This window comes from Coturnix japonica, chromosome 2, assembly GCF_054131305.1.
Source record: "Coturnix japonica strain WE chromosome 2, WE-NBRP24, whole genome shotgun sequence".
NCBI classification, from domain to species: domain Eukaryota; kingdom Metazoa; phylum Chordata; class Aves; order Galliformes; family Phasianidae; genus Coturnix; species Coturnix japonica.
Genome location: NC_140664.1, coordinates 128,671,395 through 128,815,573, shown reverse-complemented (window position 1 = coordinate 128,815,573; position 144,179 = coordinate 128,671,395). Strand labels below are relative to the sequence as shown.

General features: G+C 35.5%; 2 long non-coding RNA genes across 5 annotated transcripts; one reads left to right on the top strand and one right to left on the bottom strand.

Moving 5' to 3' along the window:
* Positions 1-27,263: 27,263 nt before the first annotated feature.
* LOC107308873 (uncharacterized) lies at positions 27,264-40,407 on the bottom strand. The gene is made up of 3 exons (XR_001552959.3): positions 40,248-40,407; positions 30,503-30,647; positions 27,264-29,700 (listed from the first exon to the last, which is right to left on the bottom strand). It is a non-coding gene; the product is annotated as an uncharacterized LOC107308873 (long non-coding RNA).
* An 11,602-nt stretch (positions 40,408-52,009) lies between these two features.
* On the top strand, positions 52,010-135,565 carry LOC107308989 (uncharacterized). 4 transcript variants are annotated; one of them, XR_014943158.1, is made up of 6 exons: positions 52,010-52,080; positions 53,969-54,104; positions 59,837-59,964; positions 123,134-123,277; positions 124,762-124,875; positions 133,555-135,565. It is a non-coding gene; the product is annotated as an uncharacterized LOC107308989 (long non-coding RNA). The 4 variants fall into 4 exon arrangements; XR_014943157.1 differs by lacking the exon at positions 52,010-52,080 and having other exon boundaries at positions 53,620-54,104; XR_014943159.1 differs by lacking the exons at positions 52,010-52,080; positions 59,837-59,964 and adding an exon at positions 54,544-54,638 and having other exon boundaries at positions 53,620-54,104.
* The last annotated feature ends 8,614 nt before the right edge of the window (positions 135,566-144,179 follow it).

Genomic DNA, 144,179 nt, shown 5'->3' with positions numbered 1-144,179 from the left:
CGCTGATTTTTAGTGAAACAACATCACATCATATGCTTTTTATAAATAACTGATGCATGCAGTATGCCGTTATATCAAGGCACATATTTGCTTCGGCTGTAATGTCTGTGTGAAGTAGTTTTGCTTTGGCTGTAATGATGACATCAGTCATAAATAATTGTCATGGAAAGTTACCCGTCTGAGCACAAATCTCCTCACTCATCTTCACTCTCGTGGTAATAATGTAACTGGCAATACTCACCCATGTGGGAGAATTCCTGCCTGAGGGGGAGGAATTTTGTACAAACAGCACATTAAGAGGGTTAACAGGACAAGAAGTTTCCAGATGCTTTAAATTAAACCAAGTAGTTATTCCTAACCATAAATGTTTAACTCCACTCCCTCAGCGAATCACTGTCAAAATAGATATTTATTTTCAAACAAAACCAGTTGCCTTGTGAAACTGTTGGTTGGTTAGGGGAAAAAAAAATGACCTAATGCTTCTGAATAAAATATCTGATCTCTTGTTGCCAAGGCTGAGTCACTTCCTGTTACAATAACAAGACTGTCATCAGCAAACTTCTCTTGCCACGGTTTGCCAGCGTATGCATGGCTTTATTTGTCCATGTTGTTAGAAAGTTAGTGTTGAAAAACACACCGTACTAAATTTGGAGACACAGCGTTGTAGTAGCATGTTAGTGCTGGATCTCAGTTTCTCTTATTCCTGATAGTATGATCTATTGGTGCAACATGATCATATCCACCCAGCTGTGTACAGTTATGCTGTAATTCTATCAAGGGATTCTGGACGCAGCATAATGCATTAGTATCAGCGTGGCTTTCTCAACTGGAATTTGCAGGATCACAGTCAGCTGTTTCTTATTTACAGGAATAAGATTTGAAAAACATCCGGAAGTTCATTCCTTTTGTCACCTAGTAGATATCCTCCAGTGTTTTCTCAACTGTGGTAGCTCTTAAAGCTGTGTTGCAGTCATCTCCCAAACTGTTCAGCCCGCTGTGGTTTCAGTCATCCTTCTGTGTTCAGGCAGGGCTGGCATGGGGGTAGAGGTTGGCTTTTACACAACAGGTGTTAAATTCCCGGGCAAAGTAAACTGACAAAATCCCTTTCTTCCATTAGAGCAACTAGAAAATAAAAGCACAATCCAGTGTTCACTTTCAGTACTAGTCTTGTTCCCCACCCCCCTCTGCCCCCAAGTCTGAAGGGTTGCTATCTGGGAGTGGTGTCTGGTACGCCAGTGCTCAGGATGACGGTCAGACCTGTATGTGAATCCTAACCCTGACTCATACTCTGTGACTCACCCTGTGCCTATGGATAAGAATGGGGGGTTGGGATGGGGAGGGCTGGGGGAGTGGGGGGGGGAAAGGGGAGGGGGGGCTTAAACCTCTTTTCATGTTTCAGTCCCTGTTTTGTGTTTTTGTTTTTGTTTTTGTTTTTTTCCTATATATATATATATATATATATAGTGCCTCCATTTCACTCCCAAAAAGGAGAAATGATAAAACTTGTAAATTCACTGGGTATGCACAGATGTGCAGCTCTTTTTACACAGAGATCTCTCATCCTTTTGGATAAACAAAAGTCTGGTCTGCCTGGGTTCTGGTTTTAACTCTGTTTACTGTGATTAATATCCTTCCTGCAGGATCATTTATGCTAGTTCTTCCCAAGAGCCATGTGGCGGGTAGTCCTGGGCACCTGGCATCTCTTATGCCTCAGTTCTTCAACCACATCCAGAGGAGTCCAGATGAATGGAAGTATCTGAGAGCAGCTGTTCAGAAGAGGAAGGGCATCATGCTGCTCCCAAGTGTGTCAATTTGGGCATCCTTTTCTGCCACTCCAACTTTCAAAATCAAATTGTTATAATCGAGATGCAGAACAAGGATCCTACTAGGGGCCAGCCAAGCTTAATCTACAGTTCTCTTCCTTCCGTATTTGGCAAATAAATAAATAAATAAATAAAAAGGAAGAAAAAGAAATGAAAATATATATACACTTTTTTTTTTTTTTTTAAATTCCTTTTTCTCTTTCTTGCTAGCTTAAACAGCAAAACAGAAAACACAAGTTGACATGTTTAAGTTGATCATGATGAATCTGAGGATAAGTTGCTATGCTCTGTTCTCTGATAAACAGTGGCATTATTGTGCTGTCCTGGATAAAGTCACTGATTATACTGTTTGGGCCATGAAAGCAAAATGTGTTGCAAGCATTTGGGTGTCTGTAACGAAGCAGTTGTAAATGCTGTGGTTGGTGTCTAAGCAGCTGTTGAGGTCACTGTCAGAATTTCACCATTGCAAAGGATCTATCATGAGTTATTCCATTGTTTCAGGATGGAAAAGAACAGTTGTTTGTATACATTTCTTTTTTTCCTAAAACAGAACAAATGTTGGCTGTTAGCTGCGTTTGCAGTGTTCCAAGCTATATCAGTGGAAAAGATTTTATTTGTCTGAGATCTCCCTTGTCTTCAGTGTAACGTGTCCGACGCTGAGAGTATCACTGTTGCATAAAGCTTCATTTTTCAGGTTTTGCTGCTGCGTACCCTGAACATTAATTCTACTGTGGGCAACTTTCCCCATACATGCACTGATTCACTCCCAGAATATATCTGTAAATAAAATCAAGCCCTAAATTTGGATATTAAGAATCTCATGCATTTCTTAAGAACACATATCATTTTAATATTGGATTCAAGCCTCTTAGGTCTGTCTTACAGCCTGACATGGATAAATTTTGATTACTGAAGTGAGAACAGCACAGTTTTGCCACTAGCAAATTACATTGAAGGCAACAGGTCAGCTACTGATTGCCTGAAAATCCTAATCCTTGTGGGTGAAACTATGGTGTAAGACCTTTGGCACTCAAACCTCCTGCCTTGATCTATTTCAGGGAACGGTGAGTTCTCAGTTACAGGGAGTGGGAAGATGATGTCATTGAAAAGCTATTGCCCTGCTTTGATACTAGTAAATGTGCTCAAAGTTCTCTGGGGACCTCTAAGGACTGGAAAATAAAAAACAAAAAACAAAACAAAACAAAACAAAAAAAACAACAAAAAACAAAAAACAACCCTTGCTATCACAGTTGCTGTGGGATAGAGGTAATTTTTCTGTCTTTTTCTCAAAATTTCTTTACCAGTGTTTTTAGCTAGAATGAAAGTGAAGGGCATGTTGAAAAATGTCTGTATTTGCACTCTTGATGAAAATGTCTTGAAACTGAAGCTGGATGCATTTTTATATCACAAATGGAAACAAATACAGGAACAAAAAATGACAGATGTGTGTGTGTGCGCGTGTGAGTGTACACGTAGAGGGGTGAGACAGGATGAAACCCTTTGCAAAACAAAGAAGTAGGTGCCAATGTTGATGTTCTCAGGCATGCTTTTCACTAGTGACTGTGATAACTTATTAACAATCGAAACCTGGAGGCCCAATTCCTCATTCTTCTTTTCAACACGTACAGCTAGAAGGAAACAGAGTGAAAGGTTCTGGCAAGATGCCCATCCTACTTCTCGGATAAGGGAGGGTTGAGTGATGCAACATCATGACTCTTCTCACATCTTGCCTATAACATGGGGAAGTGAGCGATCACTTAGCTTTTTCAAGCCTGCCAGCTCTGCTGGGCTTTGTCTTGCTTGTTCTGGTGACAGGCAGCCTCACACTATCGCTAGCCATGGTCTCCCAGGGCCAAGCTGTGCCTTGGGGACACATGAAGTCTGATATATGTTTGTGTCTGAGATCTGTTTCTGGCCTGTGTTACTGTAGCAAGATCATAAAAATATTAAGTCTGGGAAAGGCTTCTAAGATCATCTAGTTCAACTATCCACCTTCCATCAATAGTACCCACTAAACCATATCCATAAGTACCACTTTTACAGGTTTCTTGAACACCTCCAGGGACAGTGACCACCACCTCTTAGGCTAGCCTGATCCAGTGCTTGACCACTCTTTTGGATAAGAAGTTTTTCCTACTATCCAACATGAAATCTTGATCCACAGAGCCAGAGTGTGTGCCAGTGGCACTCATAAACCTTTAAGTTGCCTCCCACTTCTCCATCTCAAAATTATGAATGCAGCTTTTTGAGTTTTAGGACCTACTTGTTGTGAGTTTTCTTCCCATCCTGAAGCACAAGTTTGGTTTGTTTAGTCTGGCTTGGGGTTCTCTGCAATTTTCCATGAGGTTTTGAGCAGGACACAAGTATCACAAGACTCCTGATAACATCATAGAAGCGTACAACACCAGTGCTTGACAGAGCTCTGAAGATTCAGCCTTTTTCTAGAAATAATATTCTAAAAACATGGAAATAAACCATTTCAGAACAATCTTGTAAAATATTTTACTTTAATTTTTTGCTCTTTTTTTTTTTTTTTTTTTTTTTTTTTTTTTGTTCTTTACAGAAGATCTTCATCAGGCAATCTAAATGTGATTAGTACAGCCAAATGATCACTCCCATGTCACTTGATCTGTGACATGACTCAGTGAGAGAAGGGAGAAGGGAAGAACGGAACATTTAGTTTCATGTGCAAAAGTTTAAAAATGTGATAAGGATGTTTGGAACCTATTTTAAAACTCTCCCTAGTACTCACAGTCAGCTTAGTGCAACAGGGTAGCTGAAAACAAGTAATGTTTAGTAATAGCCATTGGTGCACAGCAGCCACCGGTGATGTCACCAGTGACATCTCACACCTATCACTTGCTCAGCCGCAGCCTGAGACAGCTGGAGCTGTGCAACCAGCAGCACCGCGGGGCACTGAGTCAGAGGTGAAATGCCAGCACAAGGGAAGGGTTGCTGGTTTCGCTGGCTGAAATACCAGTCTTGTTACGCATTTATTGTAGTTACACAGCAAGGCAACAAAGACAGAGCCAGGGAATAAACTGCAGAACTACATTGACGGGAAGAGACAGTATTCAAACATGATAAGGAGTACAGTGGTGATAAAAAGGCAGTAAAGCTGTCTGATATATGTAGTGGCTGATATGATATTGGGCATTAAGAAGGGCATTTTATTTCCTTAAATGCAGTGTTTTGCTTTTTTCTTTCTTTTTTTTTTTTTTCTTTTTTTTTCCCCCTATGCTACATTTCATATGTACCTCTGGAAATCTGCAGCTGCTCTGTGTCATAGTAGCAGGATGAAAGCAATGCATATGGGCAGTACTTACTGAAACATACATCTTGGGCATGCAGCTAAGCTCATGGACATGCGGCGCATGCATGAACACAGTCCTTAAAGTCAGGGATATGCATCAGTGCCTACAATAGCAGCACTTTGTTTTGATTGACTCCCACCACTTCCCAGGAATGAAATATATTATTACTGTTGGCCTAATATGGAGATTAAATATATCACCCCTTGCTCTTGGAAGCTGAGGAAACTGTCATTTTGTACTTTTTTTCTTATTAAAAGACGGAATTAGTTCTGAAAATAGAAAAATATAATATATTACATATATTATTTGTTGTGCATATTTTTTTAAATTCTGTTTCTTTTACTTTGTATGATTCTTTTATTTTTCTTAGAACTAATTCTGAGTAACCTTCCCTGGCACCATTTAATGAGTAAAAAAAGCAGCAGAATTTTTTATTTTTCTATTTTTTTTCTAATTATTTATTTTATTTTTTTTTTCAAAACGAGATCTGTCTTGGAAAAGCCCTACAAAATGACCACATTTTGATGAAGTCTGGGAATACTGGTTTTCTTATTTCTAATTTTGAGGGGAGAAAGCTTCAATTAATTTAAAAATAAAGCCAACTGTGGATCTACTTAGCAATACCAGAAAGCCAATAATGCTATCTAATATTTCTGATGAATGCATTTTATAATTTTTGGTCACCAACCATCATGTCAGATGAATTTATTAGCTTTAAATTAACTAAATATAAATGTTATGTAAGCCTCTCATTTAATAGAATAGAATCAGAGAACCATAGAATCATTAAATCACAGAAGTCCTCGAGTTGGAAGGGACCTTAAAGATCACCTAGTTCCAGCCCCCTGCTGTAGACAGGGTTGTCTCCCAGCAGCTCAGGCTGGCCTAGGCCCCATCCAGGCAGGTACTGAACATCTCTAGAGATGGGATACCCACAGCTTCTCTGGGCAGCTGTGCCACTGCCTCACTGCTTTCTGAGGAAAGAAATCATTCTATTATCTGAATCTTCCCTTTTTTAGTATAAAACCCTTCCCCATGTCCTATCAGTATGAGGCTATGAAAAGTCAATCTTCATTATGTTCATAAGTTCCCTTTAAATATAGAAAATGCCTTGTTAAGAAGTAAAGGAGAAGAAGAGCAAGTTTCAGAAGGTATGGAAGGAAGCTTCAAGGAATTGTGGAGTTGCTTCTGGTGGATTTCCTAGATTCAGTTGTCAGCATCATTGTTACAAATATACTAGCAAACGCAGGACAGAATAACACCCTCACAGTAGCAGGCTCAACATCGTATTTGCAAGCTGAGTGTCAGAGGTTGATGACTGCTGAAATCAAGCACTGGTTCTACAGAACACAGATCAATAGGTAGGATGGTTTCTACCTTTTAGTAGATTCATTGCTTTTTCAATTTCTGCTAACCTAATTGAAGTTGAAAATGCTCTGAAGTACAGTGCGTCTTGTAGAATTAAACTTCAAACCCTTCCTGAGGATACTGAAGTAACCTGCTATCATAACTGTGCATTATTCACCATGATCTGTATGAAGTAAAAATATTCCTGCTTTGAAAGTTGGTCTGTATGGAGATTTTCTGAAAGTGGAGATTGGATAATGAGACAGTTGGGCTAGCCAGTGACTTGAAATGTTTCATTTATGGCTTGATTAGACCATGATTTAATGAGATACTGTACTACATGGAAACACATCATCTTAGTCATTTAGCACCAACAGAAATCTGAATGTTTCATTTCAGCAGTGTCTTTCCACTTTTGAAACGTAAGAAAATTTTAAAAAATTTAAAAAAAAGAAAAAAGAGAAAAGAAAAAAGAGAGACTGTGGCATAATTTAAGAAGAAAGTTTCATTCCAACTATAGTAGGCAATCACAAAGAAAACCATTCTGAGACTGCCCACTTCTTTGCTTCTCTTTTCATTCCTATAGACTATTCGTTAGTCCTTCTGAGGTTTTATTATACTGTACAGAATGTGCTTAGAATTTAAGATGTGTAAGGGAAAAGCAGACAAAAGAATAATCTCATGTTTCCATTCAATATTGTCTAGGAGATTTTGTGGCCACTGAATTTCATCGTTACAGGATATCTTAAGGTGACATTACTTTTTTTTTTTTTTTTTTTTTTTTTTTTTTTAATATTCTCTTTCACAGGGCTTCCAGAGGAGAGGAAGCTCTAGAGCACTGACAAGTGCCAGTGGATTTTCTTTGTTGAATGGTCTCTAAACATCCAAAAGCTTTACTAAATGGTCCCAGAGTTGTAGACCATCTGAGGTACTGTTACAGTGTTTTAGGTTTACCTCCATTTACAATCATTTACAATGGCTTTGCGCCAAATAGATTCCAGTTGAACCCAGTGGCCCAAAGAACTGAAGTAACCTTACTGGTAGGCTTTTTAGTATACAGTTCCCATATGCATTTTCACTTGTGAACAAAGTGTGATGCCATATGGAAAGGCTCGCATTCATTTCTTGGCTTTCATTTAATTGTGTAAACTGAAACAGGAGTCAGAATAAAAAAGGATATATTAAGAATACATTATGTCATGCTGAGATTAGGTTAATTATTTAACATCTGGCAAAAGCATATGGATTCTTAGTGAACAGTAGAATCCATTCAGTCAGCACCTTGATAAGCTCCATGTGTCCTTCACTGGCTCAGATGCCTTCCTGGAGTCCCTGTGTATCTGCTTCCCACTTCCTCTGAAGACTGGCTAGGCAGCACGTCAAGACAGTTTAAAGTGATTGTCTTCCACTGCCTGCAAGGCTTTGGTAATTTGCAAGTGTGAATGATGTATGCTGGCAGATAGCTTCTTACTGTGTGGCCCACTTATCCGGCAATTTAACTTCTTACTGAGTAGCTTGGGTAGGTTTGATGTTGTGTATGCATCCTTGGATGGCAGTTCTCAAAGGCATTTTTACTGAGATATGGCCACTCCGCGCTAACAGTGCCTGTTAAAGCATTGTGCTAGTTTCTGGGTTGGTGTGGCGGCCACACAGAATGTTCTTCATGGCTGCACACATGGCTTGCGATTTGCTGGCATAAATTGTAATCTTCCTGAACCAGTCTACAGTAAGTTGTCCCTATGTTACTGCGATGTTAAAATTTATTTCATACTATGGGAGACATTTTTCACTTAACACGGGTGCAACACAGCCATCTTGAACTTGTTTCAAGAGGAATTCCCTGAGGTCACATTTGAAGCTCTTATAATTATTCTAAAAGAAATACTTTTAAATGTGAATGACTAATTATTTGTATTTCTGTGATCCCCCATGTCTGTGCTGGATTTTCCATGGACTTTAGTTTTTTAGCAGCTTTTTTAAAGTGCCAGTAGAGTGGGTAGAAAACATGTAAGATTATGTTGTATTAGTGGAAAAGGCCTCAGTCCTGCTTTATTTTGCATTCATATGAGAGAAAAAATACAGAACTCACAGAGTTTAAGGTATCAAAAATCTGAGTGAGCTAGGTACAAATATGAAATATCATTGAATGGGAAATAATTCTTTAGGTTAAACATCCCTTCAGAGCCAGCATGCCCTGCCCTGCTGGAGGGGCAAAGCAGTACCATCAGTGCTGTCAAGTGTAGGAGAAAAACCTCATATTTGTTATCCACTGGATTAAAAATCCCTATTATTGCTGTTTTTGAGTGCTGACATTTCGTAGCACCTGCAGGTCAGTGATACAAGGCTGCAGTGTTGCAGAGAAGCGTGAGTGTTAGGTGTTATACTCAGAAAACGCTGCTCTGCTCTTGTTTTAAAAGACTGTAAATCAGAGGTCATTGCACTGTAACCAGCAGATTTTCTGCAGTCGGTGTGAAATCGTCTGATTCAACAACTTCACGTCCCTGAGTCTGAAGATACTCAGGCTTGATGCTTCAGATGCTTGCCAAGGCACGTCCCACGTGTTTCCTACTTAACTAGCACTTGCACAACTGATGGCCAAACATTCCTTCTTGAGCATTTACTATTTCCAAATATGTTTATCTTTCAAGTAAATAAATTTTGTGTTAATTAGTGACAGCTCACTGCTAAAATATTCACTTCATTCTTTTATCACCCTGTGGCAGGGTTCTGCATGTCGTGCCAGCTGTCCTTCACAGCAGGTCTTAAAAGTTTGAAGCCTTTTTTGGTGTCTGCAATGACCTTTTAAATTCCAGAGTAAAGCTGGGGCTGCACAACTTGCCAATGTAGCACTTGTTAATAAAATGTCAGCTTTGTAACAGTCAGACTTGCGTTGATCTCTCATATTGCGTTTTCAGCTCAGGACGTTCTTACCTGTGGTGGTACCACTGCAGGAGAGGTAAAACATTCCAAAAATGCACTCTCCTGTCTCTATGACCAGCTCACAACTCTGCCACCTGGGGAAAAAAACAATTTCCCCTGTTTACATTCCAACAAACAGTTGGTTTATTCATTGCTTAGGTGACCTCAAGTAAACCCAGAAAAGCTAGTTTTAAAGTCTAAGAGATTATCTAAACCTTCAATTCCATAATCAATAGCAATGCAAATAAACAATAGTAACAAGAGAAAAAAAAAAAAAAAGAGAGGGAAGAAACAGCAAAACAGCTTGCAGATGTTTCCTAAGGAAGATATTAACAGGGAAAACAAGCAGAAAGTTTTTCTTTTCACTTTACAGCACAGTTAACCAGTTCATTATGCAGAATTTCTGAACAGGTCAGCTCTTGATAAGTGGTTGTTTAAGTTGAAAAATTCTTGATTTCCTGCTCAACTGACTCAGTTGATAATATGCTCCGTAATGACATCATCAGCCATTTAATAGCTAAAACATTTGGATTGTATGAACCCCTGTGGTTTGGATGGTTCTTGACCTTCTGTGTGTAGGTAATGATTACTTACGTATCTGCAGGCTTGCTGAAAGCTCTCTGCAATATGCTAAATAAAAATAACAAAGATACCATTCAAAACTATTACTTTTCTTCAAATACAGATATTGCAGCTGTCTAGATTTTAATGATTTATACGTATAGGTGCTTGAATCCATTGTTTTCCTTCTGTTTAGTGAAAATGCGTGAGCAGCTCATGTGGTGTTTTCGTGATTTGTTCTAGTGTATGCATTGCCTATGTCCACCTTGGAAAGCTGAATCTGGCATTACTGTGATGTTCAGCTCTTGTCATACTGTATAAAACAATTTGGTTCTCCTATGTGGCACTAATTTTCCTCTTGTTCTCTAAAAGATCTTTAGCTGCAGAAAACCAAATGTTATCAAGGCAAACTTTGCAACAGACATCAGCAGATTTCTAATTGACTCAGTAATGCATTTTCATTACTGGTCAAATACCAGACAGCTGGAAGTTGATTCTCATATAATCTAAAATATGGAATAATCAAAATACTTTGAAAGAATATGCGTTCAATCGGTAAATGGCCCATTCTGCATGGAAAAAAAAAAAAAAAAAAAAAAAGTCAAACCTTTGAAAATATCTGGAAATGCTGAATTCTGGATTCTGAAAACGCTAATAGAGCTGTAGCTTCTTCACAAAATAAGAATTTTGTCTTCACTATCTAATATAACATATATTCCTATATTTGTCCCAATACCAAAATTGAACAGTAAAAATCAGCTTAAAATATTGTAAAATCACATTAAATATGAGACCATTGTTGAATGGTACATGAAGAAATTACCTATATCACAACATAGTAATAAATATTTTTTATTAAAAGTTCAAAAGTACTGTAAACTACTATTCCATAGCTGATTAGAGATTAGGAAAATTTTGAAGAAATTCTTAAGGAGCGATTGAATAAATATTTAACAGGATTGGATATATATGTTTGTATCCCTGTATTTTTATGGAGTTGCTGTGCTTACTTCATAACAATTGACCTGGAAACATTGAACATCCAATGGCAACATTTGTTTGAAAAGTATTTGAAGTTTACAGGGAAAAATATATATTTTTTGAGAATTTAATTTTTCTGTGCCTATTACTACCTATTGCAGCAAGGATATTTTTTAGCTTCAATGAGTACAATCTAAATGTGCTACCCAGAAAAGCATCTTCCTTCACAAAGCAAATCTGGTCTGGTTCAGCTAAGGTCTGCTTTGTTTTGTTTTGTTTTGTTTTTTTTTCAGTTCCTTCCTTCTTTTCTCCATTTAAGATAGTAATTTCTGGGTAGCTGAATAACTTGAAATAAAGCTTTTTCTTGTTCCCTTATTCTTTGTGAGTTGTTCTGTCACACCAGAATTCTGTCACAGCCAGCATCATTTCAGTGACTGATTTACTTGACAAAATTATTTTGAGTGGTTTCAACCTCAGCTGCAGGCCTAAATATAGTGAGATAAGTATCGCATGCCCTGATCTTTCAGAAAAATGAACATGATGTATCCGTGTTAGGTGACATCTTCCATAGAATTAAGTGTTGTGTGATGTCAACCGTGAATATGACAAAGAATAAGACTACGTAATGTGGACTATTAGAGATCACTCTTAGGCATTCAGAGCTCTCTGCAGATTTCCTTGTAACCGTAAGATAAATTAATGCTCACTGTCACTTCTTTCAATCAGCCAAAGCTGAGTAAATAAAATAAGCTGTCATATTCTTTGGTTCTTTTCTGTGTGAAACTGAAAACATTTCTTGAGCTAATAAACTCAATTCTAGGACTACTGGTATGTGCTTGACTTTTTCTAACTGTATACATCGAAGCATAGAAGCTAGCTAAGCTAACAGCTCATTCAGTGTAGTTATTGTGTTGGAGGAAGCAGGCTTGCTTCACAAATTTGAATAGATGTTGTTGTTCTCAGTAATTTCACCCACTCTATGGCTGCAGGCATTGTTTGAACAGAGGGAATGTGAAGCATTTATTATTTTATTCAGGGGTGTTCAGCCACTCTTTTCCTGGATCTTCTTTACCAAAAATGATGATGCAAGCAATACTGGGGAGGCTGAGCAGACAGATGGCCAGTGCTGAAGATCGACACAATGCTTCATCTGCGTGGTCTTCAGAGTAGATGAATACAAATGCAAGAAAATAAAGAAACCTTGACAATTAAACGTTGTTTGTGACTTTCAGAGAGACAGATCAAAAGCCAGTATTAACATTGCTGTGTGCTAAAGAATACAGATGTGTTGTATTTGTAATTGCCAATTGCAAGTGCAGATCACAGTGGCTGACTTCTGCCTCTCCTTGGTATTCTAGGTCAGTGTGTTACAGACATCTGCCCATTGCTGCAATCCAATTGTAAGATGAACGCCATCAGCACAAACACATTCCTTGTCTCAGTTACACCAATACAATCTGTCCCCTTGTGTTTATTTCAGCACTGAGTGAATTCTTTTGGTTATTTATAGATCCTTCTGAGATTGTGTCAGTGGGGCGAGAGTGAAGCTGCGTTAGCAGATGGAGTGCTCCAGAGAGGTTTGTTGCCTGGAACTTGTCCACTGGCTGGGAAAAAGGCACAGCAAAGAAGTGATTTTGCCTCTTTACAACTGTAGAGCAAATGCTCTATGGACTTCGCTTTGGGCCAACAGTGAGAAACCTCAGAACCAACTGGAGAAAGAACTGTGACTCATGATTGTGTTTGTTCTGCCCTCGTTCTCCAGGAGAGAAGTAATCTCTGATAAATATGATTCAGGGTTAGCATTGTTTGCCTGGAGTTCTTGAGAACTGGGAGGGAAATAAATTACATGTAATGAGCAGGACTTTGCTTTATCCAAAGTAAGTCAATGTGCAGGAGAGTACTTATACAGCTGCAAGGTCTGTTCTTTCTCTCTTATCTGACTTGTCTAAAGAGCCCTATAGCTCTGTGCCTCTTCATGAACTTGCACTGACAAATTCTTTTGCTATACTGAGCAAGGTTTCTGTCAGTGCTGTCAATCCTCCATGGTTTCATCACAGTTGCTCAGGGACTCTCAAAAATGGCTATGGAAATTAGATGGACAGGAGCTGAGTGGAAGCTTTCTAGGGAATGAAAGGATAAAAAAGTAATTTTGTAGGTTGGCTGAGCTCTTTATGAGATGTTTATCGCTGCTGTGATTTAATTGTATTGCTAATAGTACATTAGGGTATTTGAGCATTTTGGTAGGAGTCTTCTGGTTACTATTTAAATCAAAGGGAATGGAATTTGATAGGTGTCATTAAAAATCTCTGTTTATTTTGGAGATTGGTAGCATTGTACACACATATATAGTAAGAGATTTTGATTCTGCTCCTTATTTTCATGAACGCTCTTTTATACACTTTGGCCAAAGAAAATACTCCTGATGTTGTCATACATTATTTAGATTCTCTCTTTCTGTTTTTGAGAACTCTAGTCAGGCACAGAGCCATACTATGCTGCTTTTGAGCCTGCCACAGTTGTATTTTCAGTTCAGCAAATACGAGTTTGTGTGCCTTAGCCTACTGAATAATAGAAATCAGACTGAATCATGATAGTACTTCAGTCTATATCTTTAGATCACCTTGTCTTTGTTAGAGACACCACTGTGTTTTCTAGTCTAGCCATTATTAATTAAATAAAGGCCAAATAGCAAAGATGAGCTCTCAAAAAGGTGGAGCAGATCGCAGTGTTACAATCTGGTAAAGATGTGATACTGCTGCATGGGAATACACAGCCACACAGTCACTGACTGGATATGATTAATCCTTTAATTGCCATAATGTGAAAGAGCTTCCAGAATTTTCTTCTATTAGCTGCTGTGATGTCTATGAATTTCTGTAAGAAAAGTATTACATACAAAGAACCTTAATATGAGGTCAAAAGTTAACAAGAATAATTTATTTTGGGTGAGTACTGCATTTTATCAAGATTTTTCTCAGTGATTTCAGTAATTGCTTCTCTTCTGTTACACTTTGTTTTCATTTCACTTTCTATGTCTCCTTAACAGCTTATTGTGTTTCTGAGATAGCTCTTTGCTTACTTCACCGCCATCAGCATTTCAGAAGAGGCTGTAGTAACATCTAAAAAGTGTTCTTCTGATCTCTTAACCTGCACATTTTTATCATCTCCAATGAGAATCATTTCTAGAGGGCAGCTCATTCCTTGCTTATTTTGGCACATCAGTGACCCTTAACATCCATTGCCATTTGACTGTTAAATTTCAAGCAAAAACATTATATTTTTCTTGCCACAGAACCAGACAGTAGTTTTAAGGATTTTTTTTTTTTTTAATAGTGCTAGAGTAGTGCATCAAATCAATTGCAGAAATAATATTGCATGATTTTGAGACCATAAGCTAAAAAAACTCAATTACAATTTGTTAATTTCTTGTAGTTAGATGCATGTTAAATTGCAGCATAGTGCCGTCTTTCATTGAAGCAGTAGCTAAATGACTGTGAAGAATAAGTACTACTGGAATATTACTGGATTACTGGTGTGGTTACTATTTCAGTACTGCTATAAATAAGAACATATTTCTCCTGTGTATTGCTTAACTATTTTCACTGAACTGAAATGACCACCACAATTAGTAGTCTTAGGGGCATGGGAATAAACTCTTCCAAGAAAATATATAAAGTAAAATGAGTAGTCATGTTGTTTCACTTTGGGGAGGGAAAACTTTTTGTTTTGTTTTGTTTTGCTTTTCTAGAAGTATGAGTTTTAAAACACCCTCTGCATTGTTTTCTTCGTTTATCATTGAGACTGATTTAAAACCTTTTTTTCTTTTAAGGTCCAAAGTAGGAAACTGTTTTTAAGAAACTGAAGGGTTTTCAGCCAGAGAAATTACTGCACATTTATCAAAACCAACCATTTTTCATTCAAGATGCTCATAAGACAGAAAACTCATCCTAATAGTGTTCATGCTTAACTGCCTGGAGGGAAAAGAAATATAAAATACTTTGTGTCTTCCAATTAAAAATAACTGTTGCCAATCTAACAAAAGCTTTCAGAAAAAAAATGTTAAGTCAGCATTCAGTATTGTAGTTTCATTTTCCGTATATTTTTTTCCTTACACCACTTCAGTTGCATTACGCAATAATATCAGCAGAACTACCCTATGGTTATATGAAGATATGGAATAGAAACATGGAAATTACTTCTTTTTGGAAGATTTGTGGGTTTCAACTACTTTGGTAATTTTTGTTTAGATAGTATCAAGGATCTGCTTTATGTGAAGCCTTTTCAATGGCAAATGTTTTTAATCTTGGAAATATATCTTTTCCCTGGCTAGCATCTAATGTTGCTAATAGTTTTTCATTACTTCTCTGAGAAGATTATTTCACAGTCAGTATTTTGATTAGAGATCTTTATAACTTACTGTTTAAACAGTGATATTTACTCTTTTCATTGTTGACCTCTGAGGGAAACGAGGATGTGGTTATTAAGGGGGGAACACAAATCACATAATTTAGTATTCAGCATAATAAAAGTCTGAAGCTGAGTGGGTGGGTGAATTACTTTTAAAGTCAATGGGGAGGCAGAAACATTTTCAGAGTGTATTATCTCTAACATATTTTAGATGTTTGTTTCAGGAGAGGAGGTGTGGCATCCTATGATCTGCTGACTATGTTTACTAGATATCTACTGACTCCATTAACCCTGGGAAACTGGACTCTGCATCCTGTACTGTGGAAATCTAATGAGTCTTATCAAGAAAAGTACAGGCAAATCACAGAGATGATGAGAACAATCTGCAAGGATATGATGTGGTACTAATTTGCAAATTATATAGGCCCATGAATAGGCCATTTGGCTGTTCCAGACTGCTGGCCAGAGTGGAAGAAAGGACAATATATATTTTGCACAGCTGGAGCAAAATGCTTATGTGGATGCTGGAATGGTCAAGAGAGACAGGCACTGATGAAAATGATGTAAGCCATGATGCAGGTAAATTGCCAGCACAGGAAAGTCTTTTGAGACATCTTTGTTATGTGAGATGGTGAGTATCTGCTAAAAGAGGATTGAGGACTCATAAGGAAAAAGGAAAAGAAAATGGAAAACAGAAAGGATGGATTGAAATGATGAAAGAAAATATTAAATAAATGTTAAATTAACTCATACACTGAAAATAAGACAATGTGAGGTTATATAAGATGTTATTGCCATTGAAAAGTTCAGATGAAATTGAATTGTACTGGACTAGACACAGGATAGTCCTTAAGAGAGAGATTTCAGATAGTTTGAAAATGAGATATTTTGTACATTTTTCAAAATGCTTTTTTTTCCATGATAAACTGACAGGTATATGGACTGAATCTAGGACCAAAACAATATTCTATGGAGCTTATGCAGTATATTGTGTTCAGGCTTGATAATTATTTCTTTTTGCTGCTCTTGTTTAATAGTTCCCTTGTGATTATTTCCTGTGGTTATTGCCTTCAGCTACGTGTCCATAAAGACAGCAAAGATCATTCAGAAATGTGTTTGTTGGAAGTCAGTAAAGGAGCATCAGCACAGCTCAACAGTGATAGCTTGGTCCATAAATCAATGACAACCAAAAACATCATCTCAGCCAGTCATTCACGAGTGGGTGACTTTCCACCGAGTTGCTTTTTGTTACAGAAATGCTGGGTTCTGCTTTAACAAGAGCAGAGCTTCTATCACAATCCATTATATCAAGAGAATTAAAGAACTGCAGGTGGCCTGGAGAACCCATTTTGAAGATTGTGTTGGATCAGTTACTCTGTAGCTCAGACATGTTTCTCCATTATGAAGAAACAAACGCAATTACAGCTGGTCTTGATTAATGATAAGAAAAACAGAGTGAAAAGGAGAACATTTTTCTCCTCAGTGTGTAGAACTGTAGTTCACTGAAAATTAGCTAAAAATCAATAACACGTAATGCCAGAAAACAGTTTTTGTATCTATCTGACAAACTATTTATTAGACAAAGAGACTAAGATGGGGAATCATTATAAAGTGTTTAATCCTACAGATCACAAAATTCCAACTTTTAAAGATACAAAATCCACTAACAGATATATTTCTATATAATGTATTCCAAATAATAAGGTTTCAATCAGAAAAGGTTTTTTCAAAGAAATTCAAATTTAATCAAATTCAGATTTATTCAAATATCTAATTTTCCTGCAGCTTTCTAATGGTTCAATATACAACCACTGAAATCAATAGTAATCCCAAATGAAAGTATCCGTCAGTAACTGAATTATTAATTTTTTCATAGTGAGGTTTATGTCTTCAGGATTTATAAACAGTTCTCATTACGTAAATACAAAGGTACATGTAAATATTTACTAAAAAGATTTAAGATTAGATTAAAGTTTATCTATATGCATATTTTATGGTAGAAGGACAAACCCCACTATATACTTACATAATGTGATAGATTATTTTCTTGTAGTCTGATAGTGCTTTAAGATGCCACTTATGCCAGGCAATAGGCAAGGGAATGCCTGTTGTCTATAATGCAAAAATGAAATCAATTAATTAGTAGATGTGGCTAACAGTAACAGTAACCAAAAGATCTAAATCCAGTTTCTTATAATCTTGATTGGTTCAGATGGTCCAGGTGAGAAGTGCAATTATTTGCTTTTGTAATGAATATTTCCTTTTGATCCCCAGCCTGCCTTTATCAATCTTTCTTGATCCAAGGAAGCCTCACTTATTGTAGTCACAGCTTAAATAAAGAAGGCTGGGAGCGAATAGAAGCAACGATACTGGGAACCACTAGGAATCTGGAAACAATTACAGCTGCAAATGAATGTAGCTACAGCATATGTGTATACAGAAATTTCAAACAAAGAAGTACTGCTAGCACTGTTTATGGATGTGTGAATTACACAGATGTTTGCACGATCTTTGCTTTGGAATATTATGAGAAAGTTCTTTTGCTACTGGATAAATGAAAGACATTATGAGGTGCCAGTGCAGAATCCCAAAATCATGAGCAACACTTCCAATCACTGCCTTGGACAATAGATGTAAAACTCCTCAGAATCTTTACCACCTCTTTTGTCTGCAGCTGTTGTGAATTTCTTCCTGCTATTTTTCTTTTCACTTTTATTTCTAGACTTCTCCCTTCCTTAGATTGAATTTCATCTACTGAAACAGAGTTCTCAACTTCAGTATGAAACATATCAGGGAATAAACTGTAAATGACTCTGCAGTTTACAACAAGGTGTTCATAAACTGCCCTCACATAAAAGCATAGAGCTAGAAAATAAGTGCAGTGAAATATTAAAAGATGCAATTCACTGGTCACTCACTCATGACATCATATAAAACCAGTGCCTGGTTCTAACAGACATGCTGTATTCTTGCAGATGAGTGAAAGAACAAGAGTTAGTAATCATTATTAGTTTCTATAATGGTCAGAATGAAGATCTCAGGGGAAGATTAACATGAAGCTTGATAAATAAATGTTTTTGTATTTATTAATGTCAGTTTCCTTTGAAGCTTACAGGTGAGTTTTTAGTTCCACATGAAGCTGGTAATGATAGGCATTTTGTCTTCCTCTGTTCCCTTAGTCTTCCTCAAATGTCTTCGGATTCAGTTAATGCCTGAAGGACTTGTTATACTGAATCCCTGTAAATCTCCTTTGATTGGGTGTTTAATGAGATATATACTAAAGTTTACAGGATAAGATGCAAGACAGCCATTACTGAGATTTGTCTTCACTAACACCACTGATAGACCAGCCTCTTATGCTGCATAAATGATTATGAGATAATTCACCACAATTTCTTCCATATTCTTTTTTTCTTGGAACCATGTGATGGTTTTAAGTGATGTTTGTTCCTAATTTTTCATCCATTTATTTGAATTTGGCAAGTCTCTTGAGTGATCTTTTAAAGTTAGAACATAGAATGGATTTATTCTCTGGATCACTGGGAAGGTCAAGAGCACTGCTATTTGTAGCCATTATCAGTGGCCTATGCAAACTCATGAATGAATAATCTCAGGACAGTTTAAATATTCCCCTCAAGTTCCTTTCAGTTTGTCTCCCACATCCATGAGGACTTGTAGTTTTAACCTCCACATCATCAATTCTTTGCCATCTCTCTATCTCAACTGCCTTTCCTTTAAAAATACTACAATCTTGAATTAGGCCATTCTTTCATCCTTGAAAATCAGTTTCATTTTACACAGTTCACCACTTTTTGAAACCACAGTAACTCATGATTGCTGGGGCCAGAGGGGAATTGCATGAGAGATGTGCAATGCACTGAACTAACATGTAAGGCTAAAGTATAAAATTTAAGTTGTAAATGAAAGTGACAAGCAAAATAGCAAAATTTTTCTCCACTTAACGTTATTAATGATGCAATATTTTTTTGTTTAAAAGGATTTACTGTTTTGTTTTTGTTGTTGTTGTTGTTTTTTTTTAATATCTTTTTTTTTTTTTTTCCATGCAGATTATTGTCATAGCATATGTCTGCAGTAAGTGTGTGGTCTTCCTATAACAAACATATGCAGATATTTATCTAAAGAAGCAAAGGCTTAATAGTGGGTGTATCTTTAAGCATGTGAGCATGTGGCTGAAGTTGAGGCTGTACAGATTGTCTTCCAGTGGTGACTAATAAAAATGGCTTTTTTTTTTTTTTTTTTTTTTGTTATAGGCCCAATTGTATATCTGGTGACATCCTAAACATTGTCTTCAAACATTTATTTAATTACACAGAAAGTCCCAAGAAGACCATAGTTAATATTTGCATTCTTTAAATTTGATATCTTTTGGACTTTTCTTCTGCATATCTAACCAAGCACGACACTGACAGTACTTCTACGTATCTGTCTAATGTCCTTTAGAAAGCATGAATTAGACATTTAATATATAGTAGCTTTCAACTACCAATTATTTGCTCAATAAACTGTTTGAGAAATTTCTTCACTTTTTGTTAAATGATAAGGCAAAACAAACAAACAAACAAAAAGAAACAGCAAAAAAAAGGCATCTAATTCATTAATTAATCAGCCATTCATACTAATCATTGAATTTTCAAGGAAATAAAAATGAGAGTTTGAGGTTCATTATTAAATATTAAGAACGTGATAAGCTTTTCTTCTATTAATTTTGGTGAACTCTATCAATGGAGTTCATTTTCATTTCAATACAGAGCATAAAGAGATTATAAAACCTTTGCATTTTCCACAGAACAGTTTGTTTTTTTCAGACAGCTGTACTGCTAACCAACATTGCACAGGCATCACTTCACATTCCTCCCCTGCTGCCTCCCTCCTGTTAGTCCTTTCCCTTCCACATTCCTATACACACATTTAGAGAACTCAAAATGCTGCTAACTCTCCTGTCATCACAAAGACAGAAGAAATAAACATAAGTCACTAATAAATGTTACATCCCAAAGCTACAGCATGAAGAAAGATGGCCTCTTTCCCAGAAGCTGTGCACTGAATATTCAAATTTGTTTGCAAACCAGCACTGAGTGCTGTGTTGTCAGCCAGTGCACGTAGCTAAGTGCAAATGGTGTAGACTGTAGTTAATTAGTAAGTTTGGTTTGCTAGTCTGTGACTACAACAACTTTCTTCTCATAAAATATCTTTCATGTACATAACAAAATGTTCCTCAAAGAAGATCTGTCCATGTGTTTAACTTTTCTCTATAGGGCTGCCAAGTCACAATCTCCTGGATAAAAACAAATCAATGTTATTGTGATCGTACAAGAGGTTTTGAATTTCTCTATCTCACTTCACTGTTACTGAAAGATATCCTCTTGAATATATGTCTTCCCTGTTTTTTTTAACACATTGCCGTGTAAAATCTCTTTTGCATGTATCTATATAGAAATTAAGCATTTCATGTGGTTAATGTAATGTATATATAGTTACTCTATTGCACATTATGTAAAGAAATCAAGAATTTGAAAAATTGCAAAGAGTTTAAATAATATGAAAATTTTATTAAGTCATGTGGAATTCTAACCCTTATATATATATATGGATCAGTATATTTGTCTTGTTGGGACCACTGATTTTTTAACAAGATTTTTATTTTCAATGTGAAGTGAAGGACAAGACTAGAAGTGTGGAAGACAGGAAAAGTGCCTGATGTAATTTCTTTTCCCCTCATTCATGAAGATTGATTTTGAAATCCAACCTGCTCAGGATTTTGGAAGGTGATTTATTTATTTATTTTTGTCTGTAGTTTAAATCCCTTGGTCCTAATTTGCTTTTCTCACGTATACCAGAATAACAGTATTCGACTCCATTGAAGTCAGTGGAATCATACAGAGGTAAAACCGATAGAAGAAAATTAAACCTTTCAAGGAAAACCTACTGCAGTTCTTTTGAGAAGCTGAAACGAGTAAGTTTAGTTAGTTTATCACTTGTTGAATTCTGACACTGCATAAAGCATTAGCAACTGGAGTATATTGTCCAGACAAGGATAATCAGCAAATCCGAGTTTATAAATGGTTGACTGGAAACAATGGTGCACAGATAACCCTGGAGAGGTTGAGAAAGACTTCACCGGAGTTTATTTGCATTGCAGTTCTACTGGAAGTCACAGAAGCTTGGTTTCCTACCTACTTAATGCCATTTATTTTTGATATGCCCCAAAGCATCCCTGACGCTTATTAAAATAGAATGGAGTCTAGGCAGCCAGTAACGCTACTGTATCTTGTTTAAACAGTTGTTCTATTTTTAGAAGTTCCAAAGAGCTTCAGCATACAACTTCAGCCCAGCTCTATCTGTCGATTCATGCAGCTTGTGAAACCTTTGACCTAGATAAAAAAAAAAAAAATCCAATATTTAAGAAGGGAATTCACACAGCTTTCAGGGTCCACTTAGTGCTGTGGTGCTATGGTTTAACAAGCTGTTCTTCTCATTCATATCATTTTATTATCCTTTTTTTTTTTTTTTTTTTTTTTAAATTCATTTTATTTATTTATTTATTTTGGTACATTGTACAAATTGTTCGTGGCTATAATCTAAACAATTTCACCTTGCTAATCCATATAATGCATTTTATTTATCAGCTATGTGATCAGCTATATGGTATATATATGAGATATATATGTATATATCTCTTTTATATCTTTCTGCTCAAAATGTTGGGGTTGTCTTTTGCTGTTGTTTTTTTTTTTTGTTGTTGTTGTTGTTGTTTTTTGGTTTGTTTTTCTTTTTTTTTGCACAGTGTCACTAACGCTATTTGTGCAAGAATTCCCCTTAAATCTCATTTCTGTGGCAAATTCCTTCTGCAGTTTCTGGATGTGAGCCAGCCGTGTTAGAGTGAAGATTGGAGCTATTCTCTCCTCAAGCCTGCCATAGTTCTCACAGCAGGGAATATTCGTTTATAAATTACCCCAGAGAGCACCACCAGTCATAGAAAGCTCCGCAGATCCACAGGAGCTAAATCACACCTTTCACTTCCATGAGTATTTGCATCCCAAAGTAAACAGTGTTTACATTTAGAGCTGCACTCAGCTTTATATTCTGCCTCTTTTACTGTAGCAAAATAGTTCTGTCTTTGACACTTTTATTTTCATATGGACTGGTTAATGTTGTATTTTACTGGTGAGAAGATATGGTAGGAAACAAGCTGTATTGTCTAATTGTGTCATCTATGTACAGAATAGATTATGACCATCAACAGAGGAACAAAGTGCCAGGTTCTCTTACTCAGTTAGTTCTCACTATTTCTCCCCAAAAAAGCAGAGTATTGAAACTATAAGCATTGTGAAATGATGAGTCCCTGTCTTGGGAGCTGACAGAATGATAATGCCACAACACAGAGGATATCCGTCAGATAGAATAGCCTGTAATGTGGTACATAAAAGGACAACAAAATATCCCCTCTAAAATAAAGGCTGTCAGACTGAAGGATACATTGCTAGAGCATTTCAGTCAGCGTATCACTATATAAATCACTTCAGTTACACAGCTTTGAGTCTTCCCTGCAAGAACTAATTATTTAATGACAATTGTTTTGGCAGCTTCTTACTCTTGTTTAATACTTCATATTTCCTATCTGCAGGGCTGAGGTGGGACATTACATGGTTGTGCTGTTTACAGCCCCATCTTGTTTTCAGTGAACACACTGGAGAAGCAGTTTGTTACTCAGAAGGTTTAGGCACTCCACCTACAGCAAAAGTTCTGGACACTTCACAGAAAAGAAATGGTACATACTATGACCCAAGGAACTGGCTGTAAGATTAGATTTGTAATTAGACATTAAGTTGTAAACTTGTATACTTGCAATGAATTTGCTTATCAGAGGTTTCCTAAGTGTTTAATGTATTCTGTACCTCAGAGTGAATATAAAATTAAATTTAGCTAAACTCTGCTTGTTTATGGCTACATAGTTTGTATTTCTGAAGCTCTGTATATACAGAATGCAATTAAAATCTAATTGCCACTGGAGAGAAGTCACACTGGCAAAACTGCACATACACTTCTAGTGGCTAATGGACCACACAGCAGGGAGTAGTATCATTTAAAAGTCTGTGAGGAATCAACACAGAAATGTATCTGAGAACGGTGATCCATGTCAAGTCTGTGGTCCTCTCTGTGTAATAAAAAGTGCAAAGAGAAGGGAAATGACATTATAAAAAATAAGATTTCACAAATAGAAAGGCAAAGAATTAAGTTGTGAGTTGAGGATAACACCAGAAAGACTTGGCTTGAGAAAGAGTTTGAAAGTGTAAAGAAATATCATCAGACACCTGTGTAAGGGTGATGCTCTTAGGCTTCACAAACACCCACTTACCTTAGTGAGACTGAACAGCTGATTCCCATTAACATGCATGACTCCCTTCCGACAAATAGCTCCAAAACTGCAAATACCTACTGCTGACCTCAGCTTCTCCCTTGCATCCTGCTCATCTAGCAACTTTTGGGATGCACAGGTAGCAGCAGGAAGATTTTCCAATAGCTTTTCACCCCTTCTCAATGTTACCTGTCCCAGCAACAGCAGAAACAGAAGGATGGACTATATTCTGCTGCTGTGCACTACCTGAAACCCCCAGATATGCTTTCCCACCATCTGAAGTTAGCTCCAGAGCTGAACACTGAACAGCCCTCCAGGCTCCAGCTGTTTGCAGGAACTCCAGGTCTGGAGAAAAATGTTTTCCATGTTTGCTATGGCTTTTATTTGTTTGTCTTCACATAAAAATCTCTCCAATTATTTGGGAATTAGATGTCTTTCCTCCTGGAACTGAAAAACATAACCTTTGTGAGACTGACATAGAGAAAAGCATCTGGCACTTCTAAGCTGTGACTTGGCATGAGCAAAGGATACAGAGGTAGCACAGTGTAGAGGAAAAAACAACAAAACTAAACAAAACAAAAAACTGAAAAAGAAAAAAAAATGAAAAAAAAAATAAAAAGGTTTTTACTCTCCCCACTGAAGACCAGACTATACACAGATGTAATTCAGGCATGGGGGAGGTTGGAGGGAGAGGAAGACCCAGAAAGAAATATGATTGCATCATACTGTGGGAATTTATCCACCCGCCTCCTTAACATCTTAAGTCTCCAGTCTAAATATGTCATCAGAAATATTTGATATTTTTGCAGGTTAAAAACAAAGATGGAGAGAAATGGAAGTGTACACAGACTGGTCACATTTTTATGACTTGCAAAATTCAGGAAAACAAGAATCAAATTCTTAATAGGTCTCCATTTTTTGAGCAGTTATTTTAAGAAGATTAGGAAATGAAAGCCAAGAAGTTTGTAAACTGTAGTTTTCCTACTTCTGTATTTGATTTTTATATATTATATATATGGCATTTCAGTGTGATTAAGAATGTTTATACCTCTCTCTATCTTACAATGACTTTTTTAAAAGAAAGTAAGGCTGGAAATTTTATTACAAGCAGAGTCCTTGATCAAGCCCCTGTACTGAGTTTGTTTCTTGTTTGATAGAAGTCAATGGAAAACTCCTATCAATGTCAATGCTTCTGTATGGTTTCCTTTTTGTTGTTGCATTTATCATGCCCAGATAGACAGGTGATAGATAGAAAACTGCACATGCCTGGAATACTTTTTCCATGAAAATGTGACAGATATTTACAGATGCTATTACAGTAACAAAGTGCTTTAGCCTCAATTTCCAAAATTTCTTGATGGCTTCCATTAATCACGAGTGCAAGACTTGTAATTATAGTTTATATTATGAAACTTATTAGATTTTTTTTTCCTGAGATTTTTATTCCCATTTCTTTTAGAGCTGAAATAATTAGGAGAGGCTGCTGCAGTCTGAAATTAAGCCTCTGTACAGGAAAGAAAAGGTTCTGTGTTAAGATAAATAAGCAAAAAATGCTTAAGTGCTAAGCTTAGGGCAACAAATTTAAAATAATGTATTTGAGTAAAAAAAAAAATTTAAAAAGCCCTACATGAATTAGTTCCTGTATTTTTCAATGAGAGATTAAAATGCATTTGGTGTAGGGTACACAAATGATGACATTTTCTAAAAGATGCTTTAAACACTATTCCTTAGACAAGAATACCTTTCTTATGTAATGAGCCATGTCAATCCAAGCAGCAGCACAATTTCCTCATGGCTGAATACAGAAGTCATTCAAAATCTGCAGCTAGTTCATTGTAAGGCAGTTCAGCCTGAAGACCGCATCCCACCCAAGCTTCTGGCTTCTCACTTCTTCTCCCAGCACCTGGGTGCTCATATTGCCTTTTGCTGATACTGTACCTTTTGGGTTCGAGCCTGCATGAGTCCTTCCATGCACCCATAGCAAATGTTGACCTTGGAAGCTGTGGGAGGTTAGTAAAACAATGCAAGGAAGTGTCAGGTAGCAGAAGGTCACATGGGTTTCCTAGAAACCTCAGAAACTTGCCCAAGCCTGGCAGCTTTGAAGTATTGCCCCTGCCTGACCCTGCATGCCAAGTTCAAAACCCAGAAATGGCTGTCTACACAGCCAGCCAGCTGAGCAGAAGGCAGAGCTGTGCTCCATGGCCAAAACACAGATCCTCATCCTGTGTAAACAGGGAAGCGGCTGAAATGCATCTATGCCAATGTCTCTAATGAAGGCTGTGGGCCAAGGACTCAAAGGGCACGTCTACACAGCTCAGACCAGTGGTGTGTTACAGATCTCTGCGCTGACTTAGGAGCTTTTGGTATATGGTGCAGCAGTGTAGTTCCATACTGTGATATTGAGTTGGCTCTCAGAAGCCCCTTGGACTGCCAGCTAACTCAGCTACTAGAAGTCTTGGTTACTGCTGTGTATGTATGGTGTTAAGGAGATTGCTTTTCCCTGCAGCGTTTCATGATATTAAACCCAAATTCAAACAGCACTACCCGGTGACAGCAACAGAAGCTTTTTATACCCCAAAAAGTGAAAATGCTTTGTTTTCTAGTTAAGCTTGAATAAGCAGGCGCTGACCCTGCTTTGGAGAGGAAAATAGATTTTCCCTGTAATAGTGAACAGCTCCTGATGCAAAATGCATCAGATGCTTTTGTCTTCACCGCCTATACCTAGCACTTGCATACTGAGGAGGCTAGAAGATTTGAAATCCTTTTCAGCGAGCCCAGTGATTAGAAATTACTTTTTACTTAACTGAAATTCATGTTTGTTCCTTGAGGAAGGCTATGTCAGACAGACTATGCACAGCCCTGTTGCTGATGGCAGCAGAAAGGCCTCTGATGGAGTCATCAGTGACATCCCAGTCTGTTGTGCAGCAAAACCAGCTGAGGCAAATTCCAGACCACTGCAAGAAAAGTCACGTTAAAAGCATTTTGCAAGCAGTGGCTGTAAATTCTAGAATTTGCAGGATGCCCCTTTTCAGAAGGAACCTGAAATACAATATGATTAGCCCTGTGCACCAAGGTACACAGGGACCTGACACCACTGCACAAAATGTTTATATAAATCAGTGCTGGAGAGAGGCTGTTTAAAATTTGTCTTTTTGTCCCTTGAGAGGGAGCAGTCCAGTGGGTTTATTTGTTTTATCATGCTCACTGCTGTTTAAAAGAAGACAAAATGTGGCAAGCAGCTCATTAAGAGAGATTGGATCTATGTTAATATGCAAATGCTAATCCATTAGGACTCTGCTCATACACCAATCAATCAATTAACTTGTCTGCTTTTGTATTGTTCATTATTTGAAAAATAGTTTTAATCATTTAGGTACGCATTAATTAATAGCATGCCTAGTTAAAAGGAAAAAAAAAGAAATTTAGTAGTCTTTGGGGCTTACATGTAGAAATACTTACAATTCAGCCATGATTCTGTGATTAAGATGTATCATATATCCAGAGATAACACAAGGATTTCCAGAAGTAGTGATGCAGAGCAATTTCAATTTATATCAACAATTTCATATGTGTCTTTTTTAAAGCACATGATGGAATAAACCACTATATATGTATGTGTGAAAACAAAACAAACAAACAAAACTAAGAATTAAAATATGGTGGGGAAGCATTTATGGGCCAAATAATAGCAAATGGATATATCCTCCTTGATTTCAATCAAATAAATAAATAAGGAGATAAAAATTGGCTAAAATTTCAGTGAGATGGCAATAGACAGAAAAGTAATTCCAAATAGAACTGAATTTTCTAAACAGTAATATCTTTCCTTTTTATTTATTTATTTGTTTATTTATTAAAAAAAGAAATAGATAAGGAAGGAATGGGTCACAATAAAGAGGTGAAAATTCTAAACTGTGCAGTACATTAGTAGAGGGACAGGGAAGTTGAAATTGATACAGAGATATGTGGAATTGAGACTAGAAAAAGCGGAGCTTTCTGGATGTTCTGGAAGTAAGGCAGCATAATTGCACAGGTGCTGCATGCTGGAGTTTCGAACATCACAGAAAAATGAACTGCAGAAGTCAAGGTGAGAGAAGAGTGATGTACATGAGAATTTAAACAAAGGTGGCAGATTAATAGAAGAAAAATAGGAGCTGAGGAAAGTTCAGAATCAAGGATGAAATGCAGAGGACAAAGAGGTAAAGCTATACTTGAAGCTTGATTTTGTAAGTCAGGAATGGTTGGATAGGGCTGCTTCTCTGGTACATGCAGTGCTGTTTCCTTCCTTCACTTGGATGTAGGTTTTGCACAGGTGAGTAATCTCTTTAATTTAATTTTCTTTCATACCAACTGCAGAGAAATCTGTACATATGTGTGGCTCAGGGATGCAATGATTTGCAGGCTCAGCCTTCAGTCTGATCTCAGAGCCAATTTCTAGGCTCTCCCAGGACCTAGTCCTGGTCCCTTGTCCTTGTGAAAGATTCTTGTGCCCTGTTTGCACTGTGAGTGAAAAGCTCCTCTTTTCCACAGTAGCCTTCTGTGTGTGATGATTTCGAGTGATCTCAGTCCTCGGACAGAAAGTAACAAGTTGTATCTTGAGTCTTTGCATTTCATGACTGCTTTGTCTTTCTTAAGTTAGTGCAGTAAGTCTAGGGAAGCACATGCATTGTAGATAGCTAATTCTTTGTACACTTCTGCCTTGTTAAACATGACTCACATAGCTCAAATTGCAGAAATGTTTATCCATTTGAAAGCCTGAAGCTCTTACTGTAACAGAATGAAAATGATCCTCCACTTCAGTTTTTTCGTTTGTTTTTTTTTTCCCCACAAAATGTTAGTAGCTAATAATTTCTAGATACATAACAATATATGTTGTTCCAAAAGTAATGCCTCCTTCTGATTTATATGGAAACTACACCAGACACAGAGAGCACAACACCAATACTTGTTAGAGCGAATTATCAGCTACAAAATACTACTTTTTAACACATTCATCACCATCAGCTATACATTTTCACCAGTGATGAGCAAGGACCTGCATGCCACACTCGTCAAAATCTGCCCCAGTGGACGTCACCCACTGTTTCACAGCTGCTATGATAGTACTATTGCTAGGAAAACAACAGATAAAAGTCAGAAGGTGTCAAATCTGGACAACAGAGTGAGTGCAGTACAACAATCCAGCCAAGACTGGCAGTGTGCTCCACTTTCAAACTGGTAAACCTTATTATGTTGCAAGAGAAAGGTAGTCCTCTTCTCCAATCGGGCTCTGGAGATCTGAACCTTCAGCTTAGTCAGCATTTCAATGTAGCAGTCAGAACTGATGGTTTATCCAGTTTCCAGAAAATCCAGAATGATTATCTCTCACTTATCCCAAAAGACAGCACACATCATTTTATCCACTGAAAGCTATGTCTTGAAACTTTAGTTTGATGGGGAATTCATATCTCGCCACTCCATGGACTACTGCTTTGACTTCAGTTCTAAGTGGTTATACCACTTGATGCAGTTCGGGAAACTGTCACCTTCAGCCCCGTCTTGATTCAGTATATCCTGAAAAACTTGCATAGTGTTCTTTCTTCTCTTCTGTGAGTATTCTTGGGATCCATCTGGTGTAAACTTTGTGATATTCCAACATTGCCACCATCCTTTCCAATGCGTTTAAGCCGATATTCAACTCTGTACACAGTTCCCTGGTTGTAATCTGCCAGTTTGTGCAGATGAGCTGACTGAGACACTCTTCATTTTGTTATGTGGCAGCTGTGCATGGCCATCCAGAACGTGTCTTGTCTTTCACGTTGCTGTCATCACTACTGAAATGCACCCACCCAACACAGTAAATGTTCTGTAAGTATCAGTGAGTGTCAATGGGTGCAATTCTTTCTGCATGTGAAAATTCGGTTCCACACCTTTGCTTCATACACACTTCCATATCAGATGCCATTGTGTCAGATTGCTCGTCTTCTGCCATCTGTTACACAGCAACAAAATGTAAAGGAATATTATTGGGAAGGCTCATCTTCTACAGCCATACCACCAACACTCACCTCTAAAGTCATGGGCCATTACTTCCAGAGCAGCTTTTGTATTTCCACAAAAAAATAACTAATCTAGATTTTATTAGTATTTGTATGCTGAATAAAGTACATAGACATTTGAGATACTATCTATAGTTGTGAAGATATCCTTATTTTTATATTGCATCAGTGTATACTCTTCTTTTTTACCCTTAGATTTGTACACTGTGTTCATATAGTCTATTTTGGGAAGTCAGTTGAGAATCTATTCAAAAGCAGACTGAAGTAGTAAAACAAGCAGAGAGCAGGACCTCACCATTTATAACTCAGGCCATGCCACTTATTTTCTGCTTATTGCTCATATTATTTTTCCCTAATAAAATTAATGTATAATTTTACTACAACAACATAATTTTAGCAGACAGATAAAAATCACCTTATGACTTTCCTGGTTAATGTTTGTTCTGGAGTGTCTGAGGACAGCAGAAACAGTATACAAATATGGATAAATGAAGAGACTTATTCAAGGTCACCTTGCAGGCAAGTAGCAAGCCAGGAATAGATAAATACTAAGATGTCAAGTGAGCTCTGAGAAAATGCCAAGGACAAAAGTATATGTTTTATTTTGGAGGAAATTGCTGGATGTGTAGAGTAGACATACCTGAATAATTAAATCCACACTCTAACTTAGTGTATGTAACATTCACAGTATACCAGGCTTTGGGTGAAAAATGATGATGTGGAATAGATCATTACCTGCTAACTGCTGGGCAGGAGCTGGCTCTGGGGTGGATTCCAAGCAGATGTGCTGACTGCAAGAGTGGCTGCCAGTGGAGGGATAATTGCCTGCAGTGCGCTTCAGGTGCTGCATAACTGCTCACATCACAGACAAAAGAGCTTGCTGAAGGGAAATAGAGACATTGCTAGAGGTATTTTTAGGTGTGTACAATTTGGACTGAAGTTTTGTAACTGATTTCTTTTCAGGAACTGTTCTAGAAGGTATAACATTTTTTTCTTCTGTCTTTTTCGCTAATATAACTAGAGGTGAATGTCTTCTGCGAGAAATAGCACTTATAAGCACATCTTTATTTAAACAAACAAACAAATCTTCATGCAAAATTTTTCGAGCATGTTATTTTGAGTGCTGTATAAACATGGCCTCACTCCCTGCTGTAGGATGTTGGAGCCTGTACAGCAGCTGTGTGGATGATGTGAGTAACTCCTGAGAATCACTGTGCTAATGTGACAGGGAGTGGCTGCAAGATGCAGGAATCATTTCATTTATTAAAAATCATCATTCACTCACTGACAGGAAGGGCAAGAAAGGTTATTTGGGCAATGGTCCAAGACATGCAAGGCCTGGCACTCATTTTGTGCTCTATCTCTATGCTCTGGACTCTAGGATAAAAAATTCCCAGAAGTATTAAAAGCTGACCTGTTTTCATTTTAATTTACCACCTACACCCTTGAGCTGCAACACTTCCCTGCTTCACACAGTTTTTTGGGTGGAAAAGTGCAAGCAATGACAGTGGAGTTGTATGGCCACCAAAGCTGGCAAAAATCCAGAGTTCTGTTGCTAAGGAATTTTAAACAGGAATTCTGGAGGCAGAGAAGTTATTGTATCCCACAGTATCCCAAATTCTGGTGGACACAAAGGAAATGAATAAATGGAGACTTATTCATCTTGATACCATTTAAAAAACTTGGACAATATGTACTTGCTGGGAAAGAACAAAAATCAGTCATAGAAGTTTTACTTTCAAGATCTGAAACAGGAAATTCCAAACAATGGAAAGTTTAAAACATTACATCTAGCACCACGACCAAGAGTGTATTTCCTTTCATATGCATTTGTTTAGATATGGAAAGAGTGAAAAATATTTATTGCCTGCTTTTTATTCTATTTTATTTTATTTTTAGTGGCAAAGGCAACATTTTTTTAAAGTCATAGACTTCTAGTTAGGGGATATGTTTATAAATAGTTGAGGCCAAATAGGCGGTGGATTTTGTATGCTTGTGTATAGAAATACAGAAATCACAGAGATATGTGTGTCTATCTCCCCCACATTCTTAAGAAGAGGAAAATGCAGAACTAAGCACTTCTGACACTTGAGGAATTCACCAAAAGTTGTTCTCCTAACCCTGTGATTACTTCTATCTGTGCCTATAAACATACTGTAAATCATTATGGTATGGGAATTTGTCTCTTTGCATTGATTGCAGATAACAGATGACATTTTAAACAAGAGAAAAATGAAGTACTCCTGCTCCTGACATTTTCACCACTTCTTTTCTTTACTAATTTTCAATGTCAGAGACAGCTTGTGCCAAAGCATTAAAGTATTGCTTCCATAGATTTGCAAAGTGAATTAAGCTATCAATCTAACTCCTCTGAAGAGCGTATTGTATTGATGAGTACGTAAGGGATGAGAGAAACAGCTTTTCAGAGACATGGCATATATTTAAGGATTAATACTTCGACCACTGGTTTTCAAAGTAATTGTATCCCCACTTCCACCTTCTGCCTCTGACAAAGCTGTGACTCACTGTTCAAATCTATGATGTGCGTAAATTAATGCACTCCCTTGTACTCCATCTTCTTCCCTCACATCCAGTTCTATCTCTTGGAGGTGTTTGGTGGGTTTATTACCTGAGTTAGGTGTAGAAATCTGGAAATATGCTAACGAAAGTTCTACAGATAATCAAACTTTAATTGTGTTTTCCCCAGTAAATCTTCCGTAGCATATTTTTACCTACCAGATCTATTGCCCTCCATGATCCTGCATGAGTAACCCATGAGAAAAATGTCTAGAAAAAAACCTGCTCTCACCAATCTATGGCATCACTAGCCTTGAGTCATCAGAAGCGATGAGCAAGTTTTCCTGAAACAGGAGGTCTTAAAGAAACATAAGTAAGTAAAAGTTCATATGTATTCTATTATCTTAATTCATACAGATTATCAGGCCTTCCAAATTTGCATTTTCCAGTTTCTCGTATTAGTATTCTGTGCTGGAATTTGTTGCTGTTGCTGTTGTTTAATAAAGTGGAGACCCAGTGCTTTTCCCATGGCTCCAGGAACTGCTTCTCTAAAAAAGCCATCCCCAGTAAATTGCGGCTGTGACCACCAACTTGAATGCTTTGTTTTTAAATGAAATTTATCCCACTGTTCTTGTGAATGGCTTTGCAGAAGGAAATACTTATAAAAAGACATATGTGACTCTAGAATTTATTAAAATTTGTTGTGTCAAAATTATGTTACTATTTGGGAGAGGGAAATAGAGAGGCATGTGACAACCATGAGACTTTGTAGACTTTTTGGATTCTGCAAGACCACAAATCGTTCTCTATTAGTCTCACATTCGTGTGTTGAAGTTTTCTTAAAAACAAGCAAACAATCAACAACAACAAAAACAGAGATCCATAGCAGACAAGTAGGACAAGTAGAAGCAGTTGAACTGTTCAACTTCCACAACTGATCAGTGCTCTGGGACTGCAAGTTTGTGTCTGAGTCCTTGTTTGACCTCAGGAGAGATTTTGTCCCCTCACTATCTGTTTGTGCCTTACATATCCTATTTGTAATATGGGGTGAATGATCTTGACTTCTTTTGTAAAGTACACTGAGATCTGCCAACTAAAACTGTCACAGGAAAAACGCAGTGACTGTTGTGATGACTATAATAGTCATTCCCATGGCTTTGGAAATAACGATGATGATACTGATCCAGAAATAAATCCTTTCACAAAATGGGCACCCATTGGCTATAAAAGTATCAGTTGCTTCTCTTAGGTGGCAAATCTCTTTCTCCCTTTATTTGCAAATTAGAAACATTTCCTGTGCTTGCTAGAGTATCTCTCTCTTCTGTCTATTCTTGGCCAAGAAAAATATTTAAGTAGCAGTGATATGTTTTGCTGAATCACACACTTTGAATATATTTATTGGAAACTAATATTTTGTCTAATTAATTGATGAAGTGACTGAAGCCCACTGCTGGATTTGCATTTCACTGCTGAGCTCCATTTCTAGACCCAAATAAATAATACTCCTAACTCTTCAGTTTTGAATCCTTTCCATTGCCCTTGTTTCTAATAACCACAGCAATGTGATTTTGGCTAAGCACTTAAATCAGTTTCCACCATAAGTTTTGTGTGGTAGGTCCACACTGCAAAACACTGATGAAGTCAATGTGACTTGAACAAGTGTAGTCTTGAACCCAACCCTCATTAATTGGATTGCAGGTCTGGCTGCCCCCAGCACAAACATCAGTGTGTCTTTGTGGAAAAATGTCCAGGGTTTGTCCCCACTAAGAAATCAGTAATGTTTTGCCAGGGATTTTCAAAGAAAGGCAAGCCAAATTTTATAACAGTGCAAATATGAATCAAGCAGTAGAAAAAGACCATGGGATCTATAAATAACTTCTGTTTAAAAAAAAAAAAAAAAAGTGCCTGAAAAAAGTCTTGGAGGCAATTACATTGGTTAAATTAAAACCCTGTTAAATAACAGCACTGGCGACAGTGAATCAATGAGGAGCCCTAGGTTTTTGTTAGCAGATTGTAGCCCATAGCAACAACAGGCTGATTAATACTGAAACTGCCTCCAGCACAGGTATCCTGTGTCAGGAGATGAGACCTATGCATTACTCATAGGAGCTCCCGGAAAAGCCACGCAAGCTTTCAGCTGCACGGTTCCAATCTGATTCTGTGTCAAAATGTATAGGCTTGGAAATGAAGAGGGGAGTTTCACCTGGCTTGGGAAGTTAAAGAGATGCGCATGGATTATCAGATTTGAATCACTTCTATAGTTCCCATTCTGTTAGATACCAAAATTAATCTAAATGCTCTGCTTTGAGAAAAGGGTTGGGGCTTTTTTTGTCATTCTTTTTAAACATTTCTCTCTACTCTCCTTTCCCTCTCCCCTCTTTTCCCCTTTCGTAAATCTTTCATAATCGAGATAGTTTTCTCATTACAATCTCTGTCTGACATTAAAAAATGTTTTAAAATTCATAGCACATTGCTTGATGTTAAACTTTGCTCAATAACAGACCATTAGTTTACTTGATGCATGACTGTCTGAATACTTTGCACGAGTAAATATAACAAACTCATGATAATTACTATGTGTAACATGTTTGCATTTAAACACGACCTTGAACTTACTTCTCAGACATTTCAGAAATGTCAGCTATTATGGTGATCTTTGTTCATTACCGAAAGGAGTTTCTGGGTCTGAATAGTGTATTGCATATTTGTGCCTGTTAAAAATGACACAGTAGAGCTATTTTTATTGTTTTAAACTTTTAAAACACTTTTAAATCTCAGTAGCCCTCTGAGTCATGTGATCTTGTGACCATCTCGGCACTGTTCCAATCCCAAGTTCTATTAAAAGCTTCAACAAAAGAAGCCCTAGTTTATTTCAGAAGCAGTAACAAGGCCAACCTGTACACTTACTAACACCATGCTAAAAATGACACAGTCATAGGAGTTCGCTTTGCTAATAGGCCTAGGTCGTAATTTATTTATTTAGTTAGTTAGTTATTTTAAGAAAAGATTGCACTGTTATGTGTAGAAACAAATGTGACCAAGTCTTTGCATTGGAAAAGATCCATGGCAAGTGCAGGCAATGCTGTGATATGAAACCTGCCTTTTACGTCACCTGACCATCAGTTTTAGCTGGATCACCTCTCTGCAGTAAATGCAGGTTGCTTAGAGGTGTGTAGTGCGGACTGGCAGCGCTCTGCTCTGGACACATCTCCCTCTGTGGCAGGAGATGTTTAAGGTGTAGGTAGAATTGTCCATCTCTGTTCTACATAGCCTCATGGGCTTGATTCCCACCCCTTGGATTAGGCAATGATGTAAGTAAGGTACAGCTGACCTAATGTTCTGGGCAACTTTTCATTGGGCAGAAAAATATTCACTGTACAATACTATGATGGTGAAAATACACCAACTGCCAAAACCTCCTGCTCTCCAGCAAATGACAGTGACATCAAACAGCCAACGACTCTCACCTAAAACTTGTTCTGCGATCATTTTGCAGCTTTTCTCCCAGTGAAAAAGCTAGCAGTTCTCACAGGGAAGAAATTGGCTTTTGTCTAGGAACTGGTGTGACATAAAATCTAAGCGACTTTCTTAAAAACAGAACATGGCATCATTTCAGCTGGAGCAGCCCAGGTTGGCAAGATGTAAAGACTTCTTTCCAGTTTCCACCAGGGTGCCTTACTCAAATGTTACATTCACTAAGTGTTAAAATGAGAGCAACTTTGCCCAGTTCTACCACTCTGCTGCCTGTTTGCTTACAGAGCATAGGGATTACTTTTAATAACAAAGTGAAAGTGATACTACTGCCAGTCATTTACATTTCCCTACATGCATTTTCATTCAGCTTCTCCCATGTCTTTCCTAAATTTGGTACTGTCTACATTAGAATTCAAGCTATAATGACCACAGCTATGCTTAAATGTGGTCACATTCTTGTACAATTCCAGTGTACTGTTTCTGATCATGGGGGAGAAATGATTTTTAAATTGTTGTTTCTCTTCCTTCCTCAGTCAGTGTAAGCTGCACTACTCTGTTGATGGCAGGTCAACCTTCAGTCAGTGTGAATTGTATGGTTTTGGTAAAGCCATACCTACTATGACCTGTTTAGTCAGTACTACTGTTTTTCCAAGTGGACTGTACAGTCTGTGATTTGGTAAGGCTCTTATTCTAGCAGCCAGAAGACATGCATCTTATTCGTTGTGGGATGATGCTCAGACCTTTTGGGTAGAGACATAGAACTGCATAGAAGTAAAACCCTCTGATACAGAAAGCTTTCCATGAGAATTCTGTTTTACAGTAATAATAGCACAAACACCTCTCACAGCATCTAGATAGCAAGCCTATTTCTTCCTCCTGCTCAATTTAAATGGTACAATTATTGCTAAAAAATATCAAAACATCTTTTTGAGCAAGAATTCTTTACTCAGACACATGCCGTGGATTCTGCTTTCACAACAGACAGAAAATAGAGATTTTAGATAACACTGTGATTTGGCTTGTACCAGTCAGTCAGTGGAATAATGCACAGTGATGATTCAGGGCTGTGGGGAATTCAGTGCTGTAGACTTCTATTTGCAGGCCATTAAGTGCCAGCTTTACATCATGACAGGCAAGTAAGTGCCCTCCAGATCAGAAAGTAGTAATTCAGCAACTGCATTATCCACTCCTCTGGTACAAAATGACACCAAAACTGAGGTACTGGAGCAGAGCTTGGGACTAAAGATCATAAACCAAACCAGAGGCAGTCTAGTAATTTGCCTGCTGATGTTCACTGATTGTTGAAATCACCTTCCCCATGTAGAAGTCAGGCTTAAATCCAGGCATCCTTGCTAATGCCTTAGCTCTTATGGCTGAAAACCATGCTGCAGTTCACATTTCTACTTTACTGAATACCTACATAGTTTGCAAAATGAATTTTGACTCCTTGAAGTGAGAGATAAATTGCAGATTAAAGCAAATACTTACAACACTAGAAGAGTCAGTACAGGATTGCCACAAAAACATTTCTGGCCGGGCAATGTGTGGATGCAATTCTTCACATAGGAAAATAAGTATTTATATCCTTACTGTTTCTTCCAAAGATCTTGGAAACTGTTTATGGAAAGGTATCTTAAGTTATAATTAGGACACTCTTGACAGACCTGGTGCTTGGCTTTTGGACCTTGGCCTAGATGTACATACTCACTGTTTAATAGGACAGAATTTCTGTGAAGAGACTGAGAAAAGAGAATATTGGTGAGAGGAAGAATGGTGGTTGTCCCTTGATTTACAAGCTGACTTTCTAACCAGGAAAGCTGTCCGTGCAAAAGACATTAACTGTCATCCGTAAATCTAAGTCAACCAGAACTTAGGAAAATCTCTAGTATTTCACCTAGAAACTGAAGCAGCAACATCTAGGAACACAACAGCTTTTTGACCTGACTTGTCAGTAACTTCCCCTCCACTTTTGGTCTACCGCTCTCCCAACAGAGAGTTTTTCTTCATGAGCCTGGCATTACTAGCTTGAAGTTTTCTTGCTGGAAGCTGGAGGACACTACAGCAGCCAGACAATCTGAATAAGGGCTAAGGGCTTTTAAGTGAAATCAAGTCTGAATTAAGACTGGAAAATGCATTAGGGTGAAAGACTACTTTTTAGTCATCTGCTAAGAATCTTGTTTTTATATTTTAAGTTTAAAAAAAAAAGGAGTAAATCTATACTAATTTTTAAGTTTCCTGGAAGAGAAGTCTTTAATGGTGTTGTGATTTAACCCTGCATGTGGCTTAGCAGCACACGGTCGTTCACTCACTGCCCTCCTTCCCAGTGGGATGGGGAAGAGAATTAAAAAAAAACAATAGAGCAGAATTCATGGGATGAGATAAAACTAATCACTAAGATAGAGAAAAGTATACTAGATATGACTATATATATATGTGTGTGTATGAATGTATATATATAAGAAGTGGTGTACAAGCAGTTGCTTGCCACCCCATAACCGATGCCTCCTTAGCCCCCAAGCAGTGGAAGAGAGAGATGAACTCCCAGCCCTTCAAAATTCCTCCCACACAACATCATATGGTATGGAATATCCCTTTGGCAAGTTTACGTCACCTCTCCTAATGTTATTCCCTCACATTTCCTTGGGTCCTTTGCTGAGAATGGCCTTGGCTCTGCACAATGCTGCTTAATAGCAGCTGTACACATCAGTGTGTTATCAACATTGCTTTTCTCCTAGAACTAGAAATGTAGCATCATTCACTCTAAAAAAATCCAACAATTCTGCCCCAGCTGAAACTAAGACAAATGGAGAAGTATCTCAAGTCTCTTTCAGGATGCTATCTCAAAAAGGCATCAAAATCACAAATTCAAATAACCTGACCGGACCTACCTCATTCTTTTACTAGCTAGGAATGTGACTCTATCTCCATCTGAGGAAAACCTTAGTCACCTTATAAATTGTTTCAAAGCCTTTTAGTGGCACAGTTATGCAAATAAAAAGTATTTTTGGTGTTGAGTGTATTTCAGAACTGCTAGTTGTCTCCATATAGAAAAAAAAACAACAAAAACCAACAAACACACCGCTTTGTTTTATAGGAATGGCTGAAAGCAGTAGGTAGACTAGTTTGTGTTTGGGGTTTGTGAAAGGTTTTTATGTTTCAAACAGAGACATATTCTTTGGAATAACTGACTTTCAGTCTTCAAAATATCTTTGCTATATCCTTGTTTGGTTGGAAAATGTATGTTCGCTTTCTAATAAGCTGTTATACTACCTCTGCCACAACATTTTACCACAGCGTTACCACAGGAACCATGATTCACACTATCATGTGTTTCAGACCACTTAAAATTACAGTTATTAAGCAGTTCTGAGAAAGGCAAAGCTCTTTAAAAATCAGCACGTCTTGCAGGGCCTCAACTGTTCTACAAACTCCCCGGATATCAGTACTCAACTCTGCTACCTCACCACAGTGAATCCAGATAAGCATTTTTAATAGGATTAAGTGCAGAAATACACTCTGCATTATTCTCCTTTGAACCACTTATCCTGCAAAAATGTGCTTATTTTTATTTCCTTTTATTTTCTACTTTTCCCTTTCAGCTTCCAGATTTTTTGCTACTGTTTACCACTTTGTTTTTTCACTTCTCTGATCCTCAGAGTTCTTCTAGTTGTCCTTTAGCTTCTCTCCAGCCCTTCTTTCACTTCATACTTCCCCCTGCATATAACCATTGTGCATTTGAATGCTGGAGCCAAGTTCTGCTTGGACATAAAGCAGTATTCAACAGAGTCAAATTCCCCTACTGTCAGTCTTGCCAGTAAATTGAATCCATTAATTTGTTTGCCACACTGGGGGTGAAAAGAGCAAGATTCAGAGCATGATAAAAAAAAGTGCTATTGCAGACGGCAGTAATTTTTGAACTGGGTGTGTCTGTCACACTGGGGCCTTCAACTTAAAATAAATAAAATCCTGGAATGATTGTGCTGGCTAATTTGTGTGATAAGCCCTTTATGCTTGTGATTTTGTCTGGACAAAGTGAACAGGACTGGATATGCAAGCAGACCTCTTACCAAGCCTCTTGCATCACATGCACACATAACTAATACGTTAATCATCAACGTTCAAACACGGTTACCAGATATAATGCCAGAAATAACTCCTGTCTGTTATTTTTGTTGACCTAACATTTTTCTCCACTCTGGTCTCTTGTTTCTAGCTCTCATTCACTTTTGGTTTTGAAATCAGTCAACAGATCAACAGTTTCATAAGAGCTTTCCTTCCCTAACTATGCCTTTATACAAAATATCCCTCTGATATGCCAAGAACTGCTGTTGGCTATTAACTTTCACTTAGCAGACTATGAATTAATTTACCACGCTGACATGGGCAGTTTGAGACGCAGCATGAGTCACAACTCATGTTATAGTTTGTTCAATTATACCCCAGTTGTTTGAGCTAATTGAGTCAAATGATACAGTGTCACAGGACTTACTGTAAGTCCAGAGGATTTCTCCTTCTGCAAAAGCTGCTCGTCTTCAGCTGTCAACAGCTCACAGCATTTAGTGTGATTGCTGCCAGATCCCTGGCAGTGAAAATCTCCAGCAGCCTGTACTCCTGTGCATGTCAGCAGCTGCCTGAGAGCTAGTGGCTTCATTCATTGCTTTGCTTCTCTTTGCTTTTGTTTTGTGTGCTCTCATGCCATGCCTTTCCCTCCATCACAGACCAGTCTTTAAGCCAGTACGGCCCTCCAGAATGTGTGCAGGCCTCTTGGTATTCCATTTCCTATTGGGAAGTGGGTGATGAGTCAGCAATACAGTGGTTGTCAAGAGAGGCTCTATGCTCAGCCTGAGTCTTGGCTTTTTATTTGCCTCTTGTGGCTCTGCTTAGAAAAGGAACGGAAAGTCATGGACTAAAACTGGGCTCGAAATAATTTTGCTGAGCTTAACCTTGGTGGCAAGATTGCATTCATTCAAATGTTACAATGGAATATCACATGAAATTGTGAGAGCAAAGTGACTATAAGAGTGCACTCCAGAGACATCTTTCTGGCACTTCCGTTTTGCTTGAGGATAAAGCCTAGGAAGATGGGCTTGTGTAGATTTCAGAAACAGACCAGAAATCTGCTAGGGCTTTCCCGTCAAGTTTCACTGAATCCTTGTCTCATTTGCCCAGACTGTCAGACATGAGAGCTTCTCACCAGCAGTGAGCTAGCAGGATGTGAGGTGGTCATGCCTGGAGGCAAAACCTGTGAGAAGCCTTAGAAGTCCTCTCGAAGTCTCAGAAGATGGGATCTCCTAAAAAAATGCCAGGAGGGAAATGCACCAGTGGTAGTTTTGGTTGAAGATTGACAGGCTGTTGTGGAATAACCTTTTTCTCAATAACTTGGAGCCCAAAGGGAATGACTTTTCACCCCTGCAGATGCTGTGTTTTCTTTGATAGTCAAATGGTGACTCCTAGCAGCTCTTCAAACCCCTGACTTGTAGATTTTTCATGTACTGAGACTAATTTAATTCTGTCAGATTTTTTTTTTTTCTGAATACTTTGAACCATTCTTTTTAAAGTAGAACTAACAGTAAGATGCATCACAGAAAAAAAAAAAAAAGTATCGCTTTCTCCTCTTCTATTTCTGCTTTTAATCCCCGCTACAAAATAACCTTTTGCTCTATGCTTTGCTCAAATAACATGTAAGATCTGTATTTGGTGACTATGCTTGTGAAAAGTAAAGCTCTTACCAGGCAAGATTTTCACATTTATTTCAATTAACTGACTTCTTACTGAATGCATGAGCTGACTTTCTTACAATTCAAAGTCTGTTTTTCCAATGCAAAACACTTGGGCAAAAGGTCACAACAATGCAATGCTGATTTAGATGCTACATGGGGACTATTTGCACATAACTAGTTGCAGAAGTATGTATTAGATCTTCAGACTGAAATTTAAGGGTTGTATGCAAATTATAAAGTGCTACCTGATAAATTAGCTTGCCGTCTTAGCTGTAAATTGCCTTTGTGCCAGCAGGCACCAGTATACAGAAGTACTGCTACAGCCATTGCACAGAATAGATGGAACAAAGGAGGAAAAACAATAAGTCCTACACAGTAGAAAAATTTGCTTGTGATGGAGATCTTTTTTAAAATTATATTTTAAAGAGATACATTTTTAAAACAATTGAAAACTACACATATTTATTACCCTTTTTGGTGTGATAACCCAATTTTACATATTCACTTGTTTAGCACTGCTGTGGTAGTGGAGGAAGAAATTTCCACAGAACCACAGAAATCAGAGTAGAAGCATGGATGGGAGGGAACCTCTGAAGAGCACTGACACCAAAATCTTGCTTGAGGCACTAGATACGTCTATTTGCATTATCACTTTCATTCATAAATTTGAAAAATATTATATTGAAATACAACAGAAAACAGTTATTGGAGTTCAGGCCTCATTCATATGAGCCCTTCTGAATTTCCCAAGTTTGATTAATTCTACTCAACAATCAGTGAAAAGAAAAACTCAGGTGGATAGAATCAAGTCCTTGAGATGCTTGGTTCTCATCTTTGTATAGATTTGTTAAGTCAGAAGCTGGGGACAAATCCCAGAAAGACTGTGGAATTTGGATATTGAGTATATGTCCCATACTATGTATGATATTTTTTCATGTGAAAGCTTATCCTTTCCAAAATGTTGAAGAAACAGAAGCCAGACTGGGTTTCACATGTTACTATTACATCAAGTACAAATCCACAATTTTCCCTTCTTAATTTCTGAGTACTCCATACGCTCCTTAAAACTTATATCAGGTTTTGTTTCCTTCTAAAATGAGAATAAGATCATCAAAAACTAATTATATCCCCTTCTAGTGTAAAGCCACAATGGAAACTTTTCTAAAATGTCAAAGCTGATGCAGTTATTACTTATCCTGGGCCAAAGCAATTTCCAGGATCTATGCCGATTTTGTTGCTGTTGTTGTTTGTTTGTTTTTTTTTGTTTTTGTTTTTTGTTTTTCCCTCACTATTTCTTTGTTGTCTGGTTTTGGTTGTTTGTTTTTATTTTTTGTTTGTTTGTTTCTATTTTTTACATTGACAACAATGTACAGCTAGACTTAAAAAGAATACGGTGTGTCCTAAACCATGCAATGTATAGCACTCTTTTTGTGTTGTTTTTTGATTGTTTGTTTGTTTTTTGAATCCTTAAAATACTGACAGTAGTTGTGGCTGTAAGAGTTCTGAGTTTTCTCAGAGAAAATGAACATATCTGTCTTTTACTTTCATTAAAACATGTCTGAATAAATAGTATGTATCAAAACTAGTACAAATATCCAGATTACTAGATTAATATGGTCTCTCCAGTTTATGACATTCTTTGGTTAAGGGCTTGCTTGTCTTTGGCTGTAAAATGTTGACTTGGATCAAAAGAAACTTCTGGAAATGTGCTTCTTTCAGTAGATACTGTTCCTTTTTTTCTTGTTTCTGAGATAAAATTTTGATCAAAGTGAGATTAGAATGGAGAAAAACATCTTATGTGATAACATTGAAGCAAAAAAAAGTCTGCTTTTACTCTCTGACCACCTGCAAGTAGACTACTATTAGTGACAAGATTAGAAAAGACCTCAGGAATGTATCAAGTTCAGTGTCCTCTCTGTCAATGGGATAATCAATATGAAATCCTTCCTTACAGTTGTTATTCCAATCTGCTTTGAAAATCATCCAGTGTAGATAATCCACATCTCAGAACATTTTTGTTTAAAGCTTTTAGGATATCTATAGTCAGCATCATAGTTTCTAATTATGGGATTTTTATTTCTTTTATTAAGAAGTGAGCACTGTCATCACGTGCTTGAGAAACTGAATTAGAGATTACACTGAGCTGTCACTGATGATGTGGAAAACTCCACCTCCTCATTAACCAGCTAATTCTGCACAATGGATGTACACTTTAATTCCATTGTAACACCGTAAGAACATAGCAACAGTTCAAAAATATTGATGGCATTATCTGTATAATTAACCTCTAATGTAGTAATTTACATTGAAAACAATAGTGCATTGTTTCCTCTATGTGTTCTACAAAGGCGTCTCTCCACACGAGATGTTGTTCAAAGCAAACCAAATGGCTTCTTGCTTCCTATGTTTATTACTAAAATCTTAAAATAGATCTCTCACAAAAAGTAAACAAAAATATACCAACAGAAGAGACTGCATTTTGAAACTGAATTATCTTTCAAGGAAGAAAAAATAATAATCAGTCCAAACTGTAAGCTGAATTAAATTTCACTGTCAGCAGCTTCTGTGATTTTAATGCAGATCTTGCCATATTAAGTATTTGCATTATAGCTCAGATGAAGACATGGGATTCTTGATTTTGTAAAAAAAAATAAAAGAGGAAAACAAAGAGCACAAAAAAAAAAGACACATCTATGTGTCTCATGTCAAATCACACTGAGATATTAAATGACGCACTTTCTCGGACCATGAGTCAAATCTCAGTAGAGATTTGTTTTGTGTTTTGCATTTAAAAAAAAACAAATTCCATGATTGCTATAACAATCTCAAGCTTGTCTGGAGGAAATACATGCTTACACCAGGTAAAGCCTTGTCCTTACATTTATAATATAAGTGTATTTATTATTACCTGCAAAAGCAGCAAAATAAATTTACCAAATAAATGAACCGGGAGGTCACTAACAGGAGCCACTGTATCAGCTTGTGCTGACTATACAACCAAACATTCTGATTTTGTAAAAAAATATGTGACGTTATTATTTGTTTGTTTATCTATTAATGTATTTATTTGTTTTTTACTCAGTAAATAAAAAGTTTCATATAACTTTTTGTCTGTTTGGAGCATTTAACAAAGAAGAAAGATTTTTCTTTGTGTGTGTAACTATATTAGGTTAAATTTAAAAAATAAAATAAATAGAGGATAAATTTGTCTTTTTTTGAGGGGTTATGTTGTTAAACAGAATTATTAAATGTCTATAAGGTGTATGCCATTTCTGACTAAGTTCAGAAGGAGGTAACTGACATGTTTAGTTCCTCAGCCTCACAGTACAACCGAATGGAATGATAAGTCTGTATGCACTTAATGTGTGATAGTATATTGGTTGGTGTATCTGAAAGTCACGAAAAGTATTCTATCTTCCTAACTTTGTCTAGATGAATTTGAACTTCTTCACCAAGTAACATAAAATCAGAATTTTCAGATTTCCCACCCTTATTGTAATCTATTGTTTTTCTTCTTCTATGAAATGATAGAAAGAAAAAAAACAAAAACAAAAACTGTGAGAATCAGATTTCACAATCACTTCCAAGAAAAGCTTAATACAAATATCGAATACTGTAATTTATGATATTTGTTCTTCTATCCCGAAGTCTCTATCCCCTCATTTCAGTTCTCCCCTGGGAACAACCTCTGCTGACAAAAAAAATCTTGAAGATTCAGCATTTTGTGCCTTTCAATACCCATAAAGACAAGTTTTTATTTCTTCATTTTCAACACTGCAGTACTTCAAAACCCACTCTTTCTTCTCCTTTCCTTTGTTCTCCCTCTGCACAACACAGTCAACCTGGAGCTGAAATCCCTCATTAATCGTGATGTCCATATTCTGTTCTTCCCTCTTCTATTTTTGGATTAAAGCACAAGCAAGGAAGTGTTAACATGAAACTTCATAATGCTGATGTTCTCTAGACAGCATATAAAATACTCTGCTATTTTTAATTAGTTATTAATGTTTACAACCCTTTTAAAAAGTCCAAACCTAAAATTAAGTTTATTACTCAAAATTCATTATCCCAAATCATCTTTTAAAAAATAATTTGTAACATATCAAATATTCATTCACAAGGTCTTAAACAAGCATTTTGAGATGCAGACCAGAGGAAGATAACAGTGTCATCAAATGGGAAGTGAAAAATTATTGTATAAAATACCTTTTTCAGAATAAAATGAAACAGGTACTTTTCTCTTTAAAAATTAGCAGTTATATTTACTGTTGTTAGCAGATGAGGAGTACAAGAAAAACAAGTTCAACAAATTTCTTAACTCCTGTAGTTACCTGGAAAAACCAGTCTTCTAGTCTGTCCCCATTTAACTATTAAGAACAAATGAATGAAGACAAGGATAATTTTATTCTCGCCTCAGTATGTAGAATTATTTATAATAGCTGCAAGTGAACAGGCTATAATGGCTGAAAGAATTACTGTTTAGAATTTGAACCATAGCAGTTGGTGATGTAAGTGCTCCTAACCTTTAGCAATGGATGAGTGTTTCAAACAGTGTTTAAAGCTAATGTATTTCACTTCGGAGCTGAAGCGGGACAGCAGCACACATATGCTCACAGAACTACACATAGCTAATTAACAGTTGTTACTCATAAAGCTGTAGTCATTTGATCAGTTACAGTACAAATGCATAGATGAAATTAGGCATAGTCCTGATAAAAATGGACTTCTCCAATCACAGATCTCAGAACATACTATAAGAATGTGCATTTTGAGGTTTGTTATTAAAAATCATAAGAAAAAAATAAGAAAAAATAAGAAAAAATCCTCTTCATCTTTTTTTTTAATACATAAACTTTCATACAAACAAGTGATTATTCACTGAAATGCTTCAGATGCATTGTTTGATTTTTTTTATTTTTATTTTTTTCTAGACTTAAAACACTCTAATTATGATTTTCTTGCCGTATGATCAAAATAAGAATCCAACTTCATTCTACAGTGATACAAATGTCTTCTTCCTCAATAACTACTCACAGATTTTACTCCAAAGACTTCCGAATGAACTGAATACATATCATATTTCATTCACTTTTTTTACTCACAAAACATTTTTGTTCATCTAGTCAGGAACCATAAGCATTTAGAAATGGAAAATCATTTTTTATTGCACAAAATATTTGTTGCTCTGATCATCCCATGCAAGCAGGTAATAAAAAGCATCAAAACTGTTCTCTCACTCCAAAAGCAGTTATCACAATTTAGAGTGTGAGGTGAGTGACCAACTGTGAATAACAAAGACCAAGTTATGAACAACTGGAATGGTTAGTTTGCAAACACCTCATCAGCTGCATATCATTTGTCCAAACTATTCATCAAATATTTCTAGAGTAAAAAAGTATCATTTCTTCATGAACATTTTGATTAGATATGTCATTCGCTACAAGTCAAGGAACTCTAATATAGATGGTGAGCCAGATTTAATGTGATGCCCAGAAACAAAAACAAAATGTACTTTTTCTGGAATCTGTTAATGTCTGATGTAGCAATCAAACCAAATATACATAGAATAAAACCAAAACACAAAAGAAGTAAAATAACACAAACCAAAACAAAAGCATGGAAACTGTGGGGGGGAAAAAACCAAACATTTTGCACCTAACATTTCAATGTCATTTCTGACTTATTTTTACTTTACCAGCCCCAAACGTTTTCTTGTCTTGGTATCATTTGGATGCATAACTCTTTATTCAGAAATTTTATTTGGATTATTTTTCTTTTTTTTCTGTCCTTTTGGAGTCTGGCAATACATCTTAATATATCTTCAGCTTTAACTGATATGTTCATCCATATAGTTAATGAAAATTCTGTGAAAAAAAATGGTATCCAATGCATACTTCCAGTCTGTTAACTAGAAAACTTCTCAAAGATTGCAGGAGTTTGTAATGCTACCCTGATAGCAGTGCTTCCATATAGTAAAAGTACTTTTTAGTGCTAATATAAGCTAATTTTGAATTGTTAGGGAATTGTACTTCAATAAATTCAATGGCATCACAGAGAATGGAAAATTGTGTTATGATTTCACTCTTTTTGCCCACAGTATTGAAGTTAATCAAAAACAAAACTTTTCCTGAAAGTCACCTAGTCTGTGGCATAGGCAAGGAACTTTACAACTACTTTTTAAGACTTTGAAATAATTCCTTTATAATCAAAACTTGCTGAAGGCCTTATGTTCTTCATCCAATAAAAATGTGAGTTTGTTCTCACTACCTGTTGTAGACGAGCGGAATGTGCCCTGAGAGGCAATCTAGTTTGATATGAATGGTCAAGAGTCCACAAACTTTATCGAGTGATATAGTGATATACAAGCACCTCTTTGAAGCTTTCCTGTAAGAAAAAAAGCCAAAGTCTGCACCTCTGGAGGGATTCTGCTTTTAGCCAGAGGTAAATTCAGAGCCATATTTTTTCAACCTGCCATCTTTTATCCTGTATGTTGCCACCAGATTTACAACTGCCAAAATTAAGGCTGGAAAACTGAAAGTTTGTTAGAAAAAAAATGGAGTTAGGCAGGAAATATGAAAACAGAAAATCATATCTTTGATGGACCAAAGTTCATGTAGGCCATTATCCTCCCTTGGATCAAAGCCAGTGTTACAGGAAATGATAAAAAGCTGCAGTAATTTGGCCCCAGAGCTCATACTGATCTCTGACAGATTGTCTGAAGACAAAATGCATTATTTGTTCTAACACATTTATTGTTGTCAGTTGTGGATAAATATATTTCTGACATTTATAAAAGTATATAGTCTATTTTTATACATACAAAAACAAAAATTTGACCTTTATATCTTCTTTCTGTAATCAGTTTTCCAGTGTGGTCTTGTGATCAGGATGCATCAGCGGAAAACTTAACGGAGAAAAAGCCCATGAATTCTTGAACTCCATCAGTGCCCAGAAAAGTATTTTTATAAGGGAATGTTCTAGGTATGTTATATTTATTTTTCTTTGGTTGTTTTTTAATAATCTAAAATAAATTTCAATTTGTGTTCAGATTGCGTGCTGGTTTTGAATGGTTTGAAGATGGTATTTTTAATGGCTATTTTAAGCACTTATGTGGTTCAGATTCTCAAAACTGACAAAATTAAGTTCTTCCTATTGTTAATTGAAACAAATCAATATCTCCAGGGGGCCTGTCTGAATATCTTTAGAGAATATTTAATCTAAGTATATCTTCTACAGTGATACATAGTTTTTTCAAGTGTTGTAATAACTTTCAGTGAGAGGGTAAAATGTAGGAAAAAAACTGCAGTAATTTTGTGTATTTCTTACACAACATTGTAAAATAAAACTCTTTGCTTTAGCAGGACTTCTTTGTGGACTGATGTGCGCAAACTTTGCTTAGTAACTTGTGAATCAAGCACAGCCCCTGAGATCAGAGGCAATGCTCACCCCACACAGACAGAACTGTTGACATCAACAAAACTCCCTGTGTGAATAACTTGGATCCTGCAGAAAATTTGAGGTTGAAACTGGGATTTATAAAAATTGCCCAGTTACATAAAATAGATTTTTGTTACAGGAAATATTTAACTAAGTCAAGTTTTTCTTAGAATTAGTAACTTCTGCTTGCTAACTTCCGCTTTTTGGTATCACAGTTTACATTACTGTGTCTGTTACCAGAGAAACGGAATACGGTTGTTGCTATGGGAACATGTGGTGTGCTATAAACAAGCTGCACAGCAATAACTTAATTTGAATGCCATTATTGTATGCTACTCTAAGCAAATGGTAAATATGAATTGAAAGAGAATTTGAACAATTTTGAATATTTTTTATGGTATCGTTTGGCTGTTATTTTAACGCACATCTTACTAAAAGTCCAGCAAGAAAAATCATCAAGTCTTTCCAAAAGTATGAAGTAATAGTTTAAGGAGATTAAAATCCTGATTCTGTCTTTTTTAATCTGGCTATGTAACTTAAACTCCGAGCCTCATATTTCACTTGAATGAAATCATATTTATTTGGTTTTAGAAGTCAGATGAAATATATGCAGTTCAAGGTACTATTTTAAAAAATTGTTATTGTTCAAATTATTACTCGAAATACTTATTTGAATGCAAAAATGTACCCAGAATGTACTCCTCATTTCCGTACATCTGTTCACTGAAAAATTAGCAGTCTCACCTGAAATTGTATCTGTCTCAAATATGCATATTGTGTATGATCACAAGCTTATGAGAGCCATAATATATTTGATATTTTAAATATTTTATTAAAGATTGTTTAAATGCTTAAAATATTGTAATTATAGCAAATACCTGATTCCCACCACAGTCTGGATATGGCATTTAAAATTGTTTATCTTTGTATTCCAAATGAAAAGAAACTATTTTTAAGATGATCTGAGGATCACTGCTGTGCTTTTCATGTATACATAGGTTTAAAAAGAGAAACAGTTTTATTTTCTGTGTTTGGCTTGATAAAACATTATGAAGAATAACGTATTTAGCCATGTAAGTAATTGAAGCTGCATAAATGTTACATACAAAAATAATATAAGGAAAATCTTATTTAGAGTCTGCAATATTGAAAAGAGAAGGAGTATCATATTCAGTCTTTCAGCATTATTAAAAACATATAGGTTAAAACTCACTTGGGTAAATCAAGAAAATGTAAATGAATTTAGAATATGGTTCACCTGAATATGTACAAAGACAGATCTTTCACTGTGTGGAGAACTCAGCATCAGGTCAGAACTTCTACACCAGGAATACTTACAAGCCCTTATTAGCCAAAAACAAACGCATCCTCCTCAGATGTTCTTTTTACCAATCGGGATGGGGACGGCTGAGCAAGGATGTTGAGGTTTTTATGGGAGATGTACATAATTTTTCATTCAGTTTCTTTATACAAACAGTCTGGTATGATTTTTTTTACTAATATAGTGGCATACGACTCTGTGGCCTTGGGCTGAAGACTTACTATTATCTCTGCTTTATATAAGAACACTGACAGAGTATGCATGAATGTAATGAAGATGGCTAAGGTCCATTTAGAATTAAATCTGGTAAGGGAAGCCATGGACATGAAGAAATGCTTCTTCAAATATATCAGTAGCAAAAAGAACACTAGGGAAAATCTGGAATGCTGTTGAAAGGGTTGGGTGCTCTGGTGATGAAAGATATAGAGAAGACAGTTACTGAATGCCTTCTTTGCTTCAGTCTTTATTGCTAAGGCCAGCCTTCAGGTACCACAGACCCTTGAGATGAGAGCAAGTCTGGAGAAAGCCATTCTATTTTATCTTGGAAAGTGTAGTATCTCTAAATGGGCAGAGACCTGCCTCCTCTTGCCAGAATGGAGCAATTATTGTTCACCACAGGTAAACTACTAAAACGAAAGAAAAGTCTAGAGAATTTCCTTCTTCTAGGAACAGAAATCCTCGCTCATGTTTCATCTTGCCTCTCTCTGAGGAAAGAGCTGTACGTTAGAAATATGTGCTTGAGTTCACTTGAGGACCGAGCATTTTCACCCTGCTTTCTATCTTCTCACATGTATATTGATGAGTGCATCTACCCAGAAAAAAAGCAAGGGCTCAAATCACTTGAAGAGATTGCTTGGTGGAAAACATGCAGTATTAGAACGTTTTAGCTTACTTCTTTATTTAGCTGTCACAAGTAACTTTCTGCTGCTTGTAGCTGTTGTAGACCTGTGCAGTGCATATTGCATAATTCTTGCCTAAAAAAGGTGCCTGGATAGATGCTGTGGCTTACTTGGCAACCGCAGCAAGCCTGAAGTGAATGTAACTTACTTCGGTAGGCTCATGCGAGTGCCAAGAAGTCATTATATCTGAGGTCACCACTTTATTTATTTATTTATTTATTTATTTATTTATTTATTTATTTATTTTACTGAAAGAAAGAAGAACAGTGGAATAGGGCTGTAGCTTGTTTTAACACACTCTACTTTCAGTTCCTGCAGTATTATGACATGTAGAAACTTCTTTGTCACAGCTGTGTTATCTTTCTCAAAGCTGTTTGATTGCAATAGCTGATGGCTGACATAAAATCACCTATATGCAGTGGATTACATTAACATTATTTGACAAATAGTGAATAGTGAAATTTATTCAGCTTTAGTGATTGAAATTTTCAGGCAGGTAGTTCTCTGAATCTTGAGTACAGAAAGAAATCCCCAAAGGACTCAAAGTATGCTTTGAATCTCATGAGTCAGTGTAGGGATATTTGGCTGACCTTAAGGATTGAGTGGTCAGAAGTATCAGTGATTTACAGGCTGGTAAAGCAACATCCAGGTCTCTTTTCTTTATTGCATTTTAAAAGATAACATAGTGATAAAGAAAAAAATCTGAAGTTAAAAACAGTTGTATATATATGTATGTGCATGTATGTATAAAGGCTATGTACTATGTTGGCCCACAATGTCAGATGCGGATGTAGGTTGCAATATTCTGTTTTTTGGGGGGGTTTTTTGTATGTGGTTTTTGTTTTGTTTTTTTTTTTAACCATCTTATAGATGGCATTCAGATGAACTGGATGATCTTGGAGGTCTTCTCCAACCTTTGTGATTCTATGATTCTATGAAACAAAGGTATGTGTGGTGTAAGGAAAAAATTGCATTCACTGGTATTCAATGATGCTTGGTGAATGTTTATGAAGAATAAACAGAGAATGTCAGCACAGTGGGGAAATGGGTGATGCATTTCAGCAATGGTAACACCGACAGTGGGTGACCTCCACTGATGCACACTTTAAAAAGCATAGCATGAAGGCTCTTGTCCATTGCTGTCAAAAACACATAGTTAATGGTGGTGACTGTTTGCTCTACCAAATTGTGTTATTGTACTCTTTGTATCTGTTGTAGTTTTCACAGAAATAAACAGGAGACATTAATTTCGGAGCAACTTAAATATTTAAAGCCCAGCAGAATAAACTACAAAGAAAGCACAAACTCATCTTTCTTTAAAAATCCTTACACACTTCAGTTTTCCATTTGCATATCTCCTCACGTCTTTTCTTCTCCCACACAGCTAAGTCTGCACTTTACAAAACTGCTGGAAAATACTGAATTAAATTATGCCTTTCTGTCTCCAAGTCTGCACCTGACACATAGAAAGGGATTTCTGAGAGTGATTTTTACTAAACATTTCCATCCATTTGACTCCCAAGCTTATAGGCATATTACCTACACATTACCGAGCTGCTGATTAGCATGACAAGTCCTCTCCCATCACATTGCACCACAGATCAGTGAAGGCCAGCTTCATGTGACCCTGTACAGAATGCCTCATGTACTGGGTGAGCAGGCACTGGAGAAATCTGCCTTTAAGGGCACTACGATCTCAGCCGCTGATAGATTAACAAGTTTGTCAACTGGAACAAGGAGGGGATGAAGTCATAGATTTAGGCTAGGAGTTCCCCAGGACAGGCTCTGACATGATTTTATTGTCATGAGCAATCCTAAAAGAAGTTTCAGCTGCCCCCAAAATGGATTTCACTATTATGCATTAGCCCATTAAAAGAATCTCAGTCAGCACGTTGGCTTTGAGATTGAAATGAAACATTGAAGAGGTGACAGTTCTGAATAAAAGTTATTACATATAAGGCATCTTAAGGAGATAAGAATACAATGTTGGTTTGACAGGCTTTGCTCTATTCTGTATCACCGGATCTTCTACTTATTTGAATTCAACACCTTTGCACAGTAGATGAAATCTGATGCAATACTGTCATCTGACTGACTGTGTTTGTTTTTCTCTGCTGCTAAGAACACGTGAATTGCCCCAGTCAGGGTCTGGTTGTACTGATCTGCATGGGGAGATCAAGGTTCCTCTGCACAGGGATCAAGGATGTTTCTTGGATGACTCATACACTTCTAAGGCTGAAGCTAAATACATTCAGAAAGAGAGATTTAACCTCTCCACGGGACAACTGAATGCAAAAGGTTTAAGTAGAGGAGTTCAGGTCTTATATATATATATGTATATGTATATATATAAATGTGAAGAACTGCAGTGCTCTTTTGACATGAAGAATTCCAGGGTGGGAACTCATTCTTCAATTTGGGCTGCTTTTTATCATGAGAAAACTCCTTGTCTACAGAGGAGGGGAAGACTGGAAAAAATTAGTGCACAGCTGCTTGTGTGCACTTGGGCTTAGTCATCGTTTGTATTTCAGTGTGTGGACTGACATCCAGCTCCTGCAGCTTCAACACAATGGGGCTCTGACTTCACTGAATATTGGGTCAGATGACAAGCAAGAGAATAAATATCAAATCAACATTAATTGAGGTCACCTATATTTTAAGTAATTACACAGCAGTATGAATGGCAACAGAAAACAAACATTGGAAGAACAGCAGTAAAACGACTTGAGGAAAGAGGATCTGTTCATTCAAACTGACGCAGTAACTGCTAGACATAGTTTTCAAATGAGCTGTCCCTCTTGAATTTAGCAAACACAGTCTTTTGGTTTCACAGGAGAAGCAATTCCCATTGGAGCAGCTCTAGCCCAAGTTGCAGCAGAGAGGCTGACAATTCAGGCCCTTTTAAGGTCATTGCCGTTAAATTAGTCACTTGGAAACAGTATCGGCTTGTGAGACAATCTTTATAGTAGGTGAGAGCCTTTAAATTTTTATTAGAACAATTAGTTCTTTTATAAGTGCAAAAACAAAATTAATCATTGTGGTAATACAGCATTAAACAACTCCCTTGGTTTCATGCAAGCACAGAGTTATCATAAAGTTTTTTTGTTTGTTTGCCTTGGACAGGGAGCATGGATATGTCTTTTTCCTCTCAGTCTGCAGCAAATTTTATAAGTAACCAAGTGCCTGGAGGCACAGATGTCTGAAAGCAGTGACTGGGTTCAGGAGGGAAACTTACCAAAAAGGGAATTCCTTAGCCTGTTTGAATTGTATCTCCTGCTTTCATCTGAATACACATACAGCCCCAATGCAGATTCCCATGAAACAGTGAAATGGCATATCCATATCCATATAAAAAGAAAAGCATAATTACAACCTGTTCCCTTCACTCTTTCTCTTTTCTCCTTCAAGACAAATTCTACCTGGATAAATATCATCTTGTTTCTTCATTTGCATTTTTTATGCCTTGTTTACCTTTTCATAGACAAGGTGGCACAGAGCAGCTTGTAAGTACTTTCTCAGCCTGTCTTTAACTGTAGCTGCAGAAGTTGTTTAAATTTTGATGTGATCTGTGCTTTTTTATGACTTTTTTTTTTTGTTTCCCTACAGAGCCATGTATAAAAATTTCATAATATACACAGTCAAATCACATGTACTGTACATCTTTATAGGCAAAAACTATAACAATCAATGGTTATAGGCATTGTTGTTGTTTAGCTGCAGATTAAAATACAATTTAACTACAGTATTTTGCTATGCATTTCTTCCTGATCTCAGTATAAGAGTGTGATCTTTTATCTCAGCTACTTCATAGCGAAGTCTGGCATTTCAGCTCAGTCTTCAGGTGAATATTAACTAAATAACCATTCATCTTTCATCATTCAGCTGCCAAAAAGCATAGTCTCTGATCTCACATATTCTGACATTCGTTCTAACTCTACAATTAGGAATTAAATTTGATTAACAAAATTTGTAAATATAAGCATATGTGTGTTTCCACATTCATGATACAACGAAAGTATGTATTATACTTCTAGAAGATACTGCTATTTGAGGATTAAATTCAAGCAGTCATTTAGCTTCATTTTAAGGAACCTTTATGAAACAACCAAATTGCAATAAAAGTCAAAGCCAAAACATCATACTGTGAAAATAGCAGTGATATTGCCAGTACATTTAAATATTGCACTGATATGAAGTATCTCTGTGTACACACAGAATTTAATAATTTAATTTTAATAATTGCACTATTGAGATTTCAGGATGGGATTCATTTTATTTAACCACAGAAGTCTACAGATTATTTAGTCACTCAACTTGCTTTATAATTTTTGGAAAGAAATAGCACTTGCAAGGACAAAATCCACAGTATTGTTTGGAGAGCAATAGTGAATATACTGACTTGTAATAAAATAAGTATCTGAGGTCTTCCTAGACACCGCCAATGTACTTATCCACATATTATCAAAAAGGTCCTGCCTTTATTGACTAGATATTTTAATACATTTCACAACCTTTGCAAGAATGGCTAGCAAATTGACGTCTGTTATTCTAGGTGTACTAGAGAAAATGGAGATGTTTGTTAATATTTGCTGATTAACAGAAATATTACAGAAATATTACAGTTCTCTTTGTACTTCTCTATAGTTCTGAAGAAAATGACCGTTGATTTCCTCTGTTTAAGCTTTGTGTATCCTCACAATTACCAAATGCCAGGCTTGCTTGCATGTTTGGAATATGTGATTTTGAATTAACCGCACAATTTATAATTGCAGTTATAAAAATAATCAATTTTTATTAACCATTTACTGCATTTATTTTTATTTTTTTTATTTTTTTCTAAAAGAATCTGTGAATTTGATGCTATAAGTTTCCGCAGCCAGCAACTTTGAGAATTGACTCTTCATCTGTTAGCATTCCAGAAAGCTGGAATATTTCCTACAGCTTTAGACTGGTTAGGAATTTCTGGGAACTGGGACTTTAAAGTGTTTTCATCACTCAGAACTTTTTCACTTACATATATCTTTGAAAACCTGTATGAACAAGGTATACTAAACTCAGTAAAATTATTTGTTTACCTTCTTCTTTAATGTTTATCTATTACATTTATTCCCTTGCAGAAGCAAATTCATGACATTTCCCAGCATTACCGATGTATAGCTTCTTTAAAGCTACAATGTTTGCATTTCATATCCTCATTTCAGAAATAAATAAATAAATAGATAGATAAATAAATAAATAGAGTACTGCATCTGTTTTCATTTTGATCAAGCACATGTTCTCAATATAGCTGACCTGGGGCATTTGTTGTAATCCCAGATCATGGCTTCTTGCTTCTGGTTGCATACTATTATATATTAACTGTTCTGGTAATACTTTACAAGGCAAAGCATTATTAGGATCTGTTATTATGTATTCCTACAGCCTTGACTTACTGAGCTGAAGGTTGATTCTTATGCTGTTTTTAGAATAAGAAGTGTTCTAAACTTGGGCCACCCTAAACCTGCCTACCTGTAGCTTAATGCAGTAGAGCAGTTTGCAAGAAAAGTTATGTATGTGTTAGAATTCAGTACTGGTTTGGTAAATCAGCAATAGAAGTTTGCTCTCATTTGATAGCAACATTTTGATCTACTCAATTAGCCATGTTAAGTGAGAAATCAGTCTTGAGCTCTATTTCATGTCAGTTGCCAAATGTAATTGATCTAAAGCTCACCGAGTATCAGTCATTACAAATTCATCAATATTATATGTTCACATATTGCTGAAGATGCAACGTCAAATGAAAATAATGTTGAAAGAACTTGGAAGAAGTCATAAGGATATGCAAGTATGAAGCACATTTGTCTGACTATGAGGTAAAGACAAGAGTATGAGTGTGGTGTAAAGGAGCTGAATATCTGGAGCTATATTGAGTTTGCTCTTTTAACACGCTGTTGGAGGAACTCTAGTAATCAGTGTTGTCTCATTTGTGAAAATAACATTGTAAAGCAGATTGCAGCTGTCAGTTGACTCTCAATTATGAAATAGTCTTCAGAGACCAAGAAATAGAACCATGCAGTAAATGACAACTTAGCACAGATTATTAATCAAATTTATGATCTTATTCTGCAATTTCTGAAACTGAAGAGTTATTTGTGAATTCATTGCACTCATTGTTCTTAATTAGAATCATATGTGAAAAAAAGCTAGCTTCTGGGCACCAGCTGATATTACTTGCCCTTTAGTGAATCATGTAAGACACATGATCAGTGCATGTGTTCTTATGACTGAATGCAATTTATCTTATTAATGATATGCATACCATTCAAGCAGACAGAAAATTTGAGCTGAAGCAAGACTTTTGTCTATTACTGGAGAAAAATGGTGATCAGAATATTCTTAACTTTAATAAGTTTTTTATAACCTAGCAGAAATTGTCAACAACATATAATATTGGACAGCTTAGTCGTTTATTCTCAGCCTGTTTTTATGTAGAAGAATGTATTTTGCTGTAGATAAAAGGACTTATTCATGTGGTAAGATTAGTATACATGTGTTGTCTGTGTTATTATTCACTTTTACTAAATACTGAATAGCTATTGAAAATTATTTATCCTTTCAGCTCCTCCAGATAGCCTAACCAAATTGTTCAGTTTTCCTACAGTGGAGAATGTATTATGATATGGAACACCCATGACAAACCAGGAAACACTTACACTAAGTTTGTAATGTTCCTCAGACACAGACACTTTTGGACTCTGTTTTTTTAGAACTGGGATAACAGTAAGATATCTAAGCATCTAAGCTGAGCAAGCCTCTATTGTCTTGGATCCTGGCTCAGACACACTTGTAAGCTGAAGGGAACCTTACAGAATAAAAAGTTTCCATGTACTCAGGGAGTAATGATCTTTTTCAGATTTTTTGCATTAATGGATTTTGAGAGGGCTGTGTAGAGCAACAGCGCATATTTAAATAGTAACTGTAGATATTAATTCTCATTGTTCATAATCCATGTCTGTCTGTCAGAAAAAAGAAAAAAAATTACATATATAACTATTTATATGAAGTCTACAGTTTTCATTTCATATGACAAAAATACTACAATAGCCTTATGAAATATAATAAATTCCAGTTATCTTATAATATAGCACAAGGCACATGTAAAGCAGAGAATTATACAAACATTATGAGGCATTCAGATCCACAGTGCAAAGAAAAATGATATTCAATTTTCACGTGTGATTTAGATTTGAAATTCTTTCCTGAGATGAAGACATTCATATTTTGTAAAAGTAAAAGGTCGTTTATCAGTAGCATTCACAGATTGTCAGTAAAAGATAATGCTTCCCTAGTGGACACGATTTTTTTACAATATGCCTTCCACATACTAATGAAATCCCCAGAAAGCAATGGTTGGTTCTGTAGTTTCCTAGATAAAGGGAAAAAGAGGACTTGGGAGAATATTTTGTGGTGAATAATGCATATGATTTATTTCACTCCCTTTTCTGCTTGCAAAAGATCAAAAAAAAAAGCATTTAAATTTCAAATTTTTTTAATAGATTTGTCTGTAATTCAGAAATGCTCAGTAAGCACTTAATGTTTTCTGTTGTTAGTTAATCACCTACATCACAGTGTAGTGGTGACTTAAGAAGTGTGATGTTCTTTTGTTTTCCTTCATGAATGACTTAAGGACCTTACTTAGGAATAAATAAATGTCTACCTGAATTTTTTAAAAATATATATTTTTATGACTATTATCACAAGCCCCAGAAATACAACTACCAGCTGCAACACCTTATGGCTGTTCTTTCTCATCTGAGGAATGCTTTTTAAAGTTCCCAGGAGGTACAGATGTTTTTCATTAATATAGATAACTTGGAAGCCTCATCCAGTGGTAATAGAGGAGCTTATTTCTTGGGCAATAATAGCAAAATTATTTGGGTATTTTTTTAATGATAAATTTCCTTCCTTGAGAAATTCCATGTTGTGAAAATGGGAACTTCCCGCAGTAATTTAGCAGTTCCAAAGAAAGCAGAGCCTGGAAAGGGATAAGGAGGAGAAAAAAAAAAGACTGACCATGTACCAAGAGCCTAACAGTTAGCTCGCTCAGAGCAAAATAGGAAATACTGCAGGTTGTGGTTCTGCTTCTTCCAGACCAAGATCTGCTTCCTACTGAGAATCCCAAAATAGTGTCTTTCAAGTCAGTACAGATTTGCAAGTATGTCTTTCCCACTTTTTCCTGCCAAAGATGCGCTGCTTTGAATAATTATCTAAATGTTTGTCATATGAAAGTCGTTAAGGTCAGTAATCTGTATCCCAGGAGAATAGTTAAACTTCCAGACAGCTTTTAGTTCTGCAAACTGTATTTAGGTGTTCTTATTGGAACTTCTCCATTTTTGATAAATGTATTTGGCACTTGACATATCAGCTGGTTTCAAGAAAAACAAAACAAACAAGAAAACAAAGAAAAGTAATTTGGTATTCTTACCTCTACTCTTCATTGGCATTTTTATTTATTTATTTATTTATTTATTTTATTATCCACCTTAAGCATCATGTCAGACAAGAATGTCATGCTCATTTAACAATGCTAGGAAACAGTAACTTAAAAAAAAAAAGCCAACCAAACCCAAAGTCAGCAAGACCACAACAACCAACCAAATAAACCACAAAACTAATTATAATACCAGTGATAGTGAACAGAGCCTTCATTTTTTTTTTTTAGATGCAGAGCTGACTACAATGAATCCCAATGCATTTAAATATCTCCAGTATAGGTAAAATCTGCAGGTATACTTTCTTCAAGGAATACTGAAAACGTATCAGCTATAACAAGACTAATACCTAATATCTGTAAGTTCCCACCAGAATAAGACCTTGTCTAAGATCACTTAATCACTGTTTCATTAATGATGAAACATTTATGTATACATTTTAAGCTATGTATATCCTTTCATTCTGGACTTCTCAGGAACAAAGACAAATAATTTCCATGTGCTGTAATGCTTAAGTTTGACTATATATTGCATAAGATGCACATGTATACTCAAAGCAAACTGAATTACAACTCCGCTGTTTAGTTTTTCAAATAGAAAGTCAAAGAGCTTGAAATAGCTAGCACATCAGTGATTGAATCACTTATCCATCATAGTCTGTCTGTGAAAGTACCTGTTGTTCAGCTTCCATAGAATAATTATTCAAAATCGTATTTGACTACATTTCATAGAATAATCTTTTAAAAACCTATCTGATTATGTTCTTCATTAAGTCACTATTACAATTTGTGTGAATACATACAAGCAGATACAAAGCTATGTAAATAAAGACATTTTTTGGTTCTTGTCTATTTTTTATTCCCCCATGTGACAAAAGTTGCTAAAGTACATGTGGTATTCAAAGCAATCTGTTTTTGAACTAGAAACTCCACAGGCATTGGGTCATTGCTGTAGATGAAGGTCTTCCATCATCGTTTTATACTATAGTTGTTTTACTTGAAAATAAAGTAACAGAGAATTAATACCAAACAAAGAGGGTGCTGTCATTTTATGTGTGGAGTTTTGCAGTGATTTAGTATGTGAATATTTGTGGTGATTAGTATTTACAATTGTAATGAGTGTCTGCTCTAAAACTTCCATTTTGATTACTGAAGGACAGGTAATGACTAATGAATATATCACATAAGATTATATTTTCAAATAAAGGATATTCATGTTCTTTCCAGTAGTTCTAAAATGCTCATATTGGTTCTTCCATGTGAAATCATTACCTGCAAAATGAAATTACAGTTCTTTCTTTAGTTCAGTGTGTCCAGGATTTTTTCTTACATTCCTGATAGTGCTGACTGCACCCATCAAAGGCAGAGGCAAAGAAATGGAACTGACAATTTTTTTTATTTTTTTTTTCCCTAAGGAAAATCAGAAGTCCCTTCACAGTCTTATTCTTTTTTCCCTATCGTGTAGAATTTCCCTGTCCTTGTGAGATAGTTTATTCCTTATGTCTTAGTATCAGATTTCCAAAATTCCAGCACTGACCTCGATGTCATTCCCCCACAACAGAATATCTTGGCTACGTGAAGAAAATCTTGATCACAGTTTCTGAGAGATGTTATACTGAAAGGTGGTATGTTTCTCTTTGTTGCACGATGGCATTTTGTTGTGTGAAAAACAATTAAAGCTGGAATACAGTTCTATTAAACACAATGAGAGGTTGACTACCTAATGTTCTGGGCCTTGTGCATTCATCTGTCTGTGTGATAAATGGGTGTAAACTGTTATTATTCTAACTTGTTAGCATGGTAGATCCACTATGCAGAATCTTAAGACACTGAAACAGGAACAGGGCCAAGGGTGATTGCTTGCTGAACCGCTTAAATAAAACATTAACAAATATAAGAATAAAAACAAAGTCAGGCAATCACTGGATTGTTTCTCCTGCTCCACTGATATAGAGTGCATCCCCAGGTAAGCAACTGGCATTGTAAAAGAGAGCTGGAGAGTCTTGAAGTTTTAAGACAATACAGCTTCCCAATGCATATTGAAATGAAATCATAATAGTTAAAACAAAACAAACAAAGAAATTTAAAAAAAAAAAAAAAAAGCAAAAAACAATGGTTAAAGCCCTCACAATGTAGCTACTCCACCAAAAGCTATTTTCCCGTCCCCTCTCCATCATTTAAAAGATGAAGTGGAATTTTTAGTTTAGTAGATGGATCAGTTGAAAAATAAATGCTCCACAAGTATACTACTTCTCATAGTGAAGATACTAGAACTCTGAAGCTGATCTATGTAACACAAAATGCAGATTCAATTTTAAGCGTCAGGTGAAAAGGAGAAATAAATTTTAACTACTTGTTTAGTATTACTGCAACTTCAGATAATTCTAATCCCCCAAAGCCATTCTTCTTTGAGAATCTACTTTTCAAGGGATCCAGAAAGCAGTAACTCAGTTTTATTCAACAGTACATACATATACTAATGGAGATTATTTTTGTTCTCAAGTCAAAAAGCACTGAGACATCTGTTTAAATTTAAACAGTTAACCCTTGTGTCCCTATTGACTTCAGTGGGAATAATGACAATCTTAAAGGTAACATGAATAAGTGCTCTTGTTGATTCAGGACACTACTGCCATTCTCACTGGACTACAGCGATGAATCAATGTAGCAGAAAATATGCATGGCACTTGAACCAGTGAAGCTTTTAAAACATAGCGCAGACAGTCCCACATGCCCTGAAAATTTTTCTCCATGCTATATTTTCTATGACTTCCTCTTAAGTCAGATATGGCTTGCAAAGTGGGAAAGGGTACACAGCTGCACATAGAAAGAGCATTTATCTTGTTAACTTACCAGAGATTGAGCTGATGAGTTAATAAAATTAAGAGTTAATTTAACAGCAGTTTTGGAGTAAAATATTTTACATGTCATTGTAGAACAGTTGTTGGTAGAAACACAGCCACCTACAGTGAAGTTTAAGACAAAACAAATGCTGAGAAGTGTCAGAAGATCTACAGACCCATACAGGGGATTTCTTCTAAATACTTTTCAAATTGTCTGTTACCCTGGGAGAGAAGTGAGACAACTCATCCTGTTCAGGAAAAGAAGAGCATTTAGACTGTGGGTAGTTATCACAAAACCATCAGTCTACTCAGCACCACTGCCTTCCCACATTGACCCCACTGGAAGATTCTGATGAGAAGTAACATACCTGAGGAATACAGCATTAAACCGGTGATACTAAAGTTGACCATCGGTTGGCAGGACATCATGAACCACCTTCAATCTATCAGTACTAGAAGATTATAGGCAAAAATAAATCAACATTTCTTATGTGATGAGATTAGGAAGCTGACTTGTCTGACATCACTTGGTTTTCAATTAGACTCCTGGGCCAGCTGGCTAGAGGGACAAGGTAGGAAACATGCCCAAGGTGGGAGGAAGTGCAGTACTTATATCATCTTGAACTGTTTTGAAACTTAAACTTAAAAAGTAGGGCAAGTCTTTCTCTGGCATACTTTTTCCCATATTATCTAATCAGTAACATAGAAACTCTCTTAGGCAAAGGTTGTATTTGGACTGTCATGGGTAATTGCCACTAATGAGCTCATCCTCTATGTATTTGACTTATTCCTCCTTGAGCCTATTTGAACATTTGTTTAAAAACAAAAAATTGAATGGAAACTGCAGATATCTTATTTAAACTTGTTATATTTTATCCTCCACCTCCCATTTCCTAAATAGCACTTCAATGAAATAATTAAATAATTCAATAAATAAATAAATGGCATTTAAAAAAAAAAAAAAAAAAAAAAAAAGCATAATTTGCTTTCTCCCTACACTCTTCTCTAAGTTTTTTCCACATCACTAATCACCAATGAATGACAAGAGAGCAGTTATTTCAGGAGTGATCTTAAATGTTAGAAGGTAGAATACTATGCTTCCAAACGCAAGTCTAGAAACTTACAGAATCAGACTTCCACAAGAAACAGACATGCTCTGCTTGTACTTTAGCAGCTGAAGAAAATCAGTATATCTTTGCATACTTAAAATGTAGGTCCTGGTCTCTCCCTTTTCCTGTCAAAGAATAGGTACTAGGATTTTATTTCTATTTTTTTCACAGAATAGAGAATCATTTAATCAAATGTGATTTCCCTGGAATATAAATGAGTTTCATCATGTATGTCTAAGAAATTTGAATCTACTCTTATGAAAATTTTTTAATGATTGATATGGCTAAGGAAGAAAAGTGTTAAAGAAATCACAAATTCATTGTTCTTTAGTAGAAAATCTGATTTGTTTCTATATTTGCAGCATAGAGGATTTAAAAAAAGAAAAAAAAAAAAAGAAAAAGAAAAAGAAAATACAAACTCTGTGGAAAATAAATAATAATTACAATCTTTCCTGTGTTTATGAAATATAAACTTTTAAAATCTGCAGTGGAATTGTATCAACTCATTTTCTCTGTTGCTGTTACTGTAAAAGCAAGGATAAGCCTTGCCTTATCAACTAATATAGACTGAAACAAAAGTGTTTCTTTAATCGTATTGTCACTGTTGATAATCTTAAACAAGAGAAATTCCTGAAAAGAGATTTAGTGTTTTGATAAACCCAGTTCTGATACAAGTTTATGGCTTTCATCTCTCTAATGGCTTTTCAGCATGCTCTGTGCTCTGTTCCAGACCAGAGCTCCTCTAAACAGCTGTGTGGATTGTGTAGTGTTGGGTAGGTTGCCGTTCATTGTTACAGACATTAATGCTGTCACACTGTAGTGAAGAGTTGGGATTTCACTGTCATGGCTAAATGACCTGCTAGTTTATATTACGCCTATGAAGTTTTGGAGTCAATTAGGTTAACATATGAATAGATATGTGCTACAAGCTTCATTATGTATCAGAAAATAGCACAGTGAATAACAAATGCCATTTAATTACAGCTACCAATGCAAAGAGTCATAGAAGGTTAAGTATAGTTCTAAAAATAAATATGATAAATTTACACTTGGATGATTAACATTAAATATTGAGTGATTTGTATAAGATCCTAAATAAAAGACTACTGTCCTTAGACCTGACAGGATGGGAACTGATATATTTCCTATCAAAGTTAAAAAGATGTTCTGGAAGTTTAAACTTATTTAAGGCACTTATGGTACCCAAGTTCTTTTTGCTGCTTTATCTCTCTGGGCTCTTTCCAGTTGTATATAAGTGTTTATCCCAATTTCTTGAAACTGTACAGATACACCTCTTCTTCCAGATTCTCCTTCAGTGCTCTCCAGTCATAACCCTATGACAAGAGAATAAAACAGCTGAGTTCTCACAGAGAGCAGCTGTCTGGAAAACTACTAGATTTCTGGTGAATAAATAAATCAAAATTAGCCATGGAAAATACAGGTCAAAAACTAAAAACAAGTTCAACTTCTTTTTAAGTTCAAAACAATTAAACTAAAAATAAGATAGGAAGTTACTGTTTTCCAAATGTGTCTATGTGGCTTTTTAGCCCACTGACTCTTGGCTATTTTAATGAGATTTTCCATAATACAATATTTTGCTGGAACAGCTATGTAGATGAAGAGGGTGATAAATTATTATATGTGATTGACAGAACTATCCTGATGAAATTGCTAGTGTAAGCATAGTGATATTGGCAGAACTGTGCTTTTGCTGACACTTCCTCACATTCAGAGGAATGTAGAGGGGAAGAGAAAGAAGGAGAGAGGCAGTATAAGATTAAATGATTCTAAGCAAAGAACAGTTTTATTGGTATAACATACATTCATATTAGGAAGCACTGTATCAGTGATTAAAATCATCCAGTTGACAGTATCTCATACTAGCACTTCAAGTATGTATACTCACATTGCTGATATGGTAGGATAAATAAGTGTCATACAAAGAGTCAACATTTACGAGATCTCTGACATTTCCTTTTAAATGAGAGTATAGCACATGGGGAAAGAAAGAGTTACACTGGCACTGAAGAGGCATCTCAGATTTTTGTATAAGATTGAAATAATTTTTCATTTTACACCCAGAAAACACCAAAGACTGTGATGCTTTCAACAGATTCACAGTTTAAAAAATCTGAACAGTCAAAGAAGTGGCAGAAGACCCCAATATATGATTGATTCATAGATCAGAATGCCACCTTAAAGGAATTACTCAATTATGTTGTTTTAACATTTTTATCTGGGTATCAAGTACCCAAAAAAATAATTGGTTCTCTTCAAACCATTAACTCTATTGTATAATTACTTTAATTAGGTAGTTTGTGAACACTGCACATTAGCTACATGACAGAGCAGAATTGTTGTGGCCTGTTGAGTAATTATTTAATTAGGCCACATTTTCAAAGCTGTTTATCTCCCATATAATAGTTGGAACCAGCTCATGGGTTATTTTGTAATTGTTTAATGAGGCCAAAATTATCAATTAAAATATATATATGTATTTTCAAGAACACCGATACTCTGTGATGCAGGGAAAAATTAAAATAAATAATCTAAGGTGTTTAAACTAGAACTTTCTGCAAACTGGTAAGAAATTTGTATACAGTAATGTTACAATGATCAAAAAAAAAAAAGAGGGACAAAAAGGTTGCAGTCTTAGTACTGAAATACTAATGCAAATGAATAAAAATGAATACAAAGGGAAATGTTAGTCCCTATTCTTAGATTATTTATGTGAAGGTAAAAATGGAAAGCAACCAGCAGTCAACTTCATCTGGCCAAGCAAAATGAACCGATACAAAACATTTCAAGAAGATAAAGATGATTCAGAGTTCTTAGTTAAAGAGAGATAAATGATCAAAGCAGAAGCATGGTCTATGAAAATTGTATTATTTGTAAAAATCAACCTGGATTAGAGGAGAATGATCTAACATCATTTTCAAACTAGATACAATCCTGTTAACACTGAAGTCAGTGCCACAGCTTTCACTCACTAGACTGGGAGCGGATACAAATGTATGCAATTTCAAAAATGAATCAGACTTTTAAAGGAGTCTGAGAAAAGTAGACATTATCATGGAATCACAGAAATATAGCATGGAGTTCCAACACCCCTGCTATAGACAGGGACACCTCACACCAGACCAAGTTGCTCAAAGCCCCATCCAGCCTGGCCTTGAACACATTGAGGGAGGGTGCATCCACAAGCTCTCTGGGCAACCTGTTCCAGTGCCTTGCCTCCCGCACAGCGAACAATTTCTTCCTAATATCTAGTCTGAATCTATTTTCTTCCAGGTTAAATGCATTTCCCCTCATCCTGTTGTTGCTTGTCCTTATAAAAAGTCCCTTCTGAGCTTCCCTATAGTCTCCCCTCAGGCTCTGGAAGGCAGCTATATGTCCCCCTGGAATCTTCTCCAGGCTGAAGAGCTTCAAATGTTTCAGCCTGTCCTTGTTGGGGAGGTGCTCCAGACCTCTGATCACCTTCAAAGGCCCTCTCCTGGACCTGCTCCAATAGCTCTGTGTCCTTTTTATGTTGTGAACCCCAGACATGTATGCAGGACTCTATGTAGGTCTCAAGACAGCAGAGTAAAAGGGACAGAATCACTGCCCTTGATCTGCTGGACACATTTCTATTGATGCAACCCAAGATATCATTGGCCTTTTGGGCTGCAAGCATTTATTTCTGGCTTTTGTTGAGTCACAACTGGCACCCCCAAATCCTTCTCCTCAGGGCTTCTCTAAAGCCATTCTCCACCCAGCTGGTATTTATATTTGGAAATTATGAAAAATACTTAAAATCATTTAAAAAGGTCTTTTTGGTGGTAAATGTGTTGCTGAATGTGTCTATTTTGCTGAGAGACTTGAATATAATAATAGTCATAAAAGGACATTAGAAACACATGGAGAGAGTGTTTCAAAGCCTAAATCTCTTTCTGAACTTTTATTCATGTAAGAGATTTGTATGAGATACTTAGCAACAAACTACAGATAAATATGTCATTCAATTTACAAGTACTAGATTTCTTGAAGAATTATCATTGTTATTATTGTTATTGTTTTTTAAAAAGGTTGGATTGAAGAGCCTGTGTATTTGGGAGAAACAGAATACATCAGTAGTTTCTACCCACCGCATCCCACTGTAAAGAATGATATTCTTTAGAAGTCAGTACATGTTTTTTTGGTGGTTGACAAGAAAGGTGAAGATGGAACAGTTTCAAAATAAAAGGAAAGAAATGGAAATAATGATAATGCTGTTGTAGCTGCATTCCTAACCTTGCCTTCCTGAAATATAAATAAAGTTTCAAATAAAAAGATGAGACTCATTTATGTAGCTGTAATATGTGAGACCTTTGCCCTGAGTCCATCCGGAATTATGTCAATTTAACAAATTACTACCCATCAGTAGAAGTGCAGGAACTGTCTGTGTGCACACTGAAAACAGGGAGATTGAACCTGTTAATAGAGATTTTTTATTTTTTTTTTATGTTGCATTACCTCAAAACTTAGAAGAGCTTGTGAACATTCATAGTAGTTCCATGCTAACAGCTATTAAGCCACCTTAGAACTGTCATGAGCCTAAGCCAATATATTCCTGAACTACTTGGGGGCACTAGCACTGAGAGAATTTGCCTTGCTCTTAAAGATGCAGAGCTCAAAAGTAGAAAGCTTTTAAATCCGTGACTCATTATAAGCATATAAAATTGGAATTCCCATAAAACATTTATTTCCTTCCAGCTGCTCTTTACTGGGATCATTGATTTATGTTTGTCTACATTCTGCACAATTACTTAGATATCAAGTAGAAAACAAACAAAACAAAACAAAACTAAAAAATCTCACACTGCCCAAACTGCTCCTCAACTGGATTTACATGGAATTTGAGTCACTCGTGTTAATTCTTCTCTCTGTTCCACTCCACTGTTCAGTGGCTACCTAAAACAATTTAGCTTAAAGACTTTAAAAACTCCCCAGGCACTGGTTCCTGAAAAGGTAATGTTTCTGGACAGCAGTAAAAAAAAATTAACTTTCTTGGAGTAGTCTCAGGAGACCTTTCCTTCAGATGTGCCTTCTATTATACGTAAAAACAAAAAACAAAAACAAAACAAAAAACTATGTACAACTCACGACTTGACTGTTTTTCCTTCTTTTTGGTCTCTTGGTGCTGGAACAGATTTGCTTTTCCAAGGAAAAATCTGTTTAAGAGTACAAGAGTAGGAAATTTTGAGGAGTTTCACTCTTTCCCTCCCATCATTCTTGGTGTCAAAGTGGAGACACAGTACAGGCAAGAATGAAGGGAGGAAATAAGGCTGGAAGGCTGACTTTTCAGGTGAGTATTTAAAGCAATTTGGTACTTAAAATTTTGAGGATCCCTGAGGTCTGCTAATGTGCTGGAGTAAGCTTTTCTACAACTCTACCTCTTCACGGGTTCTCAAACCATTACTCTCTCAGTAAGTATCTTATGGCATTCTAACAAAGGGATATTTCATTTAGTAGTGATGCTGATAGTCTTTTCTTGCTGGAAATGTCAAAATGCTTGACTTTCTCCTTTCTTAAAGTGGCTCAGTACTAAAAGGAACAGAGAAAAGAAAAATATGCTTAGCTAGGACCTGTTTATTCTACATAAACAAACCAATTCAGGGCCTTGTGTACTTCCTGTTCCTTGTGTCTCTGACATAACTGGGATGTTATACCTGTGTGTCATAGGGAAAATCTTTCATGCTCTAGGCTGCTGATGTTATGGTCCCTTCAAACCACTGAATCTATAAGAAACTCAAATGCTTTTCCTCTATCACCTGGAATAATAAATGTCTTGAACATTTCTTATTTTTAGCTAAAGTTCAGCTATTTAAAACATTTCTAATTAAAGACATCAATACGAACTCTGTGGTATTTTGTAAAAAATTTGTTAAAAATATTCAGTTGATTCTTTTAATACATGTAAGTAACTCAGAGTAACTTTGTGTATTTTAAAATTGGGAAGTCAAAGGGAAGAAAAATGTTTTTCTGCAGTACTTCTGCCTGTCCTTCATGTGCAAAGCTTTAATTTTTAATTCTAAGTGTATTTTTACAGGTTGACTGTAAAGTTTTGGCATTATTTCTATTGAATTACTAGCATAAACTGAAATATAGAATCAAAAAGGTTCTACAGGCATTCTCAGTTGTAGTAAAAAAAGAAACAATAGTATGCATAAGAATAGTTATGGATTTAAGGAGATCGTGCCACATTCCAGTATGGGATGCCTAAATTACCCTTCAGGGCAACATCCTAAGTTCCCATATAGTGATCTGAATTTCCTCTCCAGCATAGCTGATTGCCAAGACATTTGTGCATGAATTAAATTTTATGACCTCATAATGCTTGACTGATTTATGTGGAGACATCAGTGCAATGAGTGAAGCATTAAAGATTTTAGGCATTTAGTTTGCAGCAGGGAAAAATCTTGTAGTTTTGATTTCATGAGAATGGGCTATTTTTTCGCCACTATTTCCTAGTAATAAACCTGGCTGAAATAGCACATTGGCTCTCAGTTCAGATTTACAGAGGCTTCTCAGAAGCTCTATGGTTGTCATTCTGGGATGGTGGAATTTCCTTAGCTCATAAAAGCAAAATTTAGGGCAGTAACAGCTTGATTCAATATGTTTCTAATGCTGTTTTTCCAACTGAGGAGTACATTAGAGTATTTTTATTCTTAGATAAACAGAACAAAAAAAGTCAGTTGAAGAAAGCAACTTTCCTCCTAGTTTCCATGTTGACCTGTGAAGGTCTCATGTACTTGAGTAGCTACTGAGCAATGAGAACACCTGAGACCACTTCTCTTTGCACTGAAGGGCTGGACAATTAACAAACACTGGGGAGGCTCTGGGCCAGTAGAAGGGAAGATCATCATGTGGAAAAATGGCTGCTGTCATGGAGAGCCAGGATCCATGGGGATTCTCCATGTAACAAGCAGGGCAAGGCTGAGCCTGACAGCCAGTGTCCTTCTCACCCCAAGACAGGAGCTGGACAGCTATTGGGGCAGCTCCAGCTCTGGGAACTGGACAACCTCCATGGGGACCAGGCCAGACCAAGACAGAGCTGCAAGTAGGCTTTAACTTAACCCAAGGTTGGGCAAGACAGGAGTGTGGGGAGCTGGAGAAACAGTGGTGATTTAGCATTGCTGGGGCACAGATTGATGGTCCAGGGGGAAAAACAGATGGGGCCCTATGTAAAGGGAGGGAGGTCACAAGGGGATGGGCTCAGACTGGGCAGCCCCTTCATGCCTTCAGCCCTCACACTGCCAGTGGCAAACTGCCAGCATGGCTTGCAGAGCTGAAGATAAACCATTGTGAATGTCCTGGGACATAAATATCATGTAGTTCCATCAAAACCCATGTGATGAATTTCCAAAAAGTAGGGCAGAAGCAGCTTTGCCATCTTGTCGTGCGATTCATTTTCTGCATGCTGTGGAAGCAGCTGTTCTTTGGGATGAACTCAGTTTGACAGACACCATGACACAGCCTGTTGCAGAGCTCAGCTGGAGACCAGGCACGTTCCTTGTCACCCCTGAGGGTCTGAGGAGCAAAGGAAGGAGTTGGACATGAGAACAAGAGTCTGGGACATGTCTTAGGCTGATTAGGAAGGTGATTTTTGAGTGTTAGTGTCTGCTGGCTTTGTCACCACTTGCTGCATAGGGTTTCTGGATCGCTTTCTTGGATTTAAATGCTGACATTTCATCCAACTTTCATTTCAGGCACAAAGTAAGCACTCTGGTTCTCATCTTGCAGTACTCTTTTCGTAACCTAACTCCAAAACAAGGCAATGTCAATGAACAAAACCCACCAACCTGCTGGGCAATTGCAGCTCAGTATGGGGTAGGGTTTTTTTTCATGCTTAAAATTTTTGAGCAAAACAAATCTAGGTTTCCTTTTCTTTTTCATTCTCAATTGTTGCCACTCAGCTAAAAATGACAAACTGGGTGCCAACTGAAGAAAAACAATCTCTGTATTGCCAAAAAATTGTTGTTCTTCTGGGGCTCTGAATTAGAGGAGAAAAATGGTATATTTTCTCCTGCCATTATGTCATGAATCATTTAGGAAGCTTTTCCAAATACATTTGTCTTTTCTTTCTTTTTCTTCTCTCTCTCTCTCTCTCTTTTTTTTTTTTTTTTTTTCCAGAATTTGAAAGCAGAACAAAATCTTTCAAATGTTTTCCTGAAGAAATGACGTAAATGCATATATATATACATATATATATATATATATACACATACATATATATATATATATTCTTGAGCTATTTTGTTTTTTTCCCTGCTTTTTCAGACTTAAAGACATTTGAGTTGGGTTTTTTCATGATAATTTCGTATCTGAAACTGTAGTGGATACCATAGATACACATATTAATTTTCTTTTATCATACATCTCCTAGTTTGTAAGGACATATGCACATGTTTCTCTAGCTTATAGAATTGACTTCACGACTGGGCTGTGTTGACGGTTTTGAGATGCACTCTTCAGAGTGTGAAGATATGAGCTATGCTCTGGCGCTACACATTCTCTGAATATGGCTACAAACTCACACACTAAGTTCTCTTTTAGAAAAGAAAAAAAAAGTAATATAAATTGATTTATTAGTCAAAATAGGATATACTTAATTCATAATAAAACCTTTTATTCAATTACTTCCCTCTAGGAAACATACTCTTTAACCTTAATACAGCCCTTATGAAATTGTTTGTAGTACAAATGAGATGTTATTATATATTTTATAACAAATTGTACAATCTACAGTGATTTTCTTTCCTCTAGTGATCAGCAGGGTATCTATGATGATGTATTCATCATTCTGAATGTAAATGCCTGACCTTTCACTGAAGAAATCTGCTCAAATTTGTTAGAGGTAAATCTACTTAAAGGAAGGTAATATTTGCTTAATACTATATAAAAGTTCCAAAGAAAATTTTCTATGGCATAATCCTGCTTATATGACTTTGCAGATTCAATGAGTTTAACTGATGAAATTGAAAACTAAGCAGGAGAACTGAATTGCTATTCTGACCCCTGGCATATCATTTTGCAGAGTTAACTCAGACTAGAAAAAAAAACAGTTTTGTGTTTGACTACAGCATGTTTTCATTCAACATTTTCATTTGCAGTATAAATTGGGAGAATATAACAGTTCTCTTGATATTTTTGTTTTGATGATGAATCGCCCTCACTCTTAAAAATCTTCTTCTGTTGTTTTGAATATGGTTGATTTGGTTTCCAACCATTGTTGTTAAACTATAGAGCCCATATTGACACTGTTAGCATCTGTCAGTCATGCCTCCTCTAGATCTACTGTATGATTAGTTAAGCAGGTAGAGTTCTGTAATCTCTGAATTTCAAGGTATTTCATCTATAAACTGAGCATATTTTCCATCTTATGAAAAGTGGTGGGTATTTTTTGTTGTTGTTTTGTTTGCTTGTTTCTTTTTAACATAAACACAGAGAACTGCCACATTTTTCAGGAATAAAACAACTTTGTGTGTGTGTGTGTGTGAATTGTATGCAGAAAGTACAGCCACCAAAATGGCTCTCAAACCAAACAATTATATATGAAAAGCTTCATGAATGAATTAAACTGAACTCAATGGAAACTGTCATTATAAACCTTGAGAACTCTTCCTTATTGTCAGTCTTTGCCAAATGAAAACTTACAGATAACCCATCATCATATAGTAAGAAGCAAAGCTTTTCATTGTGACTTTTGGCCTTTGCTAATTATTTAATAATCTTATCATCTATTAGGTTTATTTTTATTCTCCTGGTATAACTTGGGGAGAAGAAATGTCCAGAGAAAATCTACCTGGAATGTGGTAAATTCACACTTGGAAAGCAGACAATATTTGTCACTGCTACAGGGAGATTTATATGTATTTCCAATGAAGCATTTAGCCTGTAAATCTTTTCCTCTATTGCTATTCAAGTGATTTAAATCATAGGAAATAACAGTGTCTTCATTGTGGCTGACGTTTGGTCTAATGGAACTTAATAGGGGTGGTGCTTCTTCTATTAGTGCAAAGAGAGAACTACATGTGTTCGTACTTGCTTGGTGGTTTCTTGTATCATGCGTTACAGAGTTCACGGGGTTTATTTTTCATGGAGGTATGGAATTTTTCCAAAGCAATTCCTTACATAGTCTCATTTTTCATTCAGGTATTGGGGACCTGCTACATATCATGTTGGGACAGCAGTTACACCAGATCCTGAACATACGTAGTGAGGCCATCTGTACATCTGGATAATGTTTCTTTGTGCTGGTGAAAATTCTTATTCATCATTTAAATACTGTGAAGACTCAGAGAGGTTGCTTGGCTGAAGCCAGTGAATTTTTTAGAAAGAAAAGGTATCCAAGTCTTCTGGAAAAAGATTGGCATAAACTGATAGCAAATTTGACAATGTGAAGTCTAAGCAGCTATACTTGTGTTACCAAGAAATTTATCCACTTCTCAATTCCTTTATGGATACTGATTTACTGAGTTCTCCTGCATGTGTAGTTGTGGTTTAGAATATTTTTAAATACCATTAAATACCATTATATATTTGAACACAGATCTATGACCAGATCATGAAGTTATTTCTCACGTCTGTAATATGCAACTTAACAGTTTTTGGATTTGAATGATGCACAGTCTGTCTCACTTGTAGAAAATAGTTCAATTTATGTTCACTAAATCATTGATGTTCTTTCCTACTACTTGTGATATTTCTTTACCTCTGAATTTCCTTGATATTTTTTTTTTCTTTCAAGATGCAGATTGTTTCCCAGAATAGTGAAGATGCAGCCATCTGTCAGATTTTCAGTTCACCTACCTTTAAAAGGAGGTTTTCATTCACTATTTTCAGTGCATAACAACTATGAGAGAATCACAGCTCCTGCTGAGGGGCTGTCCAGATGCTTCCAAAGTACTGTGACTAATGTAACATTAGAATGATGCTTGTCATATACCAGAAGTTTAAAGGGGCACCAAGAGCTCCGCAATATGAGCAGACAGGTCTTTCAGCACATAATATTGTTTTCCCTAAATGTGCAGTATTGATCTCTTTTGTTCTAGTTCTGTTTTCTTGCTAAATTCACACATTCTAATCAGGGTGAGATACTGTGTAGAATTTGCTGGGAGACCATGGCAGATGAGAATCTTAAGCAAAGTGCTTAAAGTCGCTTCATTCATGAACTCTAATTCTGATTTATCCCATTTTTAGAGTGTAGCATATAGAATACAATGATAGTGATGGGTTAGTAATTTGCTGTCATTCTTTAATAAAAAATAAATTATAGACAATAATATAAATACATTCCTGGCTGAGTTGAGTTTGTATATTTTTGTTGAACTGAGTGGTTCTGTTAACAGCACTAAAGATGCATCTTACTGAAAATTTTTATTAGTAGTTCTGTAAATCATACAAAGGTTTCGGCTCAATGAAATATATGCAGAAGAGAAAAACATTTACCATTCTATGGTAAGTCAGTTTATTGAACTATAATTTCCATGCTTTTTGCAGTCTAAGTGCTGTCAGCCTTCACAGTGTCTGTGCAGCCATCTGAGAGTACAAAAATGCAGCTATCATCCTCCTGAGGCAGAATCATTCGTATGCTGCAGCTAACAGCTAAGCTGCAGATCATGCTCAGGACAATCTTACTAAGCACCTGAAGCATCTACTCTTTTTATTAATGGATTTAAAACAAACTGGAAGAATTGTCGACAAAGCTTACTGCAAACATGTCACAGAGATGTGAGCAGGCACTTGCACTGCTGCAAGTGAGGCAAACCTCAAAATCTCTCTAAAGTATTACTTGCCTCTATTAGTGCTCTGTTCAAACACTTCATGGTCTTCAACATTATTTACTCTCACAAAACTCTGCAGAGTGGCAGCTGTGCCTTTATCTCTGATTTGCAAGGGAGGAAGCTAGAATACATCTGAACACCTTGCCTGAAGTCCTACAGGAAGCACACAGTAACTAGAGAAGTTAAAGTTTGGATTCGTACCCTGTTCATTAGACCTTTCTTTGTCATGAAGTCCTCTTTGTTTTCACAGATGGAAACAAAGGAGTTGTTTACTGTGAAATGTAGTATAGGGTGGAACACAAATTCTAATGCTTTTGCATTGCCAATGGTAATTATTAGATGTGGCTGAGTGATTGCTTAATACAAACTGGAATATAGTAGGAATCATAGCGACATTTTTTTCTTGGAAATTTATGCAAGCTGTGTGAAAATAACAATTATTTTTATGTAAATAATTCACAGTAGTAATGCCCACAACTGACAGAAAACTGGCTTGAAATAGAGCAGCAAACCACTACAAGTCAGTAGATTTGGAAAAAGAGTGGGTAATGAAAAGCCTTTGCTGTTGATTCACACATTGTGCTGTCACAGAAGTCAGCTGGAGATGAAGTGCAGTCATTGAGACTTGTCTGAAGAAATAAAAGATGAGACATGGATGGTGGAAAACATTTAGGTATTTACAATTTTTTACTGCATGCCAGGGCAACTATGATATAGTAAAATGAGGATTAACCACTTTCAGATAACATCATATCAAACATCTTTATTGAGGTTGCACAGCTTAATGTTTATCTCAGAATTCAGGGAACTATCCAGGAGCCTTGTTTTACAAAATGTCTTCTTCCCTGCATTTTGGGTGACTCAAAGATAGAGAAAGATGGTTACAGACTTACCACAAAGCATCTTTGTTAAAGATTAGTGAGACAGGCTGGTTGGGACCAGAATAGTTTTATGTAATTTCATATAAGGATTGTGCTATCCTGAAGAACAGAACAGCCCTGAGTTGATTTGAAAAGTCATGTGATTTCCATTACATCCAGCCATCTGATTTTTCTCAGGTTGCTATTAATGGCACCATCTATCATAATCCAGGGTGATGTACAATTCATAATCATTTCACTTTGTTTCTGTGTGCACTGTTTGTTATAGTTCGGTGTTGCTGGAGGGTACACTAGATGGCATTCTTGATAACTGTGCTTGATTATGCTCAAATATGGCTAAGGGATTCCTGGAATAATTTCAGCGAGTGTTCTAAATTCCCCATCTGTGGCAGTTGCTTAAATGCTATACATATAGCTCTGGCTGTATATCACTTTTCTAGGTTCAGGCAACAGAATGACTGGTGTTTAAGCTTTGACAGCTCGTTAACTAGCCATCATCGAATTGCTAGGTTACCTTTTTGGAGATAGTAGTCTCTGCAGTGTAAATTAGGCTGCCTCTATTGACTTCAAAGAGAGCAGGCTCCTTTACAGGAGCATTGGATCTGGACTACTGCCTTTAAACCTTTACCCCCTGAATGGAGTCATGTGAAAAACCCTGGGGCAGACAATCATGATGACCTCCTTCATGATCTTATTGTAACATTCATTCTCTTTTCCCTTGTAATATTTGGCACCACTAAGTTGCATTTAATGTTAGATAAAACTAGCTTGAGGCAAAGCTTTTTGTGTTTATATTTTAAACTGCAGAGCATTCTTTGAGGATCTGTAAAAATAAAAGCCACAGGGCTGATGTCCATCATTTTCATGGCCTTTATCTATATCATTTAAATGACTGTATTCAGTGGTTACATTTTATGCAGAAGGTAGATCCACTGTCTTTATATTTTTATTAGCAATCTAGGAAACTTCAGACTTAAGATTTGTTATAAATAAATATTTATGAATTATATATAACATTTTTATCTGACATGTGTAGCTGTGGGAGGATTTTATGCTGTATTAGTATAAAAGAATGAAGTGTGATCAAAATGTCTGTGGTAGTTTGATTCAAAACCTCTAAGAAGGAAGTAATCTGTCAGTCAAGAATTACTCCTCTCTAGAGAGATATTTATCAATCATATCAACTGGGGAAAAAAAAGAAAATAATATTAAAAAAAAATCAAACAGCAGACTGGACCAAAATATTCATCATGGTTCTGGCTATTGAGATTTCAGATGTGATTTCCTGGTCAGTGACTGTTAAAAAAAAAATGAAGAAAAACAAAACAAAACCAAAAAAACCCACAACAATCTTATTAGGTAAAAACAAAAAATAAAAAATATACTGTTGATGAAAGAAGCTTCTCTGTTCTTCACTGTTATCAGAGTATTGTCATCAAGCACGATCTGAAGTTCTGGGTCATTGAGCTGAAAGAAATCTTAAGTTTTTATCAAGTGCATCTGTGTACTTAAAAACATGTTTTTAATCAGTGTCAAACAGCTTCTCCTGATTATCATTTTGTGGTCCCTTTTTGCATAGCATTATGAACATATGTTATAGCTAACTAAATAAATGATGCAATCCAACCAGATTTGTAAACATTAAATGTGCTGAACATTAACTTGAACATTCAGCTGAGGAAAATGGGAAAGCAATGTAGAATGTAGCTGTAATATTTGTTTTTCATTAAAGAAGTTGTTTTGTATGCCATAAAACTGTTTTACTGTTAATACATGTATACAATCCTTTAAATTTATGTTACTCCTAAACATATCAAGTGTTATTTGACAATCTCTGTTAATAATTTTCCATTTGCACCTACCTAAACCTAGGGTTAAAGCAAGGTCAGTCACACTGTCATGTGTAACTGGCTCAACCAAGCAATTTAGTGAGCACTAAAAATTAGAAACAGTAATTGGAACTAATGTCACCTGGAGTTTTATTTGTGCAATTGTATCATGTTTTAGTTTTGATACATAAGAGTGATCATCTCCCTGGGTTTAATTTTGCCTTCAGGTTTTAGGCTCCGGTGGAAGTTAGTGAGCAAAAGATATTTATTCAGCAAGCTTAACTGTATTTGAAATGCATGCAATTGTGCTCTGACATGCTCCAGTATGCTTACCATTTGAAACTGCTCACCAAATGACATCCTTCAGTCATAGGTTGACTGCAAATTGCCCTTGGCACCTTGTCTGTGTGCCATGCTCAGCACATCATCACTACAGTAGTAGAAAGCAGATCCAGACATACGTATGTCTATCTGAAAGTAATACCTCCTATTTGTTTCCATGGAAACTAAAACAGATACAAAGTGGATGATAACACTCATTCTCAGCTACAAAATACTATTTTTCAACATAGTCACCACCGTTAAATATGTATTTTCACCAGTGATGAACAAGAGCCTGCACACCATGTTTCTTGAAATCTGCACCAGTGGAGGTGACCCACTGTCTCAGCTGCTATCCCAAAAGACAGTTCACATAGCTTTGCTCTCTGAGGGCTCTCTCTTGAATGTTTTGTTTTGTTTTCAGTGAGGAATTCACAAGACACCACTCCATTCACTGCCATTTTGATTCTGATCCATAGTGGTGATACCACATCTGATCACCAAAAATCTTGCAGTCCAAGAACCTGTCACCTTCAGTCTCATATCAATTCCTCTGTGTGCATTCTTGGGACTCACCAGTTAGAAATTGTGACTGTCTAACACTGACACTACTTTTTTTTCAATGCATCAAAGCCAATTTTCGGCTTCATACACAGTTATCTGTTTGTAATGTGCTAATTTGCAAGGATGAGCTGATCTCATTTTGTTGTGTGACAGCAGTCCATACTCGTCCAGAATATGGCTTGTCTTTGATTTCACTGTCTCCACTGCTGAAACACAACCCACCACTTAATGTGCTCTTATCCACTGCTTGGTCTCCATAACATTTAGCAAGCATCAATGAATGTCAATGGGTGATTTTTTTTTCATTATAAAGGAATTCAATAACACACCTTTCTTCATGCACACTTCCATGTCAGACATCAATTTATCAGACAGTTTCTCTGCTGACATCTGTCACATGGCATCAAAATGTAACAGAATACTGATGGAAAGGTTCAACCTCTACTGCCTCATTATCAACATCTGTCTCTGATGTTGTGGACAACATAAAATAAGGCACTACTTTTGGAGCATCCATCGTATATGACTGGCTATTTTGAATTTTTCACTACATTTATTATGTTTGGCATTTTAAAGTAATTGTTCAGCTCTTCCATATGTGACACAGTTTTTGTTTTCCTGTTGGATAAATTCCCATGCCAACATCAGCTCGCAAACTGCCCTAGCACAAACAGTTGTACATACATATTTGCATGACTCAACTTGCTTATATACTAGGTAAACAAGAATTTGCTGATACAAACACATTGGCAGATAAATCGAAGAGATAATATGTACCATAAAACTGAATTCACTGTTGTTCTGAGCAAACAAGTATGTTTTTTATCCTTTTGTATTCCTTAATACCATTTATATAAAACTTTATTTCCTGTACTGCTTGCTAAATAAATAATTAAACAAACAAAACAAAAATTTATAAATACAGTTACTACACCCTCTAAAATATCAGACAGGCATTACAGTGACCTAAATGTGAATGCCAAGCTTAGCAAAGCCTCAACTAGGTGAGCTTTAATTAATTCCAGGTTTTATAATCAGATTTCATGTAGAAATCTGCATGAAAGAAGTACTTTTGTAGTAATGAAGAAGTTAAGCTTTTGGGGAAGATTAGTCAAGCAAAAAATGTTTTAAGAATAGGTACCTTGAGGTTTAACTGGCACCTGAGCAGGGTTTTTCAGAAGCCTCATTTTGGATGCAGTTGCTAGAATACCTATAAGATAAGGTGCCTGAATCCTTTTCTTTTGTTTATTTTGGTGTTGGTTTCAACCTTAAATCCCAGGCCAGATAAAATCTTGCCCCTAAGCAAGACTTGTGTGATCTTGTACTGAGCGAGGTGAATTCAACTATGAAATTGGCCCTTTAGTAACCTGTTTGAATACTCAGATACCTCTCAACATGTCAGCTTTGCAGATACTTAACCATGGGAACAATTATATGAAAAGAGGTTATTTCCTCTTCTGCATATGAATTGTGCATAAGTAAAAGATGTATCCAGTGCAAGATCTCCATCAGCAGGGCAAGGCGATGAAGAGTGTAATAGTAAAGCAAGATACTCTGATGAAGGTGTTACTTCCAGCTGCAGGAAAATCTTATCCCCATTGAGAACACATTGTTATTGATTCAAAGAGGACAGCACTTCTTGTGATTGCTTGGCCAGTCACTTAACCTTTTCATTAAGCTTTATCCAGCAGTAATGCAGGAAATAAACATTTGCTTAACATGTGTAGCACTGCATAATTTAACTCCAAACTTACAAACTCCGCTGAGGAACAGAAGAATAATCCTTTGTAAGTAGGCATAGGTGGTATTTTCATAGCAATTGTCCTATCTTATATACTAATCTCTGAAGAGCTTGCTTTCTCCAAAATCAGGAAATGATTCTGATAACAAAGAAGAGGCAAATAGCACCTACAGAACCACTTCCTCTGAAGAAACATAAAAATTGTAGGGCAGAATCTCTTCAGGCATCTCAGATGCTCATAGAGTATTAGTCATGATCAGCTCAGTACTACAGTTGTTTTTATTATCAATTTTCTATGAATTTATGAGTTTACATGTGTGGGTTTGTGGTTTTTTTTTTTGGTTGTTTTTTTTGTTGTTGTTGTTGTTGTTGTATTTTTTGTTTTTGTTTTGTTTTGTTTTCTCCTGGTGGGTGGAGAGTATATGTAGCAAATGAAGAATCAGTTCATCTTGGCATGAGAGTAGTCTGCTAATATGTCTAAAGTGGTAACAGAGCAAACTTCACAGTCTATAGAAAAAGGTTTTCTGTCCCACCTGAAAACTGTTCAGTTAATCTTTGGGAGATGCAAAGCATCATGCACAGCTATAACAAATATTTCTTCAGGAAATGGAAATACATAGGAAAGGCTCAACCTTACTTTTACTCGCATAATAAAGATCCAGTATCATCTTTTGTGAATTAGAGATAGATTTTTTTGTGCATGTTTTATTGCTGTTGTTCTTTTCTTTGTTTGTTTGTTTTCATCCAAATCCTTACTGCAAGCTTCCAAAATGCTGTGGGCAATGAAGTGTGTCCATATAAAACTCCAACAGTGTACTCCAGCAAACATAATAGCTAAGCATAGACAAATTAGAATAAATTGTTAGCAATTCCCTGCAGATGTCCCTGCTTGGCTATGTGCAACAACTTACCATTTCTGAGTTATCTTCAAAAGAGTCATTTTTGTTTACAGCTATTTCAACCAGACTCTGTGCTTTATATTGAGTATCTCATTCTCTCTCTCCATTTTTCTTTAGTATTCAAAGAAGAAGATGGGCAATATCTCTGTGATTGGAGTTTTGGTTGGTTTGTTTTCTAATACATTTTCTAAATAATTTTAGAATACTTCCTCAATACGAAAAGTATTATTTGTCTAATAGAAATATTTTCTGAGAATGACAGAAAATGTCTGACTTGTTAAAACTCATAGATCCCTTCCAGGGATGTCCTTCCAATTCATACTGTTTGGGGATTTTCTGAATAGAACTGCATCCACGCAATTTCATTTAACACCTACTGTTATATTTAGCCCTCATGAATTCCCCGAATCCCATTTTGAACCTTTATATATATGTTTATCTGGGGAGACTGTAAGCCACTTACAGCACTGAATTAAATCAGTTATGCTTTTAACTGCTTTGTCAGATGTCATTTTGACTCAAAACCCTAATCATTTCTTGTATATTAAGTGAGGTTTTACAAGACCTCATGCAAACCTTGCTAAAATAATTGGTAAGACCAAATGAGTTCTAAGCGTATGCCAAGCTACTTGAAATACGTAAGAAGAGCCTGAGTTCTGTATGGAACTCCAATGGTTATAAATAAAAGATTTTGAGATTGAATGCAACTATAGGCTTACTGGATAAAATTAGTGTAACTCTCCTTTGGTATTATTCTGCCAGCACTACCAAACAATTTCAGAGACCTGTTATTTAGTTTAGCATACCGCATGGAAATGTTATGAAATCTGTTAATTTCCTTGCTGTGACAAATCCACAAGGATTAGTTTACAATTTCATTAGTAATAGTAAAAAAGTACAGAACTCTCAATGTCTTTTTCCTAGCCACTGAAAATAATTAATATTTCCAAGTATCTTAATAATAGTCCTATCTTTAGAAAGACAAATAATGGTTTCTCTTAGGTAACAACGATTCATAATAAGATTATTTGATGATTTCAAATTTCAAAATCTCGAACAGCTTTTTTCCCCAAGTTGTATCAGACACAACTACAAAGCAGGTTTTCATCATCCACTTGTATTCCTTATGATAAGTTTATAGTAATTGTGTGAGGACACAAACAGGGAATTGTGGAAAAAAGTGAAATAGAGAACAGACTTCATCTGTTGATATTGGTCTTAACTCAAAGTCTCAAAACAATCAAACTACTCCCTTTTACTGGCTTGAGAAGTTTTAATAAATCATTTCTACGTCCATCAGAAAGGGATATTGTATTTTCCTTTACTGAGAGCAGGACTAGGGTTTTCAAAAATAATTATATATATATATGGATATTTAAAGTGAAAAGGAATGTTTAGATTGGGGTAATTGTACAGTACTTTAAACATGATTTCAGAAATGATTTCATGATTTAGCAGAGAGTTGTTAGAGTTAGGGAAGTATGGTTAGGCTGCAGTTGGACTTGATGATCTTCAAGGTCTTTTCCAACCTGGGTAATTCTATGATTCTATGATTAAATGGCTAGTCTCATTATTTTATATGTTAGAAGGTAAAACAGAAATTTATCTCTGTTTAATAACAGTCTTTTACTAATCATTACATTATCAAGATTTTAAAGAATCACAGAATCACAGAATTGTAGGGGTTGGAAGGGACCTCTAGAGATCATCAAGTCCAACCCCGTTGGCTATGAATTTCAACCTTTGAAGCTTTTAGCTGGAGTCATATATTAGAGACACAGAAAAAAGACACAGAAACATTCTGTCATACTGGTGTGCCTACCAAATGCTCAGATCTCCAGCTGGTGCAGTAGCACTTTTTTTTTTTTTTTTTTTTTTTTTTTTTTAAAGGAAAGACTAGAAACTTCAATTTCCAGTTTTCAAGAGTACATTATTTAAAGTCAAATACACAAATTATAGTTATTGTATTATGTGCCAATAATATACATTTCTTTTTCATCAGTAAAAGAATAAACATAGAAAATCACGTGAAAAAAAAATATGCAAGTTGTGTTTGTGTGTGCATAACTGAGATTTGATTTTTTTTATCTGATTTGATTTAAATTTAATCTGAGAATCTTATACATTATAAAATATAAAATGCACATTTATAATACTATTCCATCTAATAATGCAGAAAATACTTCCTTCTTATGTCTTTCTTATCTTGTTTGTTGTTATATCTCCCCAGTTAACTGCTCTTAGAACATCAGAGGTGGTTTTATTTTTGTCATGTGTTTGTTTGTTTGCTTTGTTATGTTTTGTTTGGATTTAGTCAAACACATTATTAAAAAGTAAAGTTGTTCTTAAATTAAACTGAACCATTAAACTGATCCACAGATATTGCTTGTGAATAGCACCTAAAGAAAAATATGCTGTGTTAATTCAGTGTCCTTGTGTTAGCTGAAAGCTCACTGCCTTCCTGATGCGCAGGTGGGTTAGTGGGTAGAAATGAAAATAAATATATAAAATATAAATCTGCCTTCTAAAACTGCCACTAACCACATCTAAGTCTCCATAAAGTGTTCTATGAAGGCACTCAACACAAATACTCAGGACTGTTTATCTTGCAGACCACTATTCAAAATAGCATGTTAAACAGGAGCAAGCTAAGATTCTTCATTTTGTCTAGAGTACCTCTGATGTTCACTGAACTGTAAAAATGCATACTTTGAGAGGAAAAAAACCCACCCAAAAACGATTTAGGAGGAAATATATTATTATATTATTATGTGTAAGACCTAATAATAATTAAATGAGACCTGGCTATGAACACAAGGTTCAGTACAATTTTTCTGACCAAATGGTGAGAAACATCTTATAAACTACTTTTTATAGCTAGTCTCCCTATTTGTACCAAGAAAATTTATAAGATTCTAATTTACACACATTTGGGAAAAAAATTATGGCCAAGTTAATAATCTGAAAACACAGATAGACTGAATATCATCTTTATTGCTTTTCTGAAACTGGATGTACTTACTTCCATGAAATATGTTTCCCAGATCTGTAAATATACAACTTTTTTAAGGACAGTAACTAGAATTAGCAGTTTACTCTTGCCCAGTAGTTAAAAGTGTAAGATAAAAGTGTAAGAAGTCTTGTTTCTTCTTCTGTCCCTTTGTTTAAGTGCACTGACTTTGAGCTTTACAGTTATTCTTTGTTCCTGTGCACTTCTCAGTATGCTAAATGTTTGAAAGGTAAAGTGTAACATGAAATGAATCTCTTCAGATTCAACTATTTAAAAGCTTATAAAAATTTAAAAAGTAGCATATGGATATGCATAGCAAACGGTAGTAAGAACAAAGTTCTGAGATGATCAAGCATTTTATTTTTCTCATGGTGTATTGTACTTGTCTGTATTTTAACAGAACATAGTCATAATAGAAGAGAATAGGGCAAAATGAATTAGTAAAAATTCTTTACAGATATGTTTAGATTCTATACTCAGAAAGCAAAATATTAAAAGAAGTATCAGTACCACAGCTGCTATTTCACAAATTTTCAGTTTTCTTAGAAGCTGGAAAATAAGCTCAAGTAAAGTTGTCATAGTACTCAGAGATCCATATCCCTAATAAGGATGAGAAATAATTATAATTCCTGTCTGCTTCAAAAGATCACAACAAAAAGAACTGATAGCAATATATATCTAAAACTGGGATAGATAACAAGGTTGAAGTTGGCATCATGGCTGCAGGGACTTTTGTGCACTTTGGAAAGGCTCTTAAAAGGTTATTGGTAGAAAGGAGAAATTGGGAAGCTAATGTTCATCTTGTCTCTGCAGCTAATCTTTTTTTTCTGCATTCTGAAAAACGCCTCACAGGCAAAACATCACCTCTAACCTTGTTTTCTGTTCTGTGTATTTTATTAACCTTTCTTTCCTAAGTCTACGGTTTTCACTCAGGTGCAACCCCGATAGCAATTCTAGGATTGACTGATTATTATTTTTTCAATGAGTTAGGTGTTACCACGATACCATTTCAGAAAAAGGGCTATATTTAGTTGCCATGACAATTAAACAATAACTGTAATCTTTACTTGTCTATGAGTGTTGTCAATCCACTTCCTGCTTACTAGTATCAAAATTGACTTTTCTTTTTCACTCCATATTGCTTCATTCAGGTAAATGCCGCTGAGCTTGTATGAAGTAGAAAACAAGCAGCTGAGGACCTGTTATTAGTTGAAAAATAGTATAGGTATCCACACCACAAGTCAGTCACATTCAAAGGCAGGAATAAAATGAGTTATTCTGCTACAGCTGAAATGATAGATAAAAATGAGGAAGCCCATGCTATTGTGATCTGTGACAGTCAGAGGCAGTCTTTCCTATTCAAATGATGCTTCACCATAAACAACTTTGAGTTTCCAAACTTTTGATACTTCTGGGACTGATTCAAAACTGAAACAGTGATTTGAGCTATATGCAAAGAAAGCAGGAATAAAGGGGCAGCCGTGCAAAGAACAGACTTCTTTGAAGTAAGAGGATGTGATACTCAGTGAAGAAAAATGAACCTTTTTATCTTTTGAGTTTCCGTAGAATATGATTCTCATAGATTTAAGAATATTTTCAAGATCCCTCTGTGAGACTGTCAAAGTTAGGCAGGGTTAGGCCTGGTTCCATGACAGGGGTGAAAGGACCCGTGGTCCCATGCCCCAGGAAAAGGGGAAGAGGGGTAGGGAAGAGTCTAAAAACAAACCAGCCACAGTGAGATAAGGGAGAAGACTAATTTATGAAAAAGGGAAGAGGGGTAGGGATAGGGTCTAAAAACAAACCAGCCACAGTGAGATAAGAGAGAAGACTAATTTATTAAATATGATAGCAGAATGTGAGACAACACATTATAATACAATATAATTGGAATTCTATCTAATAAACCAAATAAATGGGAGAGCATGTTCAAAAACCAAAGGCCTTACTCTAATGCTGAAGTCAAGAAAGCTAGGAAGCATACACCACAGAGACAAGAGGAAGGAGAGAGTCCCATTTCTCTCAATCAGTTTTATCTTTCCCACTGAACAGTAAACAGAAAAATATTCTGGGAGCTGTAGTTCTTCTCTTCTGAAAGAGTTACCTTGAACTACCGACAAACCACATGACTGCAGAATTAACTCTTTTATTCCCACAACATGATGTAATGATGTGGAATACTGATAACAAAAATCATAAAACCACAACAGGAACAGACATGGTTTAGTAGCCTTTGGATTCCATATTAAGTTATACCCCAAAGAAATGCAGTTCTCCTTCCTACTCTCTAGCTTCTAGGCAGGGGACGCCATGTTCTTAAACCCAATAGTCCTATGGTCCACTCAGATAAGCAAAAAGGGCAGAGAATTGTTCTGAGTACATCAGGGCATGGTCCTAAGTCCAGACACAGCTCCTGAGTAGCAATACTGAGTGTTTCATTCTCAGCAGCCATTTCTCATATCTTGTTGATGAAATTAATGTGTTCTGAGCACATATTTTTTTCTTCTTGGCTTCATTTTGTGGAAACATATCTGACTAAAGAATTTCAGTGAAAGAACAGGGATTGCACCCTGGCTAAGAACTTGCCTTGAACTGTAGGAAAAGAGAAATGAACACTGCCTGCATTGTTAAAACAGTGAACATTATGAAAAGTCAGGTCACCAGCAAAGCTTGTCTCAGAAAACAAGAGAACATAGACAATGTTTTCCTGAATTCCAACAAGCCATTATATCTGATTTGCCTTTTCCATGACCAGGGATTCACATTCAAGATAAACTAACAAAAGAGATTTTATTTAATAACAGGCAAGTTGCAACAGGGTCAGACATACACCAGGAGAACATGTCACAGCTGCTGACTTCTCAGTCTAAACAGAAACAAATTAACTCCTCAGCCTGTTCACTGGCACAGAGAAGGTACGTAAGTACAAATTTGTGAGGCTACCTTTTCTGGGCTACTGAAAGATGCAATCACACTGCTTATGTAAAGAGCTTCAAGGCCTAATGACAGACAAAATTTACTTCTATTTCCCTCTCTCTCTCAATCTTTTTTTTTTTTTTTTTTTTTTTTAACAAACTCTTACAAGAACATATGCAGGTTTTGTTTGTTTGGTTTTGTTTTTATTTGTTGTTTCCTTCATAAAAATAAACAAAAAGTTGTGAAGATGTAAAGGGAAAAAAATAATAAAGAAAAAGAAAAACATTTTTATTTTCTTTGTTTCTGTTTCTCTCCAGGCATTTTGATTTGTGCAGCCTTTCAGGAGGCAAAATAGTACAACTGCGGTCTTTTAGAAAATCCTATCCTGTTCAAAATGAGAAAAAATATACTTACATTATTTTACAATAAGCATGAATCTATTGTATCAATACCTTTTTTCTTAAATCACCCTTTTCCTAAAGGATTCATTTATAACTCAAGAAATTCCTGTCATAAGGAAAATTGGACGGTAGCATTGTGGAAGAGATTACAATGCCTGTAGATATAAGTTCACAGTAAGTGCTGGCATGTAACTGCAACTTTGTGTGTGAGTGCATTTGCAGTCAATATTTTTTATAATTCTTTAAAGTGTATCAGAATCAATATGTTGAACTAAATTTTGCTAGCCTATCAGTTTCTGAATTTATGGAAAGTTATTACCTCCTGTGCATACTTGGCCAGACTATAAACTGTGTGGTCTGAAAACACAACACACAGTCATCATGGGGGGAAATATAATGAGTCCCCAGCTGTCTTCACTAAAGCCAGTGTGCAGCGTACAGTTCTTGCGGTTTTTTTTCTTGGTCATTAACGCAGTATAAGGAAGTAGTCTTAGTAGTACCTTCTCAAATATAATTTTCAATTCAGTGATGTACAGTAAAGCTCACATTTCTCCTTTCCTTAATGTAGGAAATCAGGAGTCAGTTGAAAGACCATATGGTTTAGAAGTTCTTATTTATTTAGTTAGCTGATACCACAGACAGGAAATCAGTATATAGGAATTTCACAACCACATTTCCATCTGTTTTATGTGGGTGATGCCATCAAAGAAGTTGACAAGTCTCAGCAATCCTCCAACATATGTCAGCTTTTGGTAGTGTTACACGTCCAAAGTCCATTCTCTAACCTGCCTCAATCAGTAGAAAGAGCTCAAACTGAAGATGATCTCTGTAGAAGGCCTCTGGCTAGCAACATGTTCAGGTGTGAACTGTGATATTTCTGCCTTTAGTTTTGATGGATAGGATATGCCATCTTTTGTCATAGAAGTTTTGGTGTAATTAGTTCCAGCTGAAATAAATTTCAGTGTACCAAGATCAAAACAAGATTTTATGTAATATGTTGGCAGGCTGAAAATCTGCTCATCAGGTGCACTGTCTACTGAGAGTTACTTGTTTGTGGAGAGCATAAAGGACCCTTATAAAATTAGATGTTAAATCTTACAGGCCCTGTACACTTTGTAGTCATTGTATGGAGGGTTTAAAATAAAAGCCATAAGTTGGATTTGTGTGTCACCTAGAAGGGAAGATCATTAGAAAGATTTAGAAATATTATTACTGTCACTTACAAGTCAGGGAGAATCTTGTAGCTGTGCAAGCTTTCATGATTTTCACACAAATAAAATAAATTCAAACTGTTCATTCTAGTTACCATTCTCAAAACACCAGGGAAATGATCAATTACAAATTTACCCTCTAAAGACAAATTTAATCAGGAGAAGATAATTTTCATTCTTGCAAAAATAATCAGTTGAATGTTGCAATTTGCTTGTGCTTTCAGTGTGGGTCTTAATTAGGATCGCTATTGCATCTTGTAGACAGCCAGACTGTTGATAGACTGCCACCATATTTGGCAGGCCAACAGAATAAAAAAAAATAAAAAAATAAATTAAAAAATCATTCTACTGCTCTCTTTCCACCTCATCTTTGTTTGTTTGTTTGCTTGTTTGATTTTTTGTTTGATTTTTTATTTTTTACTATCAGTCTGGATGGTGATTATCATTTTCAGATTCTATTGCCATCCATATAAGCAGTCTAGAGAAGACTGCCTGAACAAAAAAGAACTCTTTTGTTGTATGCAATTACCTTTGGTCTGTATGATGGATGTATATACTTAAAAGACAACAGAATTGATCCTTCTATTTTCTATAGGTTTCACTATGTTCCTTCATAAGATCAGCTTTATCGGCAGATTTTGTTTCCACTAATTCTAAGAAACAGATCATTAAAATCAGACTAGGTATCGTGGTTGACTAAAGCTTGGAGAAAGACAATGGCAATTCTACTTTTGTCTCTGCTGTGAAGCTTTTTTTAGACTGTAAACTGTTCCATTTCCTTTCCTACTCATTTGCTGTGCCCATTTAGAGTGTTAACTACCTGAATGATTTTTTTCATTTTATACATTTTTATAATACTTAATATAATGTAGAATTAGGTTTTTTTTGGATATAAATAGAATATCCATAAAAGCAAAAAGTAATAACAATTATTATTCAACAAAATAATTACCTTCATTGAGTCCATTTACAAAACATAGCAATTACTGATTAAGTACTATCAATATGTGAGCTTCATTCTGAAATACTACAGAGCAAAATTACAGAGAATCTAGGCTTATAGAAGGGAACAAACACATCTGTCTTATCTTTTTTTCTAACGAAGAACATCTATGTCTCCTCATCCATAGCGCTTATCATCTAAAAGGTGTTTCCCTTCCACATTTGGCATTCAAGTCTTAAGTGTGTTGGATACTCTAAAATTTCAATAAGAAATTCCTTTAGAATATATATGTTTATATTTTTCATCCAAATAAACCTAAGAAGCTGAAGAATCCTCTGTTTGAATCCATTGTTTGAATATCAGCCCAGCATGTAACAGAAGCAGAAAGTGTAAATGGGACCTCAGTTGTACAGAATCAAATATCTTTTTAAAAAGTGGCTACTAGTGACATCTGAATGACAGGAATTTACCAAATTTGATTTTTATTTTGTCTGTTTCCACATTACTTTGTCTTAAGTTATATCTTTACAAACATTTGAAATGTGCAATGGTTTTATTCCCAGAAGCAAACTATTCTTTATTTAACTGATTAAGTACAGTGCACAAGAAAATACATGTCAGTAAAAAATATATTCATATTATTTTTAGATGCTTATATAGTTTCCTATTTAATACCAATATTACTACACACTCTTTGAGAGACTAATATATTTCCTTTTCCATTTTTTTCCTTTTTATTTTTTTTTCTTCTTCCTTTCCTTTTTCCATTTTCCTTTTCCTTTTTTTTTACTTTTCCTTCCTCCCATCTTGCCTTCCTGCTTTCCATTTTTATCCCTGTCTCCTCCCTCTCTGCAGAATCTAATTGCATAAAAACACACACAAAGAAAGTTCTGCATTTTTTGTTTGTTTGTTTGCTTTAATTAGCCTATCTATTATTCTAGTGTAAATGGAAGATAAATCTTTTCAGTACTTTTTCCCTGGGAAAAGATTCATACAGTTTACCATAGAAAACCTGGAAAAGAATTCTTGAAAAATAAATGCAGCATAAAAAATGAAGAAGAAACAAAAAAGTTTTTATAGGTAAGTGAGAATGATCTTTTGTTCCAATGAGGTTTCTTATGCCAGATTATCTTTTAAAAATATGGTTGCAGAAAGAGAAAACGTTAGCTTATAGTCACACTAAACGACTTTTAAGGTCATAAAATACTTCAGCTTTGCACTGGCATTTAATTATCTGAAAATACTATTTATTACTTTGGGCAGTCTAGAGCTATACTGATTATCCTTTAATTATACTACAAAACATAAAAGTTCATAGTTGCAGAATTGTATTTAGCTTAAGATTTATAATCCATTACATGAAATGGTAATTATAACCAAAAAGATAAATCAAAAGTAGACTCAGATCAGGTTTCTTCTCTTTAATTTGGAAGGGAAAAAAAAAATAATAATTTCTTATACATTCTAACTGCAGAAACACTGGCATTATGATACTTACTGTTTTGTCTGACATTATAGAGTGAACTGCGCATGTTTTAATGTACATAAAGATACAAAGAAATTCTGTAATATTCCAGGCAATAGAAAATTAAAAGAAAAATAAATAATAATAAACAAAAATAAATAAAGAATTAAACAGCATTCTAAAATTGTCTGCAATTTTCTAAAACAATGACCAGCAATCTTGATTAATTATGATCATCAATAAAAAGAACATACTGCCTCTCATTAGTTTAATAATTCATTTGTAACAAACACCAGCCTGAGTTGTACATAAAAGCCCAAATAACCCAGAAGAAGGATAAACTCCTTCCACTGGAGATATATACTATTATCTGCTGCAGTGTCACTTTTATTTCCTATGCTTGCTTTGTATAGTGGTTGCAATAGCGCACAGTTATCAGTTACGAGAAACTCTGTGACAAATTCTTCTGCATCAGTTAGCCAAAGATCTTCCTGCAGGTAGGAAAAAGCAAGAAATGTTGCCTTTCCTGTGTTCTGTAGTCCCAGAAAGCTGTGCTGTGCACAGAGGTTGGAGCTGAAAGCATGGGCTTTGTGTTGCGGACTAAACACAGAAAAAAGAAGAACTGAACTGAGAGGATGCTAATAAAGGAAATAGTGATGGGAGGTTAAGGAGAGATGCGTACAAAGGAAAAATCATATAAGTAGTCAGAAAAACACAAAGAGCAAGAGAAATTGTGGGATAGACTCTGGAATTGTCAGAAGAAGAGTAAGTGAATTCTTCTCACAAAATTATTTTTCCATTGTTGGACAGTAAATAGTAGAAAAATGACATATAGGATATGAAAATGGTCACTAAAGTTTCAACTAATAGTTTTAATATCAAAACATATTTGGTGAATACTGAATGATTTATGCAGACTGTTTCTTCTCAGGACTGGTATACTGAGGAATGTAAGGAAGCAACAGACTGATATTCATCATTCCTGCAGTTTTTGTCCATCTATCAAAAAAACAAAACAAAACAAAACAACAACAACAACAACAAAACATTTTTGAATCACAATAACTGTTGTATGTAACCTATGTATAAATATCTCTCTTTAGGTGTCTATACATAAATAACTAACAGAACTTAGATGTCAGAAATAGTCTTGTGGTCACTAAAAATTTAGTCACTATAGTCAATAGAGTGTAGACAGGAACCTTATAATGTGAGTGAAAGAAAAGGGTGCAATTGATGAGGGAAAAATCCCATGCATCCAGACAGGTAGGAAAGAAGCTTTGCAGATAAGGCCCTGTAGGTTATGGTGGACACTTAGTTGGATATATATGCCATTAATGTGCCACAGTAGCAAAAAAGGGTCAGTGACCAGGCTGCATTACAAAGAGCACTACCAGTATATAAAGAGAAGTGACACCTCCTGCTCAGTATTTTCAGGCACATTCTTGTCTCCTCAATACAATAGAGACCTGGTTATACTGTAGCATGTCTAGAACAGGATTGCAAAGGTGATTAAGTAACTAGCTGGTCTGCTGTAAAAGAAGCAGCTAGCAGAGCTAGCATTCTGCATGAAGAAGAAAAGACTCAGGAGAGATCTTAATCATGTGCATTAATACATCACGGGACAGGATAAAGATAGAGCCAGGCTCTTCTCATTGATGCCTAGTGAAAGGTGAGCCCATTGAGCAAATGGGCTCAAACTGAAATAGCAAAAATTATTTTTAAATGTGAGGAAGAGCATATAAACAAGAAAGATGGTAACCAGAGCAGATTGCCCAGAGAGGCTGTGGAATGTCCATCTTTGGAGAGGTTACAAATCCAACTAGACAGTGTCAATAGTAGCCTGATTTATTTGTCTGTGGTCTAAACAAGAGGTGTGTGAGAGACAACTTTCACATGTGATCCCAGCTAATCTATGATTTTTTTTCTAAGTTTGTATAAACAACTGAATCAGGTCTTCAGTGCACACTCCATCAGAAATGACTTGTGATTTTGCTGGGATGCACTCTGAGGATGATAATAGCAATTTTTAATACATGCATTTATTACTGCTGGATACTTAATGTATTTTTGATGTTTTAATTGTTTGTTTGTTTGTTTGTTTTCCTTAAATAAGTCTGGTTTATCAGTATTTTCAATTTCGGATGTGAAATTACTCAATACAAAATATAATGATTCCTGATGTTTCTATGATGTTTTGATGCAATTTTGAATACACTGCAAGTATTTTCTATTGTCTGCTATAGACACAGGGAGAAATAAAAAAAACTCAAGATAATAAAAGGAAATAAATGTAGTTCCACTAGCTTAAGGGAACAAATGGATGAAATAAGGGAAACTATGCCTTACTGACTTTTCAACGTGAAACTGTTAAATGTCGATTACTATTAGAAGAGGAGAAGATGGTCATTTAAAAGTCAAAATATAGGACACAGAATAGGAAGCATAATCTGAATGCTTTTAATGACAGCATTGTCATTAAGAGGTAAGTTTGTGTGTGTGTGTGTGTGTGGTTGTTTGTTTTGTTTTGCTTCGCTTTACTGCTTTTATTATTTATTTATTTATTTATTTATCTTCCCTAGCAGATTTAGTCTTCTAAAACCAGCAATACTCTGAGTGGTGTCTGTCTTGTCCTGCCCACAGATGTATCATTAAAATACTAGGATATTAATAGTGTCCCAGTAATGCCACATCAGCAACTCTGTGCTTGTGCCTCACAAAACCGTGAAGCAGACTCTGCCACTTGTATGGAAGCTAGCTCTGGTCCTGCTGATCTCTGCCCATCTGCTTCTTGCCATGTGCTGACCACTGTGTTTGCTTATTTTCATTTCTAGACAATTGGCTGAGGGCAGCATTATAAGGAGGTTTAACATTGCTATACTTTAAGTAAGACTCTAATCTTTGCACATACAGATAGATATTAATACATTACAAATATAAATAGAGATTAATAACATACTTGTAAAAACAAATGGATCTATAATACAATGGAAACACCATCTTAAAATTTTCTCTCTGTGAGAAAGAACCACATAAATATTAATCCAACAAAATTTAGACTCTATGGGTTCCAGAATTATGAAATTAGTGTAATTATATCCCAAACATACTTAGAGTAAATCTCTCTAACCATACAATTAGAACTTGAACTGATCCAATTATGTGATGTAATGGTGTAGAGCAATTATGCATAATGACACAATTATAATTTGTGATTATGTAGTAAAAATTCAACTAAAACTTTCAGAAAGAATTTTGGGCGTAAACTTCCTCTCTTCATTTTAACTTCAAGAAACTCATCTGCTCTTGATATCTACTCCAAAATTTGTATTTACTTTGTATTTTTTCTATGTTGTAAGTAAGCTATATACTACTAAAAACAAACAAACAAAAAAATCAACAACCAAACACACACAAAAAAAAGACTAAGAGAGCCTGTCCTCGTGAAAAAGGTATTCCATCCCTTGGGTCACTTTTAAGGCCCCGCTCTGGATGCACTGAATGCAGTGCCCTAGGTGAGGTCTCACAATGCAGAGCAGTGGAGCAGGATTACCTCCCCCAGCCTGCTGGCCATGCTTCTTTTGATGCAGCCCAATATAAAATTGTCTTTCGGGGCTGCCAGGGCATGTTGCTGGTTCATGTCCAGATTGTCATCCACCCTCCAGTTTGTACTGATAGTGGGGGTCACCATAACCCAAGAGCAAGACCATGCACTTGGACTTTTGAACCTCATGAGATCCTCCTGGGTCCACTGCTTGAGCCTGTTTAGATGTTTCTGGATGGCATCCAGAAATGTCCACTCATCTTGGCATCATCCACAAACTTGCTGGTGGTACACTCAGTCCCACTGTCTTTGTCACTGAAGAAGATACTAAAGAACATTGGTCCCAGTGCTGACCTTTGAGGTTCACACAGATGCCATCAGAAGCTCTTCCTTTCTTCACTAATGCATCTACATATTCACAAAAGGCCACAAAGTTAGCCAGGAAGGACTTCACCTCAGTGAAGCCTTTCTGGTTATCCTATATCAGATAAAAACTTGTTGAGTATCTCAGTCCTACTTGCTATATATTACTTGCCTATATTGCTCACATGGAGGAGCATGCCCTCCTCAACTTTCCTTATTTGGTTCTTGTACCCATATAAGTCTCACCTATTCCTTGCACCCCTTGCCAAATCCAGTTCCAATTGGTCCTTGGACTTCTGGCCTAGTCCTTACACAAGCTATGCTTCTCCCAGGGTACCTGCCCTTTCCTCCAATGCCTGGGCATTTTCTTCTTGCTCTCCAGTTTAACTAGTGGGTCCCAGTTCAGACTTGCCTGCCTCTTGACTTCTTTCCTGACTTCCTAAACCTGGGATGGAGAGCTTTTTTGCTCTAACCAAACCTTTCTTAGAGATCTGCTGGCTTTGCTCCACTCCCTTTTCCTTGTGGACAGTTTCCCAGGGGGTTTTGTATACTAACTCCCTGCAGAGATGGAAAAGTACTTCTCCAAAAGCTGTTTTGAATTGTCATTCAGCACGGCATTTGTAAACAAGGAAAATTTAATTCTGAAGATACTCTTGGATGACATTTTTCTCTTAGGTATAGGATTAATCTGACTAAATTGCGGACATCTGCTTTGATTGAATTGTATAGACAGCTTGGTGCTATTACCGTTGATTAGTCAATATAGTCAGTTCTTATCTGCTTGAGGTAGATTATAAAAATAACATAGATGAATTAGCCTAGAAATAAATGTCTGCTCTTATACAGAATGAATAATTTCACTGTGTCAAATGAGAACAGTTTTTGTTTTGTTTTGGTTTTGGTTTTTTTTTTTTGGTCAGTGATATTGTGGAAACCACTAGGAAGTTTTGAATGTAGCTGGTATTTATCACAGTGGAAAACATATTTTGCTTGTGTATCAAGTTTTTCAGCTCTAAACAGAATTTCCCAAGGCCAACTAATTTCTGTTTATATCTGAACTATCTGAACAGTTTTGCTACTTTAAGTTATTAAAGATGATTTAAGATACAAACAGTTGCAGGCATTGTCTGTGTGTCTCTGAAGTGCCATTCTGAGCACTGTTTTTCCATAATTCTTTGTTAGTTAAGTGTTGTACTGGTCGAATAATAGTAGCAGACAATACTTTAAAAGGAGAGATAGGAAAACTTAATTATGCCATCTGATCCTACTAAGAAAAAAAAAAAAAAGCCTTTGAGGCTTACAGTTTGGTAAAAAGTCCCTGACCAGAAAAGCTTACCTGAATGATTTTACCTCTCCTGCTTTAGGGTTAGTTTAATATCAAATAAATTTTTGCCTTTAATGGAGGTTTCATTTCTGCTAAGAGACAATGTGAAGAATTAAATTAATAAAATGTAGGACTTGTTCACTATGACAAGATAAAATATAAGAACAAGAAATGCTTAGGGAATAAAGAGAATCCAGTCCAAATGCTTTTGATAATGAAAGGTGAAAGGATATCCTCAGTGAAATGTCTAATAAGTAAGTGAGAGGAAAAAAAGTAGTGAATGACTTACCATTTCTCAGGAAGTTGAAACTTGTAAGTGCAGATGCATTCTCCAAGACACCGTCTAAAGAAGAAATAAAGTAATTGAGTATGACAATATGCCAACGGAGACTACGAATAAAAAATCGTTTCTGATGATGAGCAAATCACCAATAATATATTGCCTGGTCTTAGGAGGTAAATACTTCAACTCTTGCTTGTTTCAAATTTCACTGGCACGCAGGAAACAATAGGTGTTATCCAGCACTGATTTGTCTTAACGTTTCATGTCTTAATGAATACATCTGACAAATTAATGATGTACACTTGGTGCATATCTAGACTGCATCACCAACACCGACTACTTTAATTAAATAATAAGTTAATGTGTGTGCTGTACCTATCTAAGATTAATCCTCATACTACTGTCTTAGATGTCTACAGCTTTGATACCTAGATAAAAGAAATAGCCACATCCTACTGGATGGTTTCCAATGAAAATTTTAAGATCTTATGAAGTATCCAAAACAAATATTTAGCAAGCGGCCTTTTTTAATCTTTCATATTGCTAGTGTTAATAAAAGCCAGTCAAGAGGATTTGAATTTAGATGCCCTGGGGAAAAGTGCCAGACGTTACTGGTTCAGTGTTTCCAGGCTCTCATTTGGTTCTTTTATATTGAAGTGTGATGTGTTGTAAGACTGTATATCCTTGATAGCAACTTGGCATAAAACCATCCTTTTCAGGTAGTCATATTCTGAACAGGAAGTAGGAGTTATTGTCACGGGGATATTCCCTGATAAACTGCCTGAACAAAAATTATTGCTGAGGAAGATGAAGCATTGATTAAGATTGATTAAGAGTTCACTTTCCTTGGAAATTCTCTTTCCAAGCTCATACTGAAATTGCGATTGAAATATTGCTTTCAGTCAAGGTCATAAAAAATCACAAATACATTCCCATAGCTACTTAGAGGCATTTAAAATATTTAAGTCAATGTTATTACTGTAAGACCAAGAATAAATTTTTTATTTAGATCAAAAAGCCTCCACAAATCAGTAGGTTAGTGGTACTCAAAAATGCTTTTGCAAAAGTGCACAAAATTCTGGGTCAGGAATGTAATACTCCATGCTGATGAAGGAATTAGGGGCGAATATCTGGTAAGTTTTTCCAGCTGAAGGTGTAGATGTGTAGATGGCTCTGCCTGAGGCATTAAAATCTTGGCACTGTTTGCAGATAAAACCTGCTTCTGAGCAGGAGTAACAACAGCCAAGAGCTCTCTGAGAATATAACCTGAGAGGCTAGGCCCTCTTTTACAGAGTCTTTCCTGAATGAAAAAAAAAAAAAAAAGAGCTTGTCTGCATGAATATTATGCTGTGGTCACAAGAATGTTTGTTCAAAATAATGTTTTAATGATCAGATAATGTGGACTATAATGAATGTATCCACTCTTTAAGAACTGGACTACTTACTTTTGTGGGAAGAAAACTATGTTCTGTTTGTTAAAGTAGTCATGGTTTGTTATTTAGATTTAGTATTTTATGTTTCCTTTTTCCCAGAATCTAACTCCTCCCATTACAAACTTTTGGATCTACTACATGGGAACAAGAAATCATGGCCTTTATGTCTGATCAGTCAATGAATTCCATGTCATAATAACTTGTATAATATATATATATATATATATATATATATAACTTGCAGTACTTGAATAATTGCATGAGTGCTTGAACAAAGGGTTTAATTACTGAGATGCAAAGCATTTCATTCAAATGGCAAAGTTCTGATATCTTACTATGTCATTTCTTCAGTTCATGATTAGGAGAAATATGATAAAACTAAAAGAAAGTGATATAGGTGTGGGTTTCCTAAAGCTTTAGTGGTCTGACTATAGAGGAGGGAAAAAAAAAAAAAAAAAAAAAAAAAAGTGGTTTTGAATGAGATGGAAATTGCTTATGTGGGCATTTTTTTCTGAAATAGAGGTTAATCATAAAAGTTCCTACTTCATTCCACTGTCTAAAAGGGAATTTAGGAATCTGGCTGAGATGTGTACGCTCACAATGTAGATACTAGTGCTTTTGCTTACCAAGCACTATGTCCATGTTATCTAGAAGGCTGAACTGTGACCATTGAAGCAGTCAGTTGTGACTGTGGAAGAGCCAGAATGTGAAGGAGTGCAATCTTTTCTTGCAGAAAATCCTTATTATGAAAAAGTTATCAATACTATCTATTTATAGTAACTATTTCAAATAAAGCAAAGGCCCTTAGGAGAAGGTCACTTGATTGCAATTTTAAGAAGACTTCAGCTTGAATCTGTATGAAATTTCTTATCTGTAGCACAACAATGTATATCATAAAATACAACTCTTTTTAAGGGAAATTATTTTAATTTGTAGATTAATGAAACTGAAGGCTGAGGCTGTGAAGTCACATTATGTCTGAAAGTAGCATGATAATGATAATAACAGAAAAAAAAAACATCAATAACAAAATAAACAAACAAAAAAACATAATACAAGTGAAGTAAGTCTGAAAATTTAAAATATAAAGAATTCTCAGCTACTGGGTTTTCTTTTGCCTCCAGTCAAAGCTTAAATCATTTTATCAAACAATGCCTCAAGTGCAGTTACTAGATTTAGCTTTTTGTAGATCATGAATAGGAAGTTTGGTTGAATGCTGCCTCTAGAGTGATAGACACTGCAGACATAAATCTTTTGACAGAAATTCATGACTGAAAATAATAAAAAAAAACCCTATAATGTGTGATTTCATTATTTGACCGTAAATTATGGAAAATATGACACCTATTTTTCTAGTTTCCCCCAAATATTATTGTAGAAGTCAGCCATCAACTTAGAAGGACTTCCTGACATTTATGAGAATTGACAACTGCGTTAGCTCATTGCACTATTAATGGCTTCTCACAGGGAAAAAAAAAAAAAAATTAAAGAAATGGAATTTAGTGTATTCAGTCCTCTTTTGTTGCACTGCTAGAATATTAATACACTTTCTAAAAAGTCCTTGATATTGCTTATTGTCACTACAGATAAAAATTAAATCAAATTAAGCCTATGCCTTTTGATTACATTTAAAACCAAGGGTAGTAGTGGATTGCAGGAACATTATGGGAATGTGAAGAAAAGGAAATATATATATGGATACACTTAGTAATTTATCTACCATGTTTGCAATGGGACAAGAGGCACTTTAAGAGACAAAATGAAAAATCTCTCTTCTGTGGTTTCGTATTCGTTCCTAAATTCTTGAACATTTTGTGAATAATAATTAAATGCCATAATCCTTATGATATAATGAAATATGATGTCTTCTAGAGTAAAGATATTAATAAAAGCATTAAGGAATGGCATGCTGATAATCGAGAGACATCTTTTAAAATATCCTATTTATAAAGAGTATTGTTTTGGTAAAATTGTATTAACCAAAGATTATAACAAATAATAGTAATAATATTAATGATAAAATTCCAGTTATGGTGCCCTGTAGCATAGTGTTGCATGCTAAACACTGTAACTCTTTTTTATTATTTTCAGAAGTATTCTCACATATTTTTTTGCGGTTATGCATTTTTCTATTTTCTTCCATCACAACTAGCATTACTGATATTAAGGTGCTTTTTATTTAGTTAATATATTAGTTGAAATATAAATTATTTCTCATAATGAACACTTTGGCATCTAATGGTAATTTCCATAAATACTCCCAATTATTAATTTAAATGATCAGATCAGTACTTAGAGAATTTGTTACAGAAAACAAAACACAGTTATCATACTATTTCAACCATTAACTGCTGTGAGCAATTTATGAATGCATACTTTCAGAACAGAAACATATTTTGCTACTAAGAGAAACTGTATATTGGCATGAATAAAATGGCAGCTATTATCATTCTGATAGAATCTCTATTTCTAATTAGGTTCTAATTATTCTTAAAGCTTTTGACTTTTCTTAGTAATTTCTAAGAATTCCTTTTCCACTGCTGCTTTTATTCTGACTTGTAATAAAAGTCCATTTTTGGGTTTTTTTGTTGCTGTTGTTACAAAGGGTTTGCTACACTTAAGCAAAATTACATTTTCTATAACAATTTATGAAATTCTGAGCGTTTATGCGAGTGGAAAAAAGTAAGTGAATAAAGAATGCTGTAATCCATCCTATGGAGAAGAACGTAAGATCTTCCTTTTTTGTTTGTTTGTTTTCTGAGAGGAAAAATAAAAGGCTAAAGAAAAAAAATAAAAATTACATTCCTTATAATTTTTATTTATTTTTTTTTTTTAATTTTGAGACACCTTTAAAGCTTATGTTCCTTCTAACACCCTGATGCAGCAGAACATTTTATCAGAGGTTTGACTTCAAATGACTGAAAACTTCCATTCAAAGTCAAATTAAATTCACATACATTCAAAAGACAGTTTGATGCTCATATGACATAACCTGGAATGGAGTTTAGATTTCAAGGTAGAACTAGTTAAAAACATTTTTCTAAGCAGGCAAAATGAAAATAAGGAAGAATAAAAAAATGTGTTCTAACCCAAAAATAAAAACGTGCTATTTGAGTTTTGTTGGTCCTGCTTCAGTTACTACTTCTGCTGTTTTACACTGCTTCCTGAAAAAATGTGCACTACCTGTTTGAGAAAGTAGGAGTACATACCTGGAAATTCTTTCTGCAGAGAGGCTATCCTCATCTGCAACCCAGGTGAATAGTTTAAATTTTCTTTACTCCAAGGAGAACATTTATAATACAGTGTCTGTCTTTACTTCCCTAGGAGAAATTGCTCGAGTCTGAAAAAGCACAGTGGAGATTCCCATTCAAGATTTAAACAGACAAGTGGGAGAAAACAGGGTATAAAACCTTCAAAAAAGTCATAATCTAGTTAAGATAAAAGAGAAAGTAATTAACTGCTTACTAATGATGTAATCATTTGCCTAGAATGGAGATTTCAGCCTGTAATTTTAAACATTCATAGGAACTGAAGCTGCTCAGCACCACGGAGAAGCCTTAGGCTATTGTGCAGCACATTTGCCAAACACAGACATTATCTCAGCCTTTGCTAACCTAATTAAAGACATTCTGTCACATAAAACAGTGTGAAGCTGGAAAAACCTGAAACACTGAACCCTGTTTTGAAAGAGCTGCACACTTTACCAGTGTTTTCTTGGCACAGACGATAACTGCTTTGTTCAAGGCTTTCTATTTTGTGGCATTTTATTACCTGCCTACTCCAACACACATTTTGTGGAGGCAATGTGGGAAGAGGCAACCCACATTCTGTGGACTAAGTCAGCACACATTGCAATGAAACTAATTATGTTAATATAAGGAGTTGGATACTTATGGAAAAAACAAAACAAAACAAAACAACAAGAAAATACTAGAACTTACTCACTTGCATGTTTAAACTGCTCAGTAGACAGAAATGTCCATTCTTGCCCTAGTTCTACAACTAGTCCTTCAGACTTCACTTAGGACTGACTTCAGCAGAAGCTGTCCAGCCATATTAATTCTGAGACCAGAGCCTAATTCTTGCATTAAAAATTTGTCTGGAGCACTCCTTCAGTCCATTTGAAAGTGCAGCTGAAGTGTCCTTTGTTAGCCTAGACCAGTAAGAACATACATCCCAGGCACTTACTCTCAATCAAGAAATCACAAAATGGTTTAGGGTGGAAGGAACTTTGAAGGTCATCTAGTTCCAACCTACTTGCCATGGGCAGGATTGCTATCCATCAGATCAGTCTGACCAGGGCCCCATCCAAAACACTAATGCACATAGTATATTTATTAGTCTTAAATAGTTAAATAAGACTTATAATGTAGAAGTAGAGCTACCTTCTATTTATTCCCTTGTCAGTGGTGAGAAATAAGAACTTCCCACACAGTAGTGACACCTTGGTTAGGCACCTTGTTTTAGTTAGATAACTGAATCTAATTTAGTCAATGATGTTCACTTTGCAGTCAAGAAAAAGAAGGGGTGAATGTTGTCTTCCCAGTGAGATGACTGTCTTAAAATAGATTGCACTATGGAAAGATATATTTTATTTTTCTTCTGAATCTGAGTGGTGTCTTGAGTAATTTCTTAAGGTTCAGATGTTTAATTTTTATTTGCCCGTTTGGGCAGATGAGGAGACTCGTACTAAAAATCTTACATTAGCAGTTTGTCATACTCTGTATCTGTTGAGTGACTGCTTCTTGAATTATGCTTGAATCTTGTAGTCTACTACTTGGTTAGGTCTTAGTAGGTTTTCTTTGACTTCATCAGTTTTTCCATTTTGCTTTTAAAATCCACAATCATGCAGACATTCTGATGGACACCTACTGAAGAGTGTTTTGCTATTTTTCTTTGGTAGCTCTATAGCTTGAGTCTAGAATCTGTACATACTTTGATGTTTATCTTCAATGACTTTGATACTGGTAGAATAAATGGATAATATCCTTTAATCTTGCTTCTTCTCCCAGTCATACGTACTTTGTGTTCAAGTAAAGAAACTGATGCTCATGTCTTTTTGAATAATACAGTAAAATTCTGGGAGAGACTATACATCGAGAATAAACCCTGAAATGGGGGGTAAGGAGAGCTGTGCTGCTTGAATGAATATTTAACATTTATGTTAGATTAAAAAAAAAAAAAAAAAAAAGACAGAATCATGTGAATGATTTTCATCTTAGACAAAGACGTGTATCATGAATCAGGTCTGAAGGCTAATGGAGATGAACGAAGTAATGTAGTAATTACTCTTACCTAAAAAATTTCCAAATGTAAAAACTATACAAAAAAAAGACATCATTTTTAGATTAATCTTTGTCCCTCAGGGTATGTACTAGAGCATTTCTTGTGATTACGTAGGTCAGAGTTCCTTAATCTAGAGAAGACTTCTGCATCCACATTTCATAATTCTTGGCCTAAACTTCTTCTGAGACACATCTGGTGGCCTTAAAACATACGTTTTTTGTTTTGTTTTATTTGTTTTGTTTGTTTGTTTCTTTTTGTTTTTTTTTTTCATCAAAGAGAACAAATGAAGTAAATGTTGTGCCATGATGGAAGTTTTATATCCTGCTGTTGATGAGGTGCGACAGATGCACTAGGCATTGGCATGGAGGTGTATAGACTGTACAAAAGAGACATATTTGAAGGCATTTTAGGAAAAAGGCAAATGACTATTTGAGATTAAACACCTAGCTAAAAGGAAACTAAGCCTGAGAAGTCCAAAATATTCTGAGGTTTATCCAGACTTTCATATGAGTTTTGTCACAAATAAAAATAAATAAAATAAAAAGAAAACTCAGAAATGGTAAACCCGTGTACGTGGACAATAGGACAGTCTGATTATTTGTCTATATGTATATATTCAGATCATTATATGCATACTAATTAAGGATTAAATGGTAATGTCGATTTCTGAATTCCTGAAGGAAATTGCAAGTCTGATAGAAATATTCTTAATAATTCTGTCAAAATTTCAGAATGGAAACATATCCCTTCAGAATAAAAATCACTAAATATACTTTTTAGTCAGAGAAAAAAAATATATATATATATTAGGACTTTCATGTAATAAAAAGCAAATGTTTTAGAAATTGTCAAATTGTGCACTGATGATGACCTATGATGATGACTGTAGGCATCTGTAAACCATTAATCAGAGATGATCATACACAAACAATTGTATCCCTAGTAAATATCAGGTTAGTCACAGTCAAATAAATAGAGTGTAAAGAAGACATAATTAAAATGTTTTATACAATGTAATGCACAGTTATAGTTGATTTTGTTCAAAGGAATAGCATTCACACTAGAAAATTTACAGAAAGGAGCTACCAGACTGAACAAAAAAGTGAAACTCTTATTTTACAAAGAAAAATTAAAAGAGGATTTTTTAAATCTTATGAAAAATAAAAATTAAGATACTGATCTTCATAGATTCCCTGAATTTATAGCCATTCTGTTAAAAGAAGACATATCTAAAGATATTACTGGGACAAAAATAAATTAGCTGAATCTAGGTTGACACAGAGGAAGAAAGGGATGCCATTCAGAGGAACCTTGACAGACTTGAGAGGTGGGCCCGGGTGAACCTAATGAGGTTCAACAAGGCAAAGTGCAAGGTTTTGCACTTGGGCTGGAAGAACCCCAGTCATCTGTACAGACTGGGAGGAGAAGTGCTTGAGAACTGCTCAGCAGAGATGGACCTGGGGGTTCTGATGGATAAGAAAGATAACATGAGCCAGCAGTGTGCTCTTGCAGCTCGGAAAGCAAATGGTATCCTGGACTCCATCAGGAGAGGGGTGCCCAGCAGGGTTAGGGAGGTGATTGTCCCTCTCTACTCTTCTCTTGTTGAGGCCCCATCAGGCATACTGCATCTAGGTATGGAGCCCTCAGTATAAGAAAGACAGAGCTATTGGAAAGTGTCCAGAGGAGGGCCACAAAGTTGATCAGGGGGCTGGAGCACCTCCCCTATGAAGACAGACTGAGGGAGCTGGTCTTGTTCAGCCTGGAGAAAAGAAGGCTGTGAGGTGACCTCACTGCAGCCTTTCAGTATCTGAAGGGAACCTATAATCAGGAGGAGAGTAAACTCATTGAAAGGGCTGATAATAGCAGGACAAGGGGAAATGGTTTTAAGGTGAAAGAGGGAAGATTTAGGCTGGATGTCAGGAGGAAGTTCTTTACTAGGAGAGTGGTGAGATCCTGGAACAGGCAGCCCAGGGAGGTTGTGAATGCCCCGTCCCTGGAGGTGTTCAAGGCCGGGTTGGATGGGGCCCTGGACAACCTGATCTAGTTAACATTGGTGGCCCAGCCAGGCAGGGGGGTTGGAGCTTCGTGATCCTTGAGGTCCCTTCCAACCTGGGTCATTCTGTGATTCTGTGATTCTGTGATAGACCTAGCATAGAAACAAAAGGCTCCTATTTATCAATAACATGAGTTCTGTCTTGGTAACCTTATAGAAGGAAACTAAAGTGAGTTCATCTTTCTGGGAAATGGGATTTGACACATTTTCCTGACACAGTAGTGTCTGGATCTGGATCTGAATAACACTGATGACTTTTCCCATTTCTTTAGGATTCTATTTCTTATTATTTTAATTTAGGGATAAAGAACATGGATTTTTATTTTCATTATTATTATTATTATTTTTTAATACACTTGGTGACTGTAAGGTTGTTTAGACAGATAAAATATTAAGAATTGGTGCATGGATGTCACTCTTCCATTTGTCATTGATACTATATGTAGTTAGATCAGTAGAAAAATGTATCATACAGACATGTACACCCATATAAAAATGCAGCATATTGTCAGATAGTATTTCAGTAAATTCTGTGATCTAAAAATTTATATTTGGACAGAATATGAGAGAGGAATTTGCAACTTTTTTGAGAAGTAGAGAATGAAGGAAAAATGTAACAGCAAAACTATTCACTAAGAAAAATAATATGACATTTTTGCTGATTTGCAGTTCAGGCACACTTTATAAGTAGTTTAGAAGACTTCAGAAGGAAGATTTAGGAACCCAGATGTATCCTTATAAAGCTAAATCTTGCCTTTGTCATTTAGTTTTATCTTCCATTCTCTTTTTCCTATTGCAGAACACATCCACGTGTTTAAAAAATTTACACACAGTACACTTCTGCTTCAGTTTTTGTCTGTGTAAATAGAAAAGTAGTTCATTTTTCTGACTTTCCTTGTTATTTTACTGAGCAAGGAATTGACTCAAAGTTCTGTCTTCACAGAAAGTTTTCTTCAAGCAGTTTTTAGCATACGTAGGACTAAATCTTGTGCTGACTTCATGTTTCTGGAAGAGAGATCTTTGGAAGCCTCCTTTTTATTCATCTATATTCTCATGTCGATAAATAGTCTGGTCCAGTTACCATCAATGTGATTGCTAGTTTGTGATTGACTGCAAAGGCAGTAATCTATTATCCAAGTATGACCTTTTCTTAAGATTAGTACACTACTAGTTGTTGGTTTGTTGGTTTTTTTTTTGTTTTGTTTTTTTCCAATGTGTTTTCAGGAATTCAACTGCATTATTTTTATGACAGGAGTATATCAGGGTTATATCTAAACAAACAACTAATAGGGCAGTAGGTATTACTATCAAATGCACTACCAGAAGGGTAGGATGCTGAAGAAGTACTTTTAACTTCCTTTTTATTTTTAGATAATAGAGAGACAGAAGATATTTTGCGGAAATCATAGAATAAAATAATATATTATGTATTCCCTACAACTACATTATTTAAATGGTAGACAGCTAACAGTGAGAGAAACTGCCTTGCATGACCTACAGAAACAAGAAAGAAGAGTTGTTAGGTAGTTTCTTCAAATGCTTTAGATAGAATCAAATGCTAATAACTAGATTAGGCTGCAAGTTTTCCATTTCAGCAGTAGTCTACCAAAAATGACTGAGTTAACAAAGCAAATCACATCATGAATATATGCTGCTTTAAAAAATCTATTAAAAAAGGGCAGGTAGGACTCTGTCATTGTAAACCAGCACAAAGAAATATAGGATTTGTGAAAATATTTACAATTTCGATATTTCTGGTTGTTTTGGGTTTTTTTTGTTTGTTTTGTTTTGTTTTAATCTAGATTTTATAATTTCTTTCAATTTTACATTTTAGTATTTATTTTGTTTTATTAGATTTACAAATTAAATGATGTGTAACAATAAAATCCTTTCCAGAAAAAAATATTAAAAGCATGCATTTTCAGAAAAGTACAGAAGAAAGCTCATTTACATATGGCCAACTTTAGATACAGTATTTAATTTAATATGACTGCTTTTTCAGTTTTTTACATGAAATACTGCCTTTGACACCATGTGTTGCTCTACTTCATGCAAATTTTAGCTTGTGCAATTTTTCCTCATTATTATTTTAGTGATCATCAATATTTCATGACAAAAAAAAACCCAAAAAAACAAAAAACCAAACTTGCATTAGCTAATGAAGGTGTATGTTGTGCCCTTCTCTATGTAACAATCAGCATTTATAAGCTGTCAATTATCAATAATTTCTTGTTTCAAGTTTTACTTCTAATATTGAAAGCATAATTGACAGACGATAGCCATTCTTTTCCACATTTTTAATCTTCCTGAATGATGAAGAATATAAAGCAAAAAGATACTTCATATCTGCAAACTGGAAATTAGCTCTGGATTCAGCTTTGATCAGTAAGGGTATGTTTGATCAGTAAGGGTAAGTTTGTTTACATTCATTTATTTCTTTTCTTGAAATGCAGAATTCAGCATCATGGACAGTTTATTTTTAAATATGTATACATATACATATATATATACACATATTTGTACACATTACCGAACTGAAAATGTGAGATATTCTAATTAGTAAAAAATATATAATTGGAGAGCTTATAACACAATTGTAATAAGTAAAATAAAGCCAATTTGTGCTTTGTTGTTTTGGGAATAACTTTTCCATTCAAGTTCTTCAACAGCAATCATTAAAACATGGGAATAATCTACCTCCTAATTAAACAATAATAAACAATTGTCAATGGCACATAATTGTTAAAAGTCAACAAAGGACACATTAGTGTAAACAAAGATTAGACATTGTTTTTTTGAAATGAGAATGGGAATGTTATTTAATGCCTGACAGAACAAACTAGACATAATAAATATTAGCAATACTAGAATTGCAAATATCTCCATCAATATCATTTAAAAAGCAGAGAAGCTGAGTAGTCCATTAAAACTGAAATGAATATGTTGCAATATGTTGTATTTTTTCTCCTGTCTTTTGTATCCTTAGAAAAGCTTCACTCCATGGTTTATAGATTGTATGTATCTTTCTGTATGTCTAAATCTTCGGAACAGTTATGTTTTCAAAAGATTTTTTAGGTCAAATAAATTCTCTCTACTAATAATAATTAGTGGGGAATCAAGATTAACCTCCAGATCTTGCATCTATTCAATTATAAGCTCTGTCACTGGGCTGTTAATTAATTAAAGTATGAGGACACATCTACACCTACACACACCCCAACACACCTACGCTTATGTACACACATATGAATATGTATGTAAATATGTGCAATATGCCAACACAGATCCTTGGAAGTGGTCAGGTACCTGACATATAAGTCTTTATTCAGTGCAATTTAAAGATAACTCACACTCTCAGATGCCTTTGAGTATAGGCACACAGACAAGTTAGTAGAAGGCAGAAAACAGAATTTTGTATGAAATTTCAGGACTCCTGGAAACCAGTATAATTGTTACCTTACACTGCTAGTTTACCACATCATATATTGATGTTTTCTTGACGTGTAACAGACCAAGTTTATTATTGTTGTAATTTTACTGTCTTATGAATAATGTTCATAAATATTTTTATGAAAATAGTCAGGAAACAAATAACAAACAGGAAGTAAGAAAATGTTTCAAATATGAGTTTGGAATATTCTAGTGAATTGTTGTTTATGAATGACAGATGGATTTTCTTTTGCTCTTTTAGTACTGAAGCTTCATTCACGATCTTTCACATTTCCCCATAAGGGAAACACAGTAATATGTAACACTGTAGATCACTTGGCATCCTATGTAGTCTGTCCAGTGGAGAGGTGATATAAAGGAATGTCAGTGGAAATTTAGTTATGGTTTCATTATTAAAGCTTGCTGTTTCTATTGGCATTCCTATACTTTCAAGGAAAACACTAGAGAAAATGTTCACTTACATTAACTAAACCTATCTATGAGTATGTCATGTATCATGCATATCATTCTGCACAAATCCAGGAGGTATCATAAGTGTTCATTTTACATATGCTAGCCTTATTACTGTTCTGAGAATCAAATTTAATCTTATTTTCTTCAGTGAACAATAATGGAAAAATATGTATACATTAATGTATTAAATAAAGAAAAGCAGTCTATAGAGAAACCAAGATAATATTAATGATTATAACAGTTCCAGCAGTGATTTTCTCATTAAAGTAACAGTATTGTGTTTTAAATGGAAAAGATTGAAATGTCATCAATTTCAAAGCTGCCATCTGGATAGACTGTTGATACATATTAGATTAAGGGCAACGATGGCCTGTTTAAAAGCCTTGTTTTCTAAACTACTGAAGAAAAACGGTTTTTAACGAAACAGAGGAAGACAGTGGTCAAAGATCCAGAGGATTTGACTTACATGTTTGCAGATGAAGATGTTCTTGCTGTATCTGATAAGTAAAAACTTTCCAGTTTTTATAATCATTAATTTACATAGTCTTAATAGGGATTTCCTTTGTGAATTGATTTCTTACATGAGTTCAGAGAAGCTGTTTAAAAAATGTACTTCAGCATGTGTAAGTGTGGCAAAAGCTAGCCCACTACCATTTCCAAGTTCTACTCTTTCCCTGAAAAAATAAATAAAAAATCTTCACCATCCTCCTCTTCTTCACATGTGATATACTGGAATTTTTCCAGGACTAGTTATTTGTCTCTTTAAACACTGAGTGAATCTTTTTCTCTGTTAATTAAATAATTTATCTTTTTTATTTAGTCACTTAACTTGTTAATTGAGGAGATGTGATCCTGTTATTCAGAGATTAATTTAAATGTATCATTGAAAGGGCAGCAGATGTGATAATATGCAATAGTGTTAGGGAATTCATGGATATAATTCTCTGGCATGATTACAATAATCCACTAATGAATTTGTCTCAGTAATTTTTAGGATGATAAAAAGTAAGAGATGGCTATTTTTCTTTCTACTGAGTGGAAGCCTTTAAAAATGAGTAGGGCTCTCCTGCTTTTCTGAAAGCTAGTGACAAATTCCTTACTGGGTCTCAGAGGAGAAGGTTCAATGATTTAATCAGTCAAGATTTAGTAGTGGGGATTGGGTAAGTTGACGTACTGAGGGTCCTTCCAAATATTCTGTGGTTCCGTATTTTCTACATAAGCAGATAACATATTTTGCTAAAGAAACAACTCATTGCATGAATTACACTATCTGATCCAAAAGGCATTTTGAAATGATTAATTTTGAGTTTATTACCCCTAGTTTCTTTAAGAAGGTATTCCTTTTATAATATTTGGAGCACAGCTCTCGGTTACTTGAGGAGAAGTGATAGAGTTGCATCTGTCTTCAAAACTGATAGAGTTAAAACCTACTTGTTTTTTATTGTTTTTGTTTGTTTTTTTTTTCTTTTAACTTTCACACCTATCTCATAGAATATTGTTTGCAGAAAGAAAATCTGGCATATTTTTGTAGGCAAATATGTAAATTTTCCTTTTGCATGTTTTTTTTCCTTTCATAAACTCATCTGCTGAAATCAATAGTAACTTTTGCATTGATTGGTCACTGCAAGCAGTGGTTATGGTAATTGACAATATAGTTTGTCCACTCGACATTCTGGTAAAGATATTAGTACCATACAATATTAATATTGTGTGTATTAGAGTGATAAAGAAATAACTAACACACTGAAAAAAACAGTCACCTGTGGGAATTAATCATCTAGAGTGATGCTTTTTGTGTGCATATATAAAATACTCGTGTTGTATGCCATTCAATATTTTCATCAATGAGATGAAAATGAAAATAAAATTACCATTGACAAATATGTCAACCATATAAAGGTTAACCATGATGACAACGAAACAGTTATCATATGAAACTCAAATAACTTATTTAGTGTAACTCATTGAAATTAAATGTGGTTTAATACATATGTAGTGAAACACAGGCTGTTGAGTCCAGTAGTAGAGATACTTGTGAAATGTGGTGATTTCTGATGTGGGGTGAGTCAGGATGAATTCAATTGTAATTTGGCAGCTTACTTCATATTCACATTAATGATTTTGTTGAAGATAAATATACATACAATATACTATTTAGAATAAAAATTAAAAAGACTTTTTTTCCTATGGATATTCAATAATAATTTAAGTTATTACAATACAGTTATCAGCACCACAATTTAACAGCAGCACTAGAGTTAGTAGTATTATTTTCATAAAGTCATTATGATTAAAAGATAATACATGACCAGAATCTATATCATCTAATAGGAAAGCACATTATATTGTATCAACATTGCAGAGGTTCTCTGCCTTTAGAACTCATTCTACTGATTCACCAGTAATTCTGATTCTCCCTATAACAATTGATACATTCTCAGCAGCTTTAAATCAAAACACTGAGCTCAGATGAACCCAATTAACCCATAACATCTAACAGAATTAAAACACAAAGTAGTGAAGTTGCAGTGAGTGCTATTAAAACGGATTAAATGTGTTTGGAAACACGACATTAAATATAATAGATAGAAACTACATTGTCAGCTGCTTCCAAATGTGCTGGAAAGATCACAGAGATCTGTCTGTAGAGATAAATTTTGTTGCCCAAAATTTTTGCATACTGTGAGAACAATCATGTGCAAATGAAGCTTTCAGTGTCAGGCAATGTGTTTATGGAAATGAGCAGAAAGCAGTTTAGACAATATTAAAATATGAATAATCCTTTTCATTGAGTTGCACCTCCAAATAGTACCAAAAATTCAGGTTTAATCCTTTCAGCACATGTTGATCTAAAATTTTAAATTAGTTAATGTGTTATTGAATTAGCTATACAGAATATGTTGCCTTGTTGCATTTGTAAGCATCTGTAAGAGAACTGCATAACAAAACAAAGTCTGTGTATTACTATAAGAAAAGTGTATAAGAGGCTTGTAAACCATGGGAGTTTCCTGCCAGATGAGAGCAGCACTTCCAGCAGAGTTCTTCTGGGATCTGTTCTGAGGTTCATTCAGTGTAATATATTTTGTAATGACTGTGGGAACCATTAAAAGTCTGTAAGATTGAAGGAATATTCCAGTTAAAGAGTAGGTGAAAGCAGTCCACAGGACTTCAGAAAGTCCTCAAAGAATTATTCCTTATTCCTCAAAGAATAATAATTTGACTATTAAATGAAAACAAATGTTACTTCTTTTTGTGACTTTGGATTCAATTAATGTATCAATAGATTTTTCCCTCCTAAAAACTGAGTAATAATTTGCTATGCTTTTGGAAATATGATGTAAATTGAATAATTTGATTTAATAATTGAATATTTCCTCATTTTGTAACTAAAGATTCAAGATTTAGAAAAGTACAATAGAAGTACTGGCTTTAGAATTTTGAAGACTTCAAGAACAGCACTAGCCTTGCTGAGCAAAACATTGTTTTTAAATGCAATTCCATTTCTTAAATAGATACTTGGGATTGTATGGCAATCATCAACACTACAAAAAAGGATGTAAGTGATATAATGCATTCCAAATAAATATGAATCAATATAGTGATATTATTGCAAAAAGCAAATTTCATTTGGTATACATTAATATAAGTGTCATATATCAGACAAGTAATTATTCTTCTGCTCTCAGAAATGATGAAGTTTCAAAAGGAATGTTTTTCACACCATACCTCAAAAAAAAACCGAGACAAGACAGGGACAGTCCAGAGAAGACAAATTTATTTAGCTCTTAAGGAAAGTGGATTTGTGTTGCTGTGATTTTGTTATGATTTTTGTTTTTAATAAAAAAATCATGAACTTTAATTGTCAAAATGAGAATGCAGAAGGAGGAACTGTCATAGTATCAAACTTCCAGTATGTACAAAAATTTACAAAAGTATTTAAAACACATAGAGGTCAATCATCTCCATTTTCATTGGGTGTGTCAAGAACCAATTGTCCTGTTGCTGAAGAACTGACTTTGGTAAGGTAGAGCAAAAGTCCAGCACCTGCACATGATTTTATATGTAATCATGATCTTTGTAAATTACCAAGAACAAATTGGACAAATATCAGTATTTAGCAACATAACTCATTTTTTTACTAGATCAGGTTGATGTATTATACTAATACCTTTCAGCCTTTTAAAATATTCCTCTTTCAGGCCTTACAGATTTTTGGAACCAAAAGAAAACACAACACTACACATTATACTGTACTACAATACACTGTGCTTCACACTACATTATGTAGCACTGCCAATTCAACTCAGGAATAAAGAGAAACTAAACTCTGAATATCTATTGCCTGTACTCCCTTTTACTTTTGTTTGTTTCTCCTAGGCATAGAAATTTATAGATATATTTGAGAATACTTATATATATAAATATGAGATTGATATCATGTAATATTTTCAATTCTGGCTTACGCATGGTGAAACTAAATAAAACCGAGAAAAGAGAACTGTAGAAAACAAGTCTTGTATCTCCTTAACTATTATGTGTGAAAGCTGATTGCAGAGACTAAATTTCTTATTTTTGCTCCTTCTCCTTTCTTATCTCTCTAGATTACAGTCTCACAAAGCCCTGTGGCTGTTTTTAGGCAGACGCTTTTTATTCTCCTCTTCATTGTAGTCTAACTGCTGTGATAAAGATTAGTGAGCAAAGCAGAATGGGGAGTTCTAAACATTAAGTACTAGATGTGAAAGGCCAATAATGCAACAATCCACATAACCTTTCAAGACAGGAAAAAAAGCTAATGAGTTTCTCCATAAACATTATTAACACTGTTTTGTTCCAGTGTCTTAACTATAAAAATTTAATTTGATTCATTTTCTCATGTCTGAATGATTTTAGTAGAGTTCACCTGTTTTTGAAAGACTCTAAACTCTAGCAATCTATATTCCTTTAAAAAGAAGATAATAAAGGATGATAAAGATAAGTCTTTATTATTATTATTATTTTACACTTCTTTATTGTATTCCTTGCTTGTATGTGCATGTAACTTGACATTATGCTGTTTTAACATGAAGGCTGAGAAACAATGATTCAACAGGTTTCCAAGGCTGAACAACCAACTACACACATGGAATCCTCTGTGGACAAACTGATATTAATTTAAAAGTCTGAAAACAAACAAAAAAACATAAAAAACCTTCTAAAACAGATGTTTACATATACATATATAGAAAATGGAATAGTAGAAACATACACTGATTTGCCCAGTACCATTCCGTCAAGCCAGGCATGTAATAAAAGTAAAAATGTCACCTAAAAAGAGATCCATCTGCCCTATATTCATCATTAACATGGTAAGTAAGTTACAGAGTGAATAAGAGAGTTACTTTTAAGTAGCAAGCTCTTTTAATAGTCAGTGCAGAGAAATACCATCACCAGACAGTGATTCATCTCTTTCGAAGATTGGTGTCTATTGCAGATTTGATAAACTGCCCTCTAGAGAGGTCTGTGTCTCTTTACTGACTTTAAAGGAATGATAATAGCTCAGACTTGGATTTCCAACTTCTAGAACTCTGAAATCACATGTGATGAATTCCATTCTGATATGGTCAACACACTGAGGCAAAATCGTTTCAACGCACTGAGGAAAAATTGTTTGAAAAAAAATCTATTCCAGTTTAATCCTATACATTTTATACTGAAGAACACAAGTGAATGAATATCCAAGATTATTAAAATGACTTTTAATTTGGCTTGATGATACTATCTATCTCACAACAATTTGTAAGGCACCTTTTACAAAAAAGAAAACAACAACAACAAAAAACAGCATGGTTGATGTTTCCTAATGAGAATATAAAAGTCTGGAAATAAAGTATTTCAGCAGCATTTAATGTTTATAATGATTGTTTTTGGATATAATTAAGATATCTAATTATAAAATAATAATATATGTGTGTATATATATATATATATATATATTCAAAAACATACAGAAGATATAGGAACAAAGTAATTAATTTTGATTGGGCTTAGATGAATAATGCTTCAGGCTGTCTTAAAAATCTCTGCCTGAGCTAATGCTGCGTATATAGTCATATGATTGTACATCTCCAAACCACTCTGATACAAAACAGTCCTATTGTGTATAAGAGTTGACTTTAAGGCAACCATTCACATGAGAAACAATCACAGGATCAAAATCAAATAATATTACTCTTATGATGTGTTCTCTGCTAAGATTATATTTTCTTTTAGGAATTTCTAAATGTGGCTATTCTTGTAATCTGTAAACTAAAGAGACTATTGACAAAGATCTCACTATTCTTTTGTTTCTGAAACAGCAAAGAACATAAGGGTTTGTCTTATGGCAAAGATGTGTATAAGAAGAATGGGAAAACCAGGGAATCTGCACTTGTAGGACTTGTGACACGGTGGACCACAGAGGTGGTTTTACAAATAATTATAAAAAAGAAAGAAAATTAAAAAAAATAAAAAATAATAAAAAAAAAGACTACACAACAGAAATCTTTTCTAAAAGTTTTGGATTAGATATGACCTACTATTAATCAGTGAGTTGGTTTCTTTATCAATAATAAATGTCTAGACTTGATACACCTTAAACAGCTAGAACAATTTATCAGTTTTGAATAAATTCTCCTAGGAAAATGCTAATTTCATCTTCAAAGGAAGAGAAGATGTTGGAATCTTGTTTAAGAATTCTAGAATTTCGATAGAGTGTCATTTCATATTTTTTTTGAGTATTCCATTGATGGAGACTCCACAGCAGCTCTAGACAATCTGTGCCATTGTTCAGATGCTTTCACAGTTTCCTGATGTTTCCTGATGTCTAGATGGAATTTCTTGTGTTTTAGTTTGTGTCCATTGCTTCTTGTCTAGTCACTGGGATCCTCTGAAAAGAGCTTGGCTTCATCTTATTTACAATCTATTTTCAGTAATTTTTCACAATCCTCATAATCTTTGCACCACCTTCTCCAGGAGAAGAGAAAAATTACTTACTCCTTTAGCAGACAACTTTATTTATAAGAATATTTAACACTTTTCAAAAGTTTTTCAAAACTCCATTCAGATTATAGTAAGTTGGTTTATAGTGTGCACTGGCCTCATATTTTTTTTATTTTCCTTTGATAAAGAAATCTGCAAAAGCTTGCATCTTTTCACAATAACTGAACTGATTCTCTAAACCCTCTCTCTCTCTCTCTGTGTTGTTGTTGTAGTAACGTGGATGAAATATGTGAGAAGTAACTAATCAAAGAAACAGCAGAAAGAGGTAGTTTGGAAGGTCTTGGTTTTCTCTGCATTTCCCTTTCACCGTTGTGCTTAGTTGAACAAATCACTTCACATGCCTTCCTCTTCTACTCAGCTGCTTGTTTCTGGTTTCTTATATTGCAAACTGACATTCAACTGTGTGTTTTTGGAGAACGACTAACTAAAATACAGTGCATTTTTTAGCAGGTAGTGGGATCTCCAGTGGTCCTAAAACGGTAATAATAGATAAGAAAGAGAACTGGAGTAAAGGACATATCCTGTGGATGTGGAGGGTGAAGAGGAATTAAAGAAAGATCGGAAAGGGAAACCGAACTACTGTGTACAGTAGAGAATCATGGAATGATAGAATGGCTTGGGTTGGAAGGGACCTCAAGGATCATGAAACTCCAACACTCTGATGAGGCAGGGCCACCAACCTGCACATTTAATAACAGACAAGGCTGCCCAGGCCCCCATCCAACCAGGCCTTGGACATTTCTAGGGACAGGGCATCCACAGCCTCTCTGGGTAGCCTATCACAGCCCCTCACCACTCTTACAGTAAAGAACTAAAGAATGAAGGGGACAGCAAAGGTACATAGTAGAAGGTGTACTGTTTCCTTTGTTTAACTTCTAAACAGAACCTAAGATAATTTAAGGGGAAAAACTGTCTTTACTTTGAGGGGTAACCATGAATCTGTTCAACTTTCAGTCTCTGTACTGTATCACCCATGGGAGTTTTCTCAACAGCTGCCTTGAAAGGGGCGTACAATGTACATCTGCCAGAGGATCAAAACGTCTTAGCAGCCAGTCCTAAAGTGATTTATTTTTCAGTATGATCTCTTTTGTCAAATTTACTTCTTTATACCATGGATTAGTGCGTCTTAGTTACCATATTCACTATTTCAAATTAGCTTATCTATTTCTCTAGAGATTAATTGATTTCTGTGCAGAATAGCTAATAGTGGCCTTCTAGAAGAGTGCTTTCTTGCTCTGGTGGCATTGCTACATTTAGTGGGAAGATTTGTCGTAATTTTCAAGGTACTGGAAAAACAGACATTTAGACTAAACTTAGACAATTGCATACCACGTGAATTTTTTTTGGCATCAAGATAAAATGAGTGAACATTATCTCAGCTAGGAAGTCCATTACAATTAAATCATAAAGCTTGTCTGCTAATTAAATCAAGTCCGTATTTGTTAGAGCCCATGAACATTACTAAATCGCTCTTAATGGTTAATGAGGTAAACAAATGAGAAATGTAACTGATGAAGAATGGTGAGATTGGTGGATTTACCTGCAGGTCTTAATTAGGTTAGACCAGAAAATACTGTCTATTGTTTTTTCATTTTTCATTTCTCAATCCTTGAAGGCATGTATTTTTCACTATTGATCTTTTTCTCCTCTTTTTTGCAACTATTTCTTATAGCTTCAGTTTTTCTTGATGAGTATTTTTGCCACTTTCTTTGGTGGTATGTAAAGAGTTTTTGTACTTCCAGTTTGCAAGATTATTTTTTTTTTCTTTTATTTTTTTCTTTTCTGTAGGAATTTTCTAAGCTGTTTGCCTTTCTGTTTTATAGTGTTCATACTGTTAAGGATCAGAAGGGAAATATTTTGGTAGTAGATACATAAGTCTGCAAATGTTAGTTTTTCTCCAACTTTAGCACGGCAAAGCAAAGCTGCAAAGATTCTCACATTCTCCATGCACAAATAATATCTCTAGAGGCATTTATGTTGTATTTTTAGAGCAATCAAACACCAATAATTTAAGAGAAGTGTTCTGCTGTCAAGTCTGAAGATTTGGGAGAACGTGTATCTCTCCATAGGATCTTGGTATGGAGACTGCACAAGACAGCATCTATGAATACAGACTAATGTATGCAGATGAATGGAAGACAGATTTGTGGAGCATATCTGAAAATTTTTCTTTAAAAGCTTCACAAAACATCAGGGAAAGGTTAGAGAGAGGAAAAGCCTTGCACAGTGATGATGAGAAGTGATGGGACATATTGGAACATCATTCCATAAATTCTGAAGTCACAAATGAGTTCTTACAATCTCTCTCATAGAGTGATATTTCTACATAAATAAAGAATCTGTGTAGGCTTATTTATAATACTTACATCCAAGTATCTGTTTTTCATAGTTTGGCTTGTCTCTTTTTCTGATAATAATTTGATATACTTACTCAGTGGAACATCAATGGGTAATTCTCATAACTAGCAGTTATATTTTTCCTGTAGGACATGGAAGGGTTCCGTTTTTATTTGTAGTGTGTGTGTATGTGTGTATATATAAATAAATATTTAACTGAAAAGAGTTCTGTGTATGTGGAGAGAAGGATGTTCACAAGTTTGATCATGAGTTGTACTGTTGACTGCTCTGCTTAAGGAATCAGTTTCCTGTACCATAATAAATTTGTAAACATTCTTTGTCTTTTCTACATTTAAATAGAACTTAGGTAGTTTTCTCTTAGTCCAAAAGCATCAGAAATATCTTTTGTCTGAGTGGAGAGCTCAGAGGGGCAGGGAGATGCTGCTTTCTACAGATTCCTTGTCCCAGATGTCACTTCTGCCTTTTCTGGGTGCTGGTGCTAGATATCAGTTATCCCAGGAGCAGTTCTTTCAGTTCCTATCTTCTCTCTTGACAGCCTCCAAAGGGCAACAATGTCACCCCTAAACAATGCTGAGGAAATTACAATTGTCCTGTTCATAGCTTGGGGAACTGATTACACACAGGGTACTTTTCTGTGACCTCATGAGGCAAGCAGCTATTGAATATGGCTAAGTCTTTTGACTATTTTGATTTAAGTGAAAGGTTCTCTAATGTTTCAAAATAATCTTCCTTAAATCTTCCTTAAACTATGAGACCTTGCAGAGAGATCAAGGTAAACTGGAGCACTGAAGAATCAGCAATGGCATGAAATTCAACAGTAATGAATGCCAGGTGCTTTAGTTGGGACTGAGCAATGTCAGACAAAGGCACAGACTAGGAGACAAAAGAAAGGAGAACCACTGGGCAGAAAGGAACCAGGGTGTGGTGACAGATGGCAATGAGTCCTGGCAACCAACAGGGTGAACCATGCAGAGGAGAGCATTAAACACACAGTATCTACCCAGTAAAATAGATGATTACCAACACTGTATATAGTTTTGGTGTGGTCTCATCTTGAATATTATGTATTGTTCTGATCTCCATAATATAAGAATGATATTGAGTTACTTGAAAACATCCAGAGGAGTGCAACAAAGGTGGTAAAAGGGCTATGCTGAGATGCTGAGGACAACTGTGCTGTCTGGTCTGGAGAAAAGGAGGAAAATAAGCAACCTCCTTACTGCCCGCATTTCCCTGAGGAGGGAAAGCACAAAGCTGCGCAAGGGAGGTTCCAACTGGACATTAGGGGAAATTTCTTTACCCTGAGGGTGGACAAACACTGGAACAAGCATCCTTGAGAGGTGGTTGATGCTCCATGCTTGTCAGTATTCAAGAGGTATAACACCACATATGGTGTTTGATTAGCACTAAAGCAGTGAGGCAGACCTGGTTATCTTTGAAAGTCCCTTCCAATGAAACTATCATAATTTCTGAAGTATATCAGCTTTCTATGGAGCTTCCTGTTTCCAGTGTAATGTTGCTTTGTTTTATTTTGTTTTATGAAATTTCATTTTAACCCAGATAGTCCCTCCCTCAGCTCTGAAAGCTTACATCAGAATTGAAGCAACTCAGTGCTTACAGAGAACTGAAGCAACTCTTTGCAGACAGACACCTTTCTCTTAATAAAAAATAAAAATAAATAAAAAAAAAAAATCTGATTGTAAAATTGTTGTTCTGATTGACACTTTGTAGAAAATAGTTAAAGAAATTAAATGGGAAGAAAATATGACTGAATATAAACATATGAAAGCAGATTAAGGGGTGATGTGAAAGCATGTCAACTGTGCTGTGCTGAATGGACAAACTATGTGAGCTGATGTTACCAGCACATGAATTGCTGCCATGAAGTGTTTTACCTCATGGTTATTTCTTAATGAACAAATAAAAATGGAACACTGGAAAGCAGAGGTCTCTCTTTCCAATCAACTGTGGGATCCCATATTTCTGTCTTCTATTACCTTTTCAGCTACCTTCCGGGCAATCCCTGTTATTCATAGATAAAAACAACATTTTTTAGATATAATTAACTGAATATTGCATGTGACAAGGGCTCCTGTGTTTCAGGCAGGGGGTTATTACTGTCATCATTATGTTCATATCATGATCAGGAATAGCATAGCTGAGAGAGGGAAGTGGCTCTGCAATGGTTATGCTAATTTAACAATTTCTCTAAATGACTTCTGTGAGGCAAAGATAACTAAAGAACCCATTAGTTCTTGTTCCACAGTTGTTAAATAGCTGTTGATTGCACATCATTTCCAGATGGAGAACCAAGTTTTAGCCCAATTTCCTACAGTTATTTGACTATAAAGAAGATGTGGGCACTATGCAATTCTGAAAATCAACCACTAGTATCATGACAAAAGTCAGAGAGGTAGTGAGTGACAAAATTCTGAGTTGAATTCTGAACTTTTCACTTCCAGATATGTGTCAATTTTTGTTTTTATTTTCAAAGTCACATATTTTTTCCCAGATGGTCCAGATCTCTTCTTTTCCTGCCATATTGCTTTCATTACATTTACTCTTGGATCTGTATTCCCAAGATAAATCACTGCGTGTTATTGAGTTTACAACTTTGCTATAAAAATGTGTTCTAAACAAGCCTGGACTGGGGGAGGATTCATGCAAGTTTTCAGTGTGGGAAGAAAAAGATGTTTTAGCGTTGCTTTAAATTGTGTGGAAGTATCTATAGACTACACGACAGTGAATGGCAGTATGAAATTTTATTGTCATAACTTTGGAAGGATAATTACTCAAGGCTAGGTTACTCTGGTTTTCCAAACAAGAAGCTGTAAAAACCCCACTGTTCTTGCTGTACAGTATTTTGTTTATTAATAATAATAATAATAATAATAATAAAAAAAATTAAAAATTAAAAAAAAAATGTAATCCCCACATTTATTTTTAACTTTTCATTCTGTCATTCTCCAACTTTTCTATCTTCTTGGAAGCATAGAATCATAAGAAATGAGAACAAATATGTCATCATCACAGAAAAAATATTTTGATTAACCAATCATTTCTCCTCCTGTCAACTGCCTATTCAACTCATTATAGTCAATACTGCTAGAAGGTAAGAATCTTTACCATGTTTTCTTAATCATCTTCAGATAAACCTCAGAACATGATAATTTCTGTTGAACCTACAGAGTGCTTAGAAAGACGTCTTTGATCAGGTGCATCAGACTAGATGAATACAATGCTAAGAATCTTCTTTGTCTTCAGTGGAAAATATTTGTTTTTTGGCTTGTTTAGAAATCTAAAATGTAACATGAAATCAGCACTCCTCTCCAGTAGTTTGCTTAAATGATTAAGCTTGACACATGAAAGAAAACTGAAGCAAATGAAGATTTATGAGTTTTCACTGACTACTCCAGGAGAAAAAAAATTTTGGAAAAACTTGCCTGATAGGAGGAAATAGTCAAAATTTCAGCTGACTTTTTAATTATATTTCTATATTGGTCTTTCTTTGTATATAGATATCTATTTTGTATGTGAAGTATAATTATTAAATAGTATTTATTATTTCTAACAAATATCACCTAATATCAAATGACGAATTGGATCCTATTACAAGTATTACAAAGGCTATTCTCATTCTGGAAAAAAGCTCATTGTCTTGGATATAGGTTACTATGTCATTTTGAGTAATCTAGTCTTCTGCTCATATATTAATTGCATTAATGCTAAGAAGTTTTGTCTGTTTTGATTTTTATTTGTTTTGTGGTGTTTTTTTGGTTTTTTTTTCCTGAACTATCAGCTTAGACAGTTCACTTTGTTTGTTGCATTTAGTTACTTTCCTTATCTGCAGACATTTACAGCTCCTTGCACAATACTGCAATAATCATAAGAAGGAAAACACATGAACTATTTTTGTTCATTGGAATCATCTGATTAAAGAACAAGGACCACTCAGAACTATGAAATAATGTTTGTTACTGTGATATGTGTTTTATGGTAATCATATGATATGGGAAAATTTCTTTTTCAGAATGCCCTGAATCAACTGTTCTAATACTGTTTTGACATCCTGTGCATGAGAGTGACCAGGCAAGCAGCAGCATGCCAATCCTGATTCAGCTCATGACTTCTATGATCATAAGGACTGCTTATGTTTCTGCAGTCTCAGAAGATAGTGGGTTTTGTTGTTGTTGTTGTTGTTGTTGTTGTTGTTGTTGTTTTTATAGTTTTCTAGTACTTGAAGTTTTCAGTTTTCTAGTACTTGAAGTTTCCTATACTCAGTATAGGAAAAGAGATTCCAAAATTAGTGGATAAAGTTGGTTAACGTTTTCAAAATAAGACATATTTTTCTTTCAGTATTGTTAATTAATAATTAGAACACTTAACCAGACATTTCCTGAAGAAATTGTAGATAAGTAATTTGATGGGAAATTGCTTGAGTTGTCTTCATCAAAACAGAACAAAGGAAAAGCTTGTCAGTTTAAAATTGAACTGAACAAACTGAAGGTGTAACTTGAGTACACTGAGATATTGAGATATTGAGATATTGAGATAAGGATTAATTTCAATAAGGAGCTCTCCAGAAAATGTTGCACCTTGCAATCCATAAATTTCATGAAGTTCATGTGAACCCACCCCTTGAGCCTGTTCAGATTCCTTGATGACACTAGTGCAGTGTTCTGACTACATAACTTTGCCTGATGTCATCTGTAAACCTTCTGAGGATGTGTTCTCTCCCACTGCCTATGTCATAATGAAGTTATTAAGCAGCACTGGTTTCAAGGGACACCAGGAAATGTATGGCTGCATTGGATATCGTCATAAGGACAGGCACACAGGCAAGTGAAACAATTATTCTCCATGTTATTCATACTTGCTGTGTGATATCCACTGCTGGAGATATGCAAAATTCATCTGGAAAAGTTCAAAGCAACGTGATCTAATGATGTTAACCCTGCTCTTTGAACACAGAGTTTGACCAGATGACCTCTATGATATTTCCTGAAATAATATTGTAAAATGCTGTGAATATTCAAAGACAAAAGGGAAGGGAAGGGAAGGGAAAGGGAAAAGGGAAAAGGAAAGGAGAGGCAAAGGGGAAAGGGAAAGGAAAGGAAAAAGCTGCATTTTGAAATTGTGATAAAAAGTCCTCAGGCCTGAGACACAATATAATCCTTGGTATTAGTGTTTACTTGCTAAATATGTGCTTACATACATATCCATAGCTACAGTCAATGTAGCCTTTGGAGCAGTATTCTTAAGACAGATGTGTAGCAATGATAGCTACAATATAATACTTAACATTGCATCTGTTCAAATGGTTTTCCTTCAATATCCAGCTAAACAAAACAAAAACAGGGCAGCATTCTGTTACCATGGAAACATTAATGTCCACTGCAAATTCTGTTACAGTGAAAGCCATTTAAAATAACATTTTGAAGAGCTGTTATAAAATATCACGTTAATTTCATAGAGAGGCAATGACCCTGCTGTTCTGAAGTTTATTTTTTTACAAAAACAGATACATAAATATTGTCTAGACCACCAGCCAGAGACTGAATTGAAACTTTTACATTTTCTTACTTTGAGTAATAGGAAATGACTAATCTTGGAGTGCTGAAAATTCCCTTATTGTTGGAAACTCCTCTATTGTTTTAGGCTGGAGGCTCCTAAGGAAAACATGTTATGCAGAAGGGAAATCCACATGACTGGATTACTAGAAGGGTTCCCCTTCACGAAAAAAAGGGAAGTACCGGAGCTCACTTCAGACTGGTGAGGTTTTTTTCTAACTGCTCTACAGCAAGCAGTATAATACAGCAAGCAAATTGATCTATGTTACAGTTACATTAGGTTCTAGAGCCCTCAAACAGATCCCGAGGTTAGAAGTACTCTGTCTACTAGGCTGATGGAAAAATTTCAGTTATTTTTAATATTGGTTTGAAGAATTTCTGTCTCACCAGCCCCTGCCTGGTAATTGTCCTGAATGACTCACCTAAAAAGAAAGAAGATGACATGCATTCTTAGCAGTTTTTGTGAAAATTCAGGTTCTTGAAACCATCTGAACATTTACAGAAATATTACTCTTCAGGTCAGTCCTGAAGAAAGATCTCCTTGTATAGCTGTTATTCACTGCATTACACATACTAAGTGCTGCATCTGTTTCCCTGTACACAAGCACTGGAAGGATTTGTGTTACAGGAGGAAATGTGAGAAATGTCCCATCTCCTGATAACACAGAGGAAAACTGTCATTCTTTCCCTTCTCAGCATTTTGAATAGCAATACCAGGATGGACTGAGGGCAAGGTGTGACTCCCTTTCATGAACTGGTGAAGGAGCAGTAAAATTCCTCAAAGGTAGAGCTTGAAATATCTATGAGTTGGGCAGGGAGCCAGAATCTTACTTTTTCTTTCTATGGTAACCTCACCAAGGGAGGCCCAGCAACAGTGCAATTTTTTTCCTGGTTCATTTCTGAACCTAAAATTCATATGAATTCTTGGATAACTTCACCAATTCAGACTGGTTTTATCTGACAAAACAAAGATTTATTTTTAAGTTAATCAAAATGGCTTTCAGCACTCCTAAATGTCAGTATAAAGAAGGAAAATCAATCATTAATTCATACTGTTGTCTTTTTATGACAGCGTTCACCTTCCTTAGACACATATCTCACAGTACCACAGATTCTGCCAAGGCAATACAACACAGGTCTTTGCTATTACTGCAAACATTGCTGTCATTCCTTCTAAGAACCTTTATTCACTGAATGCTTTATAAGTACAGCAGATAAAACAGGAAAAAAAGCAGAAACTCTGACACAGTGTTCATGTGATGCAAGGTGCAGTGCCACATTTCCATGGAGCAGTTCTGTTTTATAGTAAACAGCTTTTGAGACTCAGCAAACATTGCCTTGTGTTGCCTCAGGGAGGCAACTCATCTGCATGTGCTCTGATAGCATCATATGATTATTGGGGCTTTTAAATATCACATGAATGAACTTCAGAGTGGCCTAAAGATCCTTCAGCAGTGAGGGCTAATTTGAATTTTGACACCTTGGAGATGAGGAGCTGGAGCCCTGCTCAGCTTCTTGTTAAGGAAAGAGGATGATGATGGGGAAGCAGCAGAGTTGGGTTGGAGAGTCAGAGGGGAGACTGGTGTTTATAGGGAGGAAAGGAATAGAGAAGCCTGAAAAGTGTGTTAAGTTTGACTAAAGGACAGGAAAACCTGACCTCTGGTTAGATCTGTCTGTCCTCCCACCTGTACTAACAGGAACTATCTTTCTTTGTGCACCAACAGTCAGGGTTGCCCTGGGTTTACAGGTCTCTGCTGCAAGCAACAGAGTCAGCAAGATCGTGTTCATTTTACTTCTATTTTTACCTGTTATTTTTTCCTTCTAAACTGCCTCATATCTTGTTGCTCCAGGCTTTCCTATGACAGTATTCACTGTCCTTGGTCGCATACATCACATGGCCAGAGTTTCTACTCAGCAGTACAACACAGGTCTTTGCTGTTTTAGTAAACATTACAATTGTTCCATCCAGAAACCTCTATTTAATAAGGATGGCAGATTAAACAAGCTTACTTTACACACACCTGTTTCTTATTGTGATGAAAAGTAAGGAATAACAACACATGAGTTGTAAACTGTTCAGTTTTCTGACCCTGTACTGAAATCATACAGACAGAACTCTGCCTATGTGAACTGTAGCTATTGCTTCAGAAAGAAATCACCTCTACCTTAACTTAAAGGAATTTGTAATCTCAAAGACATTTAACCGGAATGTTCAGTTCAACCTTGAACTGTTTTCTGTGTCCAGTCTAGTGTTTCTCCTAAGATCTGGATCATGCTCTTAGATGTCTTTTATGACTCAACACTCTGGCCTCATATGTCCCTGTCATCACTGGCACAGTGACAGAGACAAAATGTTAACATGTTGTACAATTGCTTTATCAGGACTGAAGTGAACCCACAAAAGTCTTTACTCTTTTAGCCAGAGGCTAAATAAGTAGCATCATAGATCTAAAAATGCACATATGGACTGCGCAGAGACTTACAGACCTCACGGCAACCTGCAGCTGCAGAGTGAATAACTGACTGAAACTTCAAAACAAGAAGTTTAAAATAAACAAACAAGCAAACAAACAAAAATAACAAAAACAAAACAAAACAAACAGCTACAGATATATATCTTAAAAAAGAAAAATGCCGTCTGTGAATGACAGTTCACATGAGAGAACTGCTGCAGATTATGTATCTGATTCTCCATTTGGATGTGTTGGTAGAAGACAGGTGTAGCACCAGGGAGGTCATATCTGCTCAGAAATTGCATTCAGGCTGAGGCTGTAGCTCTCTACTGTGTAAAAGCAGAAGGTATCATATGTGGCTGCTGAAAAAACCAACTCACATGAGTACCATCAAATGCTTGTAATTAATTCAACATGCCTAGTGCCTGAAATAGCAGTGTAGGCGTTAGACAACATGTTCCTCTGAAAAAATATAGAGTGAGACAGAGCCTTATACAGATCTACTTAATGTGTTATGACATTTACTGGCTCATTGGCCTTCTAGGAGGCAGGATTTGCTGGGAGTGTTGTACCCCTAATGGTGGACTCTAATGAATGAATCCAGAAACCTGGGAAATATCGAAGGCTTTGAGTTTAAAACTAATCCAAGATTGTATGTATATATATATATATATATATATATATATATATATATATATTTCTGTTCAGTTATGGTTACATGAAATTGCTCTGGAGGAATTGGGATGGTACAGACAGTTCAGTCACACCCTATAGAATTATAGAATCACAAAATCATAGAAAGCCCAATTTGGAAGAGATCCACCAGGATCATCAAATCCAACTCCTCATCCTCACATCACCACCAAAAATCAAACCATACTTCTGAGAATATTCTCCATACACTTCTTGAACTCTGACAGGATACCTGGGGAGAAACCAATTCTAGAGCTTCACTACCCCCTTGGGGTAGAACCTTTTCTTAACACCCAACCTGACCTTCCCTTGATGCAGCTCCATTTTGTTCCCTTGGGCCCAATCATCACAGTCACCAGATAGAAAAGATCAGTGCCTGCCCCTCCAGTCCCCTGGTGAGGAAGCTGTAGGCCACCATGAGGCCTCCTCACAGCTTCCTAACACACAGGTACACATATGTCATGAGTTTTTTGAAGGTATTTGTTGGGTAGCCTTAGAGATGCCCTGGAAAGTGTCTATGTCCAGACAAAGCAACCAAAACCAAACTTGTGCACTCCTGCATCCTGTGTTCTTTCTTGGGAGTAGAGCAGACCTGGCCATGCCCAGCTGCTACCTGAAAGGAGAAGCACACTGCTGCTGCTGTTTGCTAAAGGAAGTGTAGGCTGCATTTATAATCACTCTCATTTTCAGCGATCCTCTCTGTATTGCATTAGCACTTATAAAAAGCAGGAAAACTTTGGGCTACTATCCCATATTGGCATAAAGCCTAAAACTATTCTTCCTCTCCTGCTTTTTTCCATCTTTAGTGATGACTGAATATAAGAAAGAACAGTGATTAGATTATTTGATTAATCTTTATCCTATTTATTAAATAATGACATTTCAACCCCCATTGAATTGCAGAACTATACTACGAAGAAGTATAATATTATTCATTTTTCTTTCAAAATACTGAATAAAAGGCACATTTATGACACATTTCAGAGGAAATTAAATAATATTATTTTTGTGCTCAGAAATTAGATGTGTTTTTATCTTGCCATGCTTAATATTAATGCTATTTCACAATGCACGTTTTTACTGTTATCAGAAAAGCATATTCCTCATGTACAAATTTGATCTCCTGTCTGCTAACTCAGGATTATATGAACATTTTTTTTGGCCCATTTTTCTTACATGATACTACACAGTGCAAAAAATATATATATTTATTTTCCTGAGTTTTTTACACCTTCTTTCTCTAAACTCTTTAAGAATCCTTGATTGAGAAGGCTGATAGCATGGAATTATTATTCCATTTTCTTCAATCTCAGATGGATCTGGATTTTTACTCAAAGTACTTTAAGCTTGCTTTATGTTCCCTTTCATAACATTTTATTCCAATGGACTTTTAATCATTAAAATCTAATAAGATAGCTGTTTCTATAGCTTAATTAAAACACCTTATTCTTTCCCTCCCCTTTACATTATTAGACCTAGTTAAAACTATCCAGAGCTTATTGCAGGTCAGTTTAGATTTTATTATTATTATTATTATTATTTATTTTTTAATAATAATATTCGACAAATCCAGTGTGCTTTCCTTTAAACACCAAAAGCTAGATGAAGTATCTCCATTGGGATTTTAGGGAATTATGCACATAAAAAGATCAATATGCTCAAGCTTACTTGAAAAAGTAAGAATAAGTATTGCTAATGGTCTGATAGTTGCCTGCTGGATAAATCTTTCTTATTAAAAAGGAAAAAAAAATGAAGATTTAATTCCTCTGGTTGATGATTAACTATCTTCTTCTACAGGAGCAATATGTAACAGGCAACTTAGAAACAGCTGTGGAGGTTGCTCTATTATTGTTATCTGGTTTGCTTTTGGATGTTTTTTCTCTCTTTCACTGCAGACCTCAGTGGCATTTTTGGAGTTTGCCCAAGCACATTGTCACCACTCTTAGAAAATGAAACACTTCCCACAGTAGCTGTTTTAGTAGCTGTAAATGCAGTTTGTAGATTTAAGTAGGAGACAACAGAACAAACATGTTGCAGACTTGCTGATATATGCTAATTTTAGTACACTGATGATAGAATACCAATAGAAAGTAAAAGCACATGTTGTTGTTTGTTTGTTTGTTTGTTTTAAAATATGTTTTTCTTTGTGCTAACATTTGTATATGGATCTACCTGGAAACAGAAATACAGGAGATAGATGTATCCCAAAAGATGCCTATGGATGGCACAACAGAATGTTTTCTACCTGCTGAAGAATTGTTGCACTCAACAATTGCATCTGCCATGCATCTGTGCACACACCAGTGACATGCGCAGAGTGAGACTGCTCTCCAGGCAGAGCCTTTCCTCTAGAGACAGAATTACAGCTGCCACTTGTAAGGGGCAAAAACCCCAGCAGTGTATAGAGGATTGCAAAAGATGTTAGTAAACTATTTCTCGAGCAGTCTCTCTTTACTAGTTAGTCCTCCGTTTTTCAAAAATACAACCTGGCTTGGAAAGGAAAACTGCCTACTCATTAAATATCTGTCCCCAGTTTAGGCATCAAATAACATAAAATACCCATTTTCATACTGGGAATCTGTGAAAACTGAAAAAAATGATTTGAATTTTCCAGTACTAATTCAATAGTTATAATATAATAGCAATGATATATGCACTATTTCACTCAATATTTTAATAACATGAACTCTGAAGCATCTGAAATGGGTAACATTTTTGCACCAATTATCCAAAGCTCGCATCAGCAAAATAAGAACATGTTTTAGTCTACCTATATAGTTTCATAAATGATTCAAAATGTGAATGACTTGATTAATCATATATGTATATATAGCACTGAGTAGGAATAGTCTCATTAAAACTATAAGTAAAATTATTGAAATTAGCATTAAAATTCTATTCTTACCAATTCTGAATACTAAGTACTGCAACTGACATCTGTGTTATCTAACCCAGGTAGATTTTAGAACATAATCTGGTTGAAGTCCACTCAACAGAGTTCAAGAAAAATGAAGATGAAATTTGATTTATTTTATTTTATTTTATTTTATTTTATTTTATTTTATTTTATTTTATTTTATTTTATTTTATTTTACTTTTTGCTCAGATAGCAAGTGTTTGAAAAAAGAAAATGTTTTTGCAGCAACCTAAGAATAACAAGCAAAGTACTTCAAACATTTCATAGACCTTTCCCACTGTCTGTACAGCAGGTTACAAGTAGCATATGTTTTCTCACTGACCAGATTCCTGTCTTTTATTCCAAAGCACAGGTTTTTTTTATGACAAAGTGTTGCCACATGACTCCTGAAGTGATGCTGAAATGGGTCTTGCACCACCACTAAGTCTGGTTTCTGTGTCTTTTTGAATCCCATTTCTTTTGCTTATTGACTTATTTATACTTATTTATTTTGCAGTCTTGTAAGGATTATCATTTTCAATTAAAAAACAAAAACCTGCTATATTTTTTGGGGGGGTCATTCACTTTTTATATTGGGAAAAATCACTATCATCAGACTTTGCCAGTAAATCAGGCCCACAAATTCCATACAACCAAATGCTTGGAAACATGGTCAGCTGATTTGGCATTAGGCTGTGACTCAGGAGATCTGGATTCAGTTCCTGGCACTTTCTGCATCACCTTAGGCAAATCACTTTAATGCTTTTACCCTTGATATTCCAAACATGAAATAGCAATCATAGTGACATTTCTTTTACCCTTCTCTCTTCCTTTCTCCTGCTCGTCGCCTCTGGCCAGCACTGCATTTTACCAGATGTACAAAACAGAGAGAGTGGATTTTGTATTTAGCATGAAGATCCCTGGTGTCACCTGAAATTCTGTTTTAAGGCATTAAACCCACTCTGAGGCCGGCACTTATGCAAATAATTATTGAAGAAAAAACAAAGATTCCCTTCAGAAAGCCAGACGTACTCTTCCTTGTTTCCACCGCTGCCTCTCTGGCAGTGAAAGACAGATGTATTGCTTGTTAGGAGTGGCAATAATGTAACTACTTCCAGCTTTGCCAAAGCACCTGTGCTTCCAGCCTTCAGGGAGGTGCCATGCAAACACTGGCTGAGTGTGACTCCCTTGATCCCAAGAGTGTTCTGGCTTGGACTGGGCCCCTGTGCCCTAATGTTCTCTTGTGGAGGTTCTGCATGCTTCAGCAGCTATTTGTGGATATGCTCCTTTCCAAACTGTCAAGAGGGAGAAGCAAAGGAATCACTTTTCAACCTCTGATCTCCCAAGTATTCTTAATGGGCATGTATCCAGACATTTTCATTAATGTAAGTAGGAGCTAACTAAACCGGCTAATAAGTTGTCTCTGTTTTTCACTCATTTTCAATCAACATAACTAATCAACATGCCAGAGAATGCAAAATACTGTATGAGCCCTTGAGAGGAGAAGCATTTTTAATCATTGTGATTGTTCATCTGCTGTTAAAAACGTGTTTTAAAATTAATATAATGATAGCTTGTGATGCTGAATCTTTAATGGCATATGGAATGCACATCCAATAGAAAATGGAAAATGGTGCTGTAGGATGTGTTCTGAATCACAAATGTACTAATGTAAAAAATTCAGGGGATTCAAGGCACGGTGATGAGCTGGTAAGGATCCTATTTATTCAGAAGGGGGAGATGAATAAGATTAAAAATTCAAACTGAAATGAAAATGTCTATGAATAAGCAACAGGAACGCATGAATCTCACTTAGATATAAAGAAAAACAACATGGCTAATAATGTTTGGCATCTGTATCCTTTTGAGATTATCAAGAACTTTGTAAATGTGAGTGAATAAATATAAACCAGGTCACTATAAGATTAATATTATAATTAACATCAATAAATATTATATATTTAACAAATGGAACAGCTGACACACACACAAATTGAAATCATTATCACCAAAACTAAATGTCAGAGTCATCTGATTTTAAAAGTTATTATGGTGCTCAATAATTTGTCTATCTTTCACTGAGAAGTCAAGATTGCCAGACCCCTGAAAAACAAATTAATATCTGTAATCATAACTCTGATAAACCATCATTTCCCACATGTAGGAATCAAACATTTCCAAAAATAATAATGGAAGACATAATGATTCCAATATATTAGGCTGCTTTTCTGAATTTGTCTAAGTCAGTCACCACAGATTTCCTTTGGAATTAACTTTTCATTAGTACTGGCAATGGAATCTAAGGTGTGACTCATGAAACTCTGAAGTGGTTGTTTTAAACAAGCCAGATGATTTCCACCTTAAAAATGCCAGTTACTCTATACTAACTGTGGAGACAGTGGGGGATGAACATCTGTAAATGCTACAGTTCTACAGCTGGAGTGGGACTAAACTGGCTAAATTACTTCTGACTAAAACAAGATTTTACCTGAATATACCTATGGAGTAAGTGAAGTGGATCAGAAATGTGCATTGAAGAACAGAACAGGTATATTCAAGGATGTATATCAAGAAACAGCAAAGAAAATCACATTCTGCTCAAACTGGAGTTGATTTCAAGTCCCCTTCTATATTTCTAGGCTTATGACTTCAAGCTATGGGAATGTTCCAGCCATTGCTCTCTAAGGTTTGCTTTCTGTGGTCTTCACTGCTTTTTATGTATAGGCTGGACTACAAAAAGGATGAGGACAGGAGAAACGGACTATATATAGACCACAAATTACAGAAGTCTTACAGAAATTCCCAGTTCTGCTCACTTGCCTTTCTCTTATTCTTGTAGAAACATCTGCAGACACTAGCAGAATCACTTTGGCTTCTGACTTCCATTCCTTCCTTTTGGACTTCAGTAAAATGTGCAGCAGTAATGATCCTACACAAAGGAAGACAATGATATAGGTTAATGCTACCAAACTTTATACATTAAATTAAAGCGAGTAAGTTAAGAATGTGCATGTCTCATACTCTGATAAAGTTGATGAAAACTGTATCTGGATTACCTTTTGTTTTTGGTCTAGGATAGTGATAAAGACTAAGTTTTGCTCATTCAGTATCTATGGAGATCTTGTGTGGCACTAGTGAGTCAGCTATGATAGCTATGGTTCAGAAATGTCACCAGATGCCAAAATAGACACCATATCTTCTAGAGAAAGAACCTTGCTCTTCTTAACTGCAAGGTTAGTTAAAGAGCTCGCAATCTATATTTTAGTTTGAAATGAGGATCTACATTTTGATTCCTGTCTAAAACTTAGCCTACAAGTTTCTAAAAAATAAGGAAAAAATGTGAATCATAATTTATTTTGTACATACTGCGGTAAATGAAACTGATGGAAACTAAAATCTTTTTAAAATGCAAATGGTTAAACCAGTCAATATACATCTTTCTTCAGAGTCTAGGGACTGCTGGATTGGATTTTGTTACAGTTCTATATAAAGTGTTGTATACTTCAAGTAGAAGAAATAACCATTGTCTATATTTGATCTTTAACTATAAGCACTTGAAAGAAATCCTGGGAGTTACAAATAGGATGTTACGTAAACATCTGTCATCAGAAACCAAGAATTTACAAAGAAGATGATAAAAACAAATACCAAAGTGCTAGGAACTGAACAACATAATTGTAGATTTTCTATATGGACATAGCTCTAGCTACCTAATCTCATCATATATAACAGAAACAGACTTTAAACAAAACTCCAGAGAAAAGAGAAATACATTCAAGGATTTGGTATGTGGGAATTATCTAAATTGCAACAAGAATAACTAATGGATGAGTTAGCTACTGGGGGAAAAAAAAAAAAAAAAATGGATGAAGTAAGTGCAGCAAAATAAATGTTCCACCATATTGTGTCCTTTTATACAAATAGAGGGAATAACCAATAAAAGAAAAGAAACTGAAAGAGCATATTGCGCACTGCTCAGTAGAAGCAATTCTGAACAAGAGAACCAATTATTCTGTAAATATAACCATTGCAAGATGTTCTGATTATGCAATAACTTTGGAAAATTTGAAAAGATAAAAAGAATTCTCACATTTAACACAGACAGTTTTAAGAATAGAACAAATCTATGCCAAATAATATAAATCATTAATTTTTACCATGTAAATCTGTATCTAGTAACTTCTGAATGTATGGTTATTCACAGACCCCATGGTGTTTACTATATCTTGTTCTAAGCAACCTGAGGCCAGGTAGTTTTTGAGATGGAATAAAAAATTAGATGAGCTGCTAGCTAAGCAGATACTGGAAATTTTCATATTCTTTTTACAGCCTTTTAATTCTTCATAAATTTTACATATTTTGTATATATTGTATGCTTTATATATGATTCTGACCTCATGAATAGAGAGTTGCATTGGTTTGATGTTCTAAGAAATTAGAACAAGTATAGTAGCTCTTCTAGTTTATAGGGCAGATATGTTCTAGTAACATATGTTCCTGGAGTCAGAGCCAGTAGTGACATCTAATCACTGTGAGAAAGCTCGTTCTAACTTTGCTGCCAACAATTTAAGTTAGATAACAGACATGCATTGACTTGATAGCATGTGGGTAAAAGGGTATAAACTATGTTTTGTGCCTTCTGTCTGTATTACTTATAGATTAGCTGATTTTAGGAATTCAAGAAAGATTGTGTCATACAAATTTAATTTCTGTGTGAGCTAAGTACTTGTGAAACATGGCAGATTGGTAGCTTTTGATTTGAAATTCTGCAATTAACTGTAAGACTGATAGAAGTGTGAAGACAGTCACATGTCTGTCAAAAATTTAAAATGTGTAGGATGATGGGGTAATCAAAGAATAAAGAAAGATTTTTTCCTTCCAAAATAATTTGTACTTTCTTCATCTTCTCCTCCTTTTTTTCATTTTCCTTTTTATTTATTTATTTATTTTCTCTCCAAAAATTACTGTTCATGAGAAGCTACTTGTGGATTTGTGCCTTTACTGGCTGGGATGTTCATGTGCCAGCAATTGCCCAGGGCTGGGATAAGAGCAATTGCACTGAGCAGAGGTAAAATCAGTAGATACTGTTGCTGCCAGGTCTCTTTCTTCATAGCCATGTTTCTGGTTTTACATGTGCTTTGCAATGATAAAATTTATTGTCACACCTCTGAAAAGTCCCAGTAGAATTTATTGTCACATCTCTGGAAAGCCCCATTTTCCCTAGACCAGGCCTGCCATTCAAGTTATTCCAGTGTAATATAGGCAATAGCAAGGAATACTTCCCAGACAAACCTTATCAGAATGTTCCAACCTTAATTTAGAAGCACGACCTAAAAATGAAAACATAATTCATTCCATTAGTCTCTGGCCTCCTTGCTGACATTTTCAAGTAAAGGAAATCTATCAGCATTACTGTTGACTTCTGTTTACATTTGACCTCTCAGAACTCAAATTTTCCAGAAAAACTGTTACCGTGATACAAAACTCTTCATCGGTGCACAATCCATAGAAAAACAGAAGCAATAGCTTAAAGTATCGTTTGCGTGTTTACAATTTGATATGCAATATGAAAAATTATAATATAAAGCAGTTTAAATAAATGCTCAGAAGAAAACAAGGTCACTGCCTTTATGAAAATTAAATGAAGTTTTTCATGGAGCTACTGGGACTCAAATATTATTCTGGATGAAGAATGGCTTTAGAGATGTCATACAAAGGGTGTGAATGTAGGAATTAGAGAAGTCATTTCAGAAGGTCTAAAGCTCAGTTTTAGCTGTGTCACATTTCCAGCTGGCTTCACTGCTTGAAGTGAACAGGAACAAAAGAATGTCTTTAATAACTGTTTGCTGGACCATAGCTCTATTCTGTCTGGTACCCACCTGACAGTCAGGTGCCTGAAATGACTTGTTCTTCTTTTACCATTTAGCATTCTTGGTACAGTGTCTATTTGTTCTCCTTTCCCAGCTGATGAACCTATAAACACTTGAAGAATGTGGAAATTGAAGCAATATGTTATGGCAACAAATGTATTATGTTACTAATGATTTTTAAAATGAAAGACCAAAGAACTAGAAGCCATTCAGTAACATTTCACACAATTCCTATTATAACTAAAGAGCAACTTCCATTTCACTTCCTTTATAGACTAGGGTGAACAATGTACTCAGTCTGGCAGAACTTTACAAAAACAAGATAAGCATTCATATTGCAGTTTCTCAATTGATGGTGTAAGTAACAGACTAAAGACAGCTAACCAGAGTTCAGTATTTCCTGGGGAAAACGAATGAATTCGAAATATTTTGTTTTCCTATCTATATTTTATGAACAGCATGTTAGAAAGATAGATGTAAAGGAGGAATGTTATTTTTCTTTGGAGCACAGAGTAGAAAATTTTCATTAAATTGCAACTTTATGTTGTCATTTAAAACGTTATTAAAGTCCATTACATAGGAATTACCTTTATTTAATATTCTATACTAAGATATCACACTTATTTTAAGTAGGGATAGTTTTCAACATATGAGGTTATTATTATTATCTTAACTGATGTATTGAATGACTTCTGAAATACAGCACTTTGAAATAATCAGGATGACAGGATATTTTTGAACAGATACGTCATAACAGAATGTCTATGTTGAGAATTAATAGTAATGAGAATAATTATAGACAAACTAATAAGTGAGAAATAAATAGTTACCAGTTAAATGTCTTAAAAGAAAAAGATAAAAATGCTTCTGAGATTTTATAGAAAGGGAAGAGCTGAAGGGAGCTCAGAAACCATATTTTTTTATCTTTAAACAATGAAGTGTCACATATTTTCATATTATTTTTTTGATAAACACAACCTGCAAATACCTAACATTCACGTGTTGTTTGTACATGTAGTAGAAGTCGCAGAGAGGCCCCTGGTAAATAGTTGAATGTATTAAGATACTTTCTATATATTTCTTTCTTATACTTTTATTATAATTTTACTTTTACTAAATCTTTATTTTTTTTAATCAAGACTAGAGATCAACTTGCAGTAAAAATATCTTCAAACATTATTCCATGAGAAGAAATCACTGCATCCAACCTACCCTTATATATAAAAGATACTCATAGCATCTCACTAGTGAATAAACTGGGTACCACTATGAGACAATGGAGAAATTCCCGTAGGTTTTACATGGAACAGGCTTCCATTATACCTTTATCTTGGATAGAGGAAAATTTTTATTCTAAGAATGGTAAAACATCGTTGTTGAACCAAATCCAGATCTGTGTAACTGGACTATGTTCAGTGGTATTAAGCACAAGGTAGATTGACCCAATATGTTTTGAAATAAATACCACACTGTCTGCTTTCAATAAATATTACTTCTGCAAATAGAGAAATATTTATTATATTTCTTAAATGTTCTAAAACCTTAACTGCTGTTTTAGGAAAAAAAAAAGATTTATCTAACAGTAAAACACTCAAAGATTACATTCGCCAACATCTTGATCTTTATTATAATGAAATTTCTCTTTTAGCTTTTAAAATGCATTTATAGTCAGAAAAGTATTCTGGTCCACTGTCTTTGAGATGAATAACCACATTATTACTTGCTTGTCAAATCTAAGTAAGGTTGTTAATAATACTCAGACAGCTACTAAAAATTCAAAACACAGTACTTTTCCTTTAGAGAAAATTTCCATTTTATCCTCTGATTTTCCTTCTGAATGAATTACCTGCCTTCATACACACCTTGCAATGTATGATGTCCAATCAGGAATGAAACTGATTCAAAGAACTTAGAAAACTATGGAAAGACTCTGGAAGTATTTAAAGATTCAGTAAGCAAAGCAGAAGAATAATATGTATGGTTATATGTTATTTAAAGGTATTTCTGAGTCATATTTCAAATATTTTTTCCTGTATATGTACATTTCCAGTATGAATAGTAAGCCTATAAACAGAGATTTTTTTTTTACATATCAAAATATTTTACTACTGTCTTCCAGTGAATGAACAAAAAGATATTTTACATTTAAGATAAATGGAAGTAAGAATTACCTAACCTGAAACATAGCAGTTTAGACTTGGATTTTTTTATCTCATATGAATTGTATGCTGACACAGTCAACGTGTCTCAGTGTAAATTCTGATAATTCAAAACTTTAGATTTAGAAAATTACTTTTCCAATGTTATTCTTAAAAAGCATGTAAAAAGAATAATCATTTGGAGAATTTCATTACAGTTCAGTATGACTTTTACTTCTGGAATTGCTTTTATCCTCATGGAGTGACAGATGTGGTGACTTCTATTGCTCCTTATTCTATAAAGTATCCCAGCTGTGTGATTTTTATTTTTATTTTTTTCCCTATCACACAGAGTACATTTTTGGTTACCAGAATGCAAAATGGAAATTTTCCATATGAGAACAAGAGATATGTAGATATAGGTAGGCATCCCAGGCCATAGAGCAGAGACAATATTGTCCTTTGTATGTCACCCATGTATCACAAATCAGTTTATTTTTTTTTCCACTTGCCAATCCTCATCAGACCAGGATGAACATTAACTGAAAAAAATGTTAGCAACAGCCTTCTCCTGCTGGCCAAATTTATTTCTGTTTTTCTGTTGCAAGGTCTGTCTATCTGAGGAGAAAACCATCAAGGATAATCAAATTCAAGCTGTATAATTCAGCTCATTCAGTCATCATTTTCCTTTAGAAATCAACTCTTCTTCCTCATAGCAGTGAAAAAGTACAGTAAAGGTCTACTGCTAGGCAGTGGCAATTCAGCTAAATCTCCCTCTGTGTTTTGTTGTGGAGATTTCAGCAAAGTGTTCACAGACAGATCTTTAGAAATCTCACCAGAGAAGAATTAAGATGTGAGTGCAAAACAGAAATACTGCTAATGCCACACAATGGAACAGATAAAGATTGCCCTAGAAAGAATTTCAGTTTGCTTAAGTTCACTTAAAAAAAACAATTACTTTTTTGTGTGCCAAGCTTGAATTAAAAATAATTGATTTGCATTATATTTTTTGATTGTATGTTGTGGATGACCTGTCCTTGGAGGTGTTCAGTGCCAGACCGGATGGGGCCCTGGGCAACCTGATCTAGTAAACATGGAAGTTTGGTGGCCCTGCTGGGCGGGGAGGTTGGAGCTTCACGATCCTTGAGGTCCCTTCCAACCCAGGTCATTCTGTGATTCTGTAATTTTTAATGGCAAGACTCTCAGGTTTGTAAAAGTCTATTACATTGCTTTACATTTAACATTGCTTTACATATCTTTTACATTGTAAAAGTCTATACATTGCTAGTATGTTACCTTGTCATCCTTATTCAGCAATGCAGTAGTCACATAATACATGTTCACCCAACTGAACAACACATGCCAAATTAATTAAGTGTATATCTCACATTTTACTTTCCTCATCTCTATGTTTTAAAAAAAAATATGTCCCAAGTATTTCTGTTCATTATTAAAAATTGCCCTGGGATGGTTCTCATGAGTCTGTGTTCACACCTATGCATTTGCCAACTCTGGAAAGCCTAATCACACTGCACTGCCAACTCTTCTTTCAAGAAGTCAACAGATAATTATGCAATCTGTTCATGCAGTGCAAATAACTTGGCATTCTGGGAGCCTACCAGTGTGATGGGAAATAAATCGTACTTCATGGTGATGAGAACACCTTCACTGAATTCAAATTCTATGCACTTCTAATGTCACCATATGTGGCAACATGCAAACATTTTTTAAATTATGAACTAGCTTTAAGCATTTATTATTGTTTTTGACAGCTCTTTAATTTCAGATACCACGCTTGTTAATGCCCAGTTTTCATCTACAGGACACACTATTTTTCAAAGGCATCTGACTTTTGTAGTATTATGTGTTTCCTGGAATAACATTGCTTGCAAAGTCTGTATCACTCTCCTCCACACCCTGTCAGACCTCGTAATTATGGACCTTAAAGTGTATAATGCTGTTTGTTTTCTCCAAAGGCTATTCTAAGGTAGCATTAATACAAATAAATAAATAAATAAATAAATAAATAATTGAATACCTGTGTTTTTTATTTCATTTCATATGTGAGTAAGGTGACACCTACAAGACCTGTTACTTTCTACAAATTACATTGATAGTGTAAGCCTTTTTAGGAGAAGTCTCACAGTCTGATTAATAGTGATAAGTGAACAGTTACGAACACAGTTCTGTTGCTTTGTCAGATAGCTCTAGAGGAAGAAACAAACCCCCTCCACGGGCATTCAACTGTTGGAATATCTTTTCAATTTGTCATGCAAATAAATAATATGTTGTGCTTACATACTTACCAATCTGTACCTGCATTAATATATATTTTCTATGTGCACTTCTTATAACATGTAGGAAGAAATACATTTTAACCTCCAGGTTATAAGGGAGAACAAGGAGTGTCAAAACATCAAGGGACATAAAAAAATTGCAGTGTAAGAGGATCTTATCATCCCACAAAATTAATTTGAATAAATGTAATATTCTATACTCAGTGTGTCATGATGACTCATAATTCCCCCATAATTAATTTACTATTACAAAATCAAGATAAAATTCAGTTTATGAGGAAAGGAAGTATATACCCTTCTCAACAGTAGAGCAGTTACAGAGAATCTTATGAACATAATCAAGAAGAATCACGCACTAAGAAAAAACATTACTTGAAAGTATAAAATGGGGATAAATGTGGGAGAGGATTATACACTTTGCTTTTCAGCATAAATAGATTGTATGTAGTTAATTGTAAAATCCATCAACACAAATAACGCACTTGAAGTGGGAAAAAAAAATCAAAATAACCTTGAACTTCAGATAGCTTCAGATAGCAGTGCTTCAGAGGCAGTGCTTCAGATAGCACTGCCAAAGGTCTATCAACACCTTTTTATTAGAGTTGTAGCAGTAGATCTCTGGAGAGTTAAGCCCCTCTAAATTTGTAAACTCAATGAAATCACCAATAAGACCCACGCTGATGAAGGAGCACAGAACTACCACTGGGCAGTTAATTCGCTAGGCACTTCCACTGTGCTCAAGGCAGAAAAGCCATCTAACTGATAAACAAACAAAACTGATATACAAAAGGTTACTGAATTGAAGCATCCTAAAATCAAAATGTTTTATTTTGGAATCACAGAGAGGTTCACTCAGTAACAGATGAGAACTGGGGTAAATAGATGATTTGGTTAAGCTGAGATAGAGCTTTGGGTTTCTTTCGTAAATACGCTATTTAAGAGCACTGAAGAAAACAGCAGAAAGTAAAATCCTCCTTATTCCACAGAAAGACCCAAGGTGTATCCAATGCTGATTTCAACTGTTCCACTTTACACTTAAGAAAATGTTGGAAAATAAAAGCAATGAAATATATTTCTGAATTTTTAATAAGTTAGTTAATATTACCTTATCAAAATAGAATCACACAATCCTAAAATTGAAACAGACATCTAAGATCATCTGATCCAACCATCCACCTACAGTAAATATTTCCCAGTCTACCATGTCAAAGATGATGTTGAAGTTTGACAATATTTTTATATAAAATATAAAATATATTAATGAAATATTTTTAAATGCCTTCTCTAATCAATGAAGAATAAATAAATAAATAAATAAATAAATAAATAAAATTCTAGTACTCTATTCACTTCATGTTACAGAAACTATCTAAAAAATGCTTAGACAAATCCTACATGCTCCTGCTTCTTCCCATTATCTGTAAAGAGATTTTGATAATGACCAACTTAGTTGTACATGACAGCAAGACAAAGGTCTAAAGGTAGGTAAGGTAAGCCATCATCTCACCTGCCAGAACAGGCCATGTGTTCTGGTTTAATTTGGGACAGAGGGGTTTGTTTTTTCCCCATTATGTCTTATTTTCTGAATTATGCTATATATATGCAGAATCATAAATTCACCAAAGATGGAAAAGACCTCCAAGACCATCCAGTCCAACTATCCAGAAATCACCAGTATTTCCCACTAAACCATGTTCCCCAGTACACCATCTAAACATTTCTTAAACATTGCCAGGGATGGTGACTCTACCACCTCCCTGGGCAGCCTAGTCCAGCGCCAGACCACTGTTCAGGAGAAAAAGGTTTTCCTCATGTCCAACCTTAATTTTATTTGACACAAACTAAATAAAAATAAGAGGAATTAATAATTTCAAAAAATTTAACATTTTAATCAGAACACTTTTATGCACAGTGTCGCTGGTGCTAATGCTTATTAAAACTTCTCTTCAATATATTTAGGTCCATCAAGCTCAATACTGTTTTATTTGACCAATAACTTTAGCACTTCACTGTGGCTATATTCTCTCAAGTATTTCTGGCCAAAATTTGTCTCCAGAATTTTTCTTCTGAATGTTGAATGTTACTCTTCTTTTCATAGAAGAAGTGTCATCAAAACACTAAACAACTATATGGAAATCTTTGAGTAATTGAGATCCAGATATGTTTTTGATCAGCTTTCTCCAACTGGCTACACTTCCCATGCTTGAAATTTTCATTCACCTCAGTGAGAAATCTGTGCATATCTGAAAAGGATGATAGTGAAAAAAAGCTTGCTGAATATGAAAGATATATCTACCAGCATGAAGTAAGAGTATGAAGTGATTACGTAGGTTTTTTATAATTTGGTACAAGAATTTAAGGAAAAGATAATTATTTTAGTCATACTTCCTAAAGAAATGAAGGTTGTGTAATCATGCTGTCTATCCATCTGTCTGTTGTTGTCATCCTTGAAGTGTTTTTTTTTCCAATTATATAAACCTACAATGCAATGTGACAGAAGTGTAGTCTCAAGATTAGAAGTTTCCTCTTATTTTATGAAAATGAGTTCCTGGTTATAGCAAAGGCCTTCATTAGCATTCCCTTGAAAGAAATGCCATTGCAATCCAGTCCTATATTCACTTCAGAATGAAGCAGCCAGCTGGCCAGTCAACACACACGTATGTTTGGACAATCAGCACAGGTGCAGCTGTAAATCTGTCACAGCATATGCTTCCTCTTGCCCAGCCAAACACATGGGAGATGCATGAGGAGTGAAGGTAGAAAAAAAAATATGTGGGAAAGACTTGTGACTATTGTGGAGAAAAACAAGGAGTGATGAAAAGAAGTTTGCATCATTTTTGTTGCTCATCAAATTGATAATTTATATAAACCTTTTTTTCACCACTTAAGCTTTCCCCCTTGTCAGAAATGTCACAGGTCATGTGTTAACTTTGCTTGTATTTCAAATCCTTTGTCATTATTTTAGATGAAACTATGTCTACCATGGTTTGTGAGCAGGTATTTGAAAGCTTACTTGTGACAGAAAGGAGGAAAGATGCCTTTTGTATTATCATGAAAACATTATACAAAAACATGCAAAATCCATCTGACACCACATTCCTTACAGAGGACAGTGCTCTTGAATAAGCTAAATGCTTAAAATGCATGAACTGTACAAAT